This window comes from Amphiura filiformis, chromosome 6 (assembly GCF_039555335.1).
Source record: "Amphiura filiformis chromosome 6, Afil_fr2py, whole genome shotgun sequence".
In the NCBI taxonomy this organism is placed as follows: domain Eukaryota; kingdom Metazoa; phylum Echinodermata; class Ophiuroidea; order Amphilepidida; family Amphiuridae; genus Amphiura; species Amphiura filiformis.
Window position 1 is genome coordinate 62,407,772 of NC_092633.1, and position 126,259 is coordinate 62,534,030.

At 36.2% G+C, this 126,259-nt stretch overlaps 3 protein-coding genes across 3 annotated transcripts; all 3 read left to right on the forward strand.

The window, feature by feature from the left end:
- The first annotated feature begins 17,574 nt into the window (after positions 1 to 17,574).
- On the forward strand, positions 17,575 to 52,580 carry LOC140154692 (uncharacterized). Its single transcript, XM_072177259.1, has 15 exons — positions 17,575 to 17,649; positions 25,927 to 26,041; positions 26,974 to 27,174; positions 27,985 to 28,305; positions 28,946 to 29,170; positions 30,129 to 30,228; positions 30,927 to 31,115; positions 31,887 to 32,084; positions 32,816 to 33,051; positions 42,412 to 44,919; positions 45,895 to 47,661; positions 48,106 to 48,316; positions 49,150 to 49,344; positions 50,241 to 50,460; positions 51,610 to 52,580. Exons 2-15 carry the CDS (start codon positions 25,958 to 25,960, stop codon positions 51,752 to 51,754), a joined length of 6,600 nt encoding a protein of 2,199 aa, XP_072033360.1. The 5' UTR covers positions 17,575 to 17,649; positions 25,927 to 25,957; the 3' UTR covers positions 51,755 to 52,580.
- A 4,713-nt stretch (positions 52,581 to 57,293) lies between these two features.
- LOC140154305 (L-proline trans-4-hydroxylase-like) lies at positions 57,294 to 67,132 on the forward strand. The gene is made up of 6 exons (XM_072176881.1): positions 57,294 to 57,482; positions 59,077 to 59,168; positions 59,671 to 59,761; positions 61,895 to 62,045; positions 62,766 to 62,896; positions 64,671 to 67,132. The coding sequence occupies exons 1-6, from the start codon at positions 57,312 to 57,314 to the stop codon at positions 64,746 to 64,748; spliced, it is 714 nt and encodes a 237-aa protein (XP_072032982.1). The 5' UTR covers positions 57,294 to 57,311; the 3' UTR covers positions 64,749 to 67,132.
- A 2,737-nt stretch (positions 67,133 to 69,869) lies between these two features.
- On the forward strand, positions 69,870 to 115,340 carry LOC140154693 (MLX-interacting protein-like). Its single transcript, XM_072177260.1, is given in 21 exon segments — positions 69,870 to 70,329; positions 85,105 to 85,250; positions 95,063 to 95,130; positions 97,542 to 97,661; positions 98,433 to 98,508; positions 98,511 to 98,642; positions 99,163 to 99,261; positions 101,382 to 101,512; positions 101,826 to 102,419; positions 102,755 to 103,301; positions 103,559 to 103,659; positions 107,824 to 107,921; positions 108,758 to 108,768; positions 109,376 to 109,425; positions 109,735 to 109,794; positions 110,013 to 110,058; positions 110,061 to 110,162; positions 111,646 to 111,745; positions 112,666 to 112,789; positions 113,565 to 113,694; positions 114,485 to 115,340. Coding segments are annotated over 21 exon segments (3,195 nt in total). The 5' UTR covers positions 69,870 to 69,994; the 3' UTR covers positions 114,610 to 115,340.
- Positions 115,341 to 126,259: the final 10,919 nt, after the last annotated feature.

Consider the following 126,259-nt stretch of genomic DNA (forward strand, 5'->3'; position numbering starts at 1 on the left):
TTTAGGAATTGTATTTCTATATGCTATTAGAATGTAAGATGTTCTTGAACGCGTTCCTGCAGGCTGATATAAAGAATAACAATACGGTATAATACAAGAAAGCTTTAAAGAACACCGAGTAGTACTTGAAATGTAAACTTTGTTATTTATATTGCGAAATGGAAAGTGCATTATTTCATCATTTTCACTGTGGTACCTTTGTTGTCTGCACATAAAACACAAACATGCTTCTCATGTAAGATAATGAAAACGCACTTTCCATTAACATGTCCGACGATCTTGCATTCTGCTGCGTGATACATTGTGTCTGTTAGTATATACATGAGAGCTATGAAAGTACATTATTTACAAAGAGTGGTCATAATTATATACGTTGGTGGCAGGAGCTATGAAACTTAACCATACCATGAGACAACACAAGATGTTTATGCAAAAAGAAAAGGCAGCGCAAGTTAAAACAAAACTATGAACATCGCGAGGGCTCGCAACCTGCGACGAGGACAACTCAAATAGCACTAACAAAAAACGATACAAAGTTCATAATCATACAAATGCAATAACAACAAAAACCTAAACCACCGATTTTATTGAAACAAAGCTTATGTAGTGGCTAACGACTAAGATAAACTCAAGACATTCAATAAGTGAAATGTTTGCCGAATGCTTTTTTCTAAATTGTATAAATTTTTTATTACAACCTGTATACAAATTCTGGTCGAACAAATTCCCCAGTTAGGCTATATCATTTAATAATTGGAATCTCATTTGTAATAATGAAGCTCGTCTGATTTCTCTTATTGGAAGATTCTTCATAACATATACCCCACAAAAACAATGTTGTATAAAAGGGGGAAAATTCTAATATGAGTGAAAACCTGTAACGTTATTGATTATGTTGATAATTTGTTCTACCATTCCAAAAAAAACCCATCTGGTATAGTGTCAAAACAGTGATATCTGTGAATATCTAGCAAAATATTTCTCTAAATGTTCATGTTAAAAATGTCATGTAATTTGGTGAACATTGGTTCACACAGCAAATATAACTTGTTTGTCAACTACGATATGTAATTATAATTGCCAAGCTTTGTAATAGCAAATTTAGATATGGTAACCACCCGAATCTTTTTGTTTGACAGTGAACTTAAAATTCGCAATGTGTCAAAGTGATCAATTAATTTCGTTATATTTGTAACGTAATGCAGTAAACTTTGTGTTCTGAAAAAGTCTGTTAATGATTTAAGTATGTCTAATATGTGATTTTCGTAATAATAAAGGCTTATGCCTGAAAATTCGCCAAAATAAAAAACACTCACAATAACATAGTGATATGCATCTCGCAACTCGTTTTTCTTTTTGCCATTATAGTGAAGAAAGCAAGAAAGAAACGTTATTTGCTTTATTTTATTACAATATAAAAACAATAATCCATTGCAGGTCAGTATTCCCAGAACCAGTCATAGAAATACATTGCTATATAGTAAATAAAATCAATAATATATGCCCCCACATGAACATATATATTGCTATTTACATTAATTGCATAACTAATTCTTCCATATATCACCAAGGACAAAAACATCTCATTGGGCAGTCATAAATCCCAGGCATAAGTGATCACGAGATTGTTTTTGTTGACACAGATATTTGATAAACCCAATCGCCACAAACTTGTGCGTAGGAAGCTTCATTTGTGGAACAAGGCAGACATGGCTGTAATCCATATCATGTGAGACACCATAGAAACCAACTTGTCTCAAATACCTGTTCCTTCCAAATTCACTTCAAGTCGCTTCAACCAATCCTGGGTCACTCGCAAAATCAAACAGATTGGCAGGCGTAAACAACGCGCCTATTACAAAGCCCGCTCCTGTCGCCGTAAACATCTCTGGGCCAGACACAATGGCGTAAAGAAGAAAATGCAAAAGGCATGCAAGTAGGCGTACAACAGTTACATAAACAACATCATATCAGACATATGAAGCCGCCGACAATTGAAAAGAATTGATTAAAATAAATACACAAAAAGCAAACCCCAAAAGAAAAAAGCAAAAAAAAACAAAAAAAAAACACCCACAAAAACCTTAATGAAATTCCAAATGGAGATACAGGCTGAGTCAAAAAGAAGTAAACTCATGTTTGAGGGGCTGTAACTCGAGATCTGCAAGGAATCGGCTAAAAATAAAAATACCACTGGAAAGAGCAAATTCTACAGTTCTAAATAAAACAAAATTGCAATTGCTCACAGCTTATACTCATTTGAATACAACCACCCATTTTAGTAGTTGCACACGCGGCTGATTGATTTTCATCCATTTCAATGTCGACGAATCAGCAAAGTACTGACAGGATTTATTGTTGAAAAGACAACTTTTGCTTTTAATTAATATTCAACAACGTCCATGACGGTACTATAGTTTGTAGGGATACGAACGATCCGGCAGAAGCTTGATTGGGGAATGTTGGGTAAGGGATTGAGCTGATCTTTGGTCTTGCTGTAACGCATATCTAACTCTAGCAATGTTCACTTGTCGTGGTCTGCCTGAAGCCAGAGGATGATTTAAGCACTTCCCACCACGCCACTGTGTTGACTTGCGGTTACAGCTGTGTGAGTGAACATGACACGACTGCTCGCACATAGCATTGACGGCCATGGTTAAATTTGAATTTGGACTGATATATTTACAATAAAAACGCATTCACAATGCTGGTCGATTTCACATTTTATGTTACCTACAGAAGGTGTGAATTATCCTTCATGCATACATCACTTTAGATCTGAAATCGACCAACTAATAATGACACACGCACAATTCTTAAACAACATCTTTTGCACAGAGTTCAATGGGATTTGAAAAGTAAAGTGGCAGTTGAAACTCTGGTGATAACACGTTTGCAGTGCATGATGGGGCTTCCTTAAATCATCCTCTGGCCTGAAGCTATCGGCTGTCTGTTCCTTAGTGTCCCATGCACATTGAGCTTGTTCACATTCTTATATAATGCTCCCTTGCATGAAACCCTGTTAGCTGTAGGAAATTGGTCAATTGGAGATGAAAAAGACGCTGAACTTCAGTGGGACAGAAACATGCGCTCCCGTGCGGTAAATTGTGGTGCCATGTTGTCATTTGGCCCGTTTTATTATAATGCAGTTTAATGAGGTAAAATTCATATTGAAAAGAGCTCTTTAACATGTAAGAATTATTGATCGAAACCACACCTGCCACAGAACTTTATTTGCATTTGAAAATCGCGCCTTACCAATCAATATAACAGGTAGGCCCCCTCCTTGGGAAGTGAAACCGTGTGCAGCTACAAAAATGGGTGGTTGTATTCAAATGAGATAACTTAAGTTTGCTGTGAGCAATTGCAACAATTCTTTTTGTATTTAGACGTGTAGAATTCCTTACAGATCTCGAGTTACAGCCCCTCAAACATGAGTTTACTTCTTTTTGACTCAGCCTGTACGTAGTATAATTTAAAAAAGAAAAAAAGAGTGAACTACTATACAAATTCGAAGTTTATGTAGAGTCTCAAACTCGCGGTCTCTCCATTTTTTAAATTGTACCAAAGTCCAGCGCTTTGCCAACTGAGCTGATGGGGTTGAGACACAAATTTGCAGGTTTACTTGTTCGTATATAACTATTATGTGTATCGATGATTTGCTCAAAACCCTTACACTTTTGTGGATGGCGCTGTTCATTTTTTTTTCATTTTTGCACGTTTTCAAAAGCCCTCGATAGAAGGCACATATGCTAACTATCGAGTGATTACGGTATTACTATAAGAAAAATGTAAATTATCTCAATACTTTAGAAAATGGAAGATTGAATTTAATCAATAATTGGTGAAATGCTTGTGTATTTTGTTGCAAGATATAGGCTAGTGTTTCATGTTGAATTTTGACCTCATTGTACACTGCACATGTGTATGGTAATTTTGTATGTGAATGTTTCTTGAATTGTGTAATACTTTTTGATAATTTATGGGTTACTGTTCTAAATATTTAATAATAATTTTCTAATAAAAAATATAATAGCAAATTTTCTTTTGCTGGTTTAGCGACTGACCGTGTGTTACATGGTAAATGCATATAGGTCACAAACACTTTTTCCTCGTTTCAATGAAACGTCGATATTCAAGTATAGCCTTCAGATTTTGGTGTGAAATTGTGTCCTTCATTCCATTATAATAAAGTGGTTGTATGGTTGCCGCCTAAATTTCGATCAATTTCTGTATTGCCAATTCTACAATTTAATGAATTCAATAAGATTTATCACTTGCGCCAATTTGCAGTGGCGAAAGTGCAGAAGTGTTCACGTATGTCATAAGTGTCAAAGTGGTGAAACCCTATTTCTCTGCACGGATCGTGATGAACTTAACCATGCTAACCTAATTGACCTTCTTATTTTATTTGGGGCAGATAGCTTCGAATCTCAGTGGTGATGTTTTATTAGTAGTATTTTCTCAAAAAAAGTCAAAGCCAATGAGTAGTAGTTGTATCACTGATTATGCTGACATTTTTTCTTTCTTTGTTAAGGGCTGGGGTATGAGCGACCTTGAAGTACAGGTATCTGGAGAAGGGAAGCAACGAGTTACCCCAAATCACAGCGACAGGTAGTGACTGGGCCGCCGAGTGCTAATATATATTTATTTTGGAAGGTTCGTGTTTGTTTTAAATTTTGGGGCGTTTTTCCAAAATTTCATATTTTTTGCGATATTTCAAAAAAGCGACATGCCAAAGACAAATCTTTTTGCACATACTTTGTTATTGCTAATACAACTCTTTTCTGCATACCTACATTACAATTCGTTGTGGTGATTTAGTAATATTATAAATTTTGTGACTGCATTTTTGCGTTTTCGATGCGATTTTAGGCTTACCGTGATTTAACGTTGATATCTGGTCTTGCTCCTTTTATAATTTTACTTTGACCGTCGGCTTTTGTAAATAACAGAATGTAGATTGGCTCTGAATAAGTATCGTAGTCCTCTTGGTGGGTTTTTTCATGATATAATTAGTTTGTATTTGCATGAAACAACCCAAAATCGACCTCTGAATTCGGGGTTGAATGCTGTTTCCGGAATACCTGTGGACTCAAACAAGTGCACGAGTGGCGACTATGGTTTTATACTTCCCGCACTCATGATTGCGTCAACGCCTAATAATATACTTCTTTGTATAGGTTGAGTGTAGCTGGTATACAAAAAAATTGGTTACATGTCAATGACCATTAACTTCAGGGATAGATCCTTTGCACGCCTTTCTGTCATGCAGTATCTTTACCCACAGACATGTGCCCGTGTCACGTGCCAATATTGCGCAACGTTAAAGGTTAATTTTCTTGACAAGGAGAGACTGTGTGCTTCTATGGCCGAGTGGTCTAAGGCATTGTGGTTTCTTAGTTGCTGATCTCAGTGTCGCTTGTTCGAATCCGAGCGTCTGTTTCTTTTTCTTATGCGCTGATTTATTTTTCCAGCGTAGGTCCAAGAAAAAGTAATTTATAATTTCTTTTTGTATTATTTATTTATTTATTTATTTATTCATTTATTTATTCATTTATTTATTTATTTATTTATTTATATTTATATTATATATTTATTTAATGATGTTTTGGGGCTCGAGAGAACGGACACATTAATTAATTAATTAATTAATTAATTAATTAATTAATTAATTAATTAATTAATTAATGAACTTATTTATTTATTTATTTATTTATTTATTTATCTATTTATTTGTTTTATTTATTTATTTATTTATTTATTTATTTATTTATTTTATTTTATTTATTTATTTAATGACGTTTTGGGGCTCCAGAGAACGGACACATTTATTTATTTATTTATTTATTTATTTATTTATTTATTTATTTATTTATTTATTTATTTATTTATTTATTTATTTATTTATTTATTTTTCGATTGATTATTTGATGATTGAGTGAGCAGATTTATCGATTGCTACTTTAGTTGTGGGACTTCTATTAGAGTTTGAATGACATCGTACATTAGTATTGATTTTTCCGTGAAACATTATCAAGAATTAATATCACAGGTTTTATTGCAGATAGGAAGTTGGCTTAGTGATACTATCTGTTGATTCAGAACCGGAAGGTGCCGGGTTCGATTCCCACCTATGTCTATTTTGACTTGGAAAATTACTGCAGTAAGTTTATTTGGCGCGCGATCTCAGTTATTCATTTTCTGATGTATGTGCCTCTTAGGCCTCGTATCCATAGGCTGTTCCCTTGTGGCGTGTGCCCTTGTTCCGTGTTTACATTTTCCCATGTAGCGGCCACTAAGCAAAACAAAGGTTCGTTGTCTGTGTGGCAGGTCACATGGGAAAAAGTAAATACTGAACAAGGGCACACGCCACAAGGGAACAGCATATGGATACGAGGCCTTACAGGCACCCTCCCTCTGGAATCCAAACCACGGTTCGCTCATAACACCTCCCTTAAAACATAAATAATTTGTTTGGAGCTGTTATAAGTCTACTTTCAGCTGATAGATCATTACTTTATCAAAAGCAGCTATCCATGATTGGCGAAGCGGGCGTCATATGGACAGGGGTGGGGGCACGTGCCCCCCCCCCCCATCGATTTGAAAATGTAGACATTTCCATAGGAAAATTGCAGAAAGACGGCGCATGCCCCCTCCTATCAGACCCGGTTTCCCTCCCCATCACCCCAACCCCCCCCAACCCCACATAGGATTATTCACGCTACGCCACTGGAGCTATCAACTGCTGATAGTTCACTACTGCATCAACGAGAGCTACAGCTGATAAGTCACTTCTTTACCCTCTAACGCTCTACTCATCACGGTCACGTACTGCTATATAGTTCTTTAATTAATCAACATACTGCTGACAGTACACTACATCTTCAACGCCGGGGCGCTATCTACTACTGATAGTCCACCTACTTCTTCAACGAAAGCTACATAACAAGAGCTATCTATTGCTGATAGTTCAGTACTTCATCAATGAGACCTATTAACTGCTGATAGTCTATCACTTCCTCAACGAGCGTTATCTACAGCTGATAGTCCAATACTTCTTCAACGAAAGCTGCAGTCATAACGAGAGCTAACTATTGTTGCTAGTTCAGTATTTCATCAATGAGACCTATTTACTGCTGATAGTCCACTTTTTCATCAACGAGAGCTATCTACTGTTGACAGTTCACTATATTTCAATGAATGCTACCCACTACTGATACTTCACTACTTCGTTAACTTATGAAAGCTACACACTGCTGATATTCCACTACTTTTTCAACGACGGCTATCTACTGCTGATAGTTCAGTCAGTACTTCATCAATGAGAGTAATTTACTGTTGATAGTCCACTGCTTCATCAGTGAGAGCTTTTTACTGCTGATAGTTCACTACTTCATCAATGAGAGCTATTTACTCCTGATAGTCCATTACTTTTTCTGAAAGCTAATGCTGATGGTCCACTACTTCATAGTCGCCCACTTTCCATGCTATCACTGTCACTCAGTACTTCATCAACATGATCAATGAACGCTAGTATTTACTGCTGAGAGTAAACTACTTCTTCAAGGAGAGCAATCTACTGCTGATAGTCCACTACTTCTTCAAAGAGAGCTATCTACTGCACTGCTGATCGTTCAGTATTTCATCAATGGGAGCTATTTACTGCCGATAGTCCACTACTTCATCAACAGACTATTTACTGCTGATAGTCTACTACTTCTTCAACCAGAGCTATCTACAGCTGATAGCTATTTATTGCTAGTAATTCACTTCTTCATCAATAAGAGTACTTCTGAACAGTTACTACTTCATCAGCAAGAGCTTTCCACTGCTGATAGTTCATTGCATCATCAATGAAAGCTATGCTACTACTGATAGTTTAATACTTCATCAACTAGAGCTATTTACTGCTGATAATTCACTACATCAATAACAGCTATGCACTGCTGTTTATTACTACATCAACGAGAGTTATTTACTGCTAAATAGTTTACTACTTCATCAACAAGAGCTATCTACTGCTGACAGCTTACTACTTCATCAACAAGAGCTATCTACTGCTGACAGCTTACTACTTCATCAAAAGAGCTATCTACTGCTGACAGCTTCTGACTTCATCAAGAAGCTATTTACTGCTGAACAGTTCAGTACTTCATCAACAAGATCGCAATCTACTGTTGACAGCTTATTACTTCATCAACAAGAGCTATCTACTGCTGACAGCTTATTACTTCATCAACAAGAGCTATCTACTGCTGACAGCTTACTACTTCATCACGAAGAGCTATTTACTGCTGAATAGTTCACTACTTCATCAACAAGAGCTATCTACTGCTGACAGCTTATTGTTTTATCAACAAGAGCTATCTATTGCTGACAGCTTACTACTTCATCAAGAAGAGCTATTTACTGCTGAATAGTTCACTACTTCATCAACAAGAGTTATCTACTGCTGACAGCTTACTACTTCATCAACAAGAGCTATCTACTGCTGACAGCTTCTGACATCATCAAGAAGAGCTATTTACTGCTGAATAATAAATAAGTTTCTAAAATAATAAATTTTGGATTTATAAAGCGCCTTTCTCCAGATCTTAGAGGACTCAAAGCGCTGTAATTTCGCTGCAATGGTGAATCATCACAATCAGGTCGCATCAACTAGGCCAGTTGCTGCCGAACAGCGCACACCTATCCGCATTTAGATTGTAACATCCACCAATTATCTGTGCAGCTCCCCAAATTCCATTGGGTGAAGGAAGTTTTGATAACCAAACAACTAATCACCGATTTTTTGCGATACAGGAGGAAACCGGAGATCCCGGAGAAAACCTGCGAGAGCGAGCATGGAATAGTTCACTACTTCATCAACAAGAGCTATCTACTGCTGACAGCTTATTACTTTATCAACAAGAGCTATCTACTGCTGACAGCTTACTACTTCATCAAGAAAAGCTATTTACTGCTGAATAGTTCACTGCTTCATCAACAAGAGCTATCTACTGCTGACAGCTTAGTACTTCATCAACAAGAGCTATCTACTGCTGACAGCTTACTACTTCATCACGAAGAGCTATTTACTGCTGAATAGTTCACTACTTCATCAACAAGAGCTATCTACTGCTGACAGCTTATTACTTCATCAACAAGAGCTATCTACTGCTGACAGCTTACTACTTCATCAAGAAGAGCTATTTACTGCTGAATAGTTCACTACTTCATCAACACGAGCTATCTACTGCTGACAGCTTCTGACTTCATCAACAAGAGTTATATATTTCATTTTATATACCTCAAGTGCAGTCATTGAATTAGCTATGCCCTCCTTTTTGAACTTTTCCCCGGGCAATAGTCTTTTAAAAAGACTATTCCCCGGGCATAGTCATTTTCATGTGCGCCCCGATCAAACTCTACGCGTGCGATGGCATGTTCGCATTACGCACGCGGCGCCAACGATCGGGTCATAACGAAAAACTTTCTTTGTAAATTTTACCATGGCCTAAAATGAACAATAAAATAGGCCTTTTACCCAATCAGATGACAAAAATCTATATTAATGCGGTATATAAAACAAATATTGACTGCATTATTCGGGTCATGGTTAAAATTATAGGCCGCGGTGATCTCAAAACCATGCTATGACCCTTAGCTGCGCCTTGGGTCATAGCATGGTTTTGAGATCACCGCGGGCCTATAATTTTAACCATGCCCCTCATAGCAGTCAATATTTGTATAATATATTTACTGCTGATAGTCCACTACTTCATCAACAGACTATTTACTGCTAATAGTCTACTACTTCTTCAACAAGAGCTATCTACTGCTAATAGCTATTTATTGCTAATAATTCACTTCTTCATCAATAAGAGTACTTCTGAACAGTTACTACTTCATTCAGCAAGAGATTTCTACTGCTGATAGTCCATTGCATCATCAATGAAAGCTATGCTTCTGCTGAGAGTTTAATACTTCATCAACTAGAGCTATTTACTGCTGATAATTCAATACATCAATGACATCTATGCACTGCTGTTTATTACTACATCAACGAGAGTTATCTACTGCTAAATAGTTTACTACTACATCAACGGGAGCTATCTACTGTTGAATAATTCACTACTTCATCAACAAGAGTTATCTGCTGTTGAACAGTTTACTACTTCATCAACAAGAGTTATCTACTGCTGACAGCTTACTACTTCAAAAAGAGTTATGCTGACAGCTTCTGACTTCATCAAGAAGAGCTATTTACTGCTGAATAGTTCACTACTTCATCAATAAGATCTATCTACTGGTGACAGCTTATTACTTCATCAACATGAGTTATCTACTGCTGACAGCTTATTACTTCATCAACACGAGTTATCTACTGCTGACAGCTTCTGACTTCATCAAGAAGAGCTATTTACTGCTGAATAGTTCACTACTTCATCCACAAGAGTTATCTACTGCTGACAGCTTCTGACTTCATCAAGAAGAGCTATTTACTGCTGAATAGTTCACTACTTCATCCACAAGATCTATCTACTGCTGACAGCTTATTACTTCATCAACACGAGCTGTCTACTGCTGACAGCTTCTGTCTTCATCAAAAAGAGCTATTTACTGCTGAATCTACAGCTGATTCCCAGCAAGCACAAACCGTTTTATAAAAAAAGGTTTTATTGTCGGGTTATATAAAAGGTATACAACGTTTTAATAACGTTCTAACACCATTCATGAAAACTTGATCCGAAACGTTCTAATATGTTGTTTAAGAGTTGACAAAATATTCTGCAAAAATGTTTGCAAAAGAAATATTTTACATTAACATTTTGACATGTTGTTGTAGACTGATCTTTCATATCAAATGTATTTAAAATGTTTTCATATCAAAGGTATTAAACTTGTTTTCATGGCCTTTATACAACCCGACAACGTTTTGAATCAAGCCCAAACTTGTTTATAACGTTGTAAATACATCTTTGTGTTTGCTGGGTTGTTCGCCACTTCTTCAACAAGAGATATGTACCGCCAAATGAGTTCAAACTTCAAAGTTTGTACTGCTGATAATTTACTTCATCATCAATGAAAGCTATCTACTGCTGACAGCTTCTGACTTCATCAAGAAGAGTTATCTACTGCTGAAATCATCAACAAGAGCTATCTGCTGCTGAAAAGTTCATTACTACATTTAACATATTATAGTGAAATTAGTCCTGCAGAAGTCTTTGAGCTTTCCTATTCTACATGCAGTAAGCGTAGCCAGTGGGGGGGCAGGTGGGGCAGAGTGCCCCCCCTGACAAAAAAAATGAAAGAAAAAGTGCCCCTCTGACAAAAAAATGAAAGAGAAAATCAGGAGGGCAAAGGAAAAGAAAAAGGGCAAGGAGCCCTTTTCTAACAAAAGTCAGGGCCAAAATAGTGTAAAATAAAAAAAAAATTCCGCCACGCTGCACATACATTGTAAATAATAAAGCCCTTTTAGCCGGATAATGGGCGAAAATAGTGTAAAATACCATTTTTTCATGCTACGCGCACATCATCCCAATAAGGCCCTTTTCGGGAAGCTCGAACACATACAGTCTCTATGTATTGTATGATGCAACTGCAATTTTTTTCGTCTGTGCCCCCAAAATTTTATTTTGTCCCCCCTGACCAAGAAAGCTGGCTATGCCCCTGTCTACATGTAGTGTAGCAAAAGCTGAACATGTAGAATTTTGATGTTTTATTTCATAAAAATTGAAGGGAATATAGAATTGTATATTATGTCAAACTAAAGGATTAAGATTGCACTTTTAGCTGTTTATGGCAAAACAAATAATATTTGGTTTTATTCAAAACCTTTAGTGCTGTATCCTAGTACAATTCAGTCATCTACTCCTTACAGTGTGGTCAACTGCATTTGCAGCTTCCTGATTCAGCTAAAATTACAATCATCTCTACAACTGCTCATATATTTGACGACCATTCCCTTATTGTGAATCAACCACACAGCAATAACCTGACAAATCAAACTGTAAATGTTTTCTTGAAGTTTAATTGAAATGTTATTGAAACCTACACTCTCCATACAAAGACAGAATCTTCATTAAACATACATTTCATTAAATAAATTCCAAATAGAATAAAGAAAAATATACATATGATACCGATTGTTTTACCTGGATATTGATATTTGAAAGAACATCTCAAGAGCTTATAGGAGCCTACTCACATGTCTCTGGTAAGGCAAATAGAATTTGTAAAATAAATATTTAATATGGTGGCATTCAGTTTTATACAGAATGTTTTATGACTGAATAAAAGAGACAGAATTTCCTTATTACAAAACTGAATGTCAAAAGGGTGAAATTAGGTTTGCTTTGCTTGTAATATAAGGTCCAGACATCAAAAACATGCTTAGTTTTTGAATCCCATTGCACCATGCCTACATACTACACCTTATTTATTCTCTTGCTTATTGAATATGGCACAATATTTGCTTCGTGTACTCTTGCACATTACTTCTGTCACCTCTAAAAATGATCTGTAGTTTAACATACTACAATATTTTGATCATAACTTTTAATATCAATGATGCACAGAGTTTGAAAATAATGCCATATAAGCACATTATTTATTGAGGTGTACTTAGTTTGTTATGCATGGTGCAATGGGAGTGTATGGTCCTTCAATTACTAGCATTTCTAAAATAAAACTAATCTATAATTACACGTTTTACAGGGGTCCTTGTGGTCTAAGTAGGGTTCCCATGGTTGTGTCAGATGTGCTGAAAATGGGACTAAACATGGTGTAAGATAATTAAAAAAGAACTTTATCTATAACTTCATAGTACCAGTATGTTTTAATACCTTTTCCTACACTTTCATCATGATTGGATTATAGCAAATTTGATAGCCTTTTGGTCCTATGACAAGTGGAGATTTTGATACTCTTGTCCCTTTTACATGCTAGTCCTGTTTACTCTTGCATTAACATGGGAACCCAACCAACAAGTAAGAACCCCCATGTGTAATACTGAGATGGAACTGGGTCCTGGGATGGATTTATTTTTTACAATATATTAATATTTTATTTTATCAAACCATTTCCATGGAGGTATGTACAAACAAAATCGTAAAATCTGCATAAAAGAATTTGAAAAAATGTTACAATATTGTAATTTCAACATGAGAAAATCAAGATTCAATCTACCCAGCAAACACAAAACCTTTGGATAAAAGGTCACCAGGAAACATATTGCTAGAATGTGGGGTTATATGGAATAAAATTATACTTTATAGAGGTTATGCGTGAAATTATTGATTGGCTCCAAAAAAGGAATTGAACCGATGCCCTTCTTCGTAATCATGGCGCAGCGCAGTCTATTCAATCAAATGTTGTTATCAACCTATTTGATCGTAGTGCATTTGTTATGTGTGTGAGATGAACTGTCGCAGTAGATTGCAATAATGCTTTTGTTGAATGCATTTGAGTAGTCTGCCATATTTACGGTATGATACGTCATATGCACAACCTCTATTCATATTTATAAAAAGTTGCTGCCAAAACTGCTGACAAAATATTTTTGGAACACATGCATAATTTTAAATCTTAAATTATTTTTGTAGCGTTTTTTTCACACAAACTGAATGTAATAAAACATTTTCATGACCTTTATCCAACTCAGCATTTCAGAATATGTTTATGTTTGCTGAATATCAAGAACACACTGTATTGAAAGCATGGTAAAAATATATTACCTGTCTATTACAAAATATTAAATTATAATACACAAGTGCCATTAAATTATAATACATAAGTGCCATGGTTAATTGATTTATCAAAACAATTAAATCATTGACTTTAGATGCAAACATCTTCAAAGAGTTCTAATGATATTGATGTACTTGCCCTTGTAATGGCCTACCTTTGATTGATTCAGGGCAAGGAATCGCCATCGTATTGTGATATCAAAATCAATCTTTGCCAGGTTAACTAGTTCATGTTACCTGTGTTTGGAACCATGATCGAAATGATCACAACACAAAGTCAATGGGTTGCTAACAGGTGTGCAAACTGCAAACCAAGTGTGATCCAATAACTACATGTAAGGTATGACATATTCACTTATACGATGGCGAATAACATTGATCCTGCCCCCATACAATTTTGGTGTGTTATATGTCTTTTCCATTCCTCACAACCATGTCATATTTTTATATGATATGAAAAAATGCAATACTACATTAAGAAACAACATAGTAATTCTGACAAATATCCATTGTATTTTAAATAACTTATACAAAGATTCTTATCCTTTGATTGGTCAATTACTATTGATTATTTTTGCCATTTTTAGAAAAAAGACTATTGCACTCTGCAATATTCCATTTTCCATTGCACTCTGCATGCGCAACTACCTTGGCAACATTGACAAATACAAGCATATAGCGCGCACGCTGACCACCTCGACTCACCGATTATAGGAGTGGGTGTTGCTCCTAAAATAAATACATTTTTAATTTATTTTGTTTTCATGGTGATTTTTATAAAATTAAGTGGAAGAAAAGTAATCTATATTGAATGTTTTTATTCATTTCATGGAAAGAATATTTTCATTCGGTGAAATATGAGAAGCCTCGTTGAATGGAACAGTCCATATTTCACTTCACTAATACACTACATTTTGTAGCATAGCAAAGATTGTGTATCAGCTTATAAAAGGTACAAATATTAATGTACATTGTAACACACAAAATTGTCCCCTTAAAAAGTATTGAACTGTGTTTCCAATTACCAATACATTCTATCCAAATATATTACAGTCTAAAACAATTCCCCATCTCTGTCTTCTATAACTTAGCCAGATGGTATTTCTTTTGGCCTTGAGTTGAAGTATATAAACATCACAAGTAAGGCAAATAAGGCAGCAAAAGTGGGTAGCACTATAGTCAAAATAGTATTTTTATTCTCCATGTTGTCCTTTTTCCTTTCTCTCTTCTCCTTGCGGTTTTCCTTTACCTTTCCCTTCAATTGCCTCATGATAACAGTCAGATAACAATCCAACACCAAGATGTTTACCAATAACAAGTCTTGATGGTGTCCTTTCTACAGTACACTGAGTGTTCTCAGAATGAAATCATAAACTTAGTTTGTTTGTGAATGTGGTTCAAAGCCAGTCCAACTTGATGATGAGTAATGTTGCCCTTACAGTTGGGATACAAGTCCTCCTCTGACATCTGTGAGCCCTACCTACAACATAGATATAATAGCATAGCTTCTAAACCAAAAAAAAAAAAAAAAAAAAAAGCATAGCACTTAGCTTTTTTTGGCAAATGTTCGTGAGACAAACCTTTTTTTTTTTTTGGCCTAAACACATATTATTTTATTCATTTCAGCTAGAATGAAACAAATTCTCAGTTTCCTGATGTAACAAATTTTTTTTTTCAATGCTTTGAACTATGCTTGTGTTTAGGTGTCTACATGTATGGGACTTATTTCATAATTTCACCACAAATTGATGAATGGGCCGGTTCCATAAAAGTTATCATCAGTTTCGGGGACCATAATGAGCAACTTCCCACATGAGCGTTTTCAAAATTGTTCATACAAGTATGCAGAGTTTCAGACTTTTAAAAAATGCAATTTTTCCCCAAATTCCCATTGAAATGTATACAAATTTAAGAATTTTGATAACAATTAGACCCTAGAAACCATGAAATTCAGTTAAATGATGGCATGGTTACTAATCTTTTATAAAATAGCAAAGTTCCAGCTGTTGCTAGAGGCATGTACATGTACTACAAAATCATGTGTACCGGTACTCTTATTTAAAAATGCAATTTCATAATAAGAGTTTCAGGGTCTATTTTTGCACATAAATACCACCATTAATTTTTGTCCAAATTTTGACCAATATCTGCAAATTTGAATTATGAACATATCCGGATCTCTGCATCCGATTTTTAAAAAATAAGTGTTTTTAGAAAGCGTTTGGCAAGATCTTAAAAAAATACAAAGGGCTCTGGTAACAACGTTTCTAAGACAGTATTTTTTGTGGGTCATGAGAGCACATCAGACATATCGAATTGCATTCTGAATATGAAGAATGTCCTTCTGATATCAAATAATTTTGATTTTTTTGAAATTCGCGATAAAATACACATTTTATGGCAAATGATTAAAAATTGATATTTTTGATATATACAACATTCCTTGAAGTAGACTCTATAAAAGGGTACGTACTTGTAGCTGGGATGAAAAGCTGACAATAAATTGAAAATTTGACTTATTTGTATTGAAGACATGGATTTTTTTTTCAAAAAAAACACACACAAAAAATAGGTCTTTTGGGAAAAAAATGCATAAATGAAAGGTCAAAATTTTCAATGGATTGTCGGCTTTTCATCCCAGATACATGTATACACTTCAAGTAGATTCATTAGATTTATAAAGTTTACTATGACTATATGAGGACTGTTAAATATTTTTAAAATTATCAAACTTTAATACTTGTTTAAAATGAGCTTGCCTTTATTCAGAGAAGATGTAATAAAGAGGAGGGTCAACGGAATTATATCCTTGAGATAATCCCGTAGGTAATCCTGTCGCATCTATTCATAGTGCTTTATTCTCAAGTAGTTAGACATCCACTTGAAATACCCTATGATGTTATGTGTGTGACCGCCCATGGTTGACCAATTTTCACTTCAGAATTGAAAATATTTCCAATGTTTCTATAGAGAATTTGTTAAAAAGTATGAAACGCGTGTGTTAAGGACCTGATGCTTGGATGGGATACCACATGTTGTGGATAATACAAGAAAGAAATCGAGTGCTGTAAAATTTCCCCCCAAATCCACCGTTTTTTGTAAATATATACATTTCTAAAGAAGAAATTTTAGGATTTTTTAGAGAGGTGCATGATTGTTGATCATTTCTATTTTATTATTTTATGTATTTTCCTGTCATTTCCTGCCAACCTAATACAGATATTCTGATAATTGATAACATTCTTTATCATAAATAATAGAGTCTGAAAGTGGCAACAAGTAGCAAAAATTATAATTTGCCATGGAACTTCAGTCATATTTTATCTGAAATCTGACAAGATGACAGGGTCTGCATGCATGGTGTGTATGGCATGATGACATGCACACACTGACCTATCCTAAAAGCAGTTAGCTGCAACTTGTGTATCACACCATCCCGGGTTCAAACCCTATTGTGGTATTCTATTGTAAAGCAGCTAAATAGGGTGATTCATCATTTACTTTGCGTGAGCGGTCTCACACATATTTTGTTTGAGGATAGCTTGATCAACCTCCTCTTTATTACATCTTCTCTGCTTTATTTTATAAGCTTACCTTTTCAGGCTTTTCCCATGTGGCCCTGAGATGTATTAGCCCCGGCTACCCTAAACACTAAAGTGAGCAACTAGTATACCTCGACATGAAGTTTAATAATATCATTACATCAAACGTTATAATTAAATAGCTTACAATACTACAAAATAAATGTAAAGTACACGTCGCAAACTTTCACACTTTGCTGATACGAGAATCAATTTGTTGACATCCGTTGACCTTTGACCTGTACATGTACGACAATATACTGTACGGCGCTTGTTTTGAATGGAAACTGATCACGAAAGGACGGAAAGCTTAACGTTATTTTACCGATTAAACCGTAAGCTCTCAATCTTCATTTTCATAAGTTTGATTCTTGAAATATTCGTTCATGTTATGGATTTGCAAGTTATTCGAAGAAATATTCTACATGGCTGTAAAACCTGCTCTAAAATCTAGCAAATGGGTAAACATTGATAAAACATTTAAAACTCAAACTGCACTTGTAGTACAAGTCTGGGCCAGACCTGGTCTAAAGTTTAATTTGTATTACTTCCGTGGTCCATGTACGCGCTGGTGAATTGCGATCGCGTAAAAGTGACAAGGTCGCCTACTACGCGCCGAACAGACAACCAATGGGTCAACCGACTTGTTGTCAAGTGCGTTAAAATCAGCGTGATTGCTTATCTTTTCTCTGTGTACGCTCGTGAACGCTTGGCGCACAGCTCGGACCACGGAAGTAATAAAAAAAATAACTTTAATTCTGCATAAAACTGGGCCACGTTATTTCTGGCCACGCGTTTTGAACTCGCCACCCAAAAATGGTGGTGTTCTTACGCTTTTCCAAATCGAGACTCGTTCAAATTGTTTTATCTCTGCTTAAACAAAAGGTATTGAAGTGCGTTTGGTGTCATTTTGTAGCTATATAAGTGCCCTAACAGACCTCCAAAGGAGAATTGTTTATCAGCTAAGATAGTGGAGTTAAGAGTTGTTTGAGTTCAGAATGACCGAGGTGGTGGATGAGGCGGTGGCGGATGAGGCGGTGGCGGTATGTGCAAAGTCTATGGGAAATAAAGATTTTGTGTGTGTGCGTTGAATCAACTGATCATATCTTTGCATCGATATGGGCTACAGACATGGTTAAGAGCCCTTTTGAAAGATTATTAATTCTGCTAATTGTTTTTAATCATTTTTAACTCTTTATGATTGATTTAGTCTATAAAATGCAAACTTTTATGTACAAAACTACCCGTTTTCATATTAAACACTAGTAAGCAATGCGGATGTCTTCAAAATCTAAAAGTTGCTGTAAATTTTTAATTACTTATCCTATCATAGTCAAAGTTTACATTTTCTGAGAGGAAATTTGATGAGGAATCTAAATATGGACTTACTTTTTTTTGTATGGGTTAGGGGTAAAATGTTTCAGTTCAAAATATGTTGAATTGTAAAAAATTTGAACATATTTTGGGACACCCTGTATTTCGCGTCTACCAAACAGCTGTGATTTTTTTTCTTCCAGAGTCAGTAGGCTCCCCCTAACCTCTAACCAAATCAATGTTGTTTACTTTCAGTTTATAACTGCAAGTTAGTAATAAGCAATGCATTAAATGACCCATTTTTTATTTGGATTTTTTTTATTCCACCCTGTATAACTTCAAGGTCACCCTGTACAGTGAGTTGAAATGTGTATATTTAAATTGCTTTTGCCTTCAGCTTTCCAAAAATGTATACTTTTGCTAGTTTAGGGTTGATAGTTGTGGAGATATTCTAATTTGAAACTTGATTGGTGTAAAAATTCATAATATTTGTGATGTAACGCTAAGGGTGGCGAGTTCAAAACATGTGGCCTTCTATAGATCTGCTGCGCATTCAAATTGCATTTTTGTATTGCAATTGCATCGTAATTTCATTTGTGTCCATGCTAATTTTGCTCGAGAAACACTAGCCACGAATGCTCGAGGCATTCGTGGCTAGTGTTTCTCGAGCAATGCTAATTATGTTTGTCATGAACTTACTCACATGTTTTCAAGCAAATTCGCCGATTCTCTTGGTCGGGCTGACGTCACAAAGGGGAAATAGCCTTGTAAAACCAGTGTGCGCATGTTCAGTTCCCCTTTCTCGAGCTGGTTGCTATGCGCGCGCTAGTGCAAAGGGGACGAACTGGACAATGTTCCCGGATGTCGGACCGAGTGAATAATAGGTGATCAAAAGCGATCGGAATGTTACAAAACAAAAGTACAGATCGCATTCAGCTTACTTCATATGAGATGATCTTTGGAAAAATACGGCGTAATTGATGGTGCTTGCGGAATGCCATGCAGTAAAATGTTAAAACGTTACGGCAGGGTCAGTCCATGTCAAATCAACCAGGGGTCCCCAGGGCCCAGGTGACCCTCTCTGGAACTTATTTTTTACCTCATAATTTCCCAGGCCGCGACAAATCGCCTGTCCGATAGCCCGGGGCAATCAAAATTTTTATCGGGCAATTAAAACTCTGAAGAGCTGTGCCCGATCGGGCAAGACTAAATTCAAAACCAATTAAATCTTGATGATGCAAAACAGAGTACAAGTATTTCTGTCAAACTTGGCGTGTTCAAAGAAATAAAAAAACAGTCAAAATAAAGTAGAACACATATATTATGACGTTTTATAGTCCATTTCATGAATACTCATTTGTGTATCAACTTAACCGAGAAAAGTATCAGATTTCCGTAAGAATGAAACTGCCAAACTCGGCACACTTAATAGTAGGCATGTCCACTAAAAATTGAAGTACCGGTACTTTTAAATTGATTCAGACCTAACTTATTGGCTGGGAATTGATGAAAGAAACATTTTGGCGTTTAAATAATCTTAATCGGACGTTTCATTCCAGAGATATGGCCTTTTTGAGTGTTACGGTTTTATATAGGGCTGCTAGAACATGTTAAAAAGTTAAAGTCCAAAAAGGATTACTAACAGAAAGTGCAATTTTAAGGTACTTTTTCTTAATGTATTTATTAACTAGCGTTATCTGGAACATTATATTTGCTTATAACAACATGAAAATAAGATCATCCTGAAAATTTAATCGATTTTGTTGACATACAACAAAAAAATATAAGACCTCAAAACCCATGGTTTGTTTGGTGAAACCGCAAGCATGATCATAGATGGCCGCCATGGAAAATATCTCCATAGAGGAGATGAACAATAAGTGCATTATTTCAAATGAATGGCGGTAGTCTTAAACATTGTTCAATCTTTTACGGTCAGCACATTTTATCTTCAAAAATTATTATATTTCATCATGGCATAAGTTTGGTAATATTAATCACTACCAATTTTGAGAAATTTGCTCCAACTCAAAGGTTATCTTTAATACATTGAGCAATACACTGTGTGTGCATGGAAGCCATGATGGATAGCATATGAAATGGACATGGTAGTGAGAAGTGCATGATTTGAGATGGGCATGGTAGGCTTAAACATTCTTAAATTTCTTAACATCCTGTACATTTTGTCTTCAAAAATAGTTACATTTTATGACTATGTAAGTTTGCTTGTCTGATTCACTCCAAATTCGGAAATAATTGCGTTTGAACACCTGATGCACGGAATGGTGTCACTTCAACCTGTTGTAGTTCTCATCTCATTAAATTTTTCATTTTAAAAAGTTGATCTCTGCATGGAGGAAGGTCCTCTCTATTTACTGACCAATCAGGAAAAAGTTTGGTTAATGTTTTCCGGTGGAATCAGGAATTTCTTGAAACACCCTGATATAGGCCTACATTTGGATCAAAAACAAGTATGTACGCCATTTAACAGGCCTGGGATTTCTTGTATCGATCAGTTTCTCCATAGACAATACGTGTGTGAGTGCACGCACAGTCCGCACACAGTAAATGAAAAATCGTTCTAGTGGAAACTGTATGGACAGTGGGCATCCCTATTAATAGGGCATTTTGTGATCCACAGCCTCATCCCCCACTTTTCTCAAAAAAAGTTGAGATATTTATACCACTGGATACCTCTGGCTACATAATGTTTATGTACCAAATATTTCTTGCAGATTAATTTGTTTAGCAAAAATATCATTTTTCACCACAGTGATCCATTTTACACAAAAGAGATTATTTTATTTTAAATCTAATATTCTAAACTATCACTGTATGATAACTTCTACATCAATGATAAAGTACCGTACCAGAACTTTTTTGCCTTCATCCTCAAGTTTCTGGTGTTCAAATTTCAATTTTTTGTACATGGAGATTACACTGTTAAACCATTTACTGTGGTCGTAACTTTTTAGTTGAAGGGAGCCCTCTATAAATAAGCAATGTGGACATCATGTCTACCTTATATAGCAAGGGTGGTCTAAAAGTCAGGATCGCTATTTGAAGGTACCGTACTAGCGAACGAATCCGACCATGCCAACACACTTGTGATTGGTTAGTATTCTCCAAGGTCCCGGTCGTGCGTTTGTGTTGTATTTTGAAATACCCACTAAGGCCGGTGTCAATAATGTCAAAATATTTTTTGAAAATAAAAAAAAAAAAAAGAATTTTTTAAAATTGAAATTCCCAGTATACTATAGGCATGCAAGACTTCAGTCTTTATCATAAACATAATGACATCTACTGACCTGAAGTCTTGCAGCGGCAGGCCTAGAAATCTGTGGCAGTGCGGGCAAATTTAGATTCTCGCAAGAGAATACCATAACTATTTGCCATTTTGGGGGTTCCATTGCTAAGAAATAAATAGTCAAACCGGGAGTCAAACTTAGTACATATTTTCGTCTTTCTGTAAACTGCCAATATATTATGTGAATCCATATTTGCCCGGTTGTTGTTTTACAAGAATCTTTCCATGAATGGATTCGCGTCGGATTTCTGAGCATGAGTAGAATAGGGATGCACTATACGTTTAAGAAATCCAAAGTTAAGGTGGTTATGGAGGCATTATAAAAGTGCTCTAAACATGTTTTAAACAGATTAATTGAGTAGAGCAAAGTACACTGATCAATATGCCTTTTGTTTGGAGTCAATCGGACATACGGTTTTCAAAATATATCAATTTATATTTTCTTTGTATCTTATTGTTTTTATCAATAATCAATCAAGTTAAGGGCTGGGGTATGAACGTTTGGACAGTATTTATTGTGGGACATTAGAGCACATCAGACATATCGAACTGCATTCTGAATACGAAGAATGTCATTCTGATATCAAATAATTTTGATTTTTGAAATTGCAATTTAATACACATTTTATGGCAAATCATTAAAAATTGATATTTTTGATATTTAACAGTACTTGAAGTAAACTTTATAAATCTGATGATTTATACTTAAAGTGTATGTAGGTGGGATGAAAAGCCGACGATCAATTGAACATTTTGACCTTTCGTATTGAAGATATGGATTTTTCCCCAAAACACCAAAAAAATTAGGTCTTTTGGGAAAAAATCCATATCTTCAATATGAAAGGTCAAAATTTTCAATTGACCGTCGGCTTTTTCCTCCCTGCTACATACACTTTAAGAATATGTCATTAGATTTATATAATTTACCGAGGACTGTTATATATTAAAAATTTGAAAAATATCAATTTTTATAATTTGTCATAAAATTTGTATTATATTGTGATTTTCAAAAATGAAAATTATTTGATATCAGAAAGACATGCTTCAGTATTCAGAATGCAATTCGATAGGTCTGAGGTGCTCTCATGTCCCACAAAAATACTGTCGAAACATAATAAACGCTCATTTTAGATCCTTAATGAGCTAAAATGACTGGAGAAGCTCATTTACATATATTTTTGCCAATATTTTGCTAAAATCCATGCATAAATGTTCAGGTACTTTTATTTTGCATAATTTTGCCTGAAACTTGGTCAAGTGTTTCCAATATGTTGAATGTATTATATAGTGAAGCCGCCCTAATTTGCATATTTGCATAATTAATTAGCATTTATGCAAATTAGCTCATTAATTATGCAAATATGCAAATTAGAGGCTGCTTCACTATATAATACATTAGAACATATTAGAAACACTTTGACCAAGTTTCAGGGCAAAAGTATGCAAAATAAAAGTACCCTGAACATTAAATGCGTTGATTTTAGCAAAATATTGGCAAAAATTACATATTAATGAGCCTTTCCAGTCCTTTTAGCTCATTAACTATATTGATTATTGACAAAAACAATAGGATACAAAGAAAATATAAATTGATATATTTTGAAAACCGTATGTCCGATTGACTCCAAACAAAAGGCATATTGATCAGTTAATCTATTTAAAACATGCTCAAAGCATTTTCTAATTTCTAGAAAATGCATCCAATACCACCTTAAAGCATCAAGAAATATACCTTGTCAGTTTACCTCAGATATGTTGAAGACCTTCTCTACACAGTGTAGAAACATCACAAAGAGAGTGCAGTATGTGCTGCTCAATATGATAAATCCAAATCATGAAAACAAAGAAAATTTGCAGAGCAATATTTTGACCACTTTTGCACAAAGTAAATTACTCCCATGAAGATTGCAGGTTTTGCCAAACTCTTCTCAAAAAACTTAAAAGATGCCCACAAGTTTGTCTTGGGCGGTCCATTGAATTGGGAAATGTGCATTCAATCCCCAGGGTTCGCCATAACTCTTTTTTTTTTTTGCACAGCAAAAATTGCTATTTTTTTTTGCATCCAATATTAATTACTTGAATGTTTATGGAGTCAATGTACATTGACTAATGAGACTAATGAGTTAAAATGGAATGTCAAATTAAACAGCTGCAAAAAAGATGTTTTATCATGTGTGTTTTAATTGCACAAGTGACATTACCGTAACCACTCTGGTACATGTATAAGCCCATCCCCCTAGATGGCAGATTTCACTTCAAAAATGGGGGTGGGCTTATAACCAGGGAGGGGCTAGTACCGTACTGAATTTAAAAATAAGAACAATCATCCCCATTTGTATGCCCGATGTACCAGTAACATTTCAGGGTGGCCAAACTTGTACGAGCCTTGTGCTCTTTTTTGGTCATCCCTCCATTGTAATACCGTTTGTCTTGATAAAAATGATTCAATTGGTAAATAAAACTGAAACTGAAACTGAGTAATTTCGCTCATCTATGTCAATGTTTTTTAATTATAAGTATGGAATGTTAATTATGAACTGAGATTTTTTTCATATTTGTTCATAAATGTGAGAGAAAAGCCGAAGGTGGGCTTATACCTGCGTGGTCATAACCTCATTAATATACATGTACGCAGCAAGTGCGATCCAATCACAGATAATAACTTTTAAATACGCGGACGCAAAGTAGGTCATTGAAAAAGTATAATGACCACGTCTCGTGACTTAGCTTAAAGTACGCTCTACAATGACTGCGTTACGTGACGTGTTACGCATTCGAACAATTTACATGGACGCTGGCCGTCGTATTTGGACATCGCATGATTGCGCGCTAGTGTGATTGGTCGCTGGCAGTATTTACTTAAATGGGCTATTCGATTTTTTACAGGGAATACAACAGATAAAGTTAAAATTGTGTTTGTTTGGTTTTTCAAAAAAAGAAGAAAATGTGTCGTAAATTGAATTAAAAAAAGTGAAAAGGGACGGTTATGAATGAGGTTAATGACTTTGCATCAGTTATTTTTCGGGTATTGTGAAATATCTAAACATTTTCAATTTCATTTCATTTATTTCTATTTTTATTTTGTTTCTTTAAAATAAAATAGAATAAAATCATACAATGAATAAAATTGTCAAGAAAAAAGGAAAAAAATCTCTAGAAGTTTACTATTCATTGTTTACTTTCAATGAACAAGTTCAGTCAATATAGTCACGCCCACTCTTAGAATAATGTGCTCTTATACGCCCCTCGGGATATTCCTCGGTTCCAAAGCACAATGTTTAGATATTTCACAATACCCTCAAAACAACTGATGCGCAGTCATTAACCTCTAAATATCAATCAAGAGAGTCATGAAAATAGCTTAGAATAATGTGCTCTTATACAGTCATTTCATTTCATTTCATTTCATTTCATTTCATTTCATTTCATTTCAATTTCAATTTCAATTTCAATTTCAATTTCAATTTCAATTTCAATTTCAATTTCAATTTCAATTTCAATTTCAATTTCAATTTCAATTCATTTCATTTCATTTCAAATTTCATTTCATTTATTTCTATTTTTATTTTGTTTCTTTAAAATAAAATAGAATAAAATCAGACAATGAATAAAATTGTCAAGAAAAAAGGAAAAAAAATCTCTAGAAGTTTACTATTCATTGTTTACTTTCAATGAACAAGTTCAGTCAATATAGTCACGCCCACTCTTTCCTTATAGGGAGCATGACGTCATCATTTTTGGATGTCACATTTTTTCACTACACATAGCTAAGACAGCAGTGACTTTCTTAGGTCACTGACATTGACTGACATGACTGATTGAAAGTTTTAAGCTTACTCACATGATATGGCATGGAAATTTTTGCATTTTTGTTCATTTATCATTGAAAAATTGGGGAGAGGGGCATTTATTTGGGGGGGGGGCATTTATTACAGACAATATGGTATATACTCCGGGTTATACTGTAATATCAACTTTTTCAATTTTTCAGATGACAAGTTCAGGAAATTACACCTTTCATTATGAGTTTTCGACTAAGCCCTAATGAAGAAGCTGCTGTGTTGCGTCAAGAACGGGATCGTAGACGCAAATTACGTATTCAGCAGGTAAGTAGCTACTGTAGTTTCATCACTGGAGGACTGTGGTCAATCTATCCTATGATCTTGAGGTTTATGTTGAAACGAACATTGAGAAGTCCCACAAACTTAAGGTAGACAGATATGCTTCCCTGGTAGGCGACATTGCTGACATTGGCTACAACTGCAGTTCTGTGGGCCCATGCAACTGATATCCCACAATTCCATGATTTTTCAGTTAAAATCATGGACGTGTATAGTAGCACTATCTATTTTTGTTATAAAAAAAACCCAACAGCCTAGATAACCAAACTTTTTATTTATAGAGGACAGTATTATTTATTTCACATAGGTTGATGCACTGAGGAAAATCACATCAAATACAAAGATCTAATGAATGACACCTCCAAAATGGCTCTCGCATCTTCTTTTACCATCTTTCAGGCAAGGCATGAAAAAGAGTGGAATGTCAATATTATCCTCAGATAGATTAGCAGGGTGACAAACATGTCTGTCGCCTGTTGCTTTGTTGCTTCAATGTGTATTATTAACCATTTTTAACTACACATGTATAATTTTTTTTATATATTCCCAGCAATTGTACCATTATAATGGATAAGTTTTCTATGAAAACTTATTTACATTAAAAATAGCTGGGGGTTATTCTACTTTTAAAAGTTGGTCAACTAGAAACTGCACCCACTGGGCCATTCCTGATTTGTGAGTTTAGGGTCAATAATGATGCCAGCATATTACTGGTAACAGTTGTTTGATTTAGATGTTCTAGGTGACAATCTTGTATTAATGCTCAATTGCATATGGACATGCTGCATCACATGTATTAAATGATGTACATAACATGAAATTCGCTGAGTATGCTAAACCTAATGGAACAAAATATTTTGTTATATCAATTATATATTGTAGAGATTCCTTTCTTCTATTGTTATTGTTAATGATAGGTCCGTGAGCAAGAGAGACAATTTGCACGTAAAGTGAGACATGATGTCCGTCAAAGGAAATCGGTGGAGCTGAAGGTGTTGTCAGAGCAGCTAGAGGACAATTGGGTGAAAGAAAAAAATGAAAAGACACAAGTGCTGAGACAAATATTTGAGAAGAATTTGGAGCATATTGGAGAAGGCCACAGGGCAGCAGCCAATCAGGTAGGATAAATGGATTCAGTGTTCAAAATAAGGCAAGCCGTCAAGCCAAAAGTCTGTGAAAATAACTGTGAGCCCGTCAATACGATGCCCAGGGCATGTCATACAAACTCTGACTTCAACATTGATCCGTGATATTACCTGTTGGTGGTTTCTGAATTTGAAGTCTTTCCAGGTGTTATGTAACATCAAAACTTAGTATTTGAGTTCAGGTGCATGAAAATTGATGAGGGCCATAGATTTAAAAGTTCAAACCCAAGGACCTGACTGAATGACCCAAAATGTTTTTGGCTTATTTTGAACACTAATTGTAATTTGTATTGCTATTTATAAAAAACATGTGGTAGATGCATATATGTTTTGGTCTTGAGCATAAAATTGCCAAGGTACATGCTTGTGTCTTATAAATACTCACAAAAAAAGAAAATATGCACTTTTTGCAGAGATCATGATTCTTAACCCAATTAAAAGCGATGCAATTTACATGCAGGGCAGACAATTTGGCTGTAGTATGATTGATATGGCAGGGTATGGATAAAGGGCAGGAACATGGGAACAAAAATTAATTTGGATAAATTATAAAACCAAAAACTTACTTCAATTGTTACAAAAATTGCTGTATTAGTCATTTGTTTTTGATTGAATAAAATTTTGTGTGATTTGAAAAGCTACAATGTCTATCACAGGAAAGAAATTATTTTATTTTTAACTATTACTGAATATCATTCTCATACTTGGGATCTGCTACTTTAGCCACACTGCCCAAAAATTATAATATGTCTTTAGTCAAGTTAACCTCTCCTTACTTTGCAGGAGCCACAAGATGGCAAAAGAGCAGCTGTGGCAGTACTCAACAAGAAAGCAGCTCAACGCAGACATAACGTAGCACTAGACAAATTCCGAGATGAACAAGATGAACGGAATCAAAAGAAGTATGCCCACATCTTGTCTCGTCTCACAGCGCTAGAGATAGAGAAGGCTAGAGCAGCTAAGATAGCAAGTCTACCATTACCAGCTAAGGAGCACACAGATGAGGTGAAACCAACCCAGCCAGTCAAATGTGTACAGGATTTCTCTACTACTCACTATCATGTTCCTATAGAGTATGTGGAGAAAGCTGAGCCTCATGAGCAGGTTTGTATTTGTTTGTTTGGTTAACTGATATGTGACCACCCACCACAGATGGGCTGTGTGTTCTGCATTCTACCTTTATTGGATATTGAAAGGGTAAATTCTCCTTTCCATGCTATATTACATATCCCTATTGCTTGTTTGCAAGTTTGTAAAAAATCAAATAATGGGATGGAAAATCCTTTCTTTTCTATTGTTTTTTGAAAGGTTTAATGAACCATATCTCAAAACTAGATCTTCTGACATTTCAGCCCATTTGTATTGGAAGTCACATAATAGTCAAAAATAGATATAAAGGGACATGCAGTGATATTATGGCCAAAAAGTATTGCTTGTCTGCTGCAAGAATTGATCAATGAACAATAAAGGTGCATTTTGATATTTTTTAATATTTTAAGAAATAAGTGTTTTAAAAAACACTTATTTCTTTGCATACATGTCTGATCCAAATTTGTCTGCCTTACTTACACAGAGTTTGTCCCATGGGACAGGAAATTAAGCAAGTTCTGAGATATGTTCCTTTTAACACAAAAACATTGTTTTTATCTAATTTCTTGAAAGTAAAGATTGTGGTCTCAGTCTCAGATTTGCAGTCAATAGCAGTATTCCTTTCTTATTATTACTATATCCCATTTTATTCCAGGGAGATGCTAAAGCTGCAGCCATAGAGGAAGGACAGAGGCTAGAAGAAGAGCACCGGGAAACTGTGAGAGAATCCAAAGAGCGTAAAGAAAAGGCTATTCTGCGACATAAACATGCTCACAAGAGGGCGCTGTTAGAACAAGACATGGGTCGTCTAATGGAGGAACTAGGCCAGATGGAGCAAGCAGATAGACGTAGGAGGCAAGCTGTTGTTGCCAAAATACCGGTAGGTATCTGAGGGGTTATATTCAAATGTAATAGGGACTGGCACATAAGGACCTGCCCACTTGCAGTGACAGGTGATGTTGTTGTCAGGTGAGTGACATTTCAAAGTGTGAGTAATGTCAAGCTGGAAATATGAGTATTCGAGTGGGTAACAATAATTGAATGACTGGCTCAACCAGGTAGTGTAAGTGTAAGAAAAATAGCCTTGGATGTGCCACCATGATTTTGGATGTTCAGAGATATATTCCTGATGGGGGAGGGCGTGGGAGCCAGAATGTCAAATTTATTTCTACCAATTGAGCTTTAACTTTTTAACCCACATATCCCAATAAGGAAATGTGAACACTGATTCTAATTCAGTAGGTGCGTCTTGTCAAGAATACATGCAATTTGATTGGTTTTCACCTATACATTATGACACGATAGTGGATAGTCATATAAGACACCACCAACACCAAATGGCGGTACGCTTGTAGATCTTCAATGATCACGCGATAAAGTAACTTTATTTTTTCTGGAAAAAAGGCAGTTTTACTTGTAAAAATTATACTAAACTGAATGAGAATAAAAGATAGGATTAAAGTCATATCAAAAGGGTCAGGGGTCAGCAGAACATGTGTTCTTCTTTCTCTATGCTTGAACAGCAATAGTTGATTGTAGCAAGTGGTTGTAATTAACATCCAAGCCTTCAATTTGGTGTCAAGCTGATACCAGAACTTAACATGCATTTCATCTCTGTTGAAATTAGACTAAACTTATACTTTGGTTCCATTATTGTAGGGTTTATAAATGGATTGAACAATAGTGGCTGGCTCTAAGGAAAGAAAAGTGTTGGGGAGGATTTTTGCCTCTTTATATGGCTGTGCATTTCATCTTGCTTAAATTTTATACTTTTTATGGAAATTAGATTACATCTTTAAAATCAATGACAAGTGGCATTTTTTCTTTGTGTTGTACAGCATCAAGTTTTCCAGCCACCACACAGACGATTAGAAGAACGTGAAGAAAATCAGTTGAATCTTGAGCAAGCCTTTGAAGATATGTACATGGCTAATACAGGTATGGAATGACTCTAATCTGGGCCATATTTCAAGATATTTACACTGTAATGTAGTTAAATTCTAAGGTACCCCAAAAATGTTTTGGTTGTTCTCCACCAACTGCATCATCTTGAAAATCTTAATAAATTTTTGTTTGGTCAGATTTTTAGCAGCCTGAATTATAACAAAAAGTTTTTAACATTTTTAAATTATAAAAATATAAAATATAGATTTTTAAACATATAACATGTGATACAGTAGAGAAATATCCCAATTCACACCTATATTGTATTCAGTCTTTTTAGGCCTTTTCATATTGGTTATGATCTTTAAAAATAATCCAACTGACTGACCCTTCATTGTGAAGATACATTGGCCTATAGGAGTAGTACCAACAAGATTGTGTGCGTATCTACTGAGGTGCACATATTATGAAAAGAAATTTGTATAGCCTACTAAAACTTCTTCAATTTGTGGATCCTGAGTTTCTTTACTGGAAGTTAGCTTGACCGAAATTCCTTTCTACAACACAATATGTGTGTACTAACAGCACCTCTGTTAGCACTCCACAAACGCTACCAGCAGAACATACAGTGCGCTATTACAAGGTATTTTTGATCAAACAGACTTCCAGTAGAGAATCCTAGGATCCACATATTGAAACTGTTTTGTATCATAGGACTTTAACTCTAACTTGCATACTTTTCATTCCACCAGAGTTTACAGGTGATTTAACCCTTGCCCTTGAGCCAAGAGTGCCACAATGTGATGCTGACTTAGATCTGACCACAGAGTCCTCTCCAGATGATGCAGGTGTAACTTTACAACCACCTGCTGCTGCCTTCCCACATGGTAGTGATGCACCAGGCCACCAAGGGAAAGTGGCCAAACCATTAAGTAGATCAGGTATGCTTACACCAGCTATCAGGCCCAGGAATATACACCATATTTTTCATGAGACAACATTTCCTGCAAATTTTCTTGCATTTCTTCATTTGAAATAGTAAATTTTCCCATCAAATAGCAATGTTTCCTTGGGAAAGAAATTCACAGATTTCCCACTTTTTCCAACCTTTAAAATATGGCCAAGTTGAATAACTGGTGTGTGTTGACCAGTATGGTCTGAAATACAACAAGTACCTCTACCTCGACTGCTCAGTGCCAGAAGTGGGTAAGTGCCATGAACATTTGGCAATTTATACACAGTATATTGTATTCATCTACACAAGGCAGATACACATGGCAGCTATTGCACTTACCCACTTCTGGCACTGAACAGTCACCTTGTGCTGGGAGCACTGCATCTATGTGTTGTCCAGATGTTTGCCCAAGTAGCTAAACATGTTGTTTCAGCCCATGCATATTTATGCAATATTAATCAAGATTATGTTCTAGTCAATTTGTAAGAGAAAATCAGAATATGCCCCTTTCAAGCACTGTTTTGATGTGAAAATTATGGTGCACATCCTGTTTTTAACTCACATTAAAACTTACACCATCTTGACTGATAACTAGGACTAGGATCAGAATGATCTCAATTGTGTTTCTTTTGAGGTATTTTGAATTGGTAATCTTATTAACGTGACAGAGTACATCCTCAATATTGACCTAAGAAATAACTTAATTGTCTTTGAATTCTTCTCATAAATAGTATATTGCTTACGTTTTTGATTACAGAAACCTTACAAAAGTTGATGAGAAAAATACAAGGTCAGAGAGAGGATTCAAGAGAGAAATCTGTGCAAGATTTGTCCACTGCCCATGTGGCAGGTGTCCCGTCACAGTCCCATGTGGCAGATGTCCCATCACAGTCCCATGTGGCAGGTATCCCAACACAGTCTCAAAGAAACTCTGAGCAACCAACTCATACTCAGGGTAAGTAGCTTATAATTAAGCAGCAATATTTTGTTTTGAACTTTCCTTGACCATGGTATACATCATTCAGTGTATATCACTGCTTTCCAAGGAGGCCTTCACATAATGATACAAGTTAATCAATTACTACCTGGACCTGTTACAGTTACACATTATAGCAATGAAGTAAGATATGTGAATTCATAGAACATAAGATTGAAAAGTTGAATTAATGTGGCAGTGGGTAATAGTTCCACAACTGTGCTGCTCTTACATGAAAAACATGAAAAATCAAGGAATGATTTGTACTAATATGATCATGTATGGTATACAAAAGTAAACTGAGATGAAGATATGATGGAGCAATCTGTAACCCTATTAGAAAGAAAAAAGAAAAAAAAAGCTCCAAGAAAACAAGGATACGCACCAAAATCTGAATAAATACACACATCATTTATTGATACTAAGACTATTGTTAGGCTTTTACGACTACGCCGAAAAGTAGACCCATGTTAAGAGTGATATAGTTGACCTGTCTGGTCTATATTGTGCATGTTTAAGAAAAAAGACCAAGTATGGGATTTGAACAAATGCTTTGTGATGCTTTTGGGAGATGTCACAAGAAAATTTTAGAAATAAAATATATTGATATTAATCCTCGATGTTATAAACGCTGCCGATTATGAGCTGATCAAACTATAGAAAAAGTATGGATGTGAAATGATAAACACTTGTTCATTACTCACTTGCAGCTGAACCAAGTCAACCCACATTGGATGAAGGCAGCACTGCAACTCTTACATCAAGCGAGGGCAGCACAGTAGCCAAGACTAGTGAACTGTCAGAGCATCCTATACTAAGTGATATAGATAATGGTAAAGCAAGCCAAGAACTGACTGATGAGACTATGTCAGAGCCTATAATAACAGGCAGTCCATCCATTATGCATCCTATGGAACGTGCCGCTAAATTACGATCATCATCCCAGGTAAATAACAATACTGTAAACATTCACCTAATGGCGCTATGGGCTCCCTTGACATAACTGTAATTTTAGGCACAAACTAAAGTGCCTCCATAAAAATCCCACCAGCAAATAAGGGCACATACCCTTAATTCTTGTTGGGATTTTTAGAGGAGGGAGCTCTCTATTTGTACATGAAATTTACCCTAAGGCAAAGGAGCCCCGGTGCACCATTAGGCGAACGTTTAGCAGCATATTGTTGTATAGCAGCATATTGAGATTGAGAAAAATTGAGAATTCAGAAAAGTTTTGCTGTTTGTTTGAATTCAAACATTTATAGTTTCAATCTACATATTAAAATAGTTTCACTGGCTTTTAAAAGGGCATTTCGTGATCCACAGCAAAATCCCCCACTTTCCCAAAAAAAAGTTGAGATTTTTATATCACTAGAAACCTCTGGCTACATGTACATAATGTTTATATACAAAATATTTCTTGCAGATTAATTTGTTTAGCAACTAGAGCGGTTCTCGGGCTTCGCGGTTCTCTGCTTTGGTGGTTTGTTTTGGTACTGAATGGTACATGTGTTTGGGTGATCATTGATGGTGTTTGTGATTGATTGGTTTAGGTTGGGTGATGTATGTTTTGTTTCTGTTCAGAACCTTGTGGGGATTTGGCGAGTCGATGGGTGGGGGGTAATTAGTTAAATGTTTGTAAGAAGGGAAAGTGAGAGGTTAGGCCAAGTAAAAATAAAAATATGTTTCTCGTCCGGGTTTTTAAAAATTATGAGGATGAGGGGCTTTTTATTTTCTATTTTTTATTGGGAAACGATGCTAGATACCTGTATTTGGCACCATATTTTGGGTATTCGGCATACAGATTGATATCTGAGAAAAAGGAGGAGGCCCTTTTTATTTTATTGTTTTGAGAGGTAGGCCACTCTAGTGGTCACAAAACTCTTCTTAACTGATGTATTATGCATAATTTACAAAGCTGTAAAAACAGTTTCAACTTCTGAAACATTTTTTTCAACAAGTTATAACTGAAAGTTTACAAAATAAAAAGAAATTTGAAAAATCTTCAAAAAAGGAGGAGGGCGCGGACGAGAAACATGTATTTTTTTTTATTCAGCCTTAGAGAGTTAAAATGAGGTAGACGGTAGAGGTTTGTAAAGGTTGAAGGGAAAACATAGGAGCATGGACACTTGGCCTGGTTTAATAGTTGTCATGGTTGTTGAATAGAAGTTGAATGTATCGCTAACCAACCAGTGTGAAAACGTTCATGCACTTGCTATTGGAGCCCGGGTCAACCCCCTTGGAATAAGGTCCAACCTGATGTTAAAAAGATCCTGAAGGAAGAGACGGATAACCACTGGAAATCTGTAATTGAGCCCCTCTTGAGCCAGGGGGAGTTTCCGAAACTGCTTGAAACATGTAATTCCGATCTGTCTTGGAAATCCATTATGTTTTCATTACCAAAGGGTGTGCTTAAATTTGCAATCAATGCCTCCATAGATTCCTTGCCATCATTCACCAATTTGAAAAGATGGGGAAAAAGGCTTACGGACAGCTGTTCCCTTTGTCAGGGGAAAGGTACTCTCCTGCACATTTTAAATAATTGCCAAAATATGCTGGACAGGTATCTATGGAGACACAACAACCTCATCCGTATTTTTCTTTCCACATTTCAACAGTCGGAGGCATTTCGTAATTCTCATATTAAAATCTATGCCGATCTGGAAAATTATACCATAGGAGGGGGACCATACCACCCAATATCATTTCCACGCCCCAAAAACCGGACATTGTGTTATACTGGCCTTCTGACAAGCGAGTCATTCTCTTTGAGTTGTCGGTACCATTTGAACCAAACATCAGTAAAGCTCATATCAGTATCGAAGTTACGTAATGTTACTATGCCAACGGGATCACGCGCCTGAGTAAGGAACTACGATCGAAACAATCACCACACAAAGTATATGGTACTCGAAGGATATAAAAATAGCGTGATCCGGTAACCAAGAGAATTACGTAACCACTTCGATTTCCGACATCACTAACGCCGGGTACTGTTGCTCACTTGTTGCTGTTGAAGTAGGCTCAAGAGGCTTCATTGACGCCGACAACAAGAATAGTCTGACTCGTCTGTCAAAAGATCTCAATCTTCCCACAAAGTATTCTGATCTCAAGACCCAGTTGATTAAATCGGCGCTAATGTCATCTTATTCCATTTTCATCGCCAGATATGTAACATCTTGGAATGTAAATGAAATTATTTAACTTTTTCTTCCCGCCATGAGTATTTCCAACTTTGTTTATTTATTTAAATGTTTGTATTTTTGTCCTGCCTTGCCTGCAACCGGAATGGGTTGCAGTAGATCTGGGCTTTATATGTGTTTTTCTTTATGTTGAATAAAGATGATTTATATATATATGTTTGTTGATGAATGAGACCGATTTGACCGAATTAATTACACGCCTGTCTGCAGTGGATACTTTGAAGGAAGTGACGGCCCGGTTGCCAAAAGATTTCAGCCCGAATTGCGGGTCAAATAATCGAAAAAGTCGCCCAATTTTTCTCTTTACCATTGGTTTCTATGGGACATGAAATGATCGAAGTCGCGGGAGCCAATGTTGAAAAGTCGCCAATTTTTTTCTTAACCATTGGTTTCTATGGGACAGGAAATTGTCAAAAGTCGCATGGGAAAATCTTTTCAAAAGTCGCCCAATTGGGCTACCAAATCGCTGGTTTGGCAATCCTCACTCACTGACGGGCGCATGTCACGCTTTCTTTGGCGTGGTGTAAACAAAAACATGGAATATAGCATAGGCGTGCGCAACATCATTTAAATTAATTATTATTTACCGATACAACATTGTAGGCGTTTCAATGTACAAAAACTTGTGTCATAGCGTTACGTAATCGCTACCATCATCATCAATTCGCTCAACACGATGAGTCATTCATCAAGTCAAGTACCAATTTCCTTGATGTGTTTATTATACAGGTTTGGGCAAAATCAATTTTTCTTTTATAATATCCCGTGGACGGCAATGCACAAAACGTATTACGCCATAATATAAATAAGGCTAAATAAAAATAAAATGATGTTTCCGGTAACATGCTCTGAAAAAATTGGGACGGAAGGAAGGAAAAAAAAATATTTACACATACTGAAATTTCGACCCAATTTAACACTTGAAGGCTAGCCAATAGAAAAACAGTATGACTCGGGGTCTCATTCGCAAAAGCTCTTCTCATACTACACAAGTGTGTCGTACTGTCCAATATCATTTACCTACTCTCTGTCATTCACTGTTCTTGTCTATATATAAAAGCTTTTTCTGTTTGTGCAATTATAGAAAACTCCTACATACAATTTGGAAATTTATGCAATACAAAACACTAAACAGATAAAATAATATTTTGAAATGACCATAATTAGGGGTAGAAAAAAGTAAGGAGTCCAAACTCCAAATGGACCCTCTTATCTTAAATCCAAAAAATAGGGGTACATAACCAAACTTTTGGGATCCAAAAATAGTCAAATATAATATTAACTTGTAAACAGTTAATGACTTGAATGTGAAATCAATAAGTGTAAATCAAACCAATTTTTTAAGTTTACCTGACTTGGGGATCAAATCTCGACAGAGGTTTCTTGCCAATACAACATTTTACTAATTTGACCTCAGATGACCCCTGGTGACCCCCAAATAACCTTACCAAAATATGGCTCTAAATGGTGACTGTATCCACCAAGTTTCATGCCCATATGACAGTTTTTACTAATATGACCTCTGGTGACCCCAAAATGACCTTCAAAAAATTTGGCTCTAAATGTTGACTGTACTAACCATGTTTCATGCCCATATGACAGTTTTAACTAATTTGACCTCAGATGATCTCTGGTGACCCCAAATGACCTTCAAAAAATTTGGCTCTAAATGTAGACTGTATTAACCAAGTTTCATGCCCATATGACAGTTTTAACGAATTTGACCTCAGATGACCTCTGGTGACCCAAATGATCTTCAAAAAATTTGGCTCAAATGTAAACTGTACTTACCAAGTTTCATGTCCATATGACAGTTTTAACTAATTTGACCTCGGATGACATATGGTGACCCGAAATGACCTTAAAAAATTTGGCTCTAAATGTTCACTGTATTAACCAAGTTTCATGCCCATATAACAGTTTTAACTAATTTGACCTCAAATGACCTCTGGTGACCCGAAATGACCTTAAAAGAATTGGCTCTAAATGTTGACTGTACTAACCAAGTTTCATGTCCATATGACAGTTGTAACTAATTTGACCTCAGATGACCTCTGGTGACCTCAAAATTACCTTCAACAAATTTGGCTCTAAATGTTGACTGTATTAACCAAGTTTCATGCCCATATGACAGTTTAACCTAATTGACCTCAGATGACCTCTGTTGACCCCGAAATGACCTTCAAAAAATGTGGCTCTAAATGTTGACTGTATTAACCAAGTTTCATGCCCATATGACAGTTTAACCTAATTTGACCTCAGATGACCTCTGTTGACCCCGAAAGGACCTTCAAAAATTTGGCTCTAAATGTTGACTGTATTAACCAAGTTTCATGCCCATATGACAGTTTTAACTAATTTGACCTCAGATGACCTCTGGTGACCCAAAATGACCTTCAAAAAATTTGGCTCTAAATGTTGACTGTACTAACCAATTGTCATGCCCATATGTCAGTTTTTAATAATTTGACCTCAGATGACCTCTGGTGACCCCAAAATGACCTTCCAAAATTTTGGCTCTAAATATTGACTGTACCCACCAAGTATCATGCCAATGTGATGTGACAGTTTTTACTAATTTGACCTTTGGTGACCCCGAAATTACCCTCCACAAATTTGGCTCTAAATATTGAATCTACCCTATCAAGTTTCATGCCCATATGATAGTTTTTACTAATTTGACCTCAGATGACCCCTGGATGACCTTGACCCATTAACCAATACAAACTTGTTCTGTCTCGGGTCATGATGAACCCACCCACCAAAAAGTTTGGGTCAAATAATAATTGCCCTTGTAAAACAAACTGGGACATCCCCATACCCCCCATTTAACATGTGCTTAATATCTGTATCATCCAAGTATCCTCATCTTCAATGCAACGTTCACTATTTATCGCTATGGAATTATATTTACATGTTGAAAAAGGTAGGCCTAGGGTTGAGTTTCTTGACGGGATAATATGCAGGCCTGGGCGAGCGGCATGAGAAAATAAATGTTGGTTAATCCTGAAATCTGCCAGGTAGTTTAATTTTTATTATATCGGTGCTGACAAAATGCACAACTTCCTCAACGTTTATAAATTGAAATGAACAGTCTTTTATTCATACTTGATAGGGGTTTATCGTTGAGTGTCTAGGACAAGATTACACAATTTTTCGCCTACATCATTTTTAGCATTTTAACTTTTTATTACTTGCTCTTTTTAATACTGAGCTTTATGGGAATTAGTTCGACAACACAACACCGATTTAATGAGCGTTAGGCCTTTGTCTTATAGTGTTAGGCCTACTATTACCGTTTTATCAAATTTTTGCGGACACAGACAAAATATCCCAGCAAACACAAAACGTTTTCGACATCATTCGCAAAAGGTTATAAAAGGTTGTCAGAAAACGTTTAAATGTCGGGTTATATAAAGGGTATATTAAGAGTATAAAACATTTTCATAACCTTAAAAACATTTTTGATAATCTACTGCTCAGCAAACAAAAATGTTTTACAGAAAACGTTTAAATGTCGGGTTATATAAAGGGTATAAAAACGTTTTAATAACATTCCAAAAACATTCTTGAAAACTTGATACAAAACATTCTAAACAGAATGTTATTTTGGGGTTGAAAAAATATTTTGCGAAAAAATGTTTGCCCAAAATATTTTCAATAACGTTTTAAAACGTTTTCATGACCTTTATATAACCCGACATTTAAATGTTATTAAAAGGTTTTGAAAAAACATTTTAAGAACATTTCTGTGTTTGCTCACTTTGCTGGGTTCAAACATTTTAACATAATGTTATTTAAGTATTGACACAATATTTGGCAAAAATGTTTGTAAAAATAGTTTACAATAACATTTTTTGAAAACATTGAAAAATATTGTTGTATTGTGTTTTCATACAAAACGTTTTAAAACGTTATCATGACCTTTATATAACCCGACATTTTAATGTTATTAAAACGTTTTTAGCTAAACCAAAAGCCAAAATATAACTTATTTAAAACGTTTTTAAAACGTTTTTGTGTTTGCTGGGTAGTTCAATAGTTTTTCAATAGTTATAGGCCTACTTAATATTACGAGTCCTGCTGCACGCTGTTTTCATAAATAAAATAGTTGTGCATAGGCCTAGGCCTATATCGCGATAAATATTATCTATCAATTCAACTGTATTTCTTTAATCATTGAATGGCAGAAAGTCGGGGAAAATAAAATAATGTGATTTCCAACAACTTCATATCAGAATTTCGACACGGACGACTCTTGAAAATTTTTATTTTTTTCCAAAAGTGGCATAAATTATTTCATGTCAGAATTTTCGACAGACGACTCTTGAAAATTTTTATTTTTTCCAAAAGTGGCATAAATTATTTTTTTTTTTTTTTCAAAAAAGAGGGCGGGCGGGTTACGGAAACCGAATTTTATTTTTAGTAGGCCTAACAAGATGAGTCATACATCATAGTTTATTGGTATCACATTGATACAACCTGATTGGTCCCCATATTTTACTGCTAGAAAGCCGATTGGTCAAAAAGCCACTTGAACATTTGCCCACACATTGATCAGCCACTTTGACCTTTTTATCACGACTTGATCACGCGCCACGATTAGTGACTGACAAGTAGGTCTATTAGGGATTTTACGATTTCAATATTACATTCGCATGGACGGTCATTTTTTTTTTTTTTTCGCTAGGATTCTAGCGAGTAGATTTCTTGCAATATTTGGCTTATTTACCATCCAATTTATATCCTACAATGTACCTGTATATCATTAGCATATCAAGCGGCCCAACAAAAATAGTTTTTGAGGTTTCTGATCGTCACGCTGAAACACTTTTAAGGACACAATTTCCTCCGTTTTCCCAGCCATTTTGTTTACTCGTTGGTTAACGACATAACTGATTAGTCTCGACCCCAGAGTGCAACGTGGCTGTATCGCGAACATGACTTGAAGACAGAAACCGGCTGTAAAAGAGGTGGGTCATCTCGCGAGATCTTGTGACTTGCATTGTATCATCTCGTAAGGTCGATGGCTCAAAAATTATCTTTGAAGTATCACAAATTCCAAGTGTAAGGTACTTGGATACATTAAACAGGATAATTATGATTTAGAAATCAGATATGTGAGTACCAATTTTATATAAATTGACTCAATTGCAAAAAAAATGTTGCTACGTTTGTATAGATCCCAATGACACACACAGTGGCATAAGCCAGTCTCTGTGTACAAACGGGCGTACACACGAGACTGGCAAGTCTATACCACATCGTTACGACTCTAAAAGCGACCGAGTCAATGGGGGATATACTATCATGACTATTGGGCAACTTCCACTTGATTGGCCCTCAGCCAGTCTGAGATAGAAGTATAAATTCGTAACCAATGGCAACGGTAGGCAAAACCGGCTATGCACGACTATGTGCACGACCATATGGACCAACCTCTGGTTGGATCGCACGGAATACAGAGTTGCCAATGCAGATTAATAAGGTATAATATTGGGTGACTTTGTAAACGTCCAACTAAATTAGTACAATTCTGAATACTTCGTTATTCTTTTTGTAGATGTCGACTACCATTCAAATTTAATAGGTTTCATCATTAGCACACACTTGACATATCCTGAAAGTGTCACTGAAAAAAAATACTTCGTTTGTCTGCTTTTTTGTATACAAGAAACACATGAGACATCTGTTTGTGTGGACTTTGTGCAAGGAGCCCAAATCCCCACAAAGATATTGTGAAATTTGAATTTCGTTCTGGTATACCAGAACGAAATTACAACACATTGTCTATGGAGCAGTGTAATACACATAATCATGCATAACTCGCAAACGCAAAATCGGAATCAACTGAAATTTTGGGAATAAGCTTTTTTCGTGAATATCTACTGAAAAATGTCATAAAAAGAGGATGCTAGGATCACAAAATACTCCTTTAAGTAAGCAGCTGTGAAATCAAATGCAAACAAAAATAATTTCCTGCTTTAATATGTTCTAATCTTGACATGTAATTTAACATTCAAAGGCATCATTATTTGGTTGATTCGCAATACGATGCACCTCCTGCAGTTGCTTGGGTGAGACCAAAATATGCAGTGCACCATGGATAAATATTGACATCCAAAGCCTGCATAATAGTAATATGAATACAACACAGGAACATATGTCATTGTGTGTTTAAATGTCAATACAATGATGTTACATGCGGATGTACACTAAAACGGCAATTTACTCTCATAGTAGATCCATTTTCTGTCTATCATCATTTGTGGAGCTGTTTTCAACATTATTATCATACTTGTGTGAAAATCCAATGGCGGTTAGAACTGTGATGTCGACCCTGGAGGTTAAACCTTGGACTGGCAAGTGCAACTGCTGGTGGTGCATCATATTGTGAATAGAGAGAATTTAATGATAAGTGTGGCTCGTCTCATCTGATGATTCATTACAGCTGCTGCATATGTACACACAAGACACTACGCTACAGCAAATGAGTGTCATTGTTTTTTGCAAGATTTGATAGTAGTATTACCATAATGGACCTTTTGCTGCACTACTTGTAATACACCTATTTTAAAAACACCCCTTTTGGTTTACTTTCTACATGAAATTAGGTGTAAAATGACAATGAAATTACAGAAAAACTGTCTAAGTATAGTCTGTATATCTACCTCGAGTCACCGACACTTCTGAAGTTCAGCTTGTTCTGCGTTAGCTTAGCGTTACTTGGTAGTGTACATACTTTTACGCTCACGATCACATGCTGCATATGTACACACAAGACACTACGCTAAGCCAACGCAGCACACGCTGAACTTCAAAGCTAGTACCGGTGACTCGAGGTAGATATACAGACTATAGTAAGTTACAATGAACAAGGGGCACTGTCATTGATTTAGCAAATTATCACATCAATAAAAATACCTTTATTTTATGGAATTATGTGCTTACCTTTCCCATACTCCTGTGGAATGCAGTTGACATATGTGCTCAAAGGTTTGAACTTTAAAGAATATATTAAAATTAAAAGGTTTGTGAAGTGCAACTCAATGCTGTGTTTAAACCACTATGGTGAAACTAATATTATGCTTTTGATTTGTCCATAGCTGCCAGATATGAATTTGTTGAAAAAACAACAGCAGCAGCTGATGAAAAAAGATGAAGAACAGCGCCAGCAGTTGGCACGGCGACAACTAGACTCTCACACAGGGCAACATAAACACCTACAGGCACTACAGAGAAATCTTGAAGAAAGACAACAAGCACTGAATAGACAGATAGAGCAACAAGACAATGGACAAATGTACAATAGACATTCCAATCAAGGACAGGATGTAGCAGTAGCTAAACATTCACAGCAGGGAGATGTCCAACCTCCAATGCAAACTCCATCTGGAGATGAAGCCAAGATATCACCACCAAGGATAATGAGAAGTAATCAGGAATCTGTACACTTGGAACCTGACAAAGAGCTCTCTGAAGAGCATAGTACACAACAGCAAGTTAGTGGACAGAGAATACCTGAAGAGGACACATTACAACCCCAAAACTTGGTATCATTACCCCAACAATCATCACAAAATGTGCTTGTTACAGATATGACAAGAACTTCTGAAAATGTCACTGTCCCTGCACAATCAGATCCAATCAGGAGTGACATTGACTTGCGCACGCAAAGAATCCGCAATTACCAACTTCAGCTTTTAACCCAGCAGCGACAAAGTCGAAACAATTTGGTAGAAGCTCAGACTCGCTTGCAGCAGCGACGCATGAATTTGATCAATGAATACCCAGAAATTAAGCTGCCTGATTATTCTCCATATGTGAGCCAACTTTTGGGACAAGAACCCTCTGTGATATATAGTCCAGCTGAGAAGGAATTAGGTCCTGTGCCAATCACAAGTGATGAGTATGGAACTGCAGGTGGTAGACAGTTAGGATTTCAATCAACTGTACCTGCAGTGAATCATTTAATTAGTGGACAAGTTGAAAATGGAACATTACAAACCACTCGACCACAAGAACAACAAGTCAGTTTCCATTATGACAACGCACTGGGTACAGAAAGAAGGCAAGATGGTGTCTCATCAAATCCTCTTGCACAAGGTACCAGTCAAATGGCATCACAGTACAGGTTACCATCTGGTGAACAACCAGGACAATCCAGAGTGTATGGGAAGCTACCTCAAGAGCCATCTCTAACAACATCAAATGAAAGAATACCTCAAGACATGTTTATGACACAACAGACAAGTACACAAGATCAAGGTGATCAGATAAGAGGGTATAGAGAACCTGAGCAAGTAGAACAACCCATAATAGGCAGAAGACCCCCACAAGAGCCTAAAGCGTCAAATGAACAAAATGCTTTTAAGGATTTTTTACGAGAACAAAGAGAGAAACTTGAGCTTAAGAACAAAGAACAACAGGAACGACTGAAATTAAAACAAGAACAATTGAAAGAGCAAATTAAAAGACAAATGGAACAGTACCGAGACAATTCTATTCATCAGAGACAAGAAACGGCAGATGCAGATGATGCAACAGAGACAAATACCTCATTGATACAACAATCTTGTTATGAAACTGATACGTCTGGTGATAAGTCTTCATCACAGTTTCACTATTTATCTTCCAGAATACATGAGCCAAGTTTGCTTCCAATAGATCAAGCTGATGATCAAATGAAACAAGTCCCGAGTGACGTTTCATATCAGTCGAGATTCCATCATCGTCCCCCTCCACCAAGTCATATTTTTACAGATCAAAGAGAAGATATTTTGCCTCATGAATTAAGTACCATTATAGAAGTTGACACTCCCAGAAGTGAGAGGAAGTCCATTGTAAATAGACCTCTTCAAGCAAGCCAGAAATCATCATTACAAAATAACCTGTCAGTTGAAAGGATTTACCAACAGGTTGATAGACGTGAGATAAGACAAGATATTGTACCAGATCGAGATTTACTACGTAATGCTCAACGTGATATGCTCCGTGTGTTTGAGGATGATAGTCAACTATCATCACATTCAATGACTCCACATACTGCAGATAATTCTGTCTTGCCAGTTAGTCCTGATGCAGGGATTTCAGCCTTGGGACCAATGTATCACAGTTCAACATTTCAACAAGATCACTCCTTTCTACACAAAGACTTTGGAGGTTCAACTATACCTGCACCTTTGTTTACCAAAGATAAAGGTGACATTGATGAAACTAACAACCAGGTTGGAAATTATCTGTCTAAAGGAGAAGCATATGTTGACACAAGTCCAGAAATACCTCAAAATTATAATACATGGACTTTAATGAGACAGGAGCAAAGATCAAGGATTGAAGACCATAGAATTGCAGATGTAAGAGATGATGCATCATCAATCCCTACTTGTAACAGAACGCCATTTGAAACAATACCAGCACCCTCTCCTGCCACAAACTACCACTTAACTGCTGCTTCTGCAGTAGAAACATCAACATTAGCAACAGGTGACTCATTCAAAAGCAGGGACAGTAGATCTGCTGCAAGATACGGTGAAGATTTAAGAGAAGATGGCAGATTTACTATGTACTCACATGATGTAGGCAGAGGAGTAATAAGTTATCCGACCTCCAAGGTATGTGGTTACCAGGAATTCTCTTAAGGTCCGTTCATACTACACCACAATTGCTTTGTGGTGCGTTGCTTTGCCGATATATAAATTACTATTTGCCGCAACTTATCGCATTTTCAAGTTAAAATGTATTTAACTTTATTGCGATACCGCAATACAGTACGATGCTGTGCGGCAACTTACCACACCGCAAAGCAATTGCGGCATAGTAGGAGCAAATCTTATGTCACACAGGGTTCCCACTGACTCGTGGAAGTTTGAAAAATGACAAGAAATCTTAGAATTTTGATATTGGTCATGGAAATATCAGTGAGAGATAGAGAAAGTGAGAAGGCAAATTTTGAAATAATGAATATAAAAGAGAAAATAAAAGGATCCAAAAGTGGGATGCAAGGTTGGCTTGATGAGGGGTGTTCAGAAGCTTATTTCAAGTTTGTTGGTCTAATATTTTGTTGGTCTAATGTTTTATGATGTAATTGATAAGTTATAACATTTTAAATTTGAAAGTCTGTGCGAACCCTGTTAAAATGAAATAATTATTATTATTTCTAGGATTATGTTTTGTTTGTTTTGTCTTCTGAAAAAATAAAATTGGTCTCATTTATAGATTTATTGATTTGTTGTTTCCATTGTACTTAGACCAAAAGTGAAATATAAACAGAAAAATGTTTAACAAAATTACATCAAAGTTTAAATTATTGAGGCCAGAGACCTCTGTTTGGACATTTGACCAGAACATTTGGTTATACACTCTTCAGTCTTGGTAATTTGTATCTGCCCCTGTCATGGATGATTGATGGTTGGTTGAGTTTGATGTAGATTATCTGCTTTTCCAAATCAACCTGGTAGGCGAGGGATCAATGTGGATGTGTTGTTTTAACAAGGTAGTACTGCTTTAGGAATTTTGTTTGTAAAGATTTTTCATCTTAATAATTTATCTTGCATGCTAATACATTTATTGTACTTTACATTCCACAGACTTTTTTGCCATCAAGCATACCAGGACTGTCAGTTCCAAGCCATACTGCACCATCCAGTCTACCTCCTACCACACAGCAAACTTACGTCAGGAGTGATACAACAAACATATCTGGACTGCCAGCTCCAAGCCATACTGCACCATTCAGTCTGCCTTCAACCACTCAGCAAACTCGTGGCAAGAAGGACACAGGAAATGTATTTGGATTGCCTTTCTCAAGCCATACTACACCATCTACCCTACCATCAACCACACAGCAAACATATGTCAGTTGTGAAACAACCACACAACCAGTCATTGAAATATTTCAGCCCACTGTGGATAACTTGCCATATACCACCACTCTGACATTGCCTGAAGATGACCAGCATTTTGGTGTGCTTCCTAGAAGAAGCTTTGGGTCTGACTCATCAAGCTCTATTGATACCCCAAAAAATAACAATGGTTCCACCCAATTTATGATGCCAAAGAATACCAAAATGACAAGTTATCAGATGGGTCCATTATCAGTAAGAGGAGAGGCACAAGCAGATTTGTCTTCAAGTTCCAGTAACTCTTTTACTGAAAATACTAATAGCAATGCTTCACCGCAACAGAGAACACCAAATACCAATGAAATGCAAAGGGCATCTTCAAACTCTGAGGACATCATTACTAGTGATTCCTTGACCCAGCGGATGAATCCTGAAAATTTGAGGATGCAGCTGATGGAGAGTGATAGCAGGGAGAAACAGAAATCTATAAGTGTTAAATGGAAAGATGTCTTAGCTGAAAGACAGAGAGAAGGTACACCTTTGACTGATCAAAGTCGGATGTCTGTTCTTTCTGAACATCTTGCGAGTCTGTTAAGCATGACAGCATCAGAACAAGTTTCCCCAGAAACCTCTCATCATGCAACAGGTGATATGGACAGGAGGAAACAATACGGTAGTATCCAAATTGCTAGTATCACAGATGGATTTGACCGTGAACTGCAGGAAGTTGAAGAACTAGATGATGTCAATTTGACTCAGCATCCAATAAGTGACAGCCCAGCAGTTCAAAAACATGACCAAGAGAAAACAAAGCTGTTTGACAAGAAATTAAATATACATACAGGTCAAGATGCCTCTCCTCTGCCAAAATACACATTGTCACCATCACAATATGAGAGTATAGAGCTTAGTGAACATACTATAGATCCTACATTTTCTAGTTTTCTGCAATTACCGACCACAGAGACTATCCCAGGCAATCAAGATGTATGTGATCAGGCTTCCTCCGATTTACCATCTCAACTTAGAACTGATGCAGCTATTCCTGAACCAGAGCTTAGTCAACATAGGGTTGATAATGACGTCCACATTGATTTAAACCAATCACATCCAAGAAATTATCCTTCCAAAGATTCCTTGTCTTCCATTGAACAACCCCGATATCAGACTGATCAAGATAATATCAACTACCAACTACTGCCTATGTTTTCTGACGTCTCTATCAGTCAAAGGAGCATGTCCTTCAGTAGTGAGAAGGATCAAGAGTTATTGAACCAAGGTCAAAGGGCATCTGAGATGACCACTATGTCTGACAGGTATTCATTTCCATGGCCATATGATGACAGAACTAATATGCAATCTGGTTCCAATACTGAACAAGGTATGGAGATGTTTCAGCGTTGGCATGTTGGGCTATCAGAGTTTGTTGGTCAAACTTCAATGGAGAGTACAAGTGAAAACCAATTCCATCCTCTGCATGAAATCACATCTAGTACTCAACAAGGAGATCAGGTGAGGGATGTTTGTTTTTGGTAAAAACAAAAAAATCCATAACTTTCATTGAAAACACCACATGTCCCTGATGTAGCCATTTTAAAAAAAAGCAATTTTAAACTGGTGCAAAATACAGTGTTTGTGCACTGCTACTGTGAAAGTGGGAATTTTTATGATACATTAATTGTTTTACTTTTCGCACACTCCACAAGCTGGTGCAAATTTTAAAACATACAAAAATGTTATTTTGTGTATAAGCCTATGTACGGAAGTTCAAAATAGCAAATTTAAAAACAAACGGAATGCTTCAAAATGGACGAATTGTGAAGAATTAAGCATTTGTACTGTTCTGCTGACTAAATCCATCACCTTTGAGGACGTTTTTGTGCCTGTGTATTAGTGCATGACAACTTTGATTTTGAGATGATTAATAATTGATTGGATTTGATGTTGCTATTTCAGCATACAGCTTCAGTTGACACTGGCATTTTAGAGGAACCAGATCTGACCTTGGTTTCCCTGAATACCACTGAGTGTTCAGTCCTACCAGATTCACAGCAAGATGAAATAGAGCCACCATCAGATGGGAACTTTGCATCTTCATATAGTGAGCTCATTGATGTTGAGATGTCTAACATGTCAAGTGAGGTGAAAGAGAACATTCACCCATCAGGTAAGCAAGCACTTGATTCAAATCACTATTACCTTTATGTATAGATGAGAATTGATGTTTCCTTCAAAATAATTCATCTTTAGTGATGATATCAGAATTGCTTGCAAAAATGTTTTCCCTCCCCCTATAAGAGGCACGTCATGGTTGTATCCAGGTAACAATCAACTGAGACGACTTAGATGAAGATACCCAGCAATTTTGAAAGACACTGGAGGTCAGAAATTAGGCCTATAGAGTACCGAAGTGTGACGTCATAAAATTTTCTTTTTTGCATTTCAGCATTTTCATGACCATATTTCAGTAGAACATGATGAAAAACATCCACAATCCAAATTTGGAACCAGGCCAATTTACACTGATTTCAATGGGGCTAATTAGGCATTCATGCGGCCATATCTCGGGCCCTCATGATCCGATTCCCACCAAATTTGAACTGTGGATGTTTTTCATCATGCTCCACCGATACATGGTATTCAAAACGCTGAAATGCAAAAATAGTTTTCTGTGACATCATCACTTCGGTACTCTATTGGATGACAGACATCTGGATATCCTTAGGGTGATATCCCACTGATAATGATGACTTATGCATTGCAATCATGAGCTATTCTCCGTGTTAGTGTGACGTTAACACCGATCGTTGCCAAGTCAATTGATTTTTGCTATCTGTGTTCGAAATTATGATCAAGATGATCACAACACAAAGTCAGTGGGTTCATAACAGGTGTGCAAACCAAGTGTGAACCAGTAATTAAGGTATGATGTATTCACTAGGATGGCGAATAATTTAACACAAGTAAATAAAGTCTTAACATAATCTCTTTTGTATGTAGCTGCTGCATCAGTCTCAGATGGTAGCCAAGTGCCAAGTCTCCAGGAAGCCTTCTCAAAACGTAAGGCTAGATTTATCCAAGCTTCCAAGACACGAGTAGAAGAAGCTAAAGTGCGAGCCAAAGATCAAGCTGCTACTGCCATATCTACAAGTGTGCAACCCAAACACAAATTGAAACCATCAAGTAGTCAAACAAGTAAGTGCTTTAATTGCTATGAGTGCAAGCTGGTTCATCATCAAATTTGTAATTAGCCATTGTAATTACACTTTTTTGCCAAGACCTTTTGCACTGTCCAATTTTGCGCAATTGAATCATGTCATCATCACATCAGCACCTCATTCACTGATAAAAATTGTGTATTATTGCGTAATGCAGGCGTGATCTGGCTCTTTTTACACGATTGGTCGGCCAGTGCAAAAGGTTGTGCAAGATGTGTAACATCCGAACTACTCATATTTTTGAGGTTGATGTTTTTGTGCATACATGGACATGGTTAGCCAAAACGGTAATTGCATTTATTGCATGCTAAAATGGCAAGTTGTGACATTCAGTAACAGTAGTCAGGTGAGACATCATGCTGATTCTTAGGAAAGTCATGAGTAGAAATGTGAAACATTGAATGTTAACATCGAGTTGAACCATTTCAACATGTTTTGGTTTATCATTTGTGTAAAAGAGCACAGAATTAGCCAAGCACAAATATCTTCTATTGAGGGATTATATAGCTTTATTCTGTAAGCTGCTTAATACCTCATTGGAGTCTTTACACTAGAGTCTTAACTCATAGATATCTGGGATACACTCATGTTGCTGATCAGATTTAAAAATAAAAATCTCAAAAACAACCTTACATGTATGTGATTAAAATGTAACAATGTAGAATGGAATAGCTTTAGCTTTCATTTGAGACTTACACAAAGTTTGTAGTATATTGTCACTAGAGCTCACACATATTTTATGGTAAGGTTTTTAGCCCCCCCCTTCTATTTGAACTTATTGTTTAATCAATACAATTTATTTCACTTGCAGTGCTATTTTCTTCCCATGGTCTTATTATGCTGATATTTTATATTCTAATAAAAACTTTACAGGTGCCAACCATTCCAAACAAGCTAGCAAAAAGACACCAAGATCCAGCCATCAGCCTAAGAAAGATAAAACCAAAGTTCTCCAAGAAAACAAGAGAGAGGGTTCTCAAGATGGCAGCACATCATCCCAGACATCTGCCAAAATGCAGAGATCAAAAAGCAGGACAACTACCATGGCAGACCGCAAAGCTGCTGAAAAGGAGATGTATAAACGGACAGGAAGGTAAGGTCATTAAATGACCACAAAGTTATGTCTAGGACTAATGCTGGTTTCATACTTTCCTGCCGCTTTGCCGCTCTGAAGATGATTTTACTTCACTGCGCAGTCGCACCAGAAACGCCAGCGGTGACCAGCAGCAAGCTGATATATCGATCACTCCGCAGCTTTGCCGCCGCGGCTCGGAGCGGTGCCACTCTGACATATGAGAACAAAATATGATTTTGTAGCGGTGCCGAGCGGCAAGAGTGGCTTTCAGAGTCATGCCACTGCCGCTCAGCGGTGTGTAGCTCCGCTTGCAGACAAGTTCAAGCAGCATGATGAAGCGTCATGCCACGCAGGAAGTATGAAACCAGCATAATAGCTCTGCCCACCTGGCTGTAAGCTTAAGATCTACATTCTCTGTTTTATGGAAACAAGAATTTTATGGAATCGGGTATAGTGCAACTAAAATGAAGAAATGGTGAATATGTGGAAAAATCAAGGCTCAAAACATTGGTCATTTTGAGCATGCTGAGATACTGTATTATTTGTCCTTTGGATTGCGATTCAATTTTCAATTAAGGCCATCTTTAATAGTTTGTCTCAAAGCCCCCGTACGCATAGTAAAATCACCCGCTTTTGCATGTTATTCATTTTTTTTCGCAGTATTTTTTTTTTACCAAATCCACTACACAAAAATCTCGTGTTATAGCCAGGCGTCAAAATAGCCTAAATCGTCAATTATTATTCATCTTGAGAACAAAGTAACCTCCTTGAAAGATGAAAAGGTGGTCTATTATTGTCAAAAATCTCATCCCACAAATAAGAAAAAATTAAAAGTAAAAAAAACTCTAACAAACGCACTCCGCATTAGATTTTTAAATTTGGAAGGCCTTTGAGACGAACTATTAAATTAAGATAGCTTAAGCATCCTATAGCTCTTCATGCTCACATTTTCAAACAGCATTGCATGCCAACTTCAAAGGTTTTTTAAAGGTAAAGAAACACTCCTAACATTTTAACCAGAAGTCAAATTTTAATGGGATTTGGACCATAATTTAGCATTTGTAACTTTTGAGTAATGAACAAAAATCTAAATTATAGTCAGAATCCAAGTGCACCGTCATGCCCATGATAAGTAAGATGTATCGGTACATATTATTTTTGATACAGATTATATAACCAACTGGATGAAGTAAAGAAGAAGAAAGTTGAAACCGACAGGAAAGAACATTATGCAGCAAACCGACAAAAGAGGAAAGAATTTGAACAAAAACTACAAACAAGACTCAACAAATGGGCTAAACACAAAGATTAAATATTAAATAATGTATATTTTAAATAAATTTGAATACAATAGGAAGTGCATGTAGTATAATTTTGTGCATACAAATTTTTGTGAACAATATTATCATTCACAACATCAATGTCAGTCTGCAGTAAGGCTGGAATTTTAGGTAATTTTATGCAGGTACCTGGGGTTCACCAGGGATCAAGTCAAAGATGAGTGAAAAATTTGCACTGTCTCCAAACAGAAGGTTTGAGTAGTTAGGATATTTATTTTGTTTGACATTGAACTTTGACCTCTTGTAATTGGATTTTGTGGCTAGTTGCCAGTCTTCAGGAAATTTCCTGATTTCAGGCAATTTTACTTGAATGATCCTGTACAAATGTATAGGCAAGGTACATTTTTCAGGAAATTGTATGCCATTTCAGGATTTTTTGACAACACTGACTGGCATTGAGCCTACGGACCAAGTTTATCACCTCATTGCTGCCATTGTAATTTTCAGGCAAACTTTTTCACACAAACTGGGCCAGGGCAAACCTTGTGTATTATATTAAATAATGACCTTTCGGTAACCCGCACAAGAGATTCAAACCTTAGAGGGCAGGAACCCGAAAGCCCCAAGGTTTGATTTCATAGAATTTACTCATATTATGTTGTAAATAATATTTTTGCTTTTGTTTTCCATGAAAAGGCAAAATCCTGCAAATTACCTTATATCTGTAAATAATTTGTGATACTAGTTCCAACCAGTTGGGACTAGTGGTATATGAGCTTACACTGACAGTGGATGAATGTTGGAAGAAGAAGAATAAAGTTTAACATTTTACAATGTACCAATACAATATGTACATGAAAAGGACACATTGGCCTGATTTGTTTTATTGTCTTTTTGTTTATTTTATTTTTTGCCTACTGTAGTTATTTATTTATTTCTTTATTTTATTTCACTTTTTTCTTCTTTTTTTTAAATTTATTTATTTATTTTTTATTTATTTATTTGTTTGTTTGTTTGTTTGTTTGTTTGTTTGAGAAATGGGGGCAAGGCATAATTCTTCCACTGCCAAAGGAGGGAGATTCTTGCAGCAACAACTGTAATATCACTCTACTGGACATGGGCAAAGTTTTCTCCACAATCTTACTTCTGAGAGTGAAGGATGAAAATTGACGTAAGAATTAGGGCAAAGTACCAAGCTGGTTTTAGAAAGGCACTTAACCGGCCTTAACCAAATCATTGAGAAATGCCTGAACCAACAACTGCCATGACTGCAACTGCATCAACTTTCAGGCTGCCTTTGATTCAGTTCACCGACCATCTCTATGGGAAATCCTGCACATCTATGGAATGCCAATGCAAGGAAGATCATCAACATAGAAGTAACTCTTATCATCAAATCAGAGGGTAAAATTCTTCAATATAGACGGTGACATTTGGTCGCCACTGCTTTCCATCGACTTTGTAATGAAATCAGCCGGAGATAAAAACAAGAAATGTGTACCCTTCTACGTAGATGAAGCTCATAGTACCCAGAGGTAAAGCTGTCTGATCTAGACTATGCAGATGACAAAGTCCTCCCAGCAGTATCTGATGACAAGATGACAGAAACAACTGAAGCCATCCATGAAACTGCTGGAAAGTTGGGACTTAAAATGAGCTTCAAGAAAACGAAATCATGTCACTTGATTGTTATACCACAGCACCTTCTGTTCCAATGGGAGATTCAGACAGAAAATTCTCCGCATCAAATGGACACTGTATATCACCAATGACATCATAAGATGCATGACAAAGCAACAGAAGCTCACTACTATCATCAGAAAGCACCGCTTACAGTGGTGGTTTGGCCATCTGTGGAAAATGGATGAGAGCCGCATCCCAAGAAAACTCTACTTCTGGAATCCCACCCACAGAAAGAGGAGACCTGGATACCCTAGGACAATGTGGAAGAACATTATTCAAAGGGACTTTAATAGACTTGGCACCAAGTGGTCTGTGGAAGTAGCTGAGGTTGCTACCAAGGACAGGGCCATATGGAAGTTTCTTCTTTGTCATTCAGCAGGTGCAGAAATGCACAATACTCTCTGGTAGGTAGGTATATTTATTTTATTTTATTTATTTGTTTACTTTGCTTATTATTATTTTATTTTGATATATATCTATTTTTTTAATTAATTAATTAATTAATTAATTTATTTATTTATTTATTTTTTTTTTTTTTTTTTATTTTGATACTTGTTCTCCAACTAACAGGGAAGTTTAGGAATTGAGGGAAACAATTTAAATCCACAGCATATGCTATTCTGCTTTTTTGTCTGTTTATTTAAATTTAAAGATACTCTTCTTGGTTGATCATATGTATTGTTTTCAAATCTTGGAAATGGATATTGAAAGCTCCACCTTTAACCCCAAAAGTGCAGTGCCATACCATTATGCAAGAGATCACATCCATTTTGACTTTGAACCATTTTCAGACTTTCAGGAAGATAATCAACTAAATAAATAAACAGCTTTGAGCTGATAACAAACTATGCAATCTCAAAATAGCAAACTAGAATACAAATTATTTGATATAATAGACTTGTTTTGTTGAGCCAGTTTCCAGCTTCTGAAAATCAGAGCTGTTTGGAAGAAATGGACAAGCAACAGGTTGCAGGTAAGATTGGTCTCTATATTATGTTGACTTAAAAAGTTTCAGTTTTATTTACCATAAGTCATACAAATCAAAGTGTGATAACAAGATGTTTAAATTAGTTAAACAGATATGTTGTGTATTGGTGTTTGATGTATAAAATTGTGTGTTGTGTACACATATCTGTATAATGCAAACAAGGACTCAAATGAGAAATCTGTACAGTGGTGCATAGGGATGTTCATGGTTACAAGATGGCATTTCTAGATGGGGAAAAAACCCTAAGAAAGTGTTATAGTCAATGACTGCAGTTGCTGGGTGAGTCTGCATTTGGATAGTAAAAAAAACACATCTATAAATATTGAAGGCAAAATAAACATAAATGTGTGTGTCCACAGTTGGTTAGTGAAAACTCTGTCATGTTTTTCATGTCCTCATTTGCCAGTGTGTGGGGGTGTGCCTACATGCTTTTCATTTCATGGCAAAAAAAGTCCTTGGTCTGGCAATTAAATAATGTATTTTGACACAATCTGATCTAAACAAGACAAAGTTATCATTGTGACATTGAGATACAGGAAAAAATAGAGAGCATAGAGCAAGAAAATTGGCATTTAAAAAACTAGTAACTTCAAAACTAAGTATGCTAGGATGTAAGTATTCCAGAAAGAGTGTGTTTGCTTACTATTGATGATAACAACTTAATCTTTGAATTCCCTGATTGTATCCGATTGTATCACATATTTAAGGCTTCCTTTGATTCAGCTCACAGACTATATGGGAAATCATGCACATCTATGGAATCCCAGGCCAAGGAAGATCATCAACATCAGTTTGATATCAATTTATTTTACAAGCTAGCAAAATTGTGTTAAAGACAGCATATAATGGTGGAAATAAAAGTGGCAATGTAAACGCAGAGCAGTAATTTCACAGGGATGTCCAAGGACATCCCCGATATTCCTGGTAGAAGCAAATAATAGATTTTTAAAAGGGGTTATAAGTGAGTCAAATATATCTTATAAGTAAAAAATATAAGAAAAAAATTTACACATTTATTTTGGTGTGTGTGAAATGATTGTAAAGTAATGTATTCTAGATCTTCTGTATTTCCTTGATTGTTTTCTCATATTTGTCATCTTTGTGTATTTGTTATAGCGTGGGAATTTTCCTACAATGACAAAGAATTCAAAGTGACTCCTGAAATGAGGAAAAGTTTCAACCAAAATGGATTTGTGATCATCAGGTGTGTATTCATTTAGGGAACAACCCAAAAGTTCGATGAAGCCCTATGAACGAAAGTCCTTTCGTTAGGGAGGGAGGGGGGTCAAAAAGTCTGATTACGTTTGTAAAGAAGTAGTTCAAACATCGGTCAAAGTTGATCTTTTTTTAAGGATTTAATATATAATTGTAAAATTTTAGTATTTTCTGAAGTACGATATTGACAAGTTGCAGTGGTTGCTTCAAAATGATTTCAAATAAATATAGAGTGCAGTACTCGCAACCTGCAACTTGTAAGTTCATTTTTAAAGCATTCTTTTTTATTTGAAAATCCAGCAAGTCCTAATTTTTATGAAGAAAAATATTTCAAAATAAAATAGAATTATTGTTTCTTAAAGGTGATCAATATATAGCAATGTCGCACCCCTCCACAACCACATCGACCATAGCGACGGCTCTGTGCCCCCAATGAATACGGGTTGGAATTTTCGATATTTGACACTTACGTTACAGGGGAGGGGGAGGGGTTTAGCCTTCTAACGAAAGGACTTTCGTTTATAGTGTTTCATCGAACTTTTGGGTTGTCCCTTTACAATCAAGTGTAAAATTGCTGGGACATTTACACAGTTCATTGACCATCTCCCCTCCCCTTATTCAATGTTATATCCTAAACACCTCAATTTTTAAATATGCTGCATTGCTCCAACAGTTAGTTGTCGGGGGAAGGAAGGGGTTCAAAATAAGTTGGTATCTACACAAATAGAATAATGAGGAACTTCACATGAATGGTTTTATTCAACTCCGGGAGGAAAATATGAACATTAAGTGTCCCATGGAATTTAACCCTTGATTATAGGTACTGTTAACGTATAGTTTTTCACTTCCTTTTTAATTCATGTTTGTGAGTTTACCGCAAGAAGTGTGAAAATAACAGAGATGCCACTTTTCAAGATTTTGGCAAGTCCAAATCCAACATTTTTATTTATTTTCAGTCCGTTTTGGGGCTTTTTGTGAACTGCCAACATGAAGCCAACATTGCCAACATGAAGCATTTCATGGTGTTGCGTGTAGAGCTAAAAACCTGTTATCATTATTGCTTGTTTGATTATTCAATGTGCCAGTAAGTTTTTGGTAAACTTTCCAATCCAACTATGTTTTGGTTTCAGGTTGCTATTTAGGTCAATGCTTAATTATTGCTGTTGCGCAGCAAGTGTGCCGACAATCCGCCCATGTAATGTACGCATGTGTGTATGCTCTGCCTGATTAATTTTACATGCAGCCACTGCCACCAGCAAATACCAAACTTGAGATGAACCAAAGTTAGTCCATTTCTTGCCCCTTTTCTGCCAATTCATTTCAAAAACCTTTTTTTTTTTTTTACTCGAAAGATACTATGTTTGCTCTAAATTAGTTCTTCGTTAGACCCCTGTTGGCAAAATCAGTTCATTGTTGTCCCTATTGTTTCCAGTGTCCCTTATTCTTGATTGTTCTAAATCATTTCTTCAAACAATGCTCCTGCCAAACTGATCATAACACCCCTTTTATTCAAAATTAGTTCCTTGGGAGCACAGCATTCCAAAAGAAACTTGGTGCAAAAACAGCTAAAAACCCCTCCCCCCCCCCCCCTACTGAACCCCAACTTCTTTACACTAAATATGATGTATCGTTAAGGGATTGTCATATATAATATTAACCTTGCCAACTATATTTCCTCTAGAGGATTATTTGATCAAGAAGAAATGGCTAAAGTCAAGATGGCAACAGATAGTAAGGATTGGATAAGTGAGCGATCTTTTGCCATTGATGATGGAACTGGACGTAATCTCAATGTATGTGTTTGGGACCAGCCAGGAGATGACGTACTGGGCATGATAGCACGCTGTCCTAAAGTTGTACAAACTATGTCTGAAGTAAGTATTAATAATGTGCATACCGTAAACGTTCGCCTATTGGCGCACCTAGGCTCCTTTGCCTTGGGGTAAAGTTCATGTACAAAATAGAAAGCTCCCCCTCTAAGAATCACAAATAAAAAATAAGGGTACGTGCCCTTATTTGCTGGTGGGATTTTTATGGGAGGGCACTTTTAATTTGTCTAAAATTCCAGTTATGTCAAGGGAGCCCATAGCGCCATTAGGCGAACGTTTAGGGCTTTTTTTTTAAACCTTGCATTAAACTGTAAACCATACCAGTCTAAAAGTACTTGCAACGAGCTGCAAATAACCCAATAATGTATTTGTGATGCGATCAAGCAAAATCAGTCGGAACTCGGTTTCTTATAGGATAGTAAGATGCATTTACAAAGCTGCATTTTGCAGAAAACCCCATTGACATTGAACAACCAGTTCCAAAGATATGAGCAATTAAAGAGTTTCCAAAACAGAAGAAAACAAAAGGATTATATTATTTGTTTGGTGGCTATATCTCAAAATCAATATTTCCAAGTTGCGACTGATTTTGCTTGATCGCATCACATTTAAGGGGGTTCGAAACGATGTTTCTGGAAAACAGAAACTGAATTTAGAACCATTTGAATAGATTGAATAAGTTAAGCTAAATACACTGAGCAAAATAGTTTTTGTTTGAAGGAAATCGGACATACGGTTGTCAAGATATACATGTTTTTAGTTTCTTTGTATTCTATTGTTTTTGCCAATATATTGATGAAGTTAATGAGGAAAATTGGCATAATGTGCTCATGAATATTCATGTTTGCCAATATTATACCAATATCTTATGAATAAACCTTCATACTACTTTTATTTTATATGATTTTGACATGAAACTTTGCCAATGTGTTTCTATGGCCTAAAACATTAACATGTGATTTTCCCGCTCATCTAATTTGCATATTTACATAATTAATTAGCATTATACTTAAAGCTAATTAATTATGCAAATATGCAAATTAGATGGTGGGAAAAAATCACATGTTAAAGGTTTAGGTCATAGAGACACATTGGCAAAGTTTCAGGTCAAAAATTTAAAGGTAAAAGTAGTATGAAGGTTTATTCATAAAATATTGGGAAAATATTGGCAAAAATTAATATTAATGAGCACATTTTGCCAATTTTCCTCATTAACTTCATCAATATATTGGCAAAAATAATAGAATACAAAGAATCTTTCAACAGCAATATCTCAAAAACCGTTTGTCCGATTTGGCTCAAATTTTGGAATTAAGATTATTTTGCATATCTCTCTGCAACAAGTCTATTTTAATCTCAATCAGAGCAACTTGATTTTGCCTTTCGTACCACCTTAAAAGTATGTCCTCTATGGATATGTTAAATGTCTTTGTAAAATGTTTGTGAATCTCAAAATGCTCCCTACCCCCCTCCTCCCATGGAAGTTGAAAACAAAGTGGAATTTTGGACAAGCAAACCCACTCTTTGTTGGTGTTGCATCCAAGAAAGTCTGCCATTGGACACACAATATTATTGAAATTTTTGCACAAAAAAGTATATTACACAGCTAACTCGTAATCATGTGTCGTATTCCCAACAGTTGCTTAATGGTGAGGTTTATCATTACCACTCCAAACTAATCATGAAAGATCCACACACTGGAGCAGCTCATGTATGGCATCAAGACTATGGGTGAGTAATATGCCAAACCTGGGGAGGGGAATGATGGGGTCTTGGTAGTACTGAGTGGTAAACTAATCATACAAGATACACACACTGGTGCAGCTCATGTATGGCATCAAGACTATGGGTGAGTAATATGCCAAACCTGGGGAGGGGAATGATGGGGTCTTGGTAGTACTGAGTGGTAAACTAATCATGAAAGATACACACACTGGAGCAGCTCATGTATGGCATTAAGACTACGGGTGAGCATAATGCCAAACCTGGGGAGAGGGAAATATTGACTCTGGTCTTTACATGTATGCCAAGGTGAAAGTCATAGCATTTCCAAAAGTGATAGATGCAAGAAAGTATATGTGTATACACTAGCCGTCTATCTAGTGTGACTTCTGACTTCATCCATGTTATAGTTAACCTTGTTGTGTATTAATAACATTTCCATATTAACAATTCCTGTCCCGTTGTCCTGTTCAAATTCAGTATATAATTTGTTGTCCACTACCTTATTCAGGTACTGGTACCAAGGAGGATGTTTGTTTCCTGATATGGGCTCTGTCTCCATAGCATTAGATAAAGCATATCCAGAAAATGGATGTCTACAGGTAAGGCTAAGAACAATGTTTGTTTGCCCTCCACCACATTTTCGGTCTGTTTTATTTCAATATTTTTTATAGATCATGCACCAAACCTGCATAATTAATTGAATAAAAAAATCCAAGGTGTGACTTGGGATATTTCATTACTGTATTATGCAATTCATGTTTCAATCCTAATCCTGCCAAATCAAACACCCATGTTGCAGCACCCACCCACCCCTAGGGGGTAGGGTTAATTCAGATTAGTAGTGTGAAGAAAGAAATTGTTTTAAAAAAAACCCATTATTTTTGGCCCCACATGTTATTATTGTTATTGTTATTTGGCTTTTTATGTTATCATCCAAATGGTTGTCTGTTTGGCTAGTATTTGGAACATGATGTGATGAATATGGGATCTGAGAGTATTAGGTCGTGTTCTCACTACAGACATGGGGTCTCGTACCTAGGTCCGAGTCCACATACAAGTGGACTCAGTCCACATTGATTTCAAGCGTTCTCACTAACACCAAAATGCTGATGTAGGATCAACTCCACTTACCCGGATGTTATAATATCAATGCATGACGTCACAAATTCTGTTGCAATGCATGTTTTGAGCTAGTCTACTGTAGTAGACCAGTTTAATTTATCATTCCCTGAATTAATCTCTCTGAATTGACCATGGAAAACTCATCATTCCTGTTCTGATTCAACAGCTCAGATATCCATGAGAAAACTCTGGGCAGGGCAGTCACTGGATATGTGATGTGTTTCGTCATGTCATAGATTTTAAATGGTTTCATGCATGGAAGCGTATGAATTGTTTATCAAAAAAAAAAAAAAAAGGAATGCATTTTTTCTCTGGGCAGGGCAGTCACTGGAGATGTGATGTGTTTCGTCATGTCATAGATTTTAAATGGTTTCATGCATGGAAACGTATGAATTGTTTATCAAAAAAAAAAAAAAAAGGAATGCATCGCAGTCTAGTTTTGAGCCGAACTCACAGCACAAATCAAACTATCAATTTTGAAAGATCATTTTTTATTTCCAGGCCCCCTGATATATTTCTGCAATCTATGGATATGGTATTTTGTGATATGTATAATTTGGAAAGATCTGAAATAAAACGCTCTAAAAATTATTATTTTATATTAGGCCTATACGTGTAAAATGAGAGAAATACATCGGGTTGTTATTTCTGATTTTGGTCAAGCACGCCCTTGATTTACACATAACACAACCTCTAAATCACCATCAAAAATACTATTTTTGGTAATTTTGACTCAGTCTAGCAAAATGTACACCTCAAAAACGAATATATTACACCTGAATAATATCCTTTTGAAGTTCAAAGTCGTTTTGTTTAATTCTGAAACTGGATAAAATATGTATCTTGCCGCGATGCCGTTGTTTTCACACTGCACGAGAAGCATGCTGCTCATCAAACTAAGCTACGGCAAGCATCTCAAACGAACTTCCGTGTATAGCCACTTTCCCCGAGCTTTTTCCACATAAAAAATAAATTTTGTAAATTACTACATGAAATAAAGCCTTTAGAAATTTGTTCTATAATACCACCTATGAATTTTTGAAAATGCATATGTTTAAATTTTATAATGGAAAATTATAAAATGTAGACTGTATATTGTATAGGCCTATAGTACAACGCCGGCCATCAAGGTCGTGCATAGAGCATTTCCGGTATAAGTGGATCGAGTCCACTTGTAAACGCGTTCTCACTATGCTGTTTGATACCACGCCCTAGGTGCGAGACTACCTCAATGAGGTGGTCTCGATGCTACATCCTGGATGTAGGATCGAGACCACTTATTTCGCGTTGTCACTATGCTTGGAAGTGGACTCGATGTAGGATCGAGTCCACGTCCTGGTATCAAACAGGCATAGTGAGAACGCGCCCTTAGATGACTATCATGGCTACTGTGTAAAACAATATCATCAACAAGATAATTAGGAGCACTATCATTGACTCAGTGATATGCTATAAAAGTAACTTGGTCAAAGACAAGCAAATAATTACCAATGTATTACTGAAATTATTTAATAAATCAACCTCAAATATTGTTTCATAAATAAAACACCAGGATAATAAGTAAAATATGTACAGATGTAAACATATAAATTTATGACTCATTACAACAGCTATTACGTGGTTCTCATCGAGCAGGACGAGTTGATCATATCAAGATTGGAGATCAATTTGGAGCTGATCCTAAAAGAGTGAAATACTACCAGGAAAAAATGGAACATATCAATGTAGAAATGGAGCCTGGAGATGCTGTGTTTTTTCACAGTAAGTACAAACTTCTTGTATCACTGAATTTAAAGGCCTATTCAGTGATTTGCTCATTTGCTAGTTGGCGGCTATTTTAATATCTTTGCAGTGTCGTCTATAGGATTGGTTTGGCTATTGCAAATATTTTAAATAAATAAATCCAGGAATTGACTCACAACTTTGGCTTTCGTCTTCTGCACGGCCTTCTCATTAGTCATCTGGTTCACTGCTTCTCCAATGGACACTGGTTGTAGCCAGTGGCGTATATTTCTTGTTGTCATTGGGGGATGAGGTTGGGAAAATTTCTTGAAGTATACTGAAATGCAGCATTTTTTGGCAACAGAATAAGTTCATGGTAAAAGCGCACAAAAAATGTTGGCATATTGAAGCAAAACTGGTACAAGATTGTGCAAGAGTGTAATAACAGCGTGTGAAGCATGCAAAATTGGCAATTTTTAGGCTGAAATGGCCAAATATGAGTTTAATTTTGTCAGAAACCCACATACAGGTGCCAACATTGGGGATGATTGTATGGGCCATCCCCCTATCAAAATATTGGGGGGATTTTATTTTGACTATTGACGCCTATGGGTGTAGCCTCATTCCCATGGTGTGATGTAAGCAATTATGTATGCCGACATTTGTGTTAAAAACCATTTCACATGTTAAATTTCTTTCTCCATCTTCCTTATTCCTGATTCCAATTGTTTGTGTCCTTCATTGTACCTCTTGTTTCAGGCAATGTTCTTCATACAGCACCACAGAACAACAGTGACTCCAAGAGATGGGTATTCATTGTGGGCTATAACCGAGCTGATAACAGTCCTGCTTTCAATTCACCACACCCAACATATAACCCAATCAATATGGTAAGTATTATGATGGAGTGTAGGGAGTTTGCCATCAATTCCATCATGCCATCATGATGACCCACGCTACGGTCAATTAATATGAGTGCTGCATATTTGCGGGTGGAGCACCCCAGACAGAGCCGTGTCCAATAACAGGTTGGTTGCAGTCCAGTTCTGGGGCAAGCATTTCTGTATATGACAAAATTACATTGGCGAAAAGCACTTGAAAGGTCAGATGCTGGAATTGCGTAAAACCATACATACATGTAGGCCTATTCAAAGTCAGACTCTGCTCAGTGTACTAAATCAATTTATTGTGAAGGTCATGATGCCGGTCCTTTCTGGGAAGTGCAGTGGTTGAGATTTGGATATAACAGGCTTGCTACTTCTGGAAATGTTAAGGCGGGCTGCCAGGTGTGCTATTAAATTGCACTCAGTAAGAAGTTAATTTGGGTTAAGGAATTGAGGTGTACACTATAAATTGCACTCGGGCAGGCGATTTAAGATATGATTGCACTTGCGAGCCTTAAAACTCAATCCCTGAAAGTGTAGGCGACCTTTTGGTTAAAAATAGTCGGCCTGGGATTGGAAATTGTTGATCAGGTCAATTTGTTTCAAGTAGGGTGAGAAGAAATGCAAATAACAGGGATGGGCTGGGTCAGAGTGTTAGCTATTGGGTTTGTTGAGGTCAGGAAAGAAGTATGCCTGTGCATCTTTACTGCACAGTGATTACAATTGTAGTTGATGGTTGAGACTAACATCCTAGAGAAATCCTTGCAAAATGAAATATGAATCCAACCAATGAAAAACAATAGGAGCTAGAGTGCAGACTCTGTATAGCCCTGTGGATAATGCTTTGGGAAATCACCCAATATATGTGATACGATCTTGTCCATGGAGAACAAAGGCAGCGAATTTCAAGTTAAGATAAAGGCAAAACTATGGAGTAAATAACAATAAAATACATAAGAAAATAGGCATCATAAAACTTCAGAACTTTAGATCCAAGTATGTTAGACTTTCAGTATATGATAGCCTAATGTTTGTATAAGGTAATAATTATAATAACTCAATTTTCAAGAATACCTCCTTTGGCCTCCATGGACCAGATCGTGTCACAAATTAGAATGTCATGATGGAGACCAAAAATAGTGTACCACTTACAGATTTCAGAAAATCCAAGTGTCAAACATAACATCTGAAGCATGGGAATTACAAGGATTTGCGCGTGCATTGCTTAGCAATTTTATTCCCAACTATGTAGAACTAAAGGATTAGGTTTTAGATATGTTTCATTTATAGTGGGAATTCCAATTGAGTGAACGCAGCTTTCAATAGCGTGATAATTTCTTGCATACACTTGCATTGTATCCAAGGGTTTACGTTCGCGTTGTAGTTTGAAATGCGTGATATGCGATCACGGTTGGATTTAGTACAGCTGTTGAAAGCTACGTTCATTCAATTGGAATTCCTACTATTTGTAGACAGGATATGTTACAAAAATTTTAGTTTTGTATCTTTCTGGCATTGGAAGTAATTCTTTAATAATAATTGGCTTTCTCAAGACAGCAGCGTACGTGTGTGATGCATACATGATCAAAGGCGATCCAATTTTTAGAGTGCAATGCGTGCAAAGTGACTGTGCCTACAGATACACCACCATTGGTGGCACATCTACATTGTATCACACAGATGCTACTGTCTTGAGGAAACCAAATGGACTATACTCAGTAGTGGGATAAGATAAGATTCAGGTTTTAACTTGACCTTTCATTTTGATTTGGTTTCACAGGTGGATAATAGTGCAATCAAGGAGTGCCAGAAGCTTGTGGATTTTGAAGGGAAAAAGTTTTACCTGCCCTCATATTGAACAAAACTTATTGGAATCAGCAGCAATTGAATGCCTATAAGAGCCTAATGGTGGTTTGATGCTATTAACTCTTTAAATCTTTCATGAAACCAGGGGGCATGGGTGGAAATACCTGCATTATTACACAAAGTGTATCACGCATCATGATGTCTACACACAAAGTTTTGTATTGAGCATGTATAGGAGTTGCATGGACCATTTTAAACAAACAGTAACGCTGTCTAACTATAGTTAGGTTAACAAAACGACTGGAGGTGTAAGACTAATTCAATTAGTGTTGACCTGACCATAGGTCAGGTCAAAGATTATTCCTTGTTCAGCGAAAATTTTGTATTATTCATGTTATTATCTCCGTCATTACCCGTCAGTTGTTTTCTAGCTGTGTTAAGGATAAGGCATTACTATAATATAAAGGTTTCTTCACAAAGCTAAACTTTTATTTGTCATTGTTTTGTATCACATAACGTAGGTTTAACTCCAGTAAATACATCATCACTTAAGGAGGCTGTGTACTCTCAGACATGCATGTAGTAAAAGTGCAATAACTTTGAAATTATTCTCGCAAGACATATAAAAGTATACATTTTTATGAAGGCAAGACATCAATAAATCTTATTATAAGTACAGATTTGGGGTAAAAACAACAATTATGAAGAAAATCACAAAAAAGTGAGTTTTTGGCCATATTTGTTAGGTACATCATAACAAAAAAAAACACTCTTTCCAAAATATTTTATTTTGTTTTTAGCTCAATCTTGAGGCTCCATTCCAAAAACGGTTTTTTTTTTTGATATTGGCCTTAGTTTTTGAGATATTGACCATATAAGGCATCAAAATGAACTTTTTAAAATTCACAAACACCTATTTGCACAAAATGATGCCTAAATCGGAAATAGACCAAAATATAAAAAAAATGAGAAAACCGTTTCTTGAGTGGATCATGCTTTTTACGATGATCATATTTGCTTACCTATAGATGCTGTATTTATTGAGTTATTGTGTACCTAAATCGTCATTTTACCGAGAAAATGAACATTGAAATAATGGCCGTTGAAGTTTAAAATGGTCACATTTTGCACTTTCATCGAATCTCGCAGGAGAATGCGGCAGTTTTTATTTTTCTACCTTACATTACATAAACATCAAGTAAATCCACGGGCCACTCAAGTTTAATAGTGTAGGCTTACACATTATGTGGCCACAAAAATACAAAATGTTTTCAAAAGAATGAATGCAAATTGCCTTTGGGGAGGGGGTCAAAAACACATCTTTTCTAGAAAAAAGGGTTCTTTTTCAACCTGTGCATTTAGGGGTCATTTTATTGTACCTAAGTGTTTTTTAAAGTTGGTGTTTCCTGTTTTGCATATCGACCATCGCCCAAACAAAAATATTTGTTTAGGGGTCAAATTTGTTACGTAAGTGCTCCAAAGGGCAAATCCTGTTTAGGGTATGTTTTTGAAAATCTCTAGTGGTGCATGTATAACTATGAAACCGGAGTGTCCCTCGGATGTCAAGTTCTTATCGGCCTAGTAAGATTACTAACTGTTTCTATGCACTTATTTACAGTGGTGTAGATATCTTTTTGACATTGGGGGGATGGGGTTGGAAAAAAATTCTTGAAGTATGTGAATCCAGCACCTTTTGGTGGCAAAATAGATTATAGTACAAATGCGCATAAAGCGTGTGAAAAATTTTGCCATTTTGCAGCTAAACTGATGAAATATTGTACAAGAGTGGAATAAATTTGTGCAAAGCGCGCAAAAGATTGCACTTTCAGGGCTAAAATGGCCAAATATGAGGATAATTTGGTCAGACACCCATATACAGGCGTCAACATTGGGGGGATGATTGTATGAACCATCCCTCCCCCGGATCTACGCCTGTGCTTATTTATTGTATCTTGTTACAAAATGTATGTAATATTCAAATTTTTACTCTTTAAAGTTTAGTATGGATTAAATTTTCAAAACAATGTTGAAAATTTGGATTATAGCAAAATTCTTTTTGGTTTTGGTCTTAAAGAATCTGATAAGTTAATTAATCTATGTCTTATTTTTGGTGAAAAAGGTGATTTATGACAGCAGATTCAGGAATCAAACTCATTCTATAATAAGTATAATTTCTTTTAAGTGCTTGATAAAATTTCATTATAATTTAGAAAAGCAGATTGCTAGGAGTAAGAATAACATGACAAACTTTTTTGTACAGAATAGTAGGCCTATATGTTATCATGTAGGCCTATACATGTATGAGTGTAAACTTTGATATCATTTGTATTTCATCCAATGTATTTATTTGATCAATGTAGTTTAAAATAATTTTGTGTGATGTATATTTTTGTTTTACCTTTGAGCACAGGAAAATAAAAGCCCTTTTGGGGCATGAATGCTATACAGTAAATAGTAGTGTGTTGATAGCTATGTGAATTAATGCTATCTTCAGTAGATAACAGTGTCTTGATAGCTACATGAATATGAATGTTTTCTACAGTAGATAGCAGTGTGTTAATAGCTAAGAATTACTGTTATATATGGTAGATAGCTGTGTGTTGATGCTATATGGCTATCTACAGTATATAGGTGTGTGCTGATAGCTACATGAATGAATGATATGTACAGTAGATAGCAGCATGCTGATAGCTATGTAACTACAGTAGATACCATGCAGTAGATGCATGAGTGAATGCTATTTATGGTTGATAGCAGTATGCTGACAGATACACGAATAAAAGCTATCTACAGTAGATAGCAGTGTGCTGATACCTACATGCATGAATGCTATCTACAGTAGATAGCAGTGTGCTGATACCTACATGCATGAATGCTATCTACAGTAGATAGCAGTGTGCTGATACCTACATGCATGAATGCTATCTACAGTAGATAGCAGTGTGCTGATACCTACATGCATGAATGCTATCTACAGTAGATAGCAGTGTGCTGATACCTACATGCATGAATGCTATCTACAGTAGAGCAGTGTGCTATCTACAGTAGTAGATAGCAGTGTTGATTTGTCTACATAAAATTGAACGATACCTACAAGAGATGTCAGTGTATTGATATGGCTACAAAAATAATTAGGCAAACTGTACAGTAGATAGCAGTATGCTGATAACTACATCAATGAATGCTATCTACAGTAGATAACAGTATGCTGATAACTACATGAATGAATGATATCTACAGTAGATAACAGTATGCTGATAACTGCATGAATGAATGCTATCTACAGTAGATAACAGTGTGTTGATGAATTCATGACTATCTACAGTAGTAGTGTGCTGATAGCTACATGAATGAATGCTATCTACAGTAGATAGCAGTGTGCTGATAGATACATGAATTAATGCGCATGCAGTAAATAGCAGTGTGTTGATAGCTATGCGATCTATACAGTAGATAGCAGTGTGTTAATAGCTACATGAGTGAATGAATGCTATCTACAGTAAATAGCAAAATAGCAATGTGCTGATAGCTACATGAGTGAATGAATGCTATCTACAGTAGATAGCAGTGTGTTAATATCTACATGACTATCTACAGTAAATAGCAGTGTGCTGATAGCTACATGAGTGAATGAATGCTATCTACAGTAAATAGCAATCTGCTGATAGCTACATGAGTGAATGAATGCTATCTACAATAGATAGCAGTGTGTTAATACCTACATGACTATCTACAGTAAATAGCAGTGAGCTGATAGCTACATGGGTGAATGAATGCTATCTACAGTAGATAGCAGTGTGCTGATAGCTACATGAGTGAATGAATGCTATCTACAGTAGATAGCAGTGTGTTGATAGCTATATGAATATCTACAGTAGATAGCAGTGTGCTGATAGCTACATGAATATCTATAGGCCAGTAGAACTAGCAGTGTGCTGACAGCTACATGAGTGAATGCTATCTACAGTAAATAGCAGTGTGCTGATAGCTACATGAGTGAATGAATGCTATCTACAGTAAATAGTGTGCTGATAGCTACATGACTATCTACAGTGAATGTGCTGATAGCTACATGAATGCTATCTACAGTAGATGGCAGTGTGCTGAGCTACATGACTATCTACAGTAGATAGCAGTGTGCCAAAAGCTACATTCATTCAATCTATCTTTATTCATGGTAAGCTACTGATCTCCAGGTCCAGATCAAATACATGAATGAATGAATGAATGAATGCTATCTAGAGTAAAAGTGTGTTGATAGCTTTTATTTATTATCATTTAGGCCTATGCCTATACCTACATAAATAATAGGGGTGCAAGAATTTACCTTGGGGTAGGCCTACGCCACAACTTGTAGGCCTATTTTAAATCTTGAAAAAAAAATTAAATTTAAACTTTAAAAATTTATTTTTAGCCTATCTAGAAAGCAAAATTATTAAACTTCTTCAGATATTAGCATAGGGCTCTAATCGTCAAAAGGACAACTTGTTGTAGGTTTACATGATTGGTCACACGATTAATTTTCTCATTTTTTCTGCCATTCTTTTTGCTTACGAAGTAGGAACTTTCCCCGGGGAACTTTCTACTTTCTCGTTTTCTATGACCTTTTTTTTACTTTCAGTTTTGTTATATTGTTTTGTAACTTTGACTACACTGTAGTACTATGTTCACTGTAAAAAATCTGATTCTGATCTGATTCTACTCAAGTAGCTTCAAGCAGTTGGCACTTCCCCCCGGGGCACTTCCTTCAAGTCTGTTTCTACTTTTCAGGCCCTGTCCCTTTTAGCTTCTTTCAGACAGGGCTTATCAGGGCTGGTCCTTTTTTGTCCTTTTCAGGTACTTTTCGCCCTCTGTGCCTGCATCGACTGCATGCATGACAAACCTGACAAACCCATCCGATTGACCAATTATTGCTTGGAATCTTCTAATATTGTATAGGAGTAGCCTTGTACTTTATCAATCTTGACCTTTGGGTAGTGAAATAATTTCAAATAAAGAACACTTTTATATTATTGATTCGCCAACAGAAACATACTCTGATTGTTTTATGGCTATGCGTTGATCACTTTTAAAACTTAAATTTATGATTATTTTGATCTCTCATCATTTACATAAACCACACAAAAACATTTCAAAAATTCCACCCCTACATAAAAATTGACCCTCCCAGCCAAAATTATCATGGCCGATTATTTCAGACCTCCGAGACATCTCTCCATGTGTGTGCGATTTTGACATCAAAATAACCATCCACTTGTCTTTTAAATGACTCGTCGGGATGGTGACATATCAAGCAAAATGCCCCGTATGGATAAAGGGGAGTATAGCAATCAGAACTCAACTGGAATGCTTGAAAAAGGACAAGATTTGATAGATAGTGACTCAAAACCTCCAGCAACAGTGGCAAAGAACAATACGTCTACGAATACGAGCCGGCATCCATCAACGAGTGGCAATGGGAGCGATGGATCCAGTCAAGCTGGGACCCCAAGATCGATATCATTACCTGGCTCTAGGGCCGGATCAAGACCGGGATCAAGACCTGGGTCTAGAATGCACTCCAGAACTAATAGCCAGGAATCCATTATTGATCTGTTCGATTGTATGACCCTCACATATGGACACAATAAAAGGTGAGTCACAACATTCAGTACCGCTACGGTACTCATGACATGTACTCGGACTTGGTGTAGTCATGGTAGTAGTCTACACCGGGAGTCTACAATCACATTGCTAAAAATTAAAAAAGTAAAATCAGATAAGTAAGCATGTTGTATACATGATTTAAGGTCCGTTCATACTACCACCGCATTTGCGATGCGTTGCGTGCCGTTGGCCGTTGCCGCACTGTATCGTACTGCAAACTACTGCATTGCGATATCGCAACAAAGTTAAATACTTTTTAACTTGGAAATGCGACGAGTTGCATTGAGTTGCGGCAAAAAGTAATCAATATATCGGCAAAAACAATGCATCGCAAATGCGGTGGTAGTGTGAACGGACCTTAACCCTAACCCTACCCGTGGTTTTTGTGCTATCGGAAGGGAAAGAAGGAACGAAAAAGGAGAGAAGATGAAGAAGAAAGTCACTTGGCACCCCCGGATTGAACCTTGGACCCCTCGATGCCACGCAGGAGATCCCCAGCATGTAGCTACACAGGTGACGTTGGCCCGGCCAACGATTCCCTGGGTATATATGACTTGGTCTGATTGCATCATCAAGTCCCGTGGAATCCATGCACGCAGAGCGGTTTTAATAGTGAGCTTTAGTGAGTCCTAGTTGGGTTAGGGTTAAGAAGGCATATAGGGAAAACATGCATAACGGAACGCTTAACCCTAACCCTAGTACCCGTGGTTTTTGTGCTATCGGAAGGGAAAGAAGGAACGAAAAAGGAGAGAAGATGTAGAAGAAAGTCACTTGGCACCCCCGGGGTTCGAACCTCGGACCCCTCGCATGCCACGCAGGAGATCCCCAGCCTGTAGCTACACAGGTGAAGTTGGCCCGGCCAACGCTTCCCTGGGTAGATATGACTTGGTCTGATTGCATCATCAAGTCCCGTGGAATCCATGCACGCAGAGCGGTTTTAATAGTGAGCTTTAGTGAGTCCTAGTTGGGTTAGGGTTAAGAAGGCATATAGGGAAAACATGCATAACGCTTAACCCTAACCCTAGTACCCGTGGTTTTTGTGCTATCGGAAGGGAAAGAAGGAACGAAAAAGGAGAGAAGATGAAGAAGAAAGTCACTTGGCACCCGGGATTGAACCTCGGACCCCTCGCATGCCACGCAGGAGATCCCCAGCATGTAGCTACACAGGTGACGTTGGCCCGGCCAACGATTCCCTGGGTATATATGACTTGGTCTGATTGCATCATCAAGTCCCGTGGAATCCATGCACGCAGAGCGGTTTTAATAGTGAGCTTTAGTGAGTCCTAGTTGGGTTAGGGTTAAGGGGTTCATTTCATTGAACTTTAAACCTTAGTAACTGCATGCTCAAGCTTAAGGGGGTACACCCATGTGGTAAATTGTGACTAGTTTTGCATTTTTTCTCAAAAAATAATTACACACTGGTAACAAAAGTTATGTATATTATTGGGGCAAGGTATCCAATTACTACACTGAAATTTCATTGACTCAAGACAAGCGGTTCAGTATATGATAGGAAACGAGGTACATCCTATCGGTACCTTATTTCTGATCATAAATAACAAACCGCTTGTCTTGGGTCACTGAAATTCCAGTGTAATAATTGGATTCCTTGCCCCTATAATATACATAACTTTTGTTACCACTGTGTTATTAGCTGAGACTAGTATACTAGTCTCAGGTTATTAGTTTTTGAGAAAAATGCAAAAATAGACACAAATTTATCTAGGGGTGTAGTACGCCCTTGCGTAACTGTTCATAAAGTTACGAATACCCAATACTCCTGATACTAGAGGTATGTAGCTTATTGAAGGGTTCCTCTAGTAAATCCTTAATAAGGGTACCGCTCGCAAATACGTTCCAGTAACTGTCAGTATCTTCATAGCACATTATTAGATACTGGATTTATATGTTTATGATAAAGACTCGCAGAAGTCTTGCTTGCACTTGCAGGATGGAACTTGTGACTTGTCATGTTAGGCAAAAAAAAAGGGTTGTACAGCAGGGCTGTACAAGTTTGTAGCAAACCAAATAAAGAGGAAATTGAATCAGAATGCCAAAATTGGGTTATTCCTTCATGTAATTTTACACGAAATTAGGGTTAGGGTTAAGGTTAGGGTTAGTTTAGGGTTAGGATTAGGGTTATGATTAGGCTTAGGGTTAGGGTTAGAGTTAGGATTAGATTACACGAAATAATTACATGAAGGATCAACCCAAAATTGACACTATTCTGTTATTCAGATTTCCTTTTACAAATTAAGTGTAACTGCTAGCCATCCAGCACGTATTATTTTGCACAAGGTCCAATGCACATGCTTGATGTCGCGCGCGTATACACAATGGTTTTAAAAGCTGTCAAAGGAACCGTGGAAAAAATTATACAGTAGGCCTAATGGCATCTGACAGCTGTTTTGAGGACAACTTGTCATTTTAGTTAGAAAGTTAAAACATAAGATTTAAACACTATACAAATGAATTTACTCTACCAGGCAGCAAAGTGCATAATACACACCAACTTCCTATATATTGGATTTACACACAGCTCCTCTGCTTCGGGCACCACCCCTGACTAATTAACCTAATTTAAGCTGTTGTAATTTTGTTCAATTTATTTTTTAAATTCATTAGATTTTAAATAATTTCTCTTCAAAATAAGACCAAAACCATTTGTTCATAACTTCATGATGTATTTTAGCAAAACTATAGTCCCTGAATTAAATTAAAAAGTCAAAATGATTTAGCAAAATGTGACAGCAGCACCACCTTTTTTGGGTCCCAGACAGTTATATATACCATCATATGTCGCAAAATATTGACAATAATTGACAACCTGTTTGACTGTGACCTATCCATATATTGCTTATACCTGTGTTTTCATATCATATTTTGTGGTGAAAAATGATTACAAATTATGTGTAATTTGCAATCATTTGTAGTTTTGAAATGGGCTAATGAAACATCCATTAGTTTTCTCAGGGTGTTTCTCAGACATTTTCTCAGATGACTGTTTTTATTCATTTAAACGGTCATTGGTTTTTTATTTAAAATCATGTGATTCGTGCTTGATAATTATTTTTATAACTTTTAAGGCATAATGTCGTGATTGCCAGAGACTTCCTTTAAAGGGCATTTCGTGATCCACAGCCTCATCCCCCACTTTTCCAAAAAAAGTTGAGATTTTTACACCACTGGATACCTCTGGCTACATAATGTTTATGTACCAAATATTTCTTGCAGATTAATTCGTTTAGCAAAAATATCGCCAAATTTGAATTTCGTTCTGGTGCACCAGAACGAAATTACAACGCATTGTCTATGGAGCAGTGTAATACACATAATCATGCATAACTCATAAGCGCAAACTCGGAATCAACTGAAATTTTGGAAATAATCTTTTTTCGTGGATATCTACTGAAAAATGTCATAAAAAGAGGATGCTATGGATCACGAAATCCTCCTTTAAAGCCATGAAAATTGCCTAATGGCCTGGCTGCCTTTTGGAGTTGGGGAAACTATCAGAAGTCATACTGGTCACAGTTGATGAGTACATGACCCTTTTTGCTCACCTGTTTGTTTAATGGTGCATGAAAATCAATTCAGGATTTTGGCAGTCTACCCATTTAGACAGGGTGAAGGTCTGACCATATAGACCGGGACATCTGAAAATAAAAACTTGGACAAAGGAGATTTGCCCCCTGAATTTTAATTTTGAAATTTGACCTTTGACCCCTAGTGACTAAGCCAGGGATTTTCTGGCGGGAGTCGCGGGTACCCGCTCGAGATTACATTAAGTTTTTTTTCCGGTTTTGTAGTGTCCCAGGACCTAGACCTAAATATGAATGATCCTAGCATTTAGGTCTAGGTCCAGGGACACTGCATTTTTTTTTTTTTCAATTTCAGGTATTAAAGAATTTTTTTTTTTTTTTTTTTTTCAAAGTTGTTTTTCACTTTTGTAGTGTCTCTGGACCTAGACCTAAATGCTAGGATCATGGTTGACCTAAAAATAAAAAAAATTGAATTTTACACATTGTTTTGTGTTTTTAATCTGAAAATTGATGTATACGGTACATAGTTTTCATGTCATACTATATGATATCAAAATGCATTCAAATTCAATGCATTTTGATATCATTAATAGAGTATGACATGAAAACTATGTATCAAATTTCAGAATAAAAAAAAAAAACAATGTGCAAAATTCAATTTTTTTTTTAGGTCAACCATGAATGATCCTAGAATTTAGGTCTAGGTCCAGAGACACTACAAAACGAAAAAAAAACTTTGAAAAACAAATTTAAAATTTTTTATTTTTTTTTTTAATTTCGGGTATCCGGGCAGGAAATTTCCTGTCCGGGTAATAGGATTATCGGGCGGGACTCGAATTCCCGGGACTCACTCACACCCTGAGCCACTTCACTGACTTAAATTAGGAGCGCGCTTTCCTGACCGAGCTTTCCTAAGGCGCGCGCTTAGCGAGAGGAATCCTGCCTTCTTTCTGTGTGAAAACGTGGTAGGGTATTTCAATATGAGCCCTTAGTTAATTTACCTTTATTTTCAATCCACCAAAATCTTTCAGATTTTGGCAAAAATGGTGTAAAAACAACCTTACTCATCCAACGATGTGCAATTAAAACCAAATCTTAATTACCGTACAACAAGTGTCAACTGAACTGTCTCAAACAAAGTCTAGGGCATGCTAGTTGGTCTGATAGGCCTGAGACAATTCATCATTTGTGTAGGATTCAATAAGTGTTGTTTGTTTGTTGTCTAGTCTGCACAGATATTACTAATCGCCAGACGGGGGAAAATATGAAACAAAAAAATTACCCAGACAAAATGTAACATGACAGTTAATGATAATTGGAAAAACAAACAAAACTCTTATCTCCAGACGGCATTACACATTATACAGAACTTTAAAAAAAAAAAGATTTTCTTTTAAAGATATATCATGTTTATAATTTTTATGGTTGATTTTAGGCAATTAAAATGTTTGATTTACGTACATTGTACATATATTGGATGTATTGGGATAATCACTGGTCATTCCTTAAATGGCACATTTGTATGGTTACTCCTGGCAACAGTTAGCAGTGTTGAACATAAAAGATGCACATTGTAGGATTTAGAAACTGAAAAGAAAATGTAAAACCAGTTACTGAGGGAAAATTAGTAGTGCAGAGAGGCCCGGCCTGAGTGTTTTATGGAATTCATTTTGATCATGCAATTTGTTCTCATCAGTCCCCTTAAATTTCTTGAACAAGAATACTGTATTTCTCGGATTTGCTTGTTTCCTTATTCCCGTTATGTACATGAATACAAAAAAAAAAAGGAAGGTTTTATTTCAAACTCTAATGGTGACCCGCAGGTCAAATTGCTAGAATTGAACATTAAACACACCTAAACAGACAATGCAATTTGAAGGCAGCAGCTTAATCAGCGCCAATATTGCAACATTGAAACAAACAACTATACAAACATCCAATCCAACCCAACCACATCCTCCAATAGGCAATGAGGATAAAGTGCCTTGCCCAAGGACACAACACGTTGGCACGAGTGGGGCTCGAACTCACAACCTATGGATTATGAGTCGGACGCCTTATCCACTCGGCCACACGTGCTCCCACAGTGCTATGATCTTGAAAATAACCCTTTTTATGTGAATATTTGTTCACAGATGATACCCAGTTATTGTCCAATAACCAGTGACCCCCTTGAGAATTTTGCCCCCCCCCCCCACCCCATCCTGTGTCCTTCCTTCGTTCCATGTGCTTCAAAATCTAGGTTACATTAAATCTACTGAAATGATGTAATAATTTCCAGTATGAACTCTTCAGAGCTGTTTTGCAGTTTCTTATAATTCATGATTACACACTGACAGTTCAGTCTGCTAGCGCCTACAAAACATGAAGTTTCTCAAGTTTGCAGTAAATTTCAAACATAAACATCCTTCTGTTATATTGGAATTACCCAATGGTCAAGGACCACTAACCAGCCCCTCCCCCCTGCAGCCCCCACCCCAGCAGCAGCCCCCACCCCACCCCAGCAGCCCCCACCCCACCCCACCACCACTCCTGTCTTTTCTGCATCCATTATTCCATATGCTCCACAATATGTATACATGTATAGCTTATACATTTAAAACAGAATCTACTGAAATAAGGTAATCATACAATTAAGTCCACTGTCCAGTATGGCACATGCTGATCAATGTGCCAGCCCAGGTTGATGCTAAACTTTGTATAATAGAGTGCAAATCAATAGTTGTATAACAGGTATCAATTTATTGAACAGGTCATTGGACATTGGTCACTCAGTATTGCACCAATACATTGTAGATAATGCTGTGTAATTTTAGGCCTACCGTACATGTACAGTATCTCATCATTCTCATGTAGAGTCTATCTAGGCCTTTAAAAGGTTGGTCTTAACCCAGGAATTAATTTAAGTGGGGTGCACTGTACATGCTCTATTTTAATTTTTCATGTTCCTCAAATCATGCTTGATAAGGTCATGTTTTTTTGTTTCTTTTGCCCCTTCTGTATTTCTTTATTTTTGTTTTAAGTGTATTATATATCAATATCATTATACGCCCTCTATATATTTTGATCTATTTGACCTGGGCGAACTGGTATCGGAGTGAAATATCTCAAATTCCTGGGTGTATAAAATTTGGTAACCACAATTTGCCTGTTTTGTCACAATTTCTTCAGAAATGCATTGATTTGGAGCATCAAATTTCAGGATAGTAATAAAAAAAATTGATCTATTAATTGATACCAAAAACTCATCAACATACAATGAGAAAAATTGGGGTGGGGGTGATACTGTCGATCGGGTTAGGGACCTTTGATTACAAAATAATTTGTGTACATTTTTTTACTTGATCAATTAAGGGAGTGTTCAGAAATACTCTGGTGGGGGGGCTGGAAAATATGTAGGGGGGGGTCATAAAATTTTAGGAGTTCTGAATAGGGGGTTAAAAAGTTTTGGGTGTATGAACAGGGGGGTTATAAAGTTTTTGCACGTAGAGGGGGTGTAAAAAATTCAACTTTTAAACACCAGAACGAAAGTAGGCTTACATTTGAACCAGTGTTAAAAATTGTCTATAGCTTAATTTTGAGGTTTGTGTCAGTTCTTTCTGGTCAGCTCTTTAAATCACTGAATCTTTAGTGTTGACAATTTTTACAATAATGTTTCATGTAGTACAGATTATTAATTTATTATCACTGATATATACAACTAAATCATGTTGCATTACAATTATAGGAGGAGGAAGCTTGGAGAACCGGGTACACGCCCCCCTAATTTTTTCCATGGGGAACATCCCTAAAAATCCTAATAGAAGAAAAAATAAAGCAATAATTGCCATGTGCAACTTTTTTTAGCACATCGAAAAGCACCATATTTTTGGCCCAAATAGGGTAAAATTGCAAAATTTTGCGCTTCGCGATCACACGAACTGGCCCATCAATTAGCAAAACACACCATTTCGGCAGTAAGCGTAGACAGGGCGGAAGGGCCCCTGACTCAAAATGAAAGAAAAAGTGCCCTCTGACAAAAAAATGAAAGAGAAAATCTGGAGGGCAAAGAAAAGGAGCAAGGAGCCCTTTTCCATCCAAATTCACCCCAATCATGGGCCAAAATAGTGTAAAATACAAAATGTTTGCACGCTGTGTGCACATTGCCACAATAAAGGCAATTCATCCCATCATGGGTGAAATACACAATGTTTGCAGGCTTTTTGGAAGCTCAAATACATGTACAGTCTCTCTAAAAACGAAACTGGTATATGTATTTGCAACTGCAATTTCTTGTTTCGTCTGTGCCCCGAAATTGTATTTCCCACCAAGAAAACTGGGTGCGCCCCTGTATTTTGGGCTAAAATAGTCTAAGATTTTAGCACGCTTCGCCAACAAGAACAAGAACAAAATAATATACTCATCCGAGTCATCCCTGACCCCCCCTTAATTGTAATGCTACCGTCACCACTGATTCCAATTATAAATGTTTGGTTTAATACTGGGTTGCATAAACATACTTATGCTACCGGTACTTTAAAACATTTCCACAATTCCACATATTTTATATCAATGACATGGTTACAATTTCATTGCACATGAATACAAATTTTAGTATCATTTTATGTTTCCTCTGCCATTTGATGGTACATGATGATAGGGGGGGGGGGTCAAAATAGTTTTGAACCTATATGAGGGGGGGGTCAAAAAATTTTAGGTCCATTAAGAGGGGGTCAAAAAAGTTTTGGGTTCACGAAGAGGGGGGTTAAAAAAATGTTCGACATGAAAAAAAAAATTCCAGCCCCCCCCCCACCAAAGTATTTATGAACACTCCCTAAAACAAAAAATACTAGACCTATAGATCAAAAAAAATTTTTAAGGCAAATAAAATTTTCGAATGATGCCGGTCTGAATCCGACAAGAACCAAAGCAGGGACAATCAGGTCAAGATGAAGATGGTGGACTGTCTGACACTATTTACCAGGAAAACTGCACATACAACATTTCATACACGTGACAATTTAGTGGACTTAGTCGGTTAATCTCTCTTGAGTGAGGAGTCTGGTACCACTAAAAAAAGGTGCTGCTCGCCGGATTTAGTGACCAGAGGAAACCCTTTCTGAATGCAATTTTTACAATAAATTGTGAAAATTTGTTCAAAAAAGGTCTATGAACTAGTTTATTTTACTGAATCTCTATTAGAGAAATTTGACTCTGACTTCTTTCACGTGACACTGCATTTTCTTTCATTTCTGTAGTTACGGAGTTAACAGATTGACTGTGGTAATATTCAAGAATCATTGCTGGCACCATACTACAATGTAGACCACCTCAGGGATAATGTTTGCCTTCTTTGTGATAATTTCATTTCATAAATACTGTCAGTATGAATAGAATAAATGAACCATAAGCCTACAGTGTACATGGAGGAATGTAATGCTACCAACACCTACTATATTTGTTTTAAATGTTATGTAAACCATAAACCGTAAACACAACAAGCAAGCTGCTGAATCGAGCTGGCATCCAAGACATGCTGAAAATGCTTTGGCAAGTCCGTAGACTGGAATCCTCGATTAACTGCTTACCCAAAGTGCAAACCAAAAATCTCATGCAGATTTGTTTTGTTTGTATGTTTGTTTGGATTTGTTTGTTTGTTTTTATTGAATGTTGGAATGTTCTTCCAGGTTGAAGAGTGCCATTTTGTGGATGCGGTTATAATGGGATGAGCAGGAAATAAATGACCCCATTCATTTCTCCTTGCTCCTCATTTTTCCCCAAGCGGATCTACTCAAAATAACAGTGATAAATACAATAGATACTTACATTGTACTATAAGCAAATGCCTTGATTTCTGCTCTTTCACTATCACCATAACAGTACCAAACATAAAATACCTCAATTCAGAGCAGGTATCCCATGTGATGCTATTGCGTCATCATGCGAACAGTCATATGGCGACCTTAAGCTTGGCCAGGCAAGCTACACTCCTGTGGCAAGGTAGGCCTGTACACGGGTGTGGCATCCGAAGGGTCAGGGGTTCAAAATTGCACCTGAGGAAAAAAAGTTTTCTCTTCTTCTTACTTTCTTTCTTTCTTTCTTTCCTCCTTCAAAAAAAGTTTTCTCTTCTTCTTACTTTCTTTCTTTCTTTCTTTCCTCCTTCTTTCCTTCCCCCTTGCCAAAAAGCAACTGGGGCGTTAGGGCTAATATTAGTAATAACGCCTTAATTTTACTGCACTATATGTTTACATTAACCCTAACCGTACCAAACATCAAAAAACCTCAATTTAGAAAGCGGAGGCAGAAAAAGGTATCCCACGTGATGCTATTGCATCATCATTGTGAACATGGCGACGGAAAGCTTGGCCAGGTAAGCTACACCCCCGTGGCAAAACCAAGCATAAACAGAAATACAACAAGTTCATTTTCTGTAGGTGGCCTGAAAACACAATGCAAAATGCATTTCTTTAATTTTTAATTTTTTTAAATTTTGATTTTAGGTCAGGATTTATCCTAAATATTTGCCGTAACCTTACACAAACCGTAACCCATCCATCCATCCCCAAACCTTACAACAACTTTACAAACCCAATCCAACTCACCTAACCTTTATCCTATAGCATTTACCTAATTGGCTTTATACAAAGACATGCCATCTTCATATGAATTTGGCATTACACACAAACTAGCAATTTAGTAACAGCACAAATAATGTGAGCTACATCCGAATTTAAGCAGATGAAGGAAATAAGACAGGAAATGTGAGCATTTGAATTGAATTCATAAGTTGCACGTCAACTTGACAGAATCCAGGTACCTTGTTATTGAACTTAAGTTGTACAATTTATATGTGACAAGATCAAGAGGAATGAGTCTTAATTGTCTGCAATTTTGATTTTAGTTAATTATTCGGTCCAAACCCATAAAACAATTCAAGACTTCTGTGGATGCTATAAGTAATTCCCCAAGTTGAAACACAAAATAAAACATACAAATTAATCATTTGTTGTTTCAATAACTCAAAATCAATATTAGTGACCTAGACCCTGTTCACATTAGAAAAAAAAAAAAAAAAGCGCAGTGATTTATAGTGCGCTGCACAGGCACAACAGCTAGATGTTGATCCACAAGCCTCAGCACACTTTACAGGTTGTCGCTGACCACTACGGCCCATATCATTCCACAAACCATTAGAAAAATTCTTCATTTGACGAAGATAAATAAAATTATAAATCTTGATTTAATAACTAGTTAAGCATGGGCCCGGCGGGCGTACACATTGCGCTGAATGATTGTACCATACGTGTATTCATGCATGAATGTATTCATGCATTTGACGAAAATTAACAAAGATCAAAGGAAGGAAGCTTAAACGTCCAACGTGGTTTAGACCAAGAAAGTGTTTACTAGTCCCAAGTCCTTGTCTTCTGTCCAGGTCTTTACGGCAAAAATTGTCGGTCATGCCAACGTAACAATTACTGTATTGCTTGTATAACAAATTAAGCTCTAAAAAACATAGACATACATCAACAGACACAGTTGTGGTACATGCAAACTTTAACATAGGCTAGTAATTGTCACCTGCCATGTGATCACTTTACTTTGTCAAATGAAGCGACTCGCGAGGGTACACATACAATAAATAGCTGCGTTAATTAAGAATTTGTTTCGTCAAAAGTACCTTCTTTGCTTCATTGAACGAAGCGATTTTTATCTTTGTTGAACGAAGACCCATGCGTACATATTAGGGAAATAGCATTTTTAAATCTTTGTTCAATTTTCATCAAATGAAGAAAATTCCATAGTGTGTACAGGGTTCTAGGCTCATTCCTTCTCTTAACGTGTCAGTCACATGCAATTTTATGTATTGTCATAATTCTGAATATTTTGTTCCCACTCAGAACTTGGCCTTTGAAAATGACTTCAAATGGTAATTGCATATAGATATTCAGAGTTTGGAGGGGTTTTGATTGCACTAGTGATAGATCATGTGGCAAAAAAAGTTGTATTGAACTGGGTGCATTGTTGAGGATCATTAAACCCATATGGGTTTTCAACTTGAGGTGAACCAAAGTGGGTCAGAATCTACCTCACCAGTAGTAGGAACCAAAGAACATTAATTTGCTATGCATGCTCTGGAATGGGAAGTTTGGAGTATGTTCAAGCTACAATGTACAGGCAACGTTTACAGTGGGACCTAAATATGTTAGAAGTGTTCTACCACACTCAGAATCGGTTTATTTCGCCTAGTTACTTATTAGTCTCTACGCAGAATCACAAAATAGTATTATTTATTCAACAGTCTGGACACCATGTAGACAATAATGCATACAACCTATTGGGCATTGCACTGTGTGCCACAGCTGGGTTGCCAGTTTGTATCACAGCCTGCATGTGCCATTCACATGCAGAATCCTGTGATTATTTGGTTGTGACTTGTATTGATCACATGTGCAAAACATGCCAGACTGACAAACAAATTGGTGAATTTCTCAAACCATCACATGGCCCTATAAAACCCAAATAAACTCAAGCATCTTTTACAGGATGGAGATTTTAATTATTAATAACACTAGACACTAGGCTCACTTGTTCACAAACCTGGTGCTGGACACATGGCAAAGGGAGGTGCAGAATTGTGCTTGCAAAATATGTGATTTTTTTAGCAAGGAAAAATATGGTCTTGATGTGCATAAAAGCAAGGATGTGTGATTATTTTTGACAGTGTACTGCACTTTCCTTTCAGGCACTTTTCTGAAACCAGTCACACTGCTCATTTATGCTATAGCTCTTGAGCGGAATATAAAAAACACTTAAATAAACTGACAATTTATATATAAGATAGCAATATAAGATGAAATATATTATATGGAGCAAATTGTTTAAGAAGCGGAAGCGCAGTAAAATCAAAGGGCTCATGTGCAGATTTATGGCAGGTGTAGAAAGGTAAGTGTAGCTCAAGATAACAATTTACTTTTTGAGGTAAAAGTAGTAACTTCATCCAATTTGATCATGATAGGGCAGATTATCTGGCACAGAAGTTCAATGCTATAAACATTTAATTACAGTCTTTGCACTTTTACAGGTTGTGTAACTTCAGTACACAGATTTTTTTTTTTAATCTGTGGCAATGTGCCAAATACCAATATCGTTGTATTGGTGGAATGCACAATAGGTGTTGTTGAAAAACATCACTGTGCATCAGGCAAAAAAAAAACATGTTTGTTTCCTGTAGCAGGTCAAAAAAGTCAAATGCGTAATGCGGTTTTTTATTTTTTATTTTTTTTTTTATAATCTATGTCTTCAAAAAAAAAAAACACCTTTTTTGCTACAAATTGGAATGGGAATTTACGGTGGGTCTCTCCAACACAAAAAAAAATCATATTTCTTCATATTCAAGAATATTTATGATCCCCTTTCAACCTGCAGATTCAAAAACGTATTAAAAAAAATGTTTGATGTTTTCTCCAGTAATTTTTTACTACACTCGTTTGTTGTGTGCAGGGTTATAGCAGGCTAGCGACACTCCGGCACTTGTTGGAAGACATGAAGTACAGCAGACAGTTACATGTACAATGTGATTTTCTCATTTATAATTAGGATTACGTCATTGCCAGAATGCCAGAGCTTGTTTCATTTGTTCATTAGAATGATTGACAGCGGTGGGCGGAGCAAATACTCTAAAATGTGATTCTCTAATAAATTATAGGTCACTAGGTCAATTCGGACCGTCTCTTCCTCAGATCTCTATGTAGGACTCTATGGTATCTTCTCATTACACGTTCAGTAGTAAGACTTGGCGGCGATGGCGCCTGTCTTCAACCGCTGTATAGCACGGTATAGGCAGTTTGCAGAGAGTGTCGCTTCTCTACCTTTATTTTCTCTGGTTATAGCCACGCTGGTCGGTGCCGGTCGGGGGTAACCGGCACGGACCGGTGCCGACCGGCACTAAAATTTTTTTTTTTTCCCACAAATATTTTATTCATCATAAAAAGAGTAAAAACCCAACAATTTTTTTTGGGTATACCCCCTAGCCTATTCCAGATCCCTTGTGTTCGCTAAAAAGATTGTGCCCCGAGCCAGCCCTCTAATTGCATAGTAAAATTAGCCGGCACTCAACTTGGGCTAGCTATAACCCTGGTTGTGTGATGTGTAGATGTTTACTCCAGTAGTGTTTTGTATCATTTTTTGTGATTTTTTTCTGTTTTTGTTTTCCTTTGTAAGTGAAAAAAAACCCCGTAATGCGCGCGCTACAGGAAACAAACTTGTTTTTTGTTGCCTTAGCAACATATCAATTCAAAATTTATGTAATATTGTGGTGATATTAACAGCTATTGTCCCACAGATCATGTATAAGTTTTCTTGCCAAATAATATGCACCAAAATGAACTTGCCTCTCTTGAGTAACATGAATATTATTTTTATGAGCCTTGATACATATAATTACCCGATGACATTTAAAATGTTGTTTTAAAAAAGAAAGGGTCATTGGTTATAAGAAAATGAAACAAGTTGGTCATTGGGTATAGCATTTTAATAAAAGGGGTCTTTTGGTATAAAATAAATTGCCATCATCCAGAGGCTTTGGAAGATTTTTAATATTGGGGGGCAAATTTTTGGCTGCTCCGGAACGTGAAACGCTGAAGGGGGTGGGTGTGGTGTCCCCCTCCTGCGCGAAACGCGGAAGCTTTTGAAATGCATACATTTTTACATGAATTCTACCTTACATTTTGAATTACACCTAAAATGATGAATATTTACCTTAAAATTTTGTATTTTACCCTAAAATTATGAATTTTACCTCAGATTATTGGGGGCCCTAGGGTACTTGGGCCCCCTCACCAAAATTTTATTGACCAAAATTATTATTTTATGGCATTTTGATGATAATTTATTTTCAAAGGGGGTTTTTGGGTATAACTAATAACATGGGGCCCATGTTACTGGGTATATTCAGCTTCAAAAAGGGGGCCAATTGACAGGCACATACTTCTAAACTTAAGTGCAGTGCCCCTCCCAATTCAGCTGTAGTTTATGGATTTCTACCTGATGCAATATCATGCAGCTGAAATATTGTTTAGCTAATTGATATAGGGCCTACGTAATAAATTGAACTAAATGGTTTCCAAGCCTATAATTAACAATTGAGTATTTGAAGTTCACCCACTAGCAGGTATAGATGTTTTATAATTACAGTTTGTCACACGTTTATTTTGTTTTTATTGTTCTCATTTTCTGCAGCAGTGATGGACACAAAGGAATCCAGTTAGTCCCTGGTAAAAGCATTCAGTTTCTATCGCCTAAACCCAAGCATTTCAGTCAACGATGGACATGGCACGACAAAGTCCGTATCAACAGTGCCATATGGAGGACTTGGCATATGCAGTGTAAGTACACGGTGCATCCTACATGCACAAATCATTGTTTAAACGTAGTGCTTTTTGGGAAAGGGAAGAAGGAAGGAATATTTTTTGCCCGGATTCGAACCAAAGACCTTTTGCATGCCAAGCAATCAATCAGCGCTTGGTAGCCATGGTGGTGTCATTGACCCGGCCAACTATCCGTAAACCAGTATATGACTTCGGGTGATAGCTTCATCACATCATCTGGTTTCATGCTATTAAATTCGGTTAGATTGGGATGGGTTAAATTATTAAACACTAGAGAAACTTGTGGGATATCGCTATCATTATAAGCCAATAATTGTGAGCAATCTTAAAATTTATATTTTGCCATCTTTCAGTTTCTCCTTGACAAATATAAAGTACCTTTAGTGTACCCTTAACATTGATGACAACAAAGATAATGGTCCATTGAAAGAACCCCATGATTTCACTAAATTATGCTAAAGTTGAAAACCAACTGGAAGAGTGGAATTTTCACACAATAAAATTTATGTGCAATTTTGAACAATTTTCCCTGTCATTATACAGAGTGATTAAGCTTCCATACGTTGACCATATTCACAACAATTTAAGGAATATTAAATTATTCATGTATTGTTAGTTTCACATGCCCGACTGTAGTGTAATTTTCTTTATTTAAATTGCATTATGTACCCATCCGGCGGTAGATTCCAGAGGAAGGTTGTGCATTATGTACCCATCCGACGGTAGATTCCAGAGGGAGGTTGTTTTTAAACAAAACATCCACAGGAAATCATGAACTAAGGGCATAATAGGCCTCATAATCAAGTTTCCCAAAAGACCTAAAAATTATAAGCCTAACAGAAAACAATAGTCATATTTCCTGATGGCAGTCATGATTTTTAGCAAACCCAGTCGGGAATTCTTCCTAATTATGTGTGTTACCTGTTTGCGAAACGAGTTTAATTTTCTGACTTTGAGGACTGTTGAACATGTTGAATGTTAAAAATGTCAGTTTGTATTATCGTCAGGTTCATCACATAGTTGTGTATCGTTAGGAAAACTATAAGGCTAATGAAAGTTGATCCCCAGTTTCCCGTTACATAGTTTTTCATGACTGGGTAGGTGACTGTTTCATTATTCATTATTCATTATTTTCAAACTTTCATTATCGGTGCAAAGTTAATTACGGAATGCTATGTTTTGAGGCCCAAATAAAATAATAAAGTATAGTTAGTAATGACCATGCTTCACTTCAAAACAAATTTTAATTAAGCACATCTTCTTTGGAATCTTCAAATTAACCTATAGGTTGTGCAACATATGAAAGCACCAGAAGTCCATGATAGTCTTTGGAGAACCACTTTTCCATATAAATACACGGTGTCTGTGTGTTCTATTGCACACTACTTTTTACAAACCAAACTTACTCTCCACTAGCACATCTTTGGAAGCAATATTTATACGGAAATTAGTTTGTCTACTTGCACAAACTGGAGGTTGCTAGTAAAAATCATCACAGGGTGCACATGTTAATAATAAAACAACCATGCAAGAAATTGACAAATAAATCATTTTATTTATAAGTTTATTTTATTAAATACATAAATCAATTAGAAATTTTCGCTTGACAAAACCAGTAAGTTTTTACTTACTCTCTAATATTTCGTCCTACACGTCGGAGGACTTCTTCAGATGTGAAACATCTGATCCACTTTCCCGGAAACTGACTTCCGGTTGTGATTGGTCTTGTTTCCAGTCTTCAAAAAGTGGGTCATATCGTGACTTAGGAAATAAGTGCCTTCCTCTCTATTCATGGTCTTTGTCCCCTCTTTCTGATCTCCATCGCTCTCGTACTTCTCTGGATCTTCTGAAATGTTCTTTGCCAAGTATCTTGGAGTCCTCCCAGTTGACAACGTGATTTGCTCTAGCGACATGATCAGATATGGCTGACTTCGTTTGTTCTTGCTCCGATGTCCTTCGCTCTGACCGAGTGAACCTTTTGTCATTCGCTTTCTTAACCTCCGCTTGATGTTCTGCGAGCCTAATCCCGAACAACCGAGAGGTTTCACCAACATAACTAAGATCACAATTTTGGCAGCCGATCTCATAAATACAATTGCCTGTCTTAAGTTTGTCTCTCTTGTCCTTTGGATGGACCAATGTCTCGGCGACCGCCTAGATCTGCTCTCATTGCAGTGTCTACTTTGTGTTTTTTGAAAATTCTTTGAACTCGTTCAGAGATTCCATTGACATAAGGGAGCACTACCATCCCCTTGCTTTTGTCCTCAATCTTTTGATCTTTCTTAGCGCTAGGTTTCACAGTCGCTTTAGATTTTTGTTTCATTTTTTCTTTGACTTGGTCTACTGCCCATTTAGGATAGCCACAGTTTTTAAGGGCTCCACGCACATGTTTTTCTTCATTTTCTCTATCCGTTTCTTCCGTGACCACGCTGTACATACGGTCAAATAGAGTTCGGACCACACCCATTTTCTGATGGAGAGGGTGTTCTGACTTAAAACTGAGATATTGGTCAGTGTGGGTTGGTTTCCTATATACCAGGAGCTTTACCGTACCATCAGGTTTCCGAACAATAAAGTCAGTTTCCCGGGAAAGTGGATCAGATGTTTCACATCTGAAGAAGTCCTCCGACGTGTAGGACGAAATATTAGAGAGTAAGTAAAAACTTACTGGTTTTGTAAAGCGAAAATTTCTAATTGATATGTCTTACAAACCTGATGAATCTATTCACTGAAATACATAAATATTTGTAAGAAAAGCAGAATAAATTTGACTTCAAATTTTGTTTATTTTATTTATTTTGATGTTGTCTATATATAGCGCGCTACATAGTGCACGGTAGAAATGCTTTCATATTTGTTCATACGCTGGTTCCTGCTAACTTTGCTGCCTCTCTTTGTGTTCGGTCTATCCATTTAGTGGTAGGAGAAACTTAGATGCAGGAATTCCTAGTCTCCAGTAAATGCGCCTCTACGATATCGCCATTTTACCAATGTAGTTTAACCCAGCGTTTGCAAAGACAATTCGTGCCGGTCAGGGTCGTCGTTTAAGTGCTTAAAATACGTCTCGGACGTGAAAGATGACATTAAAACTATCCTTTTTTCTTAAAAACTTGAAAAATGTGAAATAATGAAATAATGGAAAATAATGAAATATTTGATCGGCATTTTTTTCTGACCGGAGTCGGGTAACGGGAAACTGGGAGTCAACTTTCATTAGCCTAAAGTGCATTTGGGAATTTCGAACTCACTGTATGAAAACTGTTCACAAGTGTTCAAAACACCTTCTTGTACTATATTTACGTCACATTTTAGCTTTTGAGTACACTTTTTGTGAAAAAGCATCACATAGTGGCTTATCATGATACACTTTTTACAAAAGCAGCGTATCACATAGTGGCATATTGTGATCAAGATACGCCAATATGTGATACACTTTTTACGAAAAAGGTGCATCACATGTGCTACACTTTTTCTATTTTTGTATCATTTTCTTACTATACCCCAATTTAATTATTTAATTGCTAGTTAATTACTTGATTTCCAACTTTGGGACTTGGGCGTAATTGAAGAGAACGATATTTAAAACTATAACAAAAATTGCAAAAAAGGACCAAAAATCATGATACATCACTATGTGATGAACACAGTGTTATATCACAAATTTCAAAAATCATAATTATTTAATTTTAGTAATTTAGAAGGACATTCCATATATTCAGAATGCAATTTGATGTGTCTGATATGCTTTCATGCTACAAAAAATGCTACAATGTATGCAAACGTTGCGATCCGATCACTTAAGTTTAATATCTCACCCGATAGCAAAGCTGTCATGCTCAAATTCAAAATACTGCTTGCTCTAGACAGCATCTTATTTCGATGTAGGGAAGATTGATGGTATGCACTACGTTGGTTTGACATGTCTTCAGGGGAGTCAGACGATTTAAACAAAATACCATTTTGTACCATACTGATTATGGTATTATATTCTTCTTATTTTTTTTTGGGGGGGGATCCAGAAATAGCTGAAGATCCATGGTAATATCACCCCCATATTTTGGCCCAAACCTTGCCAACTTTGAGCCCTTGCAAGTTTAATCACAACTTGCACAAAATAATGCAGAGATAAAAATGAAAGACACTTGCAGTATATTGATGGTCTTACTGATTTATTTTGGTTTTTATGCAAATATAGATTGTATCAAACCTTGACAGTTGCCTCGAGTATTTATCTGAAATTAAAGGGAATGAAGGGACGGGAAAAGATCAAATGGATGTCACAAATGCAGAAGGACTGACATGCCTACAGACAACACTCATCTGCTTGGATTCTTATGTAATCGATATTCGATAAAACAAAACAAATACATATTCTAATATATTGCCCACTTCTCTAACTCAGTAAACTCACATGTATTATGTACAACGTCACTATCAAATGTGCGGAAAGCTAGATAGCTCTTATCATCCCTAGGTTCTATCAAATCTGGTTTGTGACAGGTTTGATATGACAGTATATATAAGAATTAAGTGGTTTTTTTAATATCAATCTTGCGATTTGACCTTTTCCTATAAAAACATACACTTGTACATATGACAACATTACTATTAAATTTGTATAGAGCTATCTATTGGACTATTGGTGAATTTTTGTTTTACAAGTCTAAAAATTTCCTAACGATTTAGGAAAAGAACACTCTGGAGATGAGAGTGCGACTGTGCGAGTGTTTCAGTGTTGTAAATTATTGTAATTACTGATGAAGTCTTTCTATCTTTCTATCAGAAGATGAAACTTCTAAAACATGAGTAAATTATTGGATATTTATAGGCTTAGATAAAAAACACAATTTTTTTGCGAGAAAAAGCGAGATTTATGCTCCAAAATTGGCGAAAATTAAAATTAGTTAAATAAAATAGTCGATTCCATAATCAAAATCATGATCATGTGTAAACAAAACAAAGATTTGCAGTCAAAATGCCCTCTAGATTTTCAAATTATTTTATATTTTGGCACACTAAAAACATTAATTTTGGATTCATTGATGCAAAAAGATGGAAATTAAGACCATGCAGTGCACCAGCTACAGCTTTCGCAAGTGTGAAAGTCTTACCGTTTTAAAAATTTATAAGTTCACTTTTGACAGCATTGCACAATTATTGTGACAAGATAACTCTGGGCTTCAAGGAAGAACAGATGATTAATTGTGTTTTCAACTGATTGAGTGTCCCAGGTTAAAGAAGAAATAAAACAAACAAACAAACAAACAAACACTTAAAATATGCTAAACAAAAGGTAAATTATTTTGCACTATCGTAAGTTGTGCAGGTGCATTGACTAGTCTTCCTTTCCTTTCATTTCTTCCCATCCCTTCCCTTTCCGCCTTTCTTCCCAGTCCTTCCCTTCCTGCATCTCCAGCATTCACCCATGCAAGTTAACCCCTTGCAACTCAACTATCTGACATACTGTTATATAAGTTGTTGTCCCATCTGCTATGTGTAGTTTAGCACATACTCTGCGATCATCAATATAGGTTAATGTGTCATGACCTATATGAAGTCATATTGCACTTGTAACTGGTGTCAACTTCCTAACAACATTCTTCAACTCCACATAGTACTCATTATAATCTAGAGAGGAAATTTTCACACTACATTTAATTTTATGCTTCTCACACTGCACTTTGAAAATAACAACATGTGCGAATATATTCCTTTTGGGTAAGTTAGTAAAGAACATTATTAAACATTGCAATAAAAATGTGAGAAACAGTGAGCAAATTATGAAAAGCTAATTGACTTTAAGGGGCTTTCAATACACATTTTAAGGATTTATTTAATTTGAATTGGTTTTGATTGGTAGTGATGTCAGGGCGTTTATGTGGTTGTGTCGCAAGCACGATTTGATTGTTGATGAAATACACACCTACGTCACAAGAAACCCGAGTTGAAACATAGTGTAACGTTATAGAATTGTTCCAAAAATAAGCGATTAAATTGGAACCAATTAAGGTTATTAATTATTTTATTTTAAACTGTTGTAATTTGGTAGTTCACGGCATCTTACGAATGGTAGTGAGCTTTGGCAAAAAGTGCATTGCTCAATTCATAGCGAGTGTGTAGAAGAATGAAAATATCACCGATATACTTTTATAGGTGCTGCGGTTCTTTAGTTGCGTTGTAAAGAGGGCTGAAACAACAACACTTTTGTAAAACGTACATAACTCATTTACAACAATAAATTAAGCAAGTTTGCAAATTATACAATTTGTAGAATGAACTTTTGCAAAACATCAAGGTGTTGTTTTTCAATAATATATTGATAATGAAAATCGATTTTTAGGTTGCTTCGACCAACAATACCTCGTCTACCCTTAAGGGCTGGGGTATGAAGCGTTTGGACAGTATTTATTTTGGGACATTAGAGCACATCAGACATATCGAATTGCATTCTGAATACGAAGAATGTCATTCTGATATCAAATAATTTTGATTTTTGAAATTGCAATTGAATACACATTTTATGGCAAATCATTAAAATTGATATTTTGATATTTAACAGTACTTGAAGTAAAATTTATAAATCTGATGATTTATACTTAAAGTGTATGTAGGTGGGATGAAAACCGACGATCAATTGAAAATTTTGACCTTTCAGTATTGAAGATATGGATTTTTTCCCAAAACACCAAAAAAAAAATTAGGTCTTTTTGGGAAAAAATCCATATCTTCAATATGAAAGGTCAAAATTTTCAATTGACCGTCGGCTTTTCCTCCCTGCTACATACACTTTAAGAACATATCATTAGATTTATATAATTTACTTCGAGGACTGTTATATATCAAAAATTTGAAAAATATCAATTTTTATAATTTGTCATAAAATTTGTATTATATTGTGATTTTCAAAAATGAAAATTATTTGATATCAGAAAGACATGCTTCAGTATTCAGAATGCAATCGACAGGTCTGAGGTGCTCTCATGTCCCACAAAAAATACTGTTTAAACGCATAATAAACGCTTCATTTTAGATCCCTTAAGGGACTTTATTTTGCTCAGTGGGCCTATATAACTAGGAAGCTTGCCGTCAGCATAAAACTGCAAACTGGGAGAGCGCAATAATAATGTAAATTGTTGCCGATTATCAATGGTACCTACATCACTGCCAAACTAAAAGAGGAAAGACAGTGCAGTAAATCTGTAAGCCAGTCACAGAATCTAACGGCACTTAGTGTAAGGTGCACACTGTAAGGTTTACCCATTAGTCTATGTGCAATGACAACCATTAGTTAAATGGCATGGGTCAAGTTAACTCTTATTGTATGAACTTGAATGCATAATTGAAGGCCCTAGATACTAAGAAGTTGTTGCATATATGACATACCTGGGAAACACCCATCTGTTGATAATAGACAGTAGTAAATAACAACAAACCATAGAAATGCTATTTTATCAAATTGTAAATGAATACAAAATGCACATGCAAGACATTGTAATGAGATTCAAAAATTTACATAATGAAAATATCTACTGTTGAAGTGTTATGAACAAAGTGATAGGTGTATCTGTTTTTTATCCACCTAAAATGGTAACACATCTGCAACCTGAAATGGCATATGGCTGATATTTAAAACAAACATACTTTCTTAATTATTCTAAATTGTCAATATTTCCTGCTTTCCTGGAATTCCTGCAGATGATAAAGGGAGAACAAAAAAAACCCTTTTCTTACAGTTACAAAAGACATAAAATTAAGGTCAATTTCGCCATTCATTTTCTACTTCAGAGTCAGCCAGCAATGTTGAAGGATTTAAAAAAGACATTATGCTACCTTTTTTCAAAAAGACATCAATGCCACCATATATGCCATTTTGTTAAGGAGACCCTTTTTGAAATTTTTCTCGCGTACTTGAACATTCACACAATGTAGCAATTCAAGTCTTGATTAAAGTAAAAAATGTATGATTCTAGATTTTCAACATTCCCATGTCCGGATGCAATTCAGAAATTATGTTTGTATTATAATTTATATATAATTACTTAATACATTCCAAGCAAATTTTCATTCTGAAGCAAATTTATAATTTCACCAGTTATGACGACAAGAAGGGCTTAATTGCAACTGGTCTGTACATTAATAATTATAATAAAGCCCACGCTTGTATCATAAGTGCTCATCATTGCCAACTTCATTAGGGATCAGTATCACAACAATTTTAAATCTAGTTGACATATCCAACAAGCACAAAATTGCTTGTCATTGTAGACACAATTTTTGTGCACAGCAATGTTCACAATGCTAGAATTAAAAGAAATTAATCATGGTTGGATTTTATTTACACCAGGCACAAAAAGAAACTCGTCAGTTATATTCATCCTTGCTGTTCAATAACTTGATAATTTTGGATTATTCTGAAATATACATTTTGTTAATTGGACTTTGCTTTCTCATTTGACACCCTGTTAAGTGAAAAGCGAACAAGAATTGACCAAGATATGCGCCTCCAAAGCCTCAAACCCCAAAAAGAAAAGCTGCATTTTCAACGGTTTTCAATGGGAACGCGTCGTTGTATTGCACACAAGCACCACGTGCCAATCAATAAAGCACACAGTGTAACAGGCACAATTGAATCGTTAAAATTGCAACTTTTCATTTTGGGGTTTGAGAGTTTGAGGCGCATATCTTGGTCAATTCTTGCTCAATGTTCACAAACAGGGTGTCAAATGAGAAAGAAAAGTCCAATTAACAAAATGTATATTTCAGAATAATCCAAAATTATCAAGTTATTGAACAGCAAGGATGAATATAACTGACGAAGTTTCTTTTTGTGCCTGGTGTAGTTCATTAATTGCACAGTAAATTTGTTAGAGTCAGGAAAAAATCTTGATATTTGTAATGTTATGCAAGTACCAGGCTATCAAATTACTTTAAATTTATGCAGAAACTTGAATCTATTGTAATGTAGAGTAAATTGCAATTAATTTTTAATGGTGGTGATGATGATAATACTAATAATAATCATCATGATTTTAGTGGGAACTTCAATTTTTAAATTTCTGGAATTTTTGCCAAATAAACAAGTAGGATATTGAATGGATGGGCATGCAGTCATGGTACCAGGGGTGGGACTAGGAGTAGAATCCCACCAATCATTACATTCCTTGCTTCCCTCTATTTCAAATAAGTTTAAAAAAAGCCCCGGGCCATTTGGGCCCCTGCTCTCAAAACTTTAAGGCCCAAATAAATTCATCGAAATCTACAGTAAATCGCAACTCTATAGAACAATAAGGAACACACAGTTTTGCAGTAATCAGTGCGATTATGACGACACATGAATCTGGTGCTCACGCAGCAATGCATGTACATCGATGTGTAGCCAGAATTTCTACAGGCCCATCGGGCCCGCACAGGTACTTTTTAGCGAGCCCTCACAGATTTTCACGGGCTGAGGGCCCACCTTATTTGAAACACTGCAAGTGACTTCATGCACAAAACTTAAAACAGTACATAATTTTCCTTTGTTTTGTTTATTATCCCCCAATAGAGAATGCCTCCTGGACCATTGAAGTAAGCACTGGACTGCGCTAGGTCTGAGCTCACAGAATGTTTGCACCCCTCACCCAAAAGAACCCACACACAAAATATTATATCAATCAATATTGTTGCCTTTTTTATATGGGAATATACACAGGTCAATGCAATAAGAATGATATCCATTATGTTACAGTTTTCATTGTTATTGTAATCTGAATAAGCTTTCCGGGTAAGCTTTACATATTAAGTGTTTTATCCTTTTGTTTTGTGCACAGATATCAAAGGCAAGAAACCTGTAGTTTGTCACTTCACTGCTCCAGTCCTTGAAAAACAGAGACTCAATGTAAGTACTAAACAAAACACATTTATAAGCCTGTAAGGTTGTCAGAAAATGCGTAAATGCAGGGAGCAATTTCGCTGTACCCAAGGAGAAAGTTTGAAATTAAAAAGAAACATATTTCACCAAACTGTACTTTTAAGTTTAAGAATTGGAAGTGAATTGATTTGCTGCTTGAATTTGCACCCCTGATTAATTAATGTTGGGTCACATTAGAGTATTTTGTTTTCATAAAATTTTGAAAACTTAAAGAAGTTGCTGCTTCAAAACATTGTAAGATACTGGATGTTTTTAAAATGTTTTCTTATTTTCTAATATTAAATAAGTTTCAAACTATTCAACACCGCACTCACATTTTGGTCTGAATAATTTCAGAGTAACCATACACCATTGTCAGCAGTGTGATACTGGTTAATGATGTAATATATGACCTTTATTTCTTGGCAATGTTCTTTTTTTAAACTTCTAGAAACACTGTCCAATAGGACAAAAAGGACATTGTCAAGAATTCTACATCAGTCATTCACCCATATCGCATCGCTGATGGCAGTGTACAGTACTCTGAAATTATACTGACAAAAACATGAGTGTTGTTGAATAGTCAAACTTTTTTTTGTGTCTACTACCAACTCGGTTAGGGTTTCTACATTTCAAACAATGTTTTTAAGGGCTCATATTGAAATTCCCTTACACAGGAAGGTGTGCGCCATCCTGCAGCTTTCCTGTGCTAGCCTTCTTTGTTAAAATCCTGGGCAGGGTGTATCACTGATGCATATAATCCATCCGTTTTATGACCGAGCTTTCCTGAGGCGCGCGCTTAGCGAGGGAATCCTGCCTTCTTTCTGTGTGAAAACGTGGTAGGGTATTTCAATATGAGCCCTAAATGGTTTAAGGTTGTCTGAAGGAATCGGATAGTGACGTTTGCACAGTATTTTTTGTGGGACCTGAGAGCACATCATCTTTTTTTTAATTCGCAATATAATACAAATTTAATGGCAAATTATTAAAAATTTATATTTTTGACATTGATGTCCTCAAAGTAAACTTTATGATATGTACTTAGTTTACTTACAGTGTATGTAGCGGTGAGGAAGACCCGACGCGACGGTCATTTGAAAATTACGACCTTGAAGTTTTGAAGATATACATTTTCTCCCAAGACCTAAAAAAAAACCTTTTCCGCTAAAAAGACCAAAAACAAAAACTAGACATAGTTATATTGGACCTGTTTTTTATTATTTTTTGAATTTGGTAAACTTCACCAAAAATGGTTGAAATTTGGGTAATTTTTTTTTGCAAAATGAAGCTTTTTTTTTTATGACAAATTTCTCAAAGTTGATCAAAATAAAACAAACCAAAAAATATATATTTATATAGTATTTGAACTAGATTTGTTACTACATGTACATGTACCAGTTAGTACTACATGCACCGGTATTTAATTAGTTGCCAATTAAAGTAATTAAATCTTATCTTTGAAATGTCAACCCATGCCAAGCATAGAATACTATAGATTAGAAAGGCTATATTGAAATTGATATGCTAAGCCAAGTAAATTAATATGATTTGAATCATTTTTTAAATTTTTTATTATTGCATTTATTCCACTCACAACTATGGCATTTGAAGATAGCAAGGGGGGGGGGGCTCCTCACGAGACAACCGGTATTTGGGAATGCATCCTTGTTTTGATATATACAGAAAATTCAGGCCATACAATATCTAAATGGAATCACAAATCATTTCAGATATTGATCATCAATTGAAAAAATCTTAAGCATCTGATCAATATTTATTTCTCGGGCTTGCATCATTTATTTCTGATCCTCGCATATATTAATTTGTGTTTCGCATTGTCTTACGCCCTGCTTGGGTGAAGCATATAGGTCGCTTCCTTCTTCATTATTTAAGAAAAATGAGTACATTTTGTACGAAAACTATTTTCAAATGAAATTAAGGAAATGGTACAGACATTTTTCCCAAAAAGTATTTTGCAAAAAAACAAAACGAAAAAAAAAACTTTTTTGTTTACCATGTCCACTCAATGCAGTGTTATTTTAAAATATTGATAGCACTTATAATTAATTTGTGTGAAGTAAACTCTAGCATCAGTTAATATTACATACTAATCGAACACAGGTGGTGGACTCATATGTTATTAAGCCTGTACTTGTTTCCTTTTTTAAGTGCCTGGGAAAAGACTCTTGGTCATATGTAAGTTTGGGCAGATGAATAATGAATTCACCCACCAGAGAGAGTGTAACTCCATGACATTATATAAACTAAATGGTATGATGAAATAATGATTACATTGTACACTGTTACAATTTACGTTGATAAGTTTGTATGATATACTATTATTATATTGTACTTAATGTTTGATTATCAATTTTTGTTAATTTCCTTGTCCCTTTCAGCCTGATGTGATTCAAGCTGGTCGTGGTTACACAGGTAGTATACACTGGAACCAATCCAATCCCACTAACATAGTCAACCACTACAGAAAATGGCGTGTGAAAGCAAGAAATATTATGCAGGTAAATATGGCACTTCAGAGAATATATCTTACACTTCCCATAATGCATTCCATCCCTGTAAGTCTGATTTGGTATTCAGTACACCATGGGTCAATAGTGACAAGAAATACATCAATTGCAAGATCTTGATGGACTAAAACTACCTTGTTTAATGATTTGGGTACCAAATGTATGGACTAAAATGTGGGGCCAGACTAGACCATGACTTCAGCAATGTCTGGATTGTAGAGAGTGGAATCAACCAATTATGGGACTTTATTTTGGTCAATACATACATGTAATTTGAAATTAAACTAGGAAGCAGGATACCTTTTACATGGAGTACGCACTCACCATCAGCATTTGCAAATAGGGAGGGGCTTAATACTTTTGCCAACAATGGCCAATGACCAGCCAGTCAGTGATACTGCATAATTATGCACTGGACACTTAACATACACAAATTTGATAGAATAATTGTGCTTCTTAGTTACAGAACCAGATTCTTATTGTGCCCGCCTACAGGTACACCATGGCCAAGGTACTTGGCTTTTATTGTGCAGCACCTGGGGAGTACCAATGTTAGAGCTGACCAGTGCAGTACCACTGCTGGTGGGTGATGTGCAGTACCAACTTTTATATTTGGTACTGTGAATTTACTCTGTGTGTATATGTACTAGTCGGTTACCTTGGCGACGGTGTACTCGTGCAGGCGGCTGCAATGGGATGAAGTATAGTTTGAATTGCTGTCTAATGAACAATGATTATTCATATAACACCTTTTCTTTGTAGCCACCGGCCCAGGCTTTTGCAGAGGTGGCTCAAGATGAAGAAGACCATGATCCTGAAGAGAATGCCATCGACCTGGATAGGCCGCACCTCCACACTCACCAATGTTTGTCAGGAAGTTGGCAAATGATGACATGCCCCTCAAAGATTTCTCTGACACACTCTTTATTAGCACTGGCCAGAAATTCAATGTACCACATCCAAAGAAAATCAGTAAGTAGAGACCAAGAGAAGTTCGCAGTAAAGGAAATTGGCATATTATGTATTAATATACCTTTCCATATTAAATGATGGGAATAAAACAGGTTGTTCTTTGCGATAGCCATAAATTCCTTATCAATCCAGAGGTTTACATTTCAACAAGATTTGAGTCATTTTGAAATTTCATCCCTCTATGGGAGTAGTGTTCCTTTAAAATGAGAATTTGAACACTTTCGACCCTAGCTCAAATTTTACATGCAGTAGTTTTGGACACCGCACCTTCAAATTGATCTAAAACACCTCTCAGCTCTGTCAAGTACATCTTGTGTATGGTTCAATCTTTCTAGAGCCGTTTTGGCTTGATGGGTCCCCTAGTAAAAGTAGTATCCCATAAACACTTTCCTTTGACCTTGATTCATAAATAGCTTAAAGCTGTTTTCCAAACATTTGTGCCTTTGAATTGGTCCATTTCCCCCCTGTAAATTTCTTATTCACCTTGGCATTAACTAATATACACTGTTTAATTCTACAGCACAACATGTATACAATGCTGATATCATCCAACCAGGCCTTATGCAGCTGGAACCAGACTTTGATGATGACTTCATGGATACACTGGAGTCTCTTACTGGTAAGACCCCATAATAACCACAAAGGAAAAAAAACATGGTTTGTATGGAGCACAGGATGCACACTTAGTCCCCTTGCTAGCCAGGTGTAGCTTCATTGTCCCTGCTTCAAATAGGAAATGGGATAACCGCATTGTTGGCAAACACCAACTGGTCCAGGGTTGTATGCAACCCAGTTATTAACAAACTTAACCACAGAACAAAAGTTTGGATGAGTCTCAAAACAAAATACTTAAGGAAAGGGACTGCCCTAAAATTAATCTGAATTCTGACATTTAGGAACACTCATAGATGTTTAAATAAATTGTGCAAATGACAAATGAGAAAGCAAGCAGTCTGATGAAGACTAAAAAATGTTCAACAGATTATTGTTTAGGTGAATTTAAGTAAACCTAGCCGAGCCACTCCTCTACAACCACAACATACAAAGCCAGGACCTTGTTTAACAGATTCCACAATAAAATAAACCTCTCTCCTGAGCCTGCATTTCATACCCTTTTTTGGAACAATTGTGACAAAGCCTGTGAAATATCCTGTTATTATTGTTACTTTTGTCAGTTGGCATTACCTATCATCCGAATATTTCAAGGGGTGTTGTGGAAATCATCTAAAATAGTAATTTAGTGAAATATTTACAGTCAGTGCCCAAGTAAGGTACATGCATGATGGGTCATTCACTCATAGCCATAAGTAGAGCTGGGTTACATGACCTTTTATGGAGGAGAAGTAGTGGTTTGGACATTTCTGATCTGAATCTCAACACAAATGAATCACTTCCCTTCCTAGTTTTCGTTACATAAATGTAAAAGAATAGTTTTATTATCCCATTGGCTTGAGCCAAGAATGTGCATACAATTTTGCACATTATTTATTTTTTTAAAGATGTTATATAAGGTATCCCTCTAATATGATGGTGAATATGAGTTATTGAACAGAGTCAGGGGAGATGAGGCTAAATAAGCTTAAAATGTGAAAGCACCTGGGAGAAGTTAATACACCTGGGAGGAGTTAATACACCAGGATCTCAAACAACTTCCAGGACACAGTTAATTGAAAAAGTAACATAAAATGACCTGAATCTGTTTCCTCTTGAATTTTGCCTGTCTCTAATATTATGGTCCTGTATTTTTTTGTATTTCTCATGCACCCTTTCTTCTTCTTCCTTAGATTTTCAGTCAATGATACTTGGTTATCATCATTATTTATGCGAAAAATTTCTGTCAAAATCAATCCACTGTAGCCTTAACATGGTGCTTTTTAATTTTGTATAGCTTAAGTCCCCAAAATGCAAAATCTGGATTGGATAGGTCCGTAGAACAGAGTTTCTTTTTGGTTGCCTAAAGGTGCATACTTGTTAATGAAATTGTGCCTATTTATTATTTATACTTAGGAAAAGTACCTATTAATGCACATCACACAATCACCCTCTAATAATTAACTTTACACCTGGTATAGGCAGATGCTTCATAAAAGTCCCAATGATTGATCAGCTGTTTTTCACACATGTATCCATTAGTAAAGGATGCATGACCTGCAGCAGGAACACCAGCTATTAAGTACCCAGTTTAAAAGCATGGTGATCAGTTTAGATGAAGGAAATATTTAATATGTGTTCTAAATTAGAAAGGTTTACTTGATGATTTTAAGCAGTTAGCAACATCATTTGTGTTAGACTAGTCAAAAGCTTAGTGCAAGAAGCCCATCTGCAATAGCTACAGCACATTATATAGAATGCAGAAATGGTCAAATGTCTATAGTGCAGATTTGCCTGAAGTTCTCACTAGAAAATCTAAAGATTTTGTATTTTACATCAAAACTGCGAAATAATTTTGCCTTTTTCCAGAGATGCATAATGAGCTCTGTTTGTGCTTAATTTCACATTAAATCATTGATTTGACTCACAAAATGAAGAAAACAGAAAAAAACCTGTTGGTTAACACTAAATTTATGTAATTTTGTTGTTGTTGCGAGAATGAAGGAATTAAAATTTGTAGAAGAGCATATAAACTTCGGAAAACACCATTTTTTTTTGTAGACGAGCGTAGGGCATAGAAACTTGAGAAAAAATATTTTAGTTTTATTCAACAGTTGATTTAACTTTTGATAATATTACTTCTTGCAGACATCCTGATGAAGACACCCACCAAATCAGAGCTTCTAAACTTCAATGTATCATCTGATTTTCCAACATGCTTCCTTGAAAGTGACAGCTTAGAAGAAACAATGGAGCTAGGGTCATTGGGAACAGATAAGGTAAGTAGAAAGCTGAATATATCATATCCACTGTGATTATCTTTGTTAGTTAAAGAGAACCAGATTCAAAACCAATGCATATTTTCCACCATTCATGTAGTCAGAGGTGTAGCAAGAGCCTCAGGGCCCATGGACAAGGAATAGTGTGGGCCCTTTTCAACATCTCCTTTGTCAGCCCTTTCCCATATTTGCTTTTTCTTGGGCCCATAGACTTCCTCCTCCACCTGCATGCTACGCCCCTGCATTCAGTTGTTTGTTACCTGTTTGTGAAGCCAAGTCACATACAAATGATTGTGTTTCATTCTGTTAACAGGTGCTGCAAAATGTTGTTAATCCACAAGCAACAAGTGTATTCCCTGTTTCCATTCAACCTTCTGCACCACATGTGGTCAGGAATCTTAATTTTACCACACAACCAGACACCTCACAGCAGCTACAACATCAGCAGTTGCAACAACAGCTACAACAGCAACAGCAGCAGCAACAACGACAACATCACCACAGACAACATCAGCAAAGGCAACAGCAGCAGCATCAACAGCAAGTACAACAGCAGCTGTTCCACCAGACAAGTGGTGTCTATGTGACCACAAACCCACAATCCACATTTGTAGTATCAGGCCAACAGCCAATGATGATCCAAAGTACATCATCACAGGGTTTAAGAACTGGTTTTATCCCACTGGCAGAAGTAGCTAATAGTGGCACACAAGGAACTAGTAATATTGCAATAGGTTTTCAACCAAATGGGATACAGCATCAACAACAAGCCCCCAGTCTTATGCAGGCACTGACAGGCAACTATAATCTAACATTGCCTCAGATGACCAGCACATCAGGTTTTCAAACTCTCGGAAATGTAGAAGTAGATAGCATGGTACCTATTGCAACCACAGAACCATCACATGTAAGTTGAAAAGATAATGAACATATTTCTATGTACATAGTCCCATGTACAGGGAGCCATATGTAAATCCCAGTCAGTTTGGTAAAGAGTAGGGTGTTACCCCTGACCCACAATCTGTCCCAGTGCTGTTTGGATATTCACAATCTAAGTCTTGACAGAAAGTGCACTGTAAGGTTACCTCCTGGAGGAAGTAAAACCATTCTGATATTTGTATAAACAGCAGCGCTGTGATCTTGATGAATTGGCACTATACAAAGGCATAATATGTATGTATTTCTCCCCTCCCAAAGAGTTTATTTTTATTGTTTCATTTCTTATTTGTGTCCTCTCCACAGAGTGTATCAAATACTATATCTAAAGTAGAGCCACTGAGTCCAACCCCATCAAACCGCCCATCATGTGAGGTAATGGGAGTAATCAATGAGGCTATTGATGTGTTAGCTTATCAACTACCTATGTCTCCATCAAGGATGATTCCACCGATATGCACAGCAGACTGGAATGATGCTACTTCCCAGGCACCTGGCACCATACACTGGACGATGGCACAGAGTACATCGCTAACCGATGTGGCACCTGCAATCCCTATGGCCATGAATGCCTCGCATAACCCTATGGCCATAGACTCCTCACAAGGCATTGTTACAATCAATCATAAACCTATCTTCAGCAGTGGTGAGCCATCACAAAGATTGAGGGGCCAAGGAGATGATACAATGGAATTTGAAGCCATTTCACCTTCAGCGTCTAATTCAGGGTCGACAACCCCATCAGGAGCAAGGACGCCATCAGGGGCAAGAACGCCATCAGGAGCAAGGACACCATCAGGAGCAAGGACACCTTCTGGGGCTATTACACCCCCAACCAAAACAAATAAACGAGGTTTGAATAAGGGCTAAACTAATTGCTTATCTTTTATACACATGCTAAAAATATAGTATACTAATGGCAGAATTAATATGATCCTATATTAACTTCTTAAATTTATGGAAATATTGATTGACTAAATTAGGAGTACACAATGTATCTACTAGATTCATAAATGTATCATTTGTATAATCAATTCAACTCTTGCTAATACGATTCATGTTGGTGTTTGATGAATCATGTCCATACTAATTTATGATAAATTGTTTCAGATCGTGATGGTAATTTCAGCCACTCCAATTCAACTAGTCCCCATGGCAGCTTTTCCTCCCTGTATCCAGAATCATCCCTCCATGCTGCATTAGCAAGAAAGGTAAGAGAAATACTAATAAACATGTGGCTTTAACTTACAGATTGAATGGTCCTATTTGCCTGTCTCTTCATTGGGGAGAATTGAAAAACTACTGTTGTATAACTTTGCTTAAAGAGCAATTTACAAAACTGCCTGATTTCAAAGGTCCTGAATGGCAAGAAATCATTTCTCCCGATTCTTGGAATGCCTTTCCTCAACATGTTGCTTCTTACTAGGATTTGTAGAGCCTCAAGCGGGAGCAACTTTTGATCATTAATTAGCCTTGACATAATAAAAAAAACCACCCCTCCCCCCTCCCCAAAAAAAGAACTCAAAAGAACAACAAAAGCCATAAGCTGCCTCGGTGCATGATTCACCTATGTATGTGCCTTATTTTGAGTTTGTATTTATAGGACTTGAAGTCACTGAAAGTTAAAGTTGCATGTTCTTAAAAATGTGATGAAGATAAGACAATATGAAAAAATGGGGTGGGTTATATAGACTGAGTGCGATGTCCATGTATTGAGGATGGAATTAAAACCTGTACACAAAAAAAGAGGTGGTTTTGTAAAATGATCACAGCTGATTTTTGTGTTTGTTTGCTGTGATGTAGTTTTATGTTGTAAGACTAAACTGTAAGTTGATAGCAGTTGCAAATTTCAACAGGTGTAGTAAAGAAATCCGGCCCTACCCAGAAAATCAAATTAGCTCCCTATTCCTTTGTACATGGTTCCCCTGTAAAACATACTTTTTAAACATGTTCTTGTTTATAATAAACTGGTAAACGGGGATGAATCAATTCAGTAAAACAAAAAACATATCATAATGCAAAATCTGGGTGTGCTCTTCCATTGAAATTCTTTTCTTTCTTTTTTTCGATATTCATATACATGTATTGTAGGAAAATATGACCTGAGACTTAAAAAAATGTACAGAATCAAGGCAATTTTTCTGCTATTAGACTGCTTAACCAACCATGCTAGAGTAAGCATGCACTGTGTTATGGTTTAATAGGCTGACAGTCTGACAAGGCAGATGGTGTGAAAAACCTGGTAACCTGGTTTCCTCACTTGGTGTAGTGGGGCCATTTCATACATACTTAAATCAATCTAATGTTTGAAAAGATGTTCATTAATCTTTTTTACAAATTGAAATATATCACTTATTCTGCAGCTGTGATCTTAAGTATTAGAAGAAATTAAGCCCACAAAAAATACTCAGAGGCCTTACTTTTTTGACATAAGGACCCCCCATTGTCCTTGAAGCATTTGGCTTCTTTACATCTTGGCATCTGAATGACAGAAGTTATTTATTAGTCTCATGTATTTCAAAAGTTGAAATTGCACTGCTATACAACATTTTATGAGGGTGCTTGTGGCTTAGGTTTAAAGAGAATATCATTTTCTTGTATGTGATCATTCCAAATGAAGAGCCATACACCTTGTACCATTGTAAACTTATTTTGCATGATGGTTTTCTGAATTCTTGATCTTCAGTTGCATATGGTCCAGTGTATTGCAAGTGACATAATCAACAATTACCTATGTAAAAGAAGCCACACGTAAAGGAAAGAAGTGAATGAAGTGAAGAAAAGAAAACCATCAGGCTAAATAGGTTAAATTATTTTAATAAGAATCTGTGTAAATAAACCAGAGAAATTGAAAAGGGAGAGCAAAGGTGTTCAAGGTCTAAAAACACTTACATTAATTGTTGCTTTGCTAATATTGCAAATTCGAAAGCAAATTGCACAATACTGGCATTATTCTCCCTTATCATTTCTTTGTAGTAAGCCTATAACAAGCACATGCCATATAGCAGTAAATTATTGATCCACAATGCATGAAAGTGATTGATTTTTCAAAGGGTAACCATGGTTACAGAGTATTGGGATTGGATGAATTTGATTCCACTTTAGTATACATTTTGTTTGTACCAATTCTGCATTTCATTTGAATCGGATTAATACAGATTGGTAGCTGATTACAATAGATGAAATAATGTGAAATGTGGACCTATGATGGAAAGGGGAAAGCCAGAAGTCAAAATTGTGTGACATATCAAAATTGTTGGGGAAACAACCCTCAATCACCAAAATTAAACATATTTTCACACTAATGCAAAATAAATTATTTGACCTTGGATATGTTAGCAAGAAATTTGTGGAAACTTTCTGTTACGTGGTATGTGCTTTATGTTTGTGGGGTGTGTTTGTGTGTCATATTACACTTGTTTCAGCAAGCCTTCCTGAGGATCTTAATCGCGACCACTAGTGCTGTTGTCAAGATGAATTTTTTTCAATTTAATTATTCGGACATGTCGACATGAATTTGGGATTGGAGCGGGGAGACATTAAAATTGGTTCAAACTACTCACAAATTGAAAGAAATCACTTGTAATTTGGTTGAATATCCAGTGTATATTAGCATCTGATACTATCCCCATTTGTTCAGGCAATCATTAGCAGCAAAATAAGTACCAATACTATGTGGCACTGCAGACTGAGAGTGTTTGGGTGCTTCCTAGCTAAACTGACTTTGTCTCTATATTTATTGACATCTTTGAATTTATGTTGACATGTCGGGATATTAATGTTGTCAACATAATGCATGTTGACAACCGCACTAGCGACCACACCACTTGAAATTTATACCCCTTATAATATGGCACGTTACACTTTCAAACATTGTTCTACAACCATGTCATAAAATTTTTAAGTAAAATTATAGCTTTAGTTCTCAAAAATTGGAAACATTGGTTCTAAATATTAATGTCTCTGTAATTATAAGTCTGCACTTAAGTGCTTTTTATTTTCTGTTTATAGATTTCTTTTGATATTTTAGTTCAAATTTCTTTATTTTTATTTGTTTTGTAAACCAATGACACAACTAGTAGATTATTTGTATTTTTGCATGGTAAATACACGGTGAGTAGATTATGCATGCCAACAAAAGCAAAATCAAATTATTCCCTCTCATATTTGTAAACTAATTTAAACTGTTTAGAAGTCCATCTCGCCAGTCCCAACCCAGGAGGGTTTGCTCTCAGTTCTGTTACTATAAATCTGGAGAGTTGATTTCATATAGCTGACATGTGAATTAATATCCACTCATTTTGGTTGCTTTTATTATTTACACAGATTTAAAATTTAACAAAAATGTCTGTTCTTGTTGAATAGAAAGATCAATTTTGAAACAAACTTATTTGATATGCTATGGAATTGATCCTGTGTGATGCCACAGAATTAACATAAAAAGGGGATATTGAAATGGGAGGCTGCAAATTAAATAAGCCTTGGCAATACTTGACCATTTTGGGCAATCTTGCCTTATATCTTGTTATCTCATAGAGTAAAGCTAGGGTAGGAGGTTAACTTCTCGGGTAGTGAAACATAAGGTTGATAGGCCGTTGTTCAATTTTGAGCCTACTCCAATATACATTAGGCAGAGGAAAAATGGTTGAATCACCAAAACCTCAATGTAATCAGATTATTGTGAGAAAATTGCATGAAAGCAAGAAGTCAACTCTCCATTTTCTTTCTTATTTCTTTTTACTTCGTAAGTATAGAATTAATGCTAAATACAGTAATGCAATGCATAGTTTACTATTTCCCATGAAGTGGTGATTCCTGATGGCTAATTATATATTCACCTGCAGTGTTCAGGTGATTCCAAATTAAGCTCAATTTGCACAATCAGAAATCTGGTCGGTCAGTGACATGCCTTAAATTTGACCATGGATTATCATAGTATTTGCATTGCATTGTGTATTTCATGACAAGTGATAAGGATATTCCATTGCATTATCATTGAAATTCCACGCAGCTAAGATAGCATTATCATCACATCAAAACGCGCGAGATAAGCCAGTAATTGAAGCCAGTGGAATATCCTTGAACTTCTTACTTAAGCTTATTTCACAGTCCATTTTGGTAATGATGAGTAATTGGTTTAGATCAATGAGATAAACCATGGTGCAACTTGTAATGATCTGGCCTGCCTGTTGGTAGTATTCATGGTTGGCATTTGGACTGGGAAACAAGTGTAATTCTAATGACACCTAGTCATAGATTGCTACATTACAGCATTTCAGAAGATACCGTGAGGTAAGTGTAACTTAGTAAACACCCCGCATTTCCTGATAATCTAACCGCCACATATTCGTTCCCCCCACAATGTGTTTCCATAGTCTGATGTTAAGGAACTTGGCATGCTTAGTCCCTCATCCACGGCAGACCGGGAGGCGCTTTTGTGTCATCGGCGAGCTATCCGTCGACCGCTCGTCTAGTGAGTAACTCAGAGGGGTCGTTCATTTTGCCCTCGCCTCAGCCTAAATAAATCTAACCACTCGACTACATGTATATTGTTGTACCTGCTTTAGCGGCAAGTATATCTGCTTGGCGTGGTGTCGGGCGCCGTGGTTTTCACTTGTTCCATTTGTTGTAGAAAATAACCTCAAATGAGTGCTTTTCTCACCAATATTTTGGGGGTTGATTATTGTGTGCACAGGGAAATCTATTTGTGTGTGTAATAATTATGTAATTGATGCTTGGACTTTAATCTCTGTTGTAACTCAATTTCAATATATTTTTCTTTTTTAACATTACTTAATTTCAAAAATGCCCCAACAATATTTGCCCTTTTCATGCCAGTCAAATGAATTTAAGGTTGAAAACTGTTGAAAGGTTTGCACTAGTGAGTCCTTTGTGAAGAATCGGCTCAGAGATTCATTTTCAATGTCACATTACAGATGTTAGCCAATCCATTGAAAACATTTTAAATTTGAACCAGATGATCTTAACAATAGTCATATGCTTTTTGGCATAAATGTAGCCAAATCACAATGTTATCTTTTTTTCTTTTTCTCTCTCTTTTTTCCTATCCTCCCTTTCATATGAAAATTTTGAATGTTTACAATTCTATCTTTCCCTGTGACCATTTTTCAGATTATTTCTTAATATCAGTTTTTGCCTGATTACAATTGTTTTCATGATGATTTTAAAGCAGTAAAGAGAACCTTTTTTATTTTGTTATTTGTTAGGCCATTGGCATGCATTGATTGTGAGGAGAAGAAAGAAATATATCTCATTTGTTGTCAATAAATGCTTGAACATTATTTGCAGCCTTACGATGCGTATTCAACCTAATTAGCACCCTAATTCAACCTAATTGTACCCCTCAATGGAATTTGAGTGGGCGCCCCCATCTGAACACAACTGTACAGCTTAGTTCCATCAAACATCAAAATTGTATTTCCATCTAAACTATACAGGGATAGGAATATGATGATTTAAAATTCAGATACACTGTATTTGGAATATTTATGCACATAATTAATTCCCATTTTAAGATTTTATTTTAATATGCACCACTCCCATGACTGACATAAGCACCCGGGTGCTAATTTGGTTGAATACAATACTACAAACAACAGATTAAAATCCATTTCTAAATTCTAAGCAATTTTGTTGGAAAAACATCTTGAATTGTCTCATGACTTATCTTAGCAAATTTTTCATTCAAATTTCAAGCATAGATCTTTAAAAAAAAATGCTGAAAAATAACTTGAAAACAAATGAGGAATGTTGTGATGCTAGTGTGATTGCTTGCAGTCCAAACATATTATATCAATCCTAACTTATTTGTTTTGCTTATTTCTTCCCATTATTTATTCTATTATTTCTCTCCTGTGAATCAATGGTATTCATTGTCAACCGCATCATCATCATCATGACTACCAGGTGCAGCTTCTTCACCTGGAACTCCTCACAATGAATTGAATGAATTTGAGGTTAGTAATGTTACAAAAACAATGGTTAGAAACTTTGCCTCAAGGGTCAATTTATTTAGCCACCTATTTTAATAGTGTGATTTTGTTTAATATGTACAATGACCATTTGAAGTTTAAAACAATGTGTATGTATATATAGAGGTCATTTCCCCCTTTCTTGTGAGTACAAATCCAATTTGAAAATGTAATATTCCTGTGAAAAGAAACAAACATAGTATAGTAGTGGTAACATTTTCTCAAAATAATTTTGTTCTTTTCTCAAAATAATTTTGTTCTCATTGATGTTTTTTTCCCTCTCCACACCAATAGTTCCCAAATCAGAAAGCCAAACGACAGAAGACCCCTGACAATACAGATAGAGATAATAAGGTACATTTTGTCTTCTTTGTCTCTTGTTGGCTGTCTGTCTTTGTCTCTCCTATGTCTGACTCTATTGTTCACTCTCTGCCTTTATTTCTAAATCACTTTCTGTATCTCTTTTCACACATTGGAAGATGTCATATATATGACATGATAAATTTTGCCTTTAATCATATAATTTCAAACCATGAAACTGCTTACACATCTTTGGAAATCTCATCTTTCAGGAAACAAGACGGAGGTTAAAGCATCTTAAATCTGAGCACAAACGCCGCTCAATATCCAAACAGGATTAGATGAAATCCAGGTTCTCATTCCAGGCTTAAGCAATACCCCAGAAGGCACAAAGATTAGCACTGCTACACTCTTGGTGAAAGGTATGGAGCCAATCATAGATATACTAACATGGGGAATATGTAATATTGATTAGTTTGTTAATGGATGATAGAAGTTAGAAATGAGCAAAAATTGACATGTGAAGGTTTGAAATTGTTTGATGCAACATTAATTAATTTGGAATTATATTCCTGCTATGAAATAAAGAGGAGAAGCATTGAATATTCCATATTTAATTAATGGTTAACAACAGAAATATTATTAAAAGTTGAAGCACAATTTTTAAAGTTATAACACCCCAAAAGCATAGTAATAAATATTGTCATTATATTTGGTGTACTAAGTAAATGACTACTGATTTCTTTGTATAGAATAAAAGAGAAAAATTGAAAACGTAATTTATAAAACATCGTCAACTGTAATTTTAATGTAACTTTAGATGGAAGGTGCTGTGGCCTGATTACCACAGATACATTAGCATAATACTGTATTAGTATAATTTATCCAGGTTTTCTAGGTTTAAAAAAATGTATAAGTAATTTTATGTGAAATCTTTACTAACTGCATGGGGGCTGCACATTGCACAAGCATAATGTGAAAAGAAAGAAGTTCAACTATGTGTTGCAACAAATAAGAAGAAAGTGTGATGTTATGTAACTTGTTTGCAGTAAGATATATCCAATTACTGATATGTAATCTTAGCTATTTATAGAGGCTATTTACTCTTATGTAAAAAGGTTATATAAGTATGGTGAAACCTGTGTGCCAGTTGCCATTCTTGTGTGAATCAACTGTGACTCTTATATTGACGTTTGCAGAGTATATAACCAGGGGCCTGGTCAGGGTTGCCAAACTCATGATTTGGTAGTCTTATTGGGCCACTTTTGAAGATTTTCCCCATGACTTTTGACAATTTCCTGTCCCATAGAAACAAATTGAAAAAACAAATGGGCACTTTTCAACTTTGGCTCTTGCCACTTATGCTAGTTTCCTTTCCCATAGAAACCAATGGGTCAGAAAATAATTGGGTGCTTTTTTGATTATTTGATCTACGATTCAGGCTAAAACATTTTAGCAACCTAGGAGCTGGTAGGGACATTTTGACCCATGGGTGAAATTGGGATTAAAAAAATGAAAGCTGTGGTGCAATTTCATCTGATGCAGAGCAATTTGAAATGAAGTCTCAGAACAATCAAAATAAATTTACTATTTTGTAGACTCTCGGGTCTTAATATAAAGCCTATAGAATTTAACAAACACAGTAACGATGAATTTCAGTGTTGTGTTTCTTTTGATTAGTATCTTTACTCTCTTGTGTATTTGTTATGGCGTACACAAAAAATAACTTGTTATTTTCTGAGGGGGCTCAAACTCAAAATCCTCCGATGCAGAGCCTGTATCGCTGCTCCACCATGCCCAAAAGAAGTAATGTAAAATGTTACAATGCCCCCAAAAAGTAACGTAACTTGTAGATTTGATTTTGTTCTTTGAAATAACTTTCTTTTTCTGTCTCTATTTTTGTAGCTCATGAACACATCATCTGCTTAAAAGATGATTTGAGTGGCATGAAAAGAAAGAAGGAGGAACTGCAAAATGAAATAGAAACACTTAACGATGAGATTGAGTAAGTTATTGGTAAAAAGCACTTTGGCAACTTATTATTGTTGTTAATATACCAGAAGACTAAAGAACTATTCCTTCCAGCAAATTCCTGTCTTAAAGTTGTCTCATTGACATCCACATGAATAATTGATGAGAACAAGAAGTAATGATAGAGACAATATCACAGGCCTTGCCGTTTGAGGCGAGAGAGAGCGAGACCTCGCCCAAACTCGATTTCTAGTGAGCGATTTTCCAGTCACCATAGACACTAAATATCACTCGCTGCGAATCTCCCAAAATCAGGCATTTAATCGATTCTGTAGAAAGTGAAAATTTGACCACTCTCCTAGAATCATGCTAGCGAGTGATTAACCACTCGCCTTTAAAATCTAGACGGCAAGACCTGATATCAGGTTTATGCCTGATCTGTTATTAATGCTGTACGCCTAATACAACTTGTATCATCAAAGTGATTGCTTCAGGTGCATGGGTCAATTTCAAGAAAACTGCATTTTTGGGCTTTAGAAGTCCTTGAAAAGACTTTGATTTGGGAAGGGATGTAGTTGGTTGAAACAAGAGAAAGATTGTGTTGGGACCTGCAGGGACTGTCTTTTTAAATTTGCAGGAGAGCATTAAATAGCTCTTCTGGTTCCTTCCAGGAGAGCTGTTTAGAGCATTTACAATAGAATGTAAGGAGAGAATGGTCAACTAAGGAGAGCTAAAAATCACTCTCCTATATCATATTTAAGGAGAGCAGTGGAGAGCTATTGCTCTTGCTCTCGTCTAAAGGCAGTCCCTGGACCTGTAAATTGTCTTAAATCTTCATGCATCAGTACCATTGAATCCCTTGATATTTGCATGGCTTATAAAGGGTTGTGTATTGAGACCATTGCATTCCTTACATTGTTCTTGCTATAACTACTTTTGATTTGATTTCAACAGGAAATGTCAAGATGAATTACCAGATAGTGGTGCTCCAGTGAATGCAAGAAATGACAGACAGCTGCAAGCCATGTTAAATACATATATTACAGAGAGATCTGGTGCAAACTGGAAATTCTGGATTGTATCCTTTGTCACAGCGTATACCAACATTACAGACCATCTACTTTTCTTGTATTTAACATTGGACTGTTACAATTAAAATCCATACACCCTCTATGGAAGACATGACCTTAATCTCCCACACAGGGAGTGTGAATTTCAAATGTGGTTACCTGGATGGGTGACTCCATTTGAAATCTACAACCCCTGTGCAGGATATTAAGGTCATGTTTTCAATAGTGGGTGTATGGGTTTCAACTGGAATAGCACATTATTTGCATACAAAAATGCACAGACACACTCATGTGATTGTATAAAATCCAAGGGTCCACAGCTGCAGGTGAAATGAATACAAGGGTGTATTGTCCAAAAGCTTGTTTTTACATGTGCAACTGCAGTCCTACCTGCAGTGGCGGCACCCATTGTTTTTTTGGGGGGCATTGAGGGGGCAAAATGAATTTGGGGGGGGCAAAATCAACAAATTTTGCGCAAAATTGCAGCAAAAAGTGGAAATTTTCGTAATTTTGGGTTTTACTGGGGGAAACAGGGGGGCAAGAGTTTTGACTGGGGGCATTTGCCCCCCCCCTTGGCGCAGCCACTGCCTACCTGCAACTGCAGTCCTTCCCTGTTCCGATCTCATATGCACCGGATTAGAAATGCTTATGTCCCATGTTGTGTGGCATTCAAAAATACTTGTGTAAAAAAATTGTGTCCAACACTTCTACAAAAATTTGACAGAAAATGTCCACAGAAATACAGTATACTTGTGTTTTTTTCCTGAACCTCAGTTATCACAGTTCAGCCTGATTGTTCGACCATTATTTGATTCATACCTCAATGCGGTTTGTGACAATCCGTCCACTGGATTTGACACGGCAGTCACAGAATGGATAGAAGAACACTGTAGACTTAGGGCACTCCGGACATGTAAGTTTGTAATTAATAATCATAGTATTTTAAACAGTCTTCACTATGCTTGCCAACTGTACACGGAGTGTTACTGCAGTTCATGCTAGTCTATGTTTCCGTATTAGGAATGTTTTGGAATCCCAATTGGCTTATTGAACCAATAGACATTTTTAGATGGACTTTTATGAAAAACGCCAAACATGTACGATTTGAATGTGTATTTGACAACACAGTGAACACCGTGTACTTCAAAACACAGCATCACATAACTTCAATGTGAAACAAGATTGGTGTGAACAACCATACCATCCCATGCGTTCATCAAACATGCTGTCGCCAGTGTGTGATTGGTTGTGGTGTTTTCATTACATCTTTCTGAACTAACTTCTGATCAGCTGAAAAGGTGTATTGGGTTATTGGATCGTTTGGGTCCAAATTTGCTTATTGAACCTGCCCACACTCATACCAGTAGGTCGGTAATCTTGATCTGCTGATGAAGCATCAAAACAGCATTCTGTGCACTATGATTCATAGTCTTCATGAGCATGAGCACAGAATGCTGTTTCATAATGAAGTCATGTTTATGTTAGCTCGCTGGTAGATACTGTAGTAAGGCCTCATTCATACTGATTTGATGATGCTTGCACATGTTATTGCTCTGAAGATGTAAGATAGATGACACTCAATATTGATTTTCATAAGCTCATCCTCAGATATTGACTTCTGTAAGGAAAGATTAAATCATTGTAGATACTGTATTGAAATTGGGTAAACCTTGACCTTTTCCTTGTTCTTTTGTGTGTTTCAGTGGTGCTGTCGGCTTTACGTAAAGTAAGCAAGCGTACATCAGTACTCACAGATCCTACAAAGCTTCCTGACCAAGTCAACGACATAGTGAAACAAGAAAGCACAGCGAGAAACGAGAATACGTGACAACAGTAGAGCGGCGTCATGTGGCCATATGTCTCCGCCTTCCCTAGAGTATTATTATGACTGACTGTAAATAGATATATTTTTGTTCATATTTTGTGGGCATATTGAATGGTGTGCTCTGATAGCCATTTGAACAATGAGAGGGTATGAATGTGAATAGTTAGGTCCGTATGCACAAAACAAGATGGACATGTTCTAACAATGGAGGTGAAACTTACGGAGGGATCCTTCCACTATTTTCTTTTCGTACTTTCTTTCTATAAAAGTCCAAAAGTTAAACTGCATCCATCTAATATTAAGCTACATGTATTTGTCATTAACAGGATCTACAATAATATAGAATAAATTGTAAATACTAAAAAGTTGTTTCTCCATAGGTTGAATCTCCATACAATGTAGTTAGACTAGGTCTAAAATTACGAAGTTGTTTTGTGCATACGAACCCTATAGTTCAGTAAACACAATGAAGTTTATATGCTTCTCCAGTGCTATATGTATTCAATTTAACTAAGGCAGTAAGACAAGATACTGACATCGATTTGTAAACAACCCTGTTTAAGCTATATTTTCTTTAAGTAGCAAATGAATGCTAAAGAATTTGGGGCAAGGTGCACAAGAATTATTTCTAATGCCACATGGATCCGAATTCATTTGTCCATTGAGATCTACACAGCTGTGCCCCACAGCAGAGCAGGGCTGTCAACTTTTTGGAATTGCTTGGCGTGAGACAGAGACGTACTGGGATTTGCCGACTACAATGTTCATTTTGTAGCACGATTATTTGAGCCACGGCGCCGAGAATGTGAAAAGCGGGGGGTAGGAGCAACGAGCAACAAATTATTCATGACGATGCGTGAGATTTTACTCATTTTCCAGCTTTTTGCGTGAGCTTTACTACCTTGGCATGAGATTATACTACCTTGGCGTGAGACCGTGAGAAAGTGACCCAATGCGTGAGAGTTGACAGCCCTGCAGCAGAGGCCCATGGGTAGTGCACCAGGGCTGGATACTTGGCTGTTAATATGTTTTGATTCCAAGTATAATGCCAGTATGTAACAAATAGGTGACATAAACAGGATTTAACTTAACTGGGATGGAGGGGAGGACACTCAAATAAGATATCTGAATATTTGCATTGCATGACTGAATCTTTTCAGGACACCTGTGACAAGTTGAACCCTAGTAGCAATATCTTGTGAACAATATCTGATGCAAAATTTTGACTCAAAACATGGGTTTGAAAAAAGCGTCCATTTTGGATTTGTTTAAAAATATTAGCAAATTAAACTTAATCAGGAAAACTAACCTTCTTCCAAATCAGTGATTTTAACCTTTTTAAACAAGCAATATGTGTTATGTGTCCAGTGCAAAAAAAGACACTTTCCACTCTATGTTCATGCATGTGTAGTATCTATTTCTGGAGTGACCCCCCCCCCTCCTCAGACCCACATCATCCAGCATTGACTTTTTAAATACAAATTATGATGAATCTATATTTCATGATTCATTTCTATAGGGTAGTATATGTAGAAAGCCATGCAGATTATTTATATGAAGTAAGTGTATATAGATTGTATTATAGTCCATGGCTATTGCCAGTGGTAATGCAAGAGTATTGACTATTGGAGAGAGGAATTTGATACTAAAAACTTACAATGGTTGCAAGTTGTATTTATAAAAATCCATGAAGGAAGGATACAAACACGCACAAAATTTCAGCATTGTGAAATATTTATTGGCCACAAGGTCTCAACATTATACAGTGATTTTGGACCTGTATTGTTAGTAAATTCTCTCCAGTATGAACAAATTTTGGAATGTCAGAGCAGAAGGAATTATTTTATTATGGATATGCATGCAGCATACAAATGATGCGTCCTTGCACTAGTGTCTAGTTCATACTATAAATGAGGTGACATGTCATAACAAACACTGGGTTGACAGTTAACATTGTATATCAATGTTACAATTGCCATCTTTAGCCTGGTTGGATCAGGTGGCATTGATCACAATATGTGAAATAACATGGTATTATCAGATGGAATCATTTTCTGCGAGCTGCCGTAGGCTTCAACATAAAAAGATTGAGATATTTTCTCAATGAGCTATCTAAAGAACCAAATGCTGCAAAGTGCAAATTTCCATTCAATATTTATTTTAGCACTTTTCATGTTCCAAGTAGTACAGCAAATATGGCAAAACACATATACATAATTTCTTTTGTATTTAGGTCAATGTAAGGAAGCTTAAAATTGCAAATTTAAAAGGGGTGGTTAGATTTTTTTCAATTTGTGTTTTGTACCTCACATTGCAGCCTGTATCCAAATAATCAGGTTCCAAGTTTGCACTTAAATTGGACTAGCGGTTATGATATTAGGAGCAAAAATGTGTTTCACAGTGGCCCACAGATAGTATGGGTGTATTCAGGCCTTAAATTTCACTGGGATTATGAGAACAATATGAGCTTTCTTCAAAATTGGGAAATGCGCAAAAAAATTAATCATGTGGAAATTTGCACTTTTTCCTTGTACATCATAACACTTAAAGACATTGCCGAAGTTAAGATAATTAATAAGCAAATCTGTAGGTAAATAATGTGATATGAAACATTGTTCAATTATATATTACTGGATTGGAGGAAGATATTGCCATTTTAATGGTTTAAAAAATATTCAACTTGACCTCTTGAGTGGTCTCATGCACCTTTAGACAGGTGTATGCAGGGTTACAATTCTGTAAATGTTAGTTTTAAGATTTCACTGCTTCAAATGGATTTTTATTGAGCGGTATTTATAATATGGTGAAAGAAAGCAGAGTAGTAAAGTATCAAAATGTGCAGAAAAAAATTGTATTTAGTTTATTTTTCATATTGAAAAACAATACAATTATGTGCACAACAAATACAAACAAACTTGTTAATTTGTAGTAAACCGGTGTTATTGTTAACTCATGCTTCACATTCAAATGCTATTTTTACAAGTTCTGTCCCCTTTTTTGGCAAAGTACCCCCACTATTATGTACTTTGTAGAAGTAAATAATAAGTCTATCACCTTGATCTGTTCTTTTATAATATGTGCCATTATGCGACCTTATTTGATCATATAGGCTGATGCATGTGCATATAGTATGGGTCGTCTCCAACTTGTGCTGCAGCAGCACAGCAACTAGTTAACACACAAGGCAGCTGTTCATTATTATCTAATCTGAAACTGAGAAAGAATCAAACAAATGAAGGGACTTGGACAGATCTGTTATGAACAAAAACACCTATATCTGCAGTCGCCTAAAAATGGTTGATAAATCGGAAGAATACCCTTGATCATTTCCACTTCAGAAATGCAGACAAAAGAAAACTAAAAGGTTATGTCCATCTTTTAGATCGCGTCCATATTGGATTTGTACAGAATTCCTTATGTCCGGGCATAAAGAATTACAGAGATCCAAGATTTGTCTCTCTTAACATGAAAAAGCAGTGCTAAGAACATCAGTAAATATTCCAAAGTGCAAAAAAATGATGTCATGAAAAGTGTAGATTTGGAGTTACAGATATCTGAATAGGTGTTCTGTGTGTAATTAGCGCTCTGCTGGGACTTGATTATTGGAAATATTAAATTTAATAGTTATAGAATAAACACCACAAGTTATGAAATGTGTGATGCTGTGCACAAGTTGCAGACAACATGTATCATATGCAGATTTAAGTAATTAACAACAGAATCACCTTGTAACAAATTCTGTCCAGTTATGTCGTCCACAGGAGAGACATTGTTCTTGATTGCATAATATGGTGGACTTGATCACATTGATCAGATCAGATGTAAAAATCAGACTTCTTGTTTGAAAAAATCAGACGTTCTTGTTTGAAAAGAGTGAAACAAAAATCACACATTTGGTGGGTGTAAATACTTCAATGTGGTCTTGAGTGGCTATTTGAATCCCATCGTATTAGCACTTCATTCACTAAAGAAGCTATTGCATGGTGTGACCCTGAGGTGAAATCAATAGGTTGTAAGGTATTTGACCTACTCCCTGTTCCAGAAAAATACAACACTAATTTTTTTTGGATTAAAAAATATTATCATGTTTATTCTGCCAATGACTGTAGTATGTGTCTTGTTCTAATACAAGAATTCCTTGCATTACAACCAGTCCATTGATTGACATGTAGATCAGCCATTTGATATATGTGATCAGATCACAGACTAAGTACTACAACAAGGTACTTTGTATGCTGTGAATTCTCGCATATTCATTAGGGCCGATCATACATGTCTGCACATCATGATCGGCCCTCATTAGCTGATGATGCTGGGACTTTTGACTGATTGTGATTAGTCTGTGGACATGACAGAGCAAAATGAATTCAATGTCATAAAATTTTCATCATCATATTGATAAAGAACTTTCAGTCAATTTCATGCAAACACCATCAAAATGTGAGGAGAGAAAGCCAAGTTATAGTTGAAAACATGTTGATATGAATTGTATATCTCCTTGGTTTCAAAATAATTTGGTAGCATTGTCCTCAGTTTGCTTACTCAGGTCACAGGTATCACAAAATCCAATTGAAGCTAGTTGCAAAAGGAAGTGTTGTAATAGGACTTGTTACAAAGCAAGTTTCTTTTGGTTGCAGCATTCTTTTTATAAATGAATGAAAATTAGTCCAACCTTCTAGTGTTACAAAAATCAATATCTATTTCCAATAACTTGTCTAATCTAAACTGAAATTGGATGCATGTAATTTCTAAACTTACTTGTTAAAGTACAAATGTGTTAAACATTGAGTTAAATTGCAGGTTAATTATAACCTGTTGACTAATGCTAAAATGCTGCAATTAATGTTTTGCCTTTATTTATGTTTTTGTAAAAAGTTTGAATTTTTGAACAATTATTTTGTCTCTCTCCTAAGTTCAACAAAGGTTTTGTAAGACATTGATGTCCTGCAAGGCCCTGTATATGACCCATTTTATACAACGTCTATGTGAGTGTCATTAATAAAGATTCATCAATGCATAGGTAATCAGTGTGATAGTCTTGTAGCTAGATTTCTAGCAGTGTATTGTATTGATAGTATGGTCAGAATAGTCCCAAGTCTTGCCATTGCCAAATTACAGCTGCGTCAAAGCTAATCCTTTGAGCAGCAAATAGCATGAAGAACAGAAAATGGACGTAGACAACCATAAATGCAATGTATGTATTACTGACCTACAACCCATGGGGATCTGTCAGTTGGCATTTTAAAGATTTGAAATTAATAAATGGACAAATAAAGAGTTCGCTCAGTAGACCTTGATTAAAAAATAAAGAAAACATGTTTTAACTAATATTCAAAGTGGGGCATGTAATCAAGTTCGAGATCAAGCCTGATGAGAATTTAATAGACCCTATGCAATAAACCAATCAGACCTGTATAATAATTGAAATGGCAGCCATGGTGGAAGACAGTTCTAAGATGCCAGAGGAACAGGTCTCTAGTTCGATCCCACAACCATTCATACCTAGCACCTGTTTTATTGTATTAAAGGAAATGTCCCCTGTAAGCCTCCTTGTGGACAGACTTTTATTTAAATGATGGCTCTCTCATGAGTGATGTCATAATTATAATGAATCATTACTGGCATTGTAGTGCACAGTATCAGGCCCGACGCAGGGGGTGCGTACCCCCTCCAAATTTGGAAAAGTATACAAAAGTCCCAAAATTTCAGAATTTGCGAGCGTAGCAAGCAAAAAAATCGGGTTTTTACGCTTTTTTGGACAAAAAAGGTCCAAATTTTGTCTACTTTAACAAAATCGCCCCTCCCCTTGGAAAAATGTCCACTTTTTCAAAATCAGCACCCCCCCAAATGAAATTCTGCATACGGGCCTGCACAGTATCGGCAGTAACAATGTGAATGTGCACATTGGCATGACATATGGTTCTTATGGGCATGGTGTATAAATGGTGCTGTGTAAAGTGGAAAGATGCAACAGGTTTGTCTGGGAGGTGTGGTGACCACTACCCATATGCTAACTGCACAGTAACCAGCAGTAACAATGTGCACGTTAGCATGACATATATAGGGTTTCAATGTGCACAGTGTATAAATGGTGCTGCATGCAACCGGGTGTCTGGGTGTGGTTATGCTGAAAGCCGTGTATTGAAGACAAAATCATGCATTTCACACAAATCTCAAGTAGAGAAATTAGCAACATATATTTGAATGGGGCTTCAACTTGGTCAATACTGTTGTTTTCGTCATTTTTTGCCAAATTTTTAATTTCAAAAATACCTAATTTGAATAACTAAGCAATTTATACACAATTTGGTACGATTACCGAATAGGGTGCAACTTGCTAGACTTGAGTCCAGTCCTTGTTTACGGAGTTTAGGGTTGGGCTGGGGCAGTCTTGTAATAAGACTAGTAGTGTTGCACCCTATTCGGCAATCGCTCCCACAAATTTTAATTTTTATTACACTTTCGCTGGGATCACTGATAAGCCTTTAATTAATGAGGGCAAATTGTGAAGTGCTGGAAACAAATTGCTCTGCTATCTCTACATCTAAAATATTTTTCAAAGAGCAGTTGTTATATCTTTTGTATGAATTACAAAAGCTGGTAATCTAATGCTACTTACCAATTGCCCTCATGAAACCTAAATCCATACAAAGCACAGGGCTCTGTTCCTTGCCCGGGGTTCCTTACTAATCTGTGGCACAGGTTTGTTGATGTGATGTGCTGTTTTGTTTACTCTTATTTGATTTTGTTGATAATTATTTTTAATGAATTGTGATCATTATTTCTGTGTGTATGTGTACTAAGTTGTTTGAAACATTCATTTTACATTTTGTGATGGTTTTTACTATCAAAATCTTAGTTTTGATGAGGTAAAGTGAGGAGGATGAGGCTATTGACCACATTTAGATTGAATTGATTTAAGTTTACCTATATAGCCCTAATGTCACAATATACTACAAAATACCATAGTACTGATTAAACTACAGGCAAACAACCTTTCACTCTTATGCATTAAATTGGACACATGGCTTTAATTTTTGTATAAAATTGCAGTAAAGAAATATGAAAGAATAATGTTTTACATCATTGAACCTAACATGTTTTCTCAATTTCTGTAGCAATAATAAAATTCTTATGTCACTTGTGGCATCAACCACTGTGGAGCTCATTTTGAAATTTGGCAAAATTGAATAGATTTAGATACCATATTTCCTTGAATAGTCGCCCCCGGGGGCATTGCATTTTCCAAAAGTGGGGCGTTTTTTGAAGGTCATGTTTAGAACGATAATTCCCGTTGAAATCATTAGGTAAGCTTAAAACTTAATGCTGAAACTTAGGAACGATGACTTCCGGTTAACTTTAGGGTTTACGATAAGATTTTCGCCAACTACCGACACCATGTGTGCACCTTGGTAAGCTTACTACACAAGATAGCATGGAAATATTAGCATTTTTGAAACATCTTGGTTGAAAAAAGTGGTGGGGCATTTATTTGAAGGGGTGACTATTGGAGGAAATACGGTATATTACCATATTCAAATTTAGAATTCTTTTGTGGGAAAACATGTTGGTCTAGATTTATGAAAAGACCTTCCTTGATGTCTTTGAATGATCACATTTTCACATAAAACTGTTAATAATAATATAACTGTATTGCACCATATTACTGTTATGTCCAGCATGTTATGCAGTTTTTGTCTTGGCATGAGATTGTGTATTTCTGCTATGTAACATAATAAAATCATTCTTTTTGTAAGAACACAACTTGAGGTTCTTGGTTTTCATTTAACTATGAAAAGGAAGAGTTTCTTTCTAATGCATGGTATCACCATAGTTTTCTCATACTATTATAAACAGTCATCATCAACACTTTCGGCCTTTAGTAAGTAATCCCACTTTACTCACTTAACAGATTATATAGGGACTTTTTAGTAATAATCTGATGCTCATCATGATGCTAAAATCATAACAGTAGAGAGGTCGCTTATCTAATTATTCAAATCCACTCCAGTGAGGTACAAAATGAATGCGCAGCCAGAGCAGAAAACATCCAAGATGTGTCCGTTTTACAAACAACAATATATTAAATGGGATCAAGGATAACCACTGATATGATCCATTTAGCAAAGTGTGAAAATTTGACTTCGTTCATACGTGTGGGAGTGAGATTGGCCATAAAATAAAGATGTTGCAATTTCATATTTTGGATACAAACAAGGTGTCAAAATAGGCCAAGTTGTACCACATGTTTATGCACTGTGACTAATTTCCCCATGTAAAGTATGTTGATAATAACGTCATTATATAGGCACTTGGTGGTCCTTAACCTGCCAAAATACTTGTTGTACAACCATATTTGGGATGCACTGAAATACTATTGTTTTAAAGAAGCATGTTAATGGTCAAAATCAAAAGCATGCTGAAGAGATAAGAACTGGGCACAGGCCCTATATTGGTAATAAGTTAATTTGTCTATCTCATCTCATATCATATGACCATATGCTGCAATGTTTTGAACCGAGATGTACAGCAGGTGAACTGACATTAGGAGGGTCAGCTTTAAAATTAAACATAAGCAATGGGATTTATAAAGTTGACAAGACACAACAGAAAAACCCGGTCACCAGCTTGGGATGTTGGACATCAAAAAAGTAAAAAAAGTAGGATGAGATATATCCTGGGACGTAACATGGAAAGCCCTGTGTGATTGAATATGTGGATCCTGGGTTTCTTTACCGGAAGTCACTTTGTACCAAAATTCCCAACCACAAAGTAATACTCGGTGTAAATTGCATAATAGATAAAGCTTGGGGGTTAATCCATCCCCCGTAATTGTTACTGCAATATTATTGTATTGTGTGAAGAAATTGAGCTCAAATTGATTTCCATGTATTGGATTCTTTGGGCAATATGTGACACGATCAAGGGGAATGAGTCGGATGTCGCTAACATTGATTTTGAGATATTGGCAAAGAAAGTGCTAAAATTCTTTTGTTTTCTATTGTTTTCAGCGATTGATAAAATCGGACCTCTTCCCATATCCCTGTCCCGTCATATCCGGATGGCGTCCCTTAAATTTAGTAGCCTCTGAGCACTATTGGGATTAGCCTGGCTTCGGCCGAATGTTATAAATAAAATAAAATAAAGTGACATAACTTCGCAAAGAAAAGTCGTATCAACTTGGGGTTTTCAGTTTCTGAAAGCTCTAAATATCTTCTTTAGAATCATATGTAAAACTCATTTTCGACCAGGGTCGACATGCGACTCATTCCCCTTGATCATGTCACATATGTAACCAGGAAGTGAAGAAACTGGATGAAGGCAGTATGAATAAAACCTGAATTTACTCCGCCCCATTCATGCTGCTGTCGGGTTGACCCACTAAATCAATGGGGATTGCCCCTCGCACTCGGATAAAATTCTCCCACAGGCCGATAACCAGAAAGAAAAACAAGAATCACAATAATTCTGCAGTATGCTGAGAAATACAGAGTATTTATTTTTCTGTGGCAGAATTTCAATACATTTTTGTTTCATCTAGTTCTGGGTTTACATATTGCATTTTTACGACACTTGAAAAATTCTCAGCCAACATAACAAAATCTTGTTTGTCATGTCATATTTAACAAGAAACTCGGACTGCAATTAGTTCCATTGAATTGTTGCTGTTTCACTGATGTATCCACCATTATAAATGCTTGGCATCAATTATAAACAAAATGAACAGCTCTTGCAGAGCAACACTGGAAATTATAATAAAAACTCAAATTAATACTATACGTTTATTGGAATTTGTACAACTCAAATGCATCATAAATATTAACTGGTAAGTCAGTTTTGAGTTTCCAATCAGTTTATACATACAGTTCTACCTATTTAGCACCTAGGGTAGTCAAGCAAGTCGTGTTATGGAGGTGCAAATTATTTACCGACTTATGAAATCTATCAGCTGGGCAAATTAGTGAATTGATTGACCCCAGGGTGTTACAAGCACCAGAATTGGCATATGTACTTTATATTGGCTAACATTCACTTCCTTATAGGGTACTACCCTGGCCAATTTTGTGCCTATTTTGTATTTTTCTCAAAATTATAGCATTAGGGACAAGTAAGATATGTATATTATAGGGGCAAGGACTACAACTACTGCACTGGAAATTTTATTTCAGCACAGACAACAGTTGTGTCAAAACTGAGGGAAAACCAATATTTGGTATATCAATAACTACTTGCTTTGAGTTGCTGAATTTTCAGTACAGTAGTTGTAGTCCTTGCCCCTATAATATACATATCTTACTTGTCACCAATATGCTATAATTTTTGAGAAAAATGCAAAAATAGGCAAAAATTTGCCAGGGGTGTAGTACCCCCTTAAGGGCAGTGTAATGGGAGAGAACATGGACCTTTTCGAGCATCATTATTTCTGAATTATATGTCAAAAGTATATAGAACTATACATTTTTGGAAAGGAAATGAGTCAAGAAATCCCATGGTGATGTCAGATTTGTTCAAAAATCTCGAGTTTTTGAAAAAAATCACAAAAATTCACTTTTTTACCCCAATTTTTTTGTGACAACTTAGAAAAAAATCCGTTTGGAGTAAAAAAAATTCAGTTAGCTTTTCATAAAGAAGACACATGAACTTAGGGAAGGTTTTTTGTTTTTTTTTGAAATTTCGTCTCTTTTTTCGAAATATTGAAAAAAACATGTAAAAAAAGCAATTTTGTCACTCTATTAAGCTAAAAATTGAGAAAACCTGCCCTAGGCTTTGATGTACACTAAACGATAGTGCAAAAAGTTTACCTTTTGCTTGCATATTTTTCGAGTTATCTTGTCACAAAAATCGTGCAATATTGTCAAAAGTGAACTCTGAGAAATCGACGTTTTAGTAAAAAATGTCAAAATTATGCACAAAACGTCCTTATATTTTAAAACGGTAAGACTTTCACGCTTGTAAAAGCTGTATCTGGTGCATGGTCTAAATATGCATCTTTTTGCACCAATAAATCTATAATGTCTGCTTTCAGTGCGCCAAAATTCAAAATAATTAAAAAATCTAAGTGGCATTTTGACTTCAAATTTTTGTTTTGTTTACACCACATTTGCTGGCGTGAACAGCAAACCGAATCGCGCCTAGACTGCGTTGGACATACGCGAGAGTTGCGCCGTCACACGCTAAGTTTAATCGCAGCAGTAATCACAATATTTCAGATTCACGCATTTTGACTCATTATTTCCGCCAATTTACTAAGCTGTCTTGAGCCATGTGACTTTTTAGAGTTGAAAAGAGTGAAACAAATCAAGCAAAAATACGAGTAAATAATTAGCAAGTTGTATTTTATCAGTTTCAAGTGAAAGAATACATCTTAGTGTTGATAAATATCAAGAAATCTCAAATTCGGGCGTGAACGAATGTGTCTTCCATTACTCTGGCCTTAAGTGACCCACAAGAAGAGTAAATGCAATCATGTTGCTCCAATCACCCTAAAATGGATAAATCTGTAACAATAATCTTGTAATAATAATATTGCTTCGTTCAACAAAACTGAACAATTGCAAAATGTAAGCTCCCCAATGTGTGCATATGGCTCAAAACTAGCTTCATGTAGAGGAAGTCTTGTAACAAGTGATCTGCCAGGTCAATTTGCAATATC

Bases quoted from the DNA above. Each gene is read 5' to 3' on its own strand.
- LOC140154692 (XM_072177259.1), top strand. From the start codon at position 25,958: ATGAGTTTTCGACTAAGCCCTAATGAAGAAGCTGCTGTGTTGCGTCAA. The intron at 31,116-31,886 runs GTATGCTTACAC...TTTTGATTACAG, and splicing joins CAAACCATTAAGTAGATCAG to AAACCTTACAAAAGTTGATG. The intron at 44,920-45,894 runs GTATGTGGTTAC...TACATTCCACAG, and splicing joins TAAGTTATCCGACCTCCAAG to ACTTTTTTGCCATCAAGCAT.
- LOC140154305 (XM_072176881.1), top strand. From the start codon at position 57,312: ATGGCTAAAGTCAAGATGGCAACAGATAGTAAGGATTGGATAAGTGAG. The intron at 59,169-59,670 runs GTGAGTAATATG...TACCTTATTCAG, and splicing joins GTATGGCATCAAGACTATGG to GTACTGGTACCAAGGAGGAT. The intron at 62,046-62,765 runs GTAAGTACAAAC...CTCTTGTTTCAG, and splicing joins AGATGCTGTGTTTTTTCACA to GCAATGTTCTTCATACAGCA.